This window comes from Betta splendens, chromosome 21, assembly GCF_900634795.4.
Source record: "Betta splendens chromosome 21, fBetSpl5.4, whole genome shotgun sequence".
NCBI classification, from domain to species: Eukaryota; Metazoa; Chordata; class Actinopteri; order Anabantiformes; family Osphronemidae; genus Betta; species Betta splendens.
The window spans coordinates 2,270,776-2,401,558 of NC_040899.1; the positions used below are offsets into that span (position 1 = coordinate 2,270,776).

At 47.2% G+C, this 130,783-nt stretch overlaps 27 protein-coding genes across 44 annotated transcripts in view; 11 read left to right on the top strand and 16 right to left on the bottom strand.

Annotated features, from left to right (window-relative positions):
• The first annotated feature begins 1,581 nt into the window (after positions 1–1,581).
• On the top strand, positions 1,582–3,257 carry LOC121201905 (trace amine-associated receptor 8a-like). Its single transcript, XM_041068837.1, has 2 exons — positions 1,582–1,601; positions 2,444–3,257. The coding sequence occupies exons 1-2, from the start codon at positions 1,582–1,584 to the stop codon at positions 3,255–3,257; spliced, it is 834 nt and encodes a 277-aa protein (XP_040924771.1).
• A 2,498-nt stretch (positions 3,258–5,755) lies between these two features.
• Positions 5,756–7,827, bottom strand: LOC121201906 (trace amine-associated receptor 13c-like). Its single transcript, XM_041068838.2, has 2 exons — positions 7,655–7,827; positions 5,756–7,539 (listed from the first exon to the last, which is right to left on the bottom strand). The coding sequence occupies exons 1-2, from the start codon at positions 7,825–7,827 to the stop codon at positions 6,720–6,722; spliced, it is 993 nt and encodes a 330-aa protein (XP_040924772.1). The 3' UTR covers positions 5,756–6,719.
• A 168-nt stretch (positions 7,828–7,995) lies between these two features.
• LOC121201910 (trace amine-associated receptor 13c-like) lies at positions 7,996–10,530 on the bottom strand. The gene has a single exon (XM_041068854.2). The coding sequence runs from the start codon at positions 9,640–9,642 to the stop codon at positions 8,791–8,793; it is 852 nt and encodes a 283-aa protein (XP_040924788.1). The 5' UTR covers positions 9,643–10,530; the 3' UTR covers positions 7,996–8,790.
• A 1,036-nt stretch (positions 10,531–11,566) lies between these two features.
• Positions 11,567–13,019, bottom strand: LOC114846967 (trace amine-associated receptor 13c-like). Its single transcript, XM_029136248.1, has 3 exons — positions 13,012–13,019; positions 12,674–12,784; positions 11,567–12,365 (listed from the first exon to the last, which is right to left on the bottom strand). The coding sequence occupies exons 1-3, from the start codon at positions 13,017–13,019 to the stop codon at positions 11,567–11,569; spliced, it is 918 nt and encodes a 305-aa protein (XP_028992081.1).
• A 622-nt stretch (positions 13,020–13,641) lies between these two features.
• On the bottom strand, positions 13,642–14,807 carry LOC114847716 (trace amine-associated receptor 13c-like). Its single transcript, XM_029137741.1, has 2 exons — positions 14,635–14,807; positions 13,642–14,449 (listed from the first exon to the last, which is right to left on the bottom strand). The coding sequence occupies exons 1-2, from the start codon at positions 14,805–14,807 to the stop codon at positions 13,642–13,644; spliced, it is 981 nt and encodes a 326-aa protein (XP_028993574.1).
• Positions 14,808–17,368: 2,561 nt separating this feature from the next.
• On the bottom strand, positions 17,369–18,446 carry LOC114847721 (trace amine-associated receptor 13c-like). The gene is made up of 2 exons (XM_029137748.1): positions 18,274–18,446; positions 17,369–18,185 (listed from the first exon to the last, which is right to left on the bottom strand). Exons 1-2 carry the CDS (start codon positions 18,444–18,446, stop codon positions 17,369–17,371), a joined length of 990 nt encoding a protein of 329 aa, XP_028993581.1.
• Positions 18,447–19,394: 948 nt separating this feature from the next.
• LOC114847726 (trace amine-associated receptor 13c-like) lies at positions 19,395–20,548 on the bottom strand. The gene is made up of 2 exons (XM_029137751.1): positions 20,376–20,548; positions 19,395–20,208 (listed from the first exon to the last, which is right to left on the bottom strand). Exons 1-2 carry the CDS (start codon positions 20,546–20,548, stop codon positions 19,395–19,397), a joined length of 987 nt encoding a protein of 328 aa, XP_028993584.1.
• A 761-nt stretch (positions 20,549–21,309) lies between these two features.
• LOC114846968 (trace amine-associated receptor 13c-like) lies at positions 21,310–22,393 on the bottom strand. Its single transcript, XM_029136249.2, has 2 exons — positions 22,221–22,393; positions 21,310–22,126 (listed from the first exon to the last, which is right to left on the bottom strand). Exons 1-2 carry the CDS (start codon positions 22,391–22,393, stop codon positions 21,310–21,312), a joined length of 990 nt encoding a protein of 329 aa, XP_028992082.2.
• A 2,102-nt stretch (positions 22,394–24,495) lies between these two features.
• LOC114846969 (trace amine-associated receptor 13c-like) lies at positions 24,496–25,658 on the bottom strand. The gene is made up of 2 exons (XM_029136250.1): positions 25,486–25,658; positions 24,496–25,342 (listed from the first exon to the last, which is right to left on the bottom strand). The coding sequence occupies exons 1-2, from the start codon at positions 25,656–25,658 to the stop codon at positions 24,496–24,498; spliced, it is 1,020 nt and encodes a 339-aa protein (XP_028992083.1).
• Positions 25,659–25,988: 330 nt separating this feature from the next.
• On the bottom strand, positions 25,989–27,092 carry LOC114847717 (trace amine-associated receptor 13c-like). Its single transcript, XM_029137744.1, has 2 exons — positions 26,920–27,092; positions 25,989–26,811 (listed from the first exon to the last, which is right to left on the bottom strand). Exons 1-2 carry the CDS (start codon positions 27,090–27,092, stop codon positions 25,989–25,991), a joined length of 996 nt encoding a protein of 331 aa, XP_028993577.1.
• A 1,260-nt stretch (positions 27,093–28,352) lies between these two features.
• Positions 28,353–29,499, bottom strand: LOC114847720 (trace amine-associated receptor 13c-like). The gene is made up of 2 exons (XM_029137747.1): positions 29,327–29,499; positions 28,353–29,172 (listed from the first exon to the last, which is right to left on the bottom strand). The coding sequence occupies exons 1-2, from the start codon at positions 29,497–29,499 to the stop codon at positions 28,353–28,355; spliced, it is 993 nt and encodes a 330-aa protein (XP_028993580.1).
• A 1,434-nt stretch (positions 29,500–30,933) lies between these two features.
• LOC114847719 (trace amine-associated receptor 13c-like) lies at positions 30,934–32,019 on the bottom strand. The gene is made up of 2 exons (XM_029137746.1): positions 31,847–32,019; positions 30,934–31,753 (listed from the first exon to the last, which is right to left on the bottom strand). The coding sequence occupies exons 1-2, from the start codon at positions 32,017–32,019 to the stop codon at positions 30,934–30,936; spliced, it is 993 nt and encodes a 330-aa protein (XP_028993579.1).
• Positions 32,020–42,543: 10,524 nt separating this feature from the next.
• hspe1 (heat shock 10 protein 1) lies at positions 42,544–44,896 on the bottom strand. The gene is made up of 4 exons (XM_029137778.3): positions 44,738–44,896; positions 43,017–43,172; positions 42,846–42,935; positions 42,544–42,762 (listed from the first exon to the last, which is right to left on the bottom strand). The coding sequence occupies exons 1-4, from the start codon at positions 44,738–44,740 to the stop codon at positions 42,712–42,714; spliced, it is 300 nt and encodes a 99-aa protein (XP_028993611.1). The 5' UTR covers positions 44,741–44,896; the 3' UTR covers positions 42,544–42,711.
• Positions 44,897–45,697: 801 nt separating this feature from the next.
• hspd1 (heat shock 60 protein 1) lies at positions 45,698–50,683 on the top strand. Its single transcript, XM_029137738.3, has 11 exons — positions 45,698–45,857; positions 47,274–47,449; positions 47,582–47,917; positions 48,070–48,165; positions 48,251–48,344; positions 48,455–48,623; positions 48,768–48,867; positions 48,955–49,200; positions 49,277–49,451; positions 49,567–49,745; positions 50,004–50,683. Exons 2-11 carry the CDS (start codon positions 47,276–47,278, stop codon positions 50,160–50,162), a joined length of 1,728 nt encoding a protein of 575 aa, XP_028993571.1. The 5' UTR covers positions 45,698–45,857; positions 47,274–47,275; the 3' UTR covers positions 50,163–50,683.
• Positions 50,684–51,132: 449 nt separating this feature from the next.
• On the bottom strand, positions 51,133–57,416 carry coq10b (coenzyme Q10B). Its single transcript, XM_029137754.3, has 5 exons — positions 57,226–57,416; positions 55,240–55,395; positions 54,262–54,454; positions 53,999–54,100; positions 51,133–53,735 (listed from the first exon to the last, which is right to left on the bottom strand). Exons 1-5 carry the CDS (start codon positions 57,387–57,389, stop codon positions 53,568–53,570), a joined length of 783 nt encoding a protein of 260 aa, XP_028993587.1. The 5' UTR covers positions 57,390–57,416; the 3' UTR covers positions 51,133–53,567.
• Positions 57,417–59,082: 1,666 nt separating this feature from the next.
• sf3b1 (splicing factor 3b, subunit 1) lies at positions 59,083–69,397 on the top strand. Of its 5 annotated transcripts, XM_029137719.3 has the most exons (24): positions 59,083–59,212; positions 60,053–60,225; positions 60,503–60,604; positions 60,716–60,830; positions 63,020–63,099; positions 63,226–63,405; positions 63,515–63,977; positions 64,086–64,207; positions 64,325–64,522; positions 64,617–64,718; positions 64,994–65,173; positions 65,247–65,333; positions 65,650–65,920; positions 66,048–66,193; positions 66,491–66,637; positions 66,771–66,896; positions 66,974–67,195; positions 67,301–67,483; positions 67,572–67,683; positions 67,776–67,896; positions 67,963–68,094; positions 68,181–68,453; positions 68,533–68,749; positions 68,829–69,397. In XM_029137719.3, exons 1-24 carry the CDS (start codon positions 59,137–59,139, stop codon positions 68,985–68,987), a joined length of 3,987 nt encoding a protein of 1,328 aa, XP_028993552.1. In that variant the 5' UTR covers positions 59,083–59,136; the 3' UTR covers positions 68,988–69,397. The 5 variants fall into 5 exon arrangements, with proteins under 5 accessions (XP_028993552.1, XP_055361272.1, XP_028993555.1 ...); XM_029137720.2 differs by lacking the exons at positions 59,083–59,212; positions 60,053–60,225; positions 60,503–60,604; positions 60,716–60,830 and adding an exon at positions 61,061–62,691; XM_055505297.1 differs by lacking the exons at positions 63,020–63,099; positions 63,226–63,405; positions 63,515–63,977; ... (15 more) ...; positions 68,533–68,749; positions 68,829–69,397 and adding exons at positions 61,956–62,014; positions 62,637–62,689 and having other exon boundaries at positions 59,100–59,212.
• Positions 69,398–79,234: 9,837 nt separating this feature from the next.
• Positions 79,235–94,061, top strand: ankrd44 (ankyrin repeat domain 44). Of its 3 annotated transcripts, none has more exons than XM_029137723.3 (28): positions 79,235–79,854; positions 83,393–83,476; positions 84,083–84,161; positions 84,246–84,316; positions 84,933–85,133; positions 85,487–85,574; positions 85,880–86,022; positions 86,152–86,364; positions 86,437–86,515; positions 86,581–86,695; positions 86,773–86,855; positions 87,516–87,624; positions 87,814–87,882; positions 87,965–88,105; positions 88,280–88,345; positions 88,429–88,540; positions 88,655–88,723; positions 88,785–88,986; positions 89,060–89,147; positions 89,215–89,332; positions 89,410–89,632; positions 89,702–89,789; positions 89,866–89,949; positions 90,035–90,180; positions 90,262–90,338; positions 90,759–90,841; positions 90,931–91,022; positions 91,535–94,061. In XM_029137723.3, the coding sequence occupies exons 1-28, from the start codon at positions 79,828–79,830 to the stop codon at positions 91,813–91,815; spliced, it is 3,231 nt and encodes a 1,076-aa protein (XP_028993556.1). In that variant the 5' UTR covers positions 79,235–79,827; the 3' UTR covers positions 91,816–94,061. The 3 variants fall into 3 exon arrangements, with proteins under 3 accessions (XP_028993556.1, XP_028993557.1, XP_028993558.1); XM_029137724.3 differs by having other exon boundaries at positions 79,238–79,854; positions 87,561–87,624; XM_029137725.3 differs by having other exon boundaries at positions 79,238–79,854; positions 91,632–91,806.
• A 157-nt stretch (positions 94,062–94,218) lies between these two features.
• On the bottom strand, positions 94,219–110,249 carry pikfyve (phosphoinositide kinase, FYVE finger containing). Of its 7 annotated transcripts, none has more exons than XM_055505292.1 (43): positions 110,125–110,249; positions 108,532–108,731; positions 107,287–107,454; positions 106,499–106,608; positions 106,124–106,295; positions 105,794–106,001; positions 104,906–104,932; positions 104,629–104,718; positions 104,400–104,556; positions 104,074–104,231; positions 103,797–103,908; positions 103,487–103,634; positions 103,113–103,277; positions 102,794–102,856; positions 102,578–102,707; positions 102,319–102,499; positions 102,168–102,242; positions 101,982–102,089; positions 101,770–101,910; positions 101,484–101,610; positions 100,560–101,407; positions 100,077–100,472; positions 99,777–99,877; positions 99,624–99,695; positions 99,239–99,410; positions 98,975–99,153; positions 98,402–98,515; positions 98,028–98,136; positions 97,795–97,949; positions 97,534–97,630; positions 97,358–97,415; positions 97,142–97,267; positions 96,871–96,991; positions 96,642–96,737; positions 96,470–96,550; positions 96,266–96,360; positions 96,138–96,197; positions 95,855–96,031; positions 95,581–95,684; positions 95,361–95,489; positions 95,002–95,263; positions 94,841–94,915; positions 94,219–94,689 (listed from the first exon to the last, which is right to left on the bottom strand). In XM_055505292.1, the coding sequence occupies exons 2-43, from the start codon at positions 108,713–108,715 to the stop codon at positions 94,574–94,576; spliced, it is 6,267 nt and encodes a 2,088-aa protein (XP_055361267.1). In that variant the 5' UTR covers positions 108,716–108,731; positions 110,125–110,249; the 3' UTR covers positions 94,219–94,573. The 7 variants fall into 7 exon arrangements, with proteins under 7 accessions (XP_055361267.1, XP_040924700.1, XP_055361268.1 ...); XM_041068766.2 differs by having other exon boundaries at positions 108,532–108,728; positions 110,125–110,246; XM_055505293.1 differs by lacking the exon at positions 110,125–110,249 and adding an exon at positions 109,296–109,432.
• On the top strand, positions 109,304–116,214 carry sgo2 (shugoshin 2). Of its 4 annotated transcripts, none has more exons than XM_041068769.2 (9): positions 109,304–109,435; positions 111,351–111,481; positions 111,610–111,785; positions 111,910–111,984; positions 112,821–112,894; positions 112,988–113,142; positions 113,255–115,210; positions 115,302–115,422; positions 115,708–116,214. In XM_041068769.2, exons 2-9 carry the CDS (start codon positions 111,418–111,420, stop codon positions 115,847–115,849), a joined length of 2,763 nt encoding a protein of 920 aa, XP_040924703.1. In that variant the 5' UTR covers positions 109,304–109,435; positions 111,351–111,417; the 3' UTR covers positions 115,850–116,214. The 4 variants fall into 4 exon arrangements, with proteins under 4 accessions (XP_040924703.1, XP_055361275.1, XP_028993559.1 ...); XM_055505300.1 differs by lacking the exon at positions 109,304–109,435 and adding an exon at positions 110,621–110,790 and having other exon boundaries at positions 115,311–115,422; XM_029137726.3 differs by lacking the exon at positions 109,304–109,435 and adding an exon at positions 110,629–110,790.
• Positions 116,215–116,333: 119 nt separating this feature from the next.
• LOC114847729 (uncharacterized protein C2orf80-like) lies at positions 116,334–118,080 on the top strand. The gene is made up of 8 exons (XM_029137757.3): positions 116,334–116,471; positions 116,570–116,651; positions 116,779–116,855; positions 117,073–117,163; positions 117,245–117,322; positions 117,403–117,490; positions 117,630–117,742; positions 117,907–118,080. The coding sequence occupies exons 1-8, from the start codon at positions 116,431–116,433 to the stop codon at positions 117,973–117,975; spliced, it is 639 nt and encodes a 212-aa protein (XP_028993590.1). The 5' UTR covers positions 116,334–116,430; the 3' UTR covers positions 117,976–118,080.
• A 299-nt stretch (positions 118,081–118,379) lies between these two features.
• On the top strand, positions 118,380–119,445 carry LOC114847736 (gamma-crystallin M2-like). Its single transcript, XM_029137765.3, has 3 exons — positions 118,380–118,537; positions 118,620–118,862; positions 118,993–119,445. The coding sequence occupies exons 1-3, from the start codon at positions 118,526–118,528 to the stop codon at positions 119,266–119,268; spliced, it is 531 nt and encodes a 176-aa protein (XP_028993598.1). The 5' UTR covers positions 118,380–118,525; the 3' UTR covers positions 119,269–119,445.
• Positions 119,446–120,982: 1,537 nt separating this feature from the next.
• LOC114847742 (gamma-crystallin B-like) lies at positions 120,983–122,471 on the top strand. Its single transcript, XM_029137773.3, has 3 exons — positions 120,983–121,027; positions 121,242–121,481; positions 122,005–122,471. The coding sequence occupies exons 1-3, from the start codon at positions 121,019–121,021 to the stop codon at positions 122,275–122,277; spliced, it is 522 nt and encodes a 173-aa protein (XP_028993606.1). The 5' UTR covers positions 120,983–121,018; the 3' UTR covers positions 122,278–122,471.
• Positions 122,472–122,711: 240 nt separating this feature from the next.
• On the top strand, positions 122,712–123,663 carry LOC114846970 (gamma-crystallin M2-like). Its single transcript, XM_029136252.3, has 3 exons — positions 122,712–122,860; positions 122,977–123,219; positions 123,321–123,663. The coding sequence occupies exons 1-3, from the start codon at positions 122,738–122,740 to the stop codon at positions 123,594–123,596; spliced, it is 642 nt and encodes a 213-aa protein (XP_028992085.3). The 5' UTR covers positions 122,712–122,737; the 3' UTR covers positions 123,597–123,663.
• A 1,184-nt stretch (positions 123,664–124,847) lies between these two features.
• Positions 124,848–125,637, top strand: LOC114847743 (gamma-crystallin M2). 2 transcript variants are annotated; one of them, XM_055505306.1, is made up of 3 exons: positions 124,851–124,896; positions 124,977–125,219; positions 125,302–125,637. In XM_055505306.1, the coding sequence occupies exons 1-3, from the start codon at positions 124,888–124,890 to the stop codon at positions 125,572–125,574; spliced, it is 525 nt and encodes a 174-aa protein (XP_055361281.1). In that variant the 5' UTR covers positions 124,851–124,887; the 3' UTR covers positions 125,575–125,637. The 2 variants fall into 2 exon arrangements, with proteins under 2 accessions (XP_040924774.1, XP_055361281.1); XM_041068840.2 differs by having other exon boundaries at positions 124,848–125,219.
• Positions 125,638–126,551: 914 nt separating this feature from the next.
• LOC114847732 (gamma-crystallin M1) lies at positions 126,552–127,426 on the top strand. 2 transcript variants are annotated; one of them, XM_029137761.2, is made up of 3 exons: positions 126,552–126,696; positions 126,775–127,026; positions 127,109–127,426. In XM_029137761.2, exons 1-3 carry the CDS (start codon positions 126,688–126,690, stop codon positions 127,382–127,384), a joined length of 537 nt encoding a protein of 178 aa, XP_028993594.1. In that variant the 5' UTR covers positions 126,552–126,687; the 3' UTR covers positions 127,385–127,426. The 2 variants fall into 2 exon arrangements, with proteins under 2 accessions (XP_028993594.1, XP_028993593.1); XM_029137760.2 differs by lacking the exon at positions 126,552–126,696 and having other exon boundaries at positions 126,754–127,026.
• Positions 127,427–128,333: 907 nt separating this feature from the next.
• Positions 128,334–129,182, bottom strand: LOC114847735 (gamma-crystallin M3-like). Its single transcript, XM_029137763.3, has 3 exons — positions 129,054–129,182; positions 128,736–128,975; positions 128,334–128,649 (listed from the first exon to the last, which is right to left on the bottom strand). Exons 1-3 carry the CDS (start codon positions 129,066–129,068, stop codon positions 128,371–128,373), a joined length of 534 nt encoding a protein of 177 aa, XP_028993596.1. The 5' UTR covers positions 129,069–129,182; the 3' UTR covers positions 128,334–128,370.
• A 1,308-nt stretch (positions 129,183–130,490) lies between these two features.
• LOC114847746 (beta-crystallin A4-like) overlaps positions 130,491–130,783 on the bottom strand; it is a 2,712-nt gene continuing 2,419 nt past the window's right edge. Inside the window, exon 6 of the mRNA XM_029137779.3 lies at positions 130,491–130,783. This exon is cut by the window's right edge and continues 38 nt beyond it. Within this exon, the coding sequence (XP_028993612.2) occupies positions 130,546–130,783 (238 nt within the window). The 3' untranslated portion in view covers positions 130,491–130,545.

Genomic DNA, 130,783 nt, shown 5'->3' on the forward strand with positions numbered 1-130,783 from the left:
AAACATACAGTTTACACGTGGAACTCACATTTCTCGGCCTTGACAAACAGCTGGTGCTCCAAAAGCACCTTCCGCACATGCATGTGATGCTTTTTTTCTGAAAATCAGAATGTCATCTAGGTAGACAAACACAAACTCGTTGACCCTGCTACCCAGTACCTCGTTCACCAGCCCCTGAAACACTGCCGGCGCATTGGTAAGGCCGAACAATTGGCCCCCGATTGTCGATGTAACCATTAGCCTCTGGCCTAATGGCGAGCCTGCCCTTTTAGCGGCCGTCCTGGCCCGAGCTCCGCCCGTCTCCGATCCCCGCGCCTCTGCACACTGCTCCAGCTCGCTGCTCAACAACCATCGGTCAATCCGGATAGCGAGTTTAATCAGCGCGTCCAGCTCTCTGGGTAGGTCTCATGCAGCCAAGCAGTCCTTTACGCGGCAAGGTAATTCCCGAATTAATACGTCTCCCAGCACGATGGCGCCACTCGGCTGTAGCCCATACCTCAGCGACTCCCGTGAGGTAGGAGAGCGCAAACGCTACCTTGGATTGTTCCGTTGGGAATTGTGGTGCGTGAAATTCATAATTAATTTCACAATGGGAGAAAGAGTTCTGCAGTCACCTGGTTCTCCGGAGAAGCAATGAGGTGCTCCCAGGCGGATGTCCGGTGCGGGCGGGTGGCTGCTCATGATTATGATGATGACGAAAGCGGGACCGAAACTCTGTGGCTGCGTGAGGTCCATGACGGCGTTTTCCTGTCGGGCAGCACAGCGACCCAGGTCCTGAAGCGTGGCGTCGGTTTGGCTTTCGAGGTCCTTGACACGTTGGTCCTGAGCCTGGAGGGCAGATTGCACAGACTTGATGCTGGCTGGATCCATTGTTCACCAGATTGTTCTGTCAGGGCTGGCAGGTGTCTTGACAAAGCAGACCCACATGCCTGGCGCCGGAGACCGGGAAGGAATATGTACACAGTCTTTAATGTTCACAGTGGTTCCAGGCACAAGTACAGTACAGGCACAGACACACGTAACGAGGTTCTGTTAAAGGAGCGGGTAAACAGCGATCGTCAGACAGGCAGTGTCGGCAACAGGATAGCTCGGCTAAGTTACTAATGGACTGGGCAAGATCAAGGTCGAGGTAGAGTTGGCAACAGGATAAGCTCGGCTAAGGTACAAGAGGCCTAGGCTACAAACAAGGTCAAGAACTGGCACGAATGGTAACTGAAACTACGGACGAAACAATGGTGGAAAGCGGAAGTAAATAAACGACAATCTGGCGGAGGTCTGGATGTTAAATACCCTGTCTTAATTAGAGATTACCAACAGCTGATGTATTTGTGACCGGAAGTAAGGCTTCCAGACAGAACCGGTAGTATTACAAAATAAAACAGGAATTGATAACAGTGGCTACGGCAACAGGTAAAAACATGACAATGAGTTGATTTTTTAGTGTTTGAATTTTAGGAGAAAGCTCACTTCTACCCAGCTTGAACATTACAGCAGCTGCTAAACCAAGTTAAAGGTGTTTATTAATGTATTTAGAGTAGTCCAGGTGGCCAGTCTAAAGATAGACAGATTGGCCCCACCAAGATGATTCCCAGTCTGGATAGGTTGAGCTTACATATATACATGCAGTTAAAATATTTTCAACTGCTAACAAAAGGTTCTATGAAGCAAAGACAAGACTTTCCTAGTTTCCTAGTTTCCAAGTTTTTCTGTAAGTGTTGACATCACTGATCTAAACGGCCTCCTCACTCGTGCGGTTTTACGCAGACACAGAGCAAATATGTACTGTAGGAATAAACATGTTGCTGCAATAATGAGTCGCTGTAGATCTGCTGAGTTCTGGCGTCCTGCATTGGAGGCTTTCAAACGACGTTGCGCCACCTGTTGCTTAAAACAAGACTAGCATCCTGATGTTTTTCCCACTGCAGGAGTAAAAGTCCTTAGTTGGCACCCATTGCGCCGTGGCAAAGCAACCGTACTACAGTGAACTTTGGTCACTTTGAACTGCTACAGCTGTACCAGTCACTCTGGCTAGAGGGAGCTGCTGACACTGCCTATTAACAAAATAAATAAGTCACTAGAAGAGAGAAATTTCATCCCTGCTACAGGGAGGAAGTTTCTGGCTGAGAGTAGGAGGGAGGTAGAGAATAAAAGAGTGGCACGCGAGAGTTTCTGGCAGAAGGCTACAGGGCTCATATGTCCTTATGATCATGGCTCTATAAGAGGAAATGCGTTCTCACTCTGCAACCCTGCTGACTTACACTCTGCTGTCGTTGATCTCCCTCGTCACACTTACCCTCAACCTACTGGTTATTATCTCCATCTCCTAATTCAAGTAAACATATGTCACCATTATATAACAATGGTCATGTTTTCAGCTGGTGTTGTTTGTTTTTCCTACCTTACAGTATAAATGATGACACTGTATATTTGTTGTATTCTCCAGGCAGCTCCACACTCCCACCAACCTCCTCCTTCTCTCTCTGGCTGTCTCAGATTTCTTTGTAGGCAAACTCATGCTGTTCCAAATGATGACAATAAGCGGCTGCTGGCTTCTGGGTGACCTCATGTGTTCCCTGTATTATGTTGTGGCCTGTATAATGACCTCCGTCTCCATAGGAAACATGGTTCTCATATCCATGGACCGCTATGTGGCTATATGCTACCCTCTGCATTATTCTAAAGTCACTGAGAAACGAGTCCAAGTGTGTATTTGTGTTTGTTGGACGTGCTCAGCTCTGAGTAACAGTTTTCTGCAGAAGGACAGTTTGGAGCGTCCAGGCAGGTATAACTCCTGTTATGGGATGTGTGTCCTTGTTGTTGATTACATTGGTGGACGTGTTGATCTGTTTTTGTCTTTCATCGGACCCATTACTGTGATCGTAGTTTTGTATATGAGAGTGTTCATAGAGGCTGTGTCTCAGGCTCGTGCTATGCGATCTAACACTAAGACTGTGTCCCTTCAGGGCTCCGAGACTGTAATGGCAAAGAAGTCTGAAATCAAAGCAGCCAGGACTCTGGGTGTTGTAATCCTCGGTTTTCTAATTTGCCTGTGCCCTTACTTTAGTGCCACACTTTCAGGCCAGGACACGCTGTTTAACACTTCACTGTCAGCCTTTGCAATATGTTTGTTCTCTTTTAACTCTTGTGTAAACCCTATAATCTATGCATTTTTTTACCCCTGGTTCAGAAAATCCATCAAAACAATTGTCACACTTGAGATATTGCAGACAGGCTCCTGTGAGGCCAACATAATATAAAGAGTCGCATAACATCTGAGGAGACATTTCATTCATTTAGGGAAATGCGGGAATCTTTACACAAATCAAAAAATTGTAGACACAGTGATATTTTTTCTGCAGAGTCACATACAGTATAACTTTATGTATAATGATATACTGTAAAGTATTGCCTGCAAAAAGTGTTTTGCTTTTTATACTGTATGAACGGGAGGAAGGGGAGGAAATTTGCATTCATACATAGTATATGGGAAGACTATTTGTATATAAAATAATTGTCACATTTAAGATATTACAGCCAGGCTCCTATGAGGCCAACATAATATAAAGAGTCACATAAAATGAAAGGAGACATTTCCTTAAGAAATGTAGGAATCCTAACACAGATACCAACAAAATGGAAAAAAAAAATCAGCTTTAATCGCCAAGTTTGCACAGGGCAAACATGGCGATTTGTACCCTATGGTGTTATGAAACATTAATTATCTACATATTTATGTACAGTTATTTACATAATATACAGCAAAATGTATGACATGGGGTTATTGCACTGACTCATGGTATTGTGACTGTAGAGTTCAGCTTAGTCACAGCCTGGGGAAAGAAGAAGCTGACTGTGTCTGGTGGGTCTGGTGGCCATAGCTTTGTGGCACCTGCCACAGTAGGAGCTTAAACTGTTTGTATGCGGGTGTGTGGGGTCAGCAGTGATGCCTGCTGGCCATTTTCAGTTATGTTTTCAGGTATGTGATATTTTCTCTGGAGAGTCACTTATAGTATACATATGTGTATAATGATATAAAGTATTGCCTCCACAACCAATGTATTTCTTTTTATACTGTATGTGCTGTACATTTTAGTACTACCATTGAACGCAATAGTTTAAGTTTGTATTAAAATTGCAATTAGACAAATGGCTGCATGGCTTCTACAGAGGAAAATAAAATCAACAATCACCTCAGATCTCCACCAGATTGTAGTGATGCATGTCCTCTTTCCAGCGATTCCCGTGTGTAGACCCTGTTGCCAGACCTTGCCTGTTTGTTGACCTTGTCTCAGCCTAGCCCTTTGGTACTGTCGCCGTAGCTATCCTGGTTCTGACCTTTTTTGTTTTGTGACCACTGATCCTGCCTGCTCCTGTTTGCCACTTTGCTTGTTTTCCGGTGTAAACTCGGTTTTCCTGGAAACCTGTAAGTCCATTAAAACGAGATCAAACCTATCTCTTGGTTTCCTGTGCCATGCACGTGGGTCCGATTCATCCACCCTCCTGACAGAACAATCTGGCCAGAGATGGACCCAGCCGGCACCGAGTCTGTGCACTCCGCTCTCCAGGCTCAGGAGCAACGTCTCACGGAGCTGGAGAGAAAGACTGACGCCGCTCTCCAGGACTTGACCCGCTGTGCTGCGTGGCAAGAGAGCTCCGTCACGGAGCCTGGCGAAGATCCACGCGACCTTGACTCCACCAGTAGCGGCACCGGAGCCGGTGGCACCAAGCCATCCCCCCGCGCCGGACGTCAGCTTGGGAGCACCACAACGCTTCTCCGAAGAATCAGGTGACTGCAGGACTATTCTCACTCAGTGTGAAATTCATTTTGAGCTGCACCACACAACACGGTTCCAGACGAAGCGGTCCAAGGTGGCGTACGCGGTTTCCCACCACTCAGGAGCTGCCGAGGTCTGGGCGGCAGCTGAGTGGCAGAACAAATCTGTGTGTTTGAATACGTTTGCCAGCTTCTCTACAGCGCTCCAGCAGATTTTCCTAGAAGTAACCCCCGGGCGAGACGCGGCTCAGAGACTGGTAAACATCCGGCGCACTTCCAAGTATGCCATCGAGTTCCGCACGTTAGCGGCGGAAGCAGGCTGGGACGCCACCGTGCTGGAGGTCTTCCCCGCCGTGTGAAGGACTGCTTAGTGGCAAGAGAGCTCCCGAGGGAGTTAGACGCGCTGATAGAGCTGGCCATCCACATCAACCGCCGACTGTGGAGCAGCGAACAGGAGCAGCTGGCAGAGTCGCGGAACTGGAAGGCGGAAGGAGCTCGATCGAGATGCGTGCCGCACGGGGGAGCGCAACGCACTGAGCCCCGCGGGCGGACGCCAGAGCCGCGCACCAAGATCGTTTCCACTTCCGGTCGCAGCTGTCAGCGGAGGAGCTGATGCAGCTGGGTCACGCCCAACTGCCTGGCGAAGAATAGAGAAGACGACGGAGCCTGGGATTGTGCTTGTACTGCGGCCAGCCCGGCCACTTCGCGGCAGGATGTCCGCTAAAAGGGCAGGTTCGGCATTAAGCCAGAGGCTAATGGTTCCACCAGGCTCATCCTGACCTTCCCGGTCTGTCTGGATGCTGATTTGGCGCTCTTAAATTCATCCGCCCTCCTGACATATTGTCACGGAACGGCAGATAAAGGACCCACATGCACAGCACCGAGGCAAGATGAATATTAAACGCAGGTTTATTTCTCAAGGCAAGGTCGGGCAGTCCAGGTCATACACGGAAGAGTTCAGTCAGCAGTAAACAAGGGAGCAGGCAATCTCTGATACAATGTCCAGGCAGGGTTCGGTACACAAGTAGGCTCAGCGAAAGTACAGGCAGGGATAAAGCAAAACTCACAGTCAGTAGTTAGTCCAGGGTCAGGCAGGATACACAAGGCAAAACCAGAACAAAACACGAGGAACAAGAAACACGAACGACGATCTGGCAGGGAACTAAGGACACAGGAGCTGACTAAATACACAGGTGAGTGATTAACTGATTACAGACAGGTGTGGGTAATGAGCTAGGGAGAACAGAACTGATAACAGGAAGTAAAGCAGGAACAGAAACAGAAACCGGGAGTGCTACCACAATAAAACCGGAAATGGAACCTGGAACCAAAATAAGACGAGGAAACAACAAGAAACAAAACCCAGATCGTGACACATATATATCTCCTACACACAACCTTGAGGTTTTTAAGCTTACTCCCCTTAACCCAACCTAGTTTGGAATGAATAAGGGTGAACTGTCCACCTCAACATTGGACCTACCAATGATTTTAGCGCTATAGCTGATCAGATGTGCTTAGCTTTAAGTTGGGTGCAGATTTACTGTAGTCACAGGACAATAGATCTTTGCAGGACTTACTCAACATCTTTTTACAGTAGGTGCATTGGGTATAAATATAGCTTATTAAAAGTTAACATTTGTTTAAACTTTTAGATAGAATACCTTTATTGTCCCACGATGGGGAAATTAACATTTATGCTAATAATATACTTTTACAAATCGACAATAATATGAATCAGTGGGTAAATAAGAATATCAATACACGGTCTACAAACAAAAATTTGATTTTCTTTTCTTGATTTTCTTTTCTTGATTTCTGGAATTCAAAATTCAAAATTCTCCATGTTGTAAGAATTAAAAGCTACAGTAAGTAAATGAAAGCGACAAGCAATAAAGCATCTGTTAAAATCTAGCAAGATAGGCTTTTACTTTCCTAGTGCCGTTTACTGCATGTTGACCTCACAGGAGTCAGGCTGCAGTATCTTCAGTGTAACAATGAGTTTGACTGATTTTCTAAACCAGGAGTAGAAAAACGCATAGATTGCAGGATTTATACAGGAGTTGAAGTAGTAAAAATAAATCACAACAGCAGCAGCTGGAGTTTCAAATATTTTGTCATTGCCTGAAAGACTGATGCAATAATACGGAAGTAGACACATTAGAAACACACCTATCAGAACCCCTAGAGTCCTGGCTGCTTTAAGTTCAGACCTTTTAGCTGTAACTTTCAGCGAACGTGGTGCAAGTGACACAACTGCAATATGAGACCTCACGGCATGAGCCTGAGACACAGCCACCACAAATACTCTCACATACAGGACCACAATGACTGTGATGGGAACAATAAAGGAAACAACAAGATCTGTTATTCTAGCAATGCAGTTAAAGGCAATAATACACTCCCCGAAGCAGGAGTTAAACCTGCCCGGTTGCTGCAGGTTATCCTTCACATTCATACCTTGGTACATTACAGAAAATAGCCAACACAGACTAATGAAGATCTTCACTTTTTGTTGTGTGACTTTGGTGGAATAATGCAAAGGATAACAAATAGCCACATAGCGATCGACCGATATCAGAACCATGGTTCCTAATGAGGCAGCAGTAATTATATACACTAGATACAGATACAGAGAACACATAATGTCGCCCAAGAGCCAGCAGCCATCTATAAGCTCAATTTGAAACAACATGAGAAGGCCGACGATGAAATCTGACACAGCCAGAGAAAGGAGGAGGAGGTTGGAGGGAGTGTGGAGCTGCCTGGAGAGGAAGATCAAGTTATTGCATGGATGCAGATCCATTATTTATGTATGCCCTTATTTATGTTATTAGTTATAGTTATTGTAGGTTAATAAATTCATAAACATGTAGCTACTTGAAGTGGGAGATGGAGATGATGACGAGGAGGTTGAGAGTCACAGTGAGCAGAGAAATAGAAAGCACCAGGATGTAAGTCAGCGTGGTCTCATATTGAGGACGCTTTGACTTCACACAGGAGGCGTTGAGAAGATGAGGAAAGCAGAATTCAGTGTCCTCCGACTTCTCCATCACCAGAGGGGAAGCTGCTGAGCTGCTGCAGCTCTTTGGTGCAAATGTTGCAAATGATTTATGTCTGTCCCCCCCACTGACCCCTCCTTCCTCCTCATCTCTCCACAGAGAGTTTTACTAATGTGGATTGTTTTCTAGTTCACACACACACACACACACACACACACACACACACACACACACACACACGCACAATAGTACAACTTGCTTAGGTAATTTTATCTGAACTGTTTAAAGCAAAGATACCAAGAAAATGCAACCAACCTTCAAAGGATAAAATGAAAGGCTCACAGGGTTTAGCTCGCAACAGCCTGTTCAACATTCCAACGTCTTCAGTTTATCTTTTCAGAAATACTATGTGGTATTTTTTGCTGTTGACTCGACTAGGAGATGATAACTAGCAGGTCAGACGCTGTCATGAGCAAGAACTTGAACTAGAGCATTCGGGTTAATTATTGGTAATTAAATGGATTAAATGGCATTCTGTTTTCTCTCGACCACATTAAAGCAGTGAATAAAGTATCAGAATCAGACTCTTGATTATAGTTCCTCCTTTACCTTTGCTTGGTTATGCAGAATTAAACTAATTCAATAAAAGGATTTGTTTAAACAGTATTTTCTTTTACTTTTTTACTGTAATAAACTATACCTTCCTAAATAATTGAGAGTAACAGTGACCGTGAAAGATACATTTTTAAAATGTTGTTTTTAAGCTATGATGGTTTTATGTGAAAAACCTATCAAGTGTAATAATATGTGACCAAATGTGACGGTAGAAATGCCTTGAAAAAGAATTTGTTCAAAGAATGAAAGATAGTTTTGAAAGGTATTTTTAAAAGTTTTAATTATTTGTTAATTTAAGGTTTTAATCAAAGTGAGATTGAATGACACAGATAAGTGTGAAGACTTTTATCATTGTCTCACAGTCACATTTAACTGTGTTATTGTAGAGCTCCACACTTTCTACAGTATGTCTGAATGCAGTATCTTCAGTGTAACAATGAGCTGAACCGATTTTCTAAACCAGGAGTAAAACAAAGCATAAATCACCGGATTAAGACAGGAATTGAAATAGTACAGATATATAACAAAGACAGCAGATGATGCACTGAGCAAAGTGTCAGGACTTGTTAGACTGACACAGTAATATGGACAGAGACATATTAGAAACACGACTATAACGACACCAAGAGTCCTGGCTGCCTTTAACTCTGATTTTTTAGCTGTCACCTTCGCTGAATGCTGCCGTGTGACAGCTACAACGTGAGCCCTCATGGCTTGAGCCTGACTCACAGCCACCACAAATACTCTCATATACAGAACTACAATAAGAATAATTGGAATAATGAAAAAAACAACAACATCAATAACTCCGGAAACGTGGTTGAAGGCAAATACGCACTCTCCCAGGCAAGAGTTATATCTCCCCGGCTGTTTGAGGCTATCCTGCAACATCAGGCCATAATAGATCACAGAACATTTCCAACTCAGGCAAACACACACCTTAACTCTAGTTTGGGTTATTTTGGTGGAGTAATATAACGGAGCACATATAGCCACATAGCGGTCGACAGATATGAGGACCATCGTTCCTACCGAGACAGAGGTAATAACTGCTGCTAGATACTGATACATGGTGCACATGAGGTCCCCCAGAAACCAGCAGCCCACTATAGGCACAATTTGAAAGAGCATGAGGAGGCCTACAAAGAAATCTGAGACAGCCAGAGAGAGGAGGAGGAGGTTGGTTGGAGTGTGGAGTTGCCTGCAGAGGAAGACCAACAAGAATTTTAAGCTATTGTCTAAAATGTTCATTTACACAACAGTAAACAATATTATGAACTACTAGAATATGTAATACTTGAAGTGGGAGATGGAGATGATGACCAGCAGATTGAGGAACAAAGTAAGGAGAGACACAGAAAACACCAGGATGTAAGTCAGCGTGGCCTCATAGTGAGGACGCTTCGTCTTCAAACAGGACGTGTTGAGCTGAGGGAAGCAGAGCTCAGTGCTCTCTGATGTCTCCATCACCAGAGGAGAAGATGCTCTGGCTGCTCTCTGTCTTATAGCTCCTCCTTCCATTCACAACTACTGATGTTATGTTCAGCGTCACACACACACACACACACACCTTCGTCACCCTTAACCAATAGGACACTATGAACATATGTCCAGATTATTATAGGACCCATCCAGTACTTCTCATCTTGAAAGAATAAGACAAGTCTAACTTTACCTGAAGTTGCTTTTAAAGACCTTCAATCCACCAACCAGATCGTATTCATGAATGTTTACCAGCATGGTGACACATCTCTCCATCAATAATCACATCTTAATCTTAGAACATCATATTATAACCTCATAACCAACTCCTCATGGAACTAGACCAGACGAGCAACGTACATTATAAATAAAATGTAATGTAACAGGTGATGTTGTATGACAGTACAAACAAAACGAACGGGAAACGAGGACAGATCGGGACCATCAGTAACCGCTGCGCTGCTCGGACGCTGCCGGTGAAACGAGCAGATTAAAGCATCAACACGCCTCACAAATAAAACGCAGCGGATCCGCGACTGGTGGAGTAAAATCACTGACTAAAGCGATCGGTTTCGGTGGAATTCCGGGCTTTGGAGCGTTGCTTAGTCTAGGGGAACATTGTAGAGTACTGAAGTGTGATAGTTACACGCAGCTCTGTCCGTGACTTTCCCGCTTTAGTGACGCACGGCTGTGTATTAAATGGGCGAATCTAATTGTCTTCTGTTGAACTTATTTTTCTCTGTGTCACTGTCATGGGGATATGGAGACGGTCTTTTACTGTAATGGATCAAATTAAAAGGCTGAGTACTTACACACCAGCAAGGTCAATGGCAGACTTCCAGACTCCCCTGGTGCAGCAGTCTATCGGCAGATCAGGTCCAGGTTGTTCCACCCAGCGAGGAGAAAAACGTCCGCCCTTGTATCCAGAGGAGTTGACAGGCTTCGTCCTGCTCACCTGAAGACTAGAGCTAGCTGGGAGGCTACTGTTCATGCTAGCTAGCTGGCCCGAGTTCGCCCAAACTGTGAAACAAAAGACGCTGGCTTATTTTTTGTGGTATTCAGCGTTAGGGTCCGTGAACACGTATCAACGTATTATACTATAGTTGGTACAACAACAAGAGCTACCAGCTATGGCTGCATTACTTCTCATTAATAGTCTTTATGTCTGCTAATTATCCTTTTCTTTTCCTTTTTTTCTTTTTCCCGCGCATTGTCACTCTCGAGCTGTCGCTCCCGCCTCACAGCCAATCACATCACAGAACCACCGACATGGCACGTCACTATTCAATCAAGGTTGACTACACAACAGAGTCACTGTGAACGCTGTAAATTTCAACCAACTACAGGATGTGTGTTATTCCCACAAAATGATCTGGTGACGAAAACACAATAAACAAAGTGAAATATTAAAATATTTAATATAACAAATAACCAGCTATCATTTTCTAAGTGCATCCATTAGTCAAAATTGATTAAGGTGTGTAACATTTGCCTGACAAATTACAACCCGCTACCTACCAGGTTTTTACTTGTGTGTGACATTGATTACAGGCGTGTAAAAGATAGAAGGTAGTTCTACAAAAAAAAACAGTAGTTTTGTGAATTGACATGTTTATATTCTTAAATAATAAACATTAACAGACATTTAATTTGTGTTAATTCTATTCATATTTTAAATGTCAAGCAGTGTTTTCTATAGCACGTTGGTCTGACTGGAGTCAGGCTGCAGGATCTTAAGTGTGATGATGAGTTTAACAGATTTTCTGAACCATGAGTAAAAAAAGGCATAGATAACAGGGTTTAAGCAGGAATTTAAATAGTACAAATAAATGGCAAAAGCAGAAAACAGTGTGTCTTGGTCTGTTAGACTGACACAGTAAAATGGGCAGAGACATGTCAGGAACACGGCGATGACAACCCCCAGATTCCTGGCTGCTTTCAGTTCAGATTTCTTAGCTGACACTTTCACTGATCGTTGTGTGAGTGAGACGGATGTGATGTGAGACCTCACAGCTCGAGCCTGGGACACAGCCACAACAAACACTCTGATGTACAGAGCTATGATGACAGTGATGGGAAGAATGAAAGATAGAACAACATCTACAAGTCCAGCAACATAGCTGATATAAAGGACACACTCTCCGAGGCAGGAGTTGAACCTTCCTGGTTTCTGCAGGTTGTCTTTCAGATACACACCCTGATAGAGAGCGGAACATGTCCAACACAGACACACACACATCTTCATTCTGTTTTCTGTAAGTTTGGTGGAGTAATGGAGCGGATAACAGACGGCCACATAGCGATCAACAGATATAAGCACCATGTTTCCTACACAAGCAGAGCTAATAATGTAAATTAGATACTGACACAGAGAACAAATGAGATTGCCAAAAAACCAGCAGCTGTCAATTTGAAAAGACATGAAGAGTCCCATGAAGAAGTCAGAGACAGCCAGAGAGAGGAGGAGGAGGTTGGTGGAGGTGTGGAGCTGCCTGGAGGAGAAGCAACACCAGCAATACCATTATTTATATTTCAATAATCATTCCTCAATAATCATTGGCAAACATAAGCAAAAACTGGACACAAAACATTTCAACGCAACACTGTATTTCCTAAATTTAGACACATAATATCTGAAAAATCTGACTGATTTGATGACCAGTCAACAATTATGACTAGCGCAGAGTCATCATTTAGACTAAAGCAGAGTAACTGCTAAAACACAAAAACATGCAATCATTGCCAAAACACTACAATAAACATTTTATGTTCTGTTAACATCAATGAATTATGAGATTACTTGAAGTGTGAGATGGAGACAATGACGAGCAGGTTGAGAGACGCAGTGAACAGAGACACAGAAATCACCACAATATTGGTCAGCAGGGTCTCGTAGTGAGGACGCTTGGTCCTGATGCAGGAGGCGTTGAGGAGCTGAGGGAAGCAGAGCTCAGAGTCCTCTGACGCCTCCATCACCACAGAAGCTGCTGAGCTCTGGCTGCTCTGACTTATTTCTCCTTCATCCTCCACCACTGCTTCTGTTCCCTCCACACAGACTGAGTGCCCCCCCTTGAGACTGGATAGTGCTGTGTACAAATTTGCATTTAAAATATGATTAAATCACCAGAAGCCTTTGACCCTGACATTTTTGCTTAAATTCACAATTCTGCTGAATCATGAATCATAAGAGAGACAGAAGGAGCACGTCATCAGACAAAGACAGTTCATCAAGACTTCAGTGACACTGACAGGGCAGATTCTGTTTCATGTTAATATAATTCAATACTATGTGAGCATGATATTGAACTAATAAAAGAACTTTTATTAGAAGTATCACTCATACACATATGTGACCTCAGTAACAAATCTGACAGCCTAAATTAAAATGACAACATTGTAAAAGTGGAATTAATTAGACAGTTGCTGTATGTATTGAATAGATTGGACGGGTGTACCTAATATAGTGACCACTCAGTGTCTTGTCTCAAAATAATATTGTAACGTACAACAATATTTAATGTTACAGCAGTAATACAAAACCCTGTGGCGTTAACACCTTAATTTAAACATGTACACTATGCTGTGATGTGTCAGCGCATCGCTGTGTCATCCAGTGAAGTAAGGTAATAAATCATGTAATTTTATGTTATTTACAGTAAATCTGGAATGGATGTAAAAGTTATGTTAAAATTTGAATCAAGCTGGGAGAAAACACATGGACTGTGTCTCCAGATGCGATATACAGATATACACTGGTTGCTCACACCATTAGATCATGTTGGCCTCACAGGAGTCAGGCTGCAGTATCTTTAGCGTAACAATGAGCTTAACAGATTTCTTAAACCAGGGGTAAAGAAAAGCGTAGATCAGCGGGTTCAGACAGGAGTTAAAATAATACAAATATATCACAAACGCAGCAGAGGAAGCGCTGAGCAGCGTGTCCTGACCGATGAGACTGACGCAGTAATAAGGACAGAGACACATCAGGAACACAGCTATGACCACACCCAGCGTCCTGGCTGCCTTCAGCTCAGACCTCAGAGCTGTGACTCTCACTGAATGCTGGACAGAAACAGCTGCCATGTGAGACCTCAGAGCTCGAGCCTGAGTCACAGCAACAACAAACACTCTGATGTACAGAACGATGATGACGGTGATGGGAGCGACGAAGGAAACAACCACATCCACAAGTCCAGCAACGTAGTTGACCAAGATGACACATTCACCAAAGCAGGAGTTGAACCTGCCTGGTTGATGCAGGTTGTCCTTCAGATACAGACCCGTGTAGATCACAGAACATGACCAACACAGACACACACACACCTTCACTCGTTTCTTTGTCAGTTTGGTGGAGTAATGGAACGGATAGCAAACAGCCACGTAGCGGTCGACAGAGATGAGAACCATGGTTCCCACGGAGACAGAGCCAATGATGAACGCTACGTACTGGTACAGGGAGCACATGAGGTTCCCGAGGAACCAGCAGCCGTCAAAGTGAAAGAACATGAGGACGCCCATGAAGAAGTCAGAGACGGCCAGAGAGAGGAGGAGGAGGTTGGTGGGAGTGTGGAGCTGCCTGGAGGAAGAGGAGCAGCAGACTTTACTTATTTACATTACTTTACATTATTATTATCACAGCAGAGAAAAGAAGCAAACATGACTGATGTGATCCTATTATTCACATTAAAGGAGAAAACAACTATACAACCAATGTTAGCAGTTTTTCCTATCACCAGCTCCATAAAGTGACTAAATGTTTACTTGAAGTGTGAGATGGCGATGATGACGAGCAGGTTGAGAGACGCAGTGAGCAGAGACACACAGGACAGCAGGATGTCGCTGAGCAGAGCCTCATAGTGGCGACGCTTCGGCCTCACGCAGGAGGCGTTGAGGAGCTGAGGGAAGCAGAGCTCAGAGTCCTCTGACGCCTCCATCACCACAGAAGCTGCTCAGCTCTGGCTGCTCTCTCTCACGCAGCTCCTTTATCGCAGTCCGTCCCACCAACCCCTCCTTCCACCTTCCCTCCGTTGCCGCTTCGCTCTCCGTGGAGATTCTAGTTGAATGCTCCGTGGGTTGACTTGGTCTCAGTCAGTCATGTGTCTGACATTTGATGCCTTTTCAGTCACCAGCAATAGTTCTGAGTTTTCAGTTTCTTTATGACAACTTTGTTACCCTTTTATAACAGATGCATAAGTTATGGCATCAGAGGTGCACACAGTCAGTGACTGATGAAATCCAGGTGTTTTATGGCTGCAACCATTAAGTGAACAAATGTTGAATAGTTCAATCACCACATTGAAGATCAGCTTTTTTTCCAGAGCAGAGAGCTGGACTAGTCTGTAGGTGAAAGCTCAACATACTGGACTGATCTAAGCCAAAACCACTCACACCTTCAAATCTGCCCATTTCTCCTACATCAAAAATAACTGAACACTTTAGTTGCACCAGAGCAAATTTTATTTGCAGCATCTTCAAGTTGATGTCAAGTTTCTGGTTGAAGTGCAGTAAAATAACTGTCATGAAGCAGCTACAGTACGTTGGCTGCAGAGGAGTCAGGCTGCAGGATCCTGCAGGTCACAATGAACTGAACCGATTTCTTAAACCACGGGTACAAAAAGGCATAAATCAAAGGGTTTAGACAGGAGTTCAAATAGTAGAGGCATATTACAAAAGCAGCTGTTGAGCCGTTCAGTAGCGCGTCTCCACCGCTCAGAGCCACACAGTAATACGGAGACAGGCACAATAGGAACACCACGATAACAACACCCAGAGTCCTGGTGGCTTTCAGTTCAGATGTTCTACTTACTTTCCCTGAACGCTGGAGAGAAACAGCTGCGATGTGAGACCGGATGGCCCGAGCCTGACCCACAGCCACAACAAACACCCTCACATACAGAACCATGATGACAGCGATGGGGACAATGAAGGTGAAGAGCAGATCAGCAAGTCCAGCCACGTAGTTAATGACAAAGGCACATTCTCCCACGCAGGAGTTGAACCTGCCCGGTTTCTGCAGGACGTCCTGGAGGTTTAAAGTCTGAAAGATGAGAGAACAGACCCAACACAGACAAACTGAGAGCTGAGCTCTCGTTTGTGTGACTTGTGTGGAGTAAAGCAGAGGATGACAAACAGCCAGGTAACGATCGATGGAGATGAGAACCATGGCTCCGGCCGAGGTCGAGGAGTTAATGAATGCTAAATACTGATACATGGAGCAAATGAAGTCCCCCAGGTACCAGCAACCATTAATGAACATGATTTGAAAGAACATGAGGACACCCATGAAGAGGTCAGAGACGGCCAGAGAGAGGAGGATGAAGTTGGTGGGAGTGTGGAGCTGCCTGGAGGAAGAGCAGCAACATGATGGAAACATCACACAAATGAACACAGACAAAGCAAAAGAAATCATTATGTCACCATAGGTTAACATTAGCAGATTATTAATTGTATTACATACTATAACATTTAATTAGCTACCAGTTTGATGAATCATGAAATATGAGAACAGCTGGTGAAGAAATACTTGAAGTGTGAGATGGAGATGATGACGAGCAGGTTGAGAAACACCGTGAGCAGCGAGACGGAGGCCACCGCGATGTTGGTCAGCAGGGTCTCGTAGTGAGGACGCTTGGTCCTGATGCAGGAGGCGTTGAGGAGCTGAGGGAAGCAGAGCTCAGAGTCCTCTGACGCCTCCATCACCACAGAAGCTGCTGAGCTCTAGCTGCTCTGGCTCTGATTTATCTCCAGCCTCCCTCCCTGCTCCTCCTCCCATCTGCTTCATCGCTTGTTTATTCGAACGTCTCTTTCTTTTCTCCTTCATCCACAACAGAAATAAGTGTTCCGGTTCTTTGTGTTTGATTATTTCTATTTGAAAACCTGACCACCAGTGATGGCGATCAGTGGATCTGTCCTGGTCCAGAAGGAGAGAAGCAGGCCTGAATGGCTCCACTGCCACCACCAGCTACACAGAAGCTCAGTGTGCTTTGATTCACAGTCAAACTTTCTAGAGCCGCCAGGACTGATGCAGGAAAGGGTGAGATGAACCAGGGTGGGTGGAAGGTGACTCCTCTGCCTGACCGGCTCCGCTCTGACTTACATCCGTGAAACATGGCCGCTTCAAATCCTGAGTATCATCTGTCTCTAATAACAACCTCCAGTGTGATGACGTCATCATCACTGCCTTCGTCTTGGCATTATAATAAATAAATCAATTTACCATTATAATAAATAAATCAATTTACCATGTTCAACCTATTCCTATAACACGTTCATCTTTAACCATCAGAGTTGGTAGAGTTAGAGTCAGAGTGAGGGGAGAGTTAGTTCACCAGTGATCGGATTACTTCAATAGGCTTTTTACCACTAGGCGATATAATAATAATAATAATCAGCAGCAGCCATGTGAGGAACTGAATCCTCCTTCTGGCTCTGGTTTGATATCTGCTGCCCTTCCAGCTGGTGGAGCTGTTCTGCAGCTCATCGCCACCAAATCTGCCTAGAGCGTGTTGACTTTACAGGAGTCAGGCTGCAGCACTTTAAGGGTAACAATGAGTTTAATGGACTTTCTGAACCAGGGGTAGAAGAGCGAGTAGATCACAGGGTTCAAACAGGCATTGAAGTAGTAGAGACATATCACAAAGGCAGCAGAGGAGGTGTTGATCAGGCTGTCTTGTCCCGTCAGAGCCACACAGTAATAAGGACAGAGACACATCAGGAACACAGCTATGACCACACCCAGCGTCCTGGCTGCCTTCAGCTCAGACCTCAGAGCTGTGACTCTCACTGAATGCTGGACAGAAACAGCTGCCATGTGAGACCTCAGAGCTCGAGCCTGAGTCACAGCGACAACAAACACTCTGATGTAGAGAACGATGATGACGGTGATGGGAGCGACGAAGGAAAAGATCACATCTGCAACTCCAGCAACGTAGTTAACGACGATGACGCACTCGCCGACGCAGGAGTTGAACCTGCCTGGTTGATGCAGGTTGTCCTTCAGAACCAGAGTCTGGAAGATCACAGAGCAGATCCAACACAGACACACACACACCTTCACTCTGTGTGGCGAGACTTTCATTGAGTAATGTAGAGGATGACACACAGCCAAGTAGCGATCGATGGAGATGAGAACCATGTTTCCCACTGAGGTGGAAGAAATAACGTAGTCCAGATACTGATACAGAGAACACATGAGGTCCCCCAGGAACCAGCATCCGTCTATCAGCACCATCTGAAACATGAAGAGGAGGCCGACGAAGAAGTCAGAGACGGCCAGAGAGAGGAGGAGGAGGTTGGTGGAGGTGTGGAGCTGCCTGGAGGAAGAGGACGAGCAGCAATAGAAATAAACTGAGCTACAAACGCAAATTTCACTTTTAAGATGACTACAAAATGTTTGAATACCTAAAGTGTGCGATGGAGACGATGATGAGCAGGTTTAGAAACGCTGTGAGCAGAGAGATGGAAAACAGCACAATATAAGTTATTAAAGTTTCGTAGTGACGACGCGTCGGCCTCACGCAGGAGGCGTTGAGGAGCTGAGGGAAGCAGAGCTCAGAGTCCTCTGACGCCTCCATCACCACAGAAGCTGAGCTCTGGCTGCTCTCAGGGCAAAGCTTCCTCAGACATCTCCTTTATCTTCATCGTCTTGACGCGGCCCTGTCCTCCTCCCCCCTGCTGTGCTTTAGCCTCTGTAGGGTTTAACCTACAGTGTGTCAACAGCTATGAGTGCATTCTGCTGTAAAACATGTCATCCACAGCAGGTGCTATTATTCTATTATTTAAATGTTAAATGTTTTACCTCCCTGCTTTCATCAGGCAGGACCTAAAGTTTGTGCTTTTGTTTATTTGGCCTCCTATACCTTCAGATTCAAAGATATGTTCAGTTTCAGAAAATCATATTTATCCCAGAGGGAAATTGCTTTGCCCATTCTTAATTGCTCTCACAGATAGAAATAAAAACTACAGGAAAGAACAACAGAATGATGACATCATACCAGTATATACAGAAGTATTGTCTAAACAGACCAGTTATGTGTGTATAACAATACGTGTTTAATACATACATATACATATACAGTATACACATATACCCACATATGAACATAAACACATAAACACATACACATATATTCACCCCAAAGCACTTAAATATACATTTACTATAGTGGGTCATCAGGTTGACCCTTACAGAGGAGGAGGAGTTGTACAGGCTGATGGCACCGGTAGTAAAGTTCTCCGGTAGCGTTCTGTGGAGAACCTGATACTGATCAGCTGTGGCTGAAGGTGCTCCTCTGTCCAGTCACACACTGTGTGGAGGTGTCGTCTATGGAGAGGAGTTGGACCAGCATCCTCCTCTCAGCTACAGCATGGAGGGGGTCCAGCTCCACCCCCAGAACAGAACCAGTCCTCCTAATCACTTTGTCCAGTCTGTTACTGTCTATCTGTCAAAATATTAAATGTTGGCAGGGAAGCGTAGAACCCAGGCACTGCATTCCTCAGCAGCTTGAAACAAAACTCAGCCCCTACAGTACGTTGGCTGCAGAGGAGTCAGGCTGCAGGATCCTGCAGGTCACAATGAACTGAACCGATTTCTTAAACCACGGGTACAAAAAGGCATAAATCAAAGGGTTTAGACAGGAGTTCCAATAGTAAAGACATAATACAAAAGCAGCTGTTGAGCCGTTCAGTAGCGTGTCTCCACCGCTCAGAGCCACACAGTAATACGGAGACAGGCACAATAGGAACACCACGATAACAACACCCAGAGTCCTGGTGGCTTTCAGTTCAGATGTTCTACTTACTTTCCCTGAACGCTGGAGAGAAACAGCTGCGATGTGAGACCGGATGGCCCGAGCCTGACCCACAGCCACAACAAACACCCTCACATACAGAACCATGATGACAGCGATGGGGACAATGAAGGTGAAGAGCAGATCAGCAAGTCCAGCCACGTAGTTAATGACAAAGGCACATTCTCCCACGCAGGAGTTGAACCTGCCCGGTTTCTGCAGGACGTCCTGGAGGTTTAAAGTCTGAAAGATGAGAGAACAGACCCAACACAGACAAACTGAGAGCTGAGCTCTCGTTTGTGTGACTTGTGTGGAGTAAAGCAGAGGATGACAAACAGCCAGGTAACGATCGATGGAGATGAGAACCATGGCTCCGGCCGAGGTCGAGGCGATAACATATGCTAGATACTGATAGACCGTACACATGAGGTCCCCCAGGAACCAGCAACCATCAATGAACATCATTTGAAAGAAGAAGAGGAGTCCAACCAAGAAGTCAGAGACGGCCAGAGAGAGGAGGAGGAGGTTGGTGGGAGTGTGGAGCTGCCTGGAGGAGGAAGCAATCAGCTGTCAGTCAACCAGAACGAACAATGACAGAAAAATTGGATTCAGGTGCTTTAAGTTATCTTGACAAAACACTGCCAACATGAAGCTGAAACGAGACTCATTATCTATCGATATAAATTACAAATTATATACAGTATTGATGGATACTTGAAGTGTGAGATGGAGATGATGACGAGCAGGTTGAGAAACACCGTGAGCAGCGAGACGGAGGCCACCGCAATGTTGGTCAGCAGGGTCTCGTAGTGAGGACGCTTGGTCCTGATGCAGGAGGCGTTGAGGAGCTGAGGGAAGCAGAGCTCAGAGTCCTCTGACGCCTCCATCACCACAGAAGCTGCTGAGCTCTGGCTGCTCTCAGGGCAAAGCTCCAGTCACACGCCTGATTTATTCTGTCATGGTGCCCAGCCCTCCTCCACCCCTCCCCTGTGCAACCGAGGCTCAATCACAACTCAATCACGTATGCACCTGAGTATCATTGCTCTAAATTCAAGCAATTAGAAAATGCTCAAAGCCAGTGTTTTGTCAAGTGCCTTTGGTGATCTGAAATCAAATTCAGTTATATTGTGCAGAGGAAAAAGTCCAGAACTACTTATGAGGGTCCAGAATCTGAACCAGGGATCCAGCCAGGTACCAACATCTCCTACGACATTTGACATCAGAGTTTGTCTCTTCTGCAAATCTGAAAGGCTTTAATGAAAAAGCTCAAGCAAATGGAAAAGAACAAGTGTTTTTAATCAATTCAGCTGTGATGTTACAGTCAGGAGGAAGAACCACTGTGATCGGAAGGAAACCTCACTAGTAAAGATAAGACTCAATGATCCTTGAAGTAAGAGTCAGAAACAAGTCACTTCAGTCCAGTGACAGTTAAAACATGCAGCTTTTACAAAATACTGGAAACGGCAACAAACAAACCCTGAACCCTGATAGAATCTTACAGGTACGCAGCAGAGAAGATGAGACGAGAGACTGTGAAGCAACAGGTCAGATTGGGTCCAGGTCACTCAGGTCCAAACAACAGTGAAAAGCCCCCGTATTAAACTACACCATTTAATCAGAGTCTCGTTTCAGCTCCGCGTTGTCGTCTCTACATCAGGTTGGTCTCACATGAGTCCTGCTGCAGCAGCCTCATGGTGAAAATGTGTCTGACGGACTTTCTGAACCAGGGGTAAAATAAAGCGTAGATCACAGGGTTGAGGCTAGAGTTGAAGTAGTACAAGCATATCACGAAGGCAGCGGAGGAGGCGTTCATGGAGTTGTCCTGGCTGCTCAGAGCCACACAGTAATAAGGACAGAGACACATCAGGAACACAGCTATGACCACACCCAGCGTCCTGGCTGCCTTCAGCTCAGACCTCAGAGCTGTGACTCTCACTGAATGCTGGACAGAAACAGCTGCCATGTGAGACCTCAGAGCTCGAGCCTGAGTCACAGCAACAACAAACACTCTGATGTAGAGAACGATGATGACGGTGATGGGAGCGACGAAGGAAAAGATCACATCTGCAACTCCGGCAATTACACTGATGACAAACACACACTCGCCGACGCAGGAGTTGAACCTGCCTGGCTGATGCAGGTTGTCCATCAGAACCAGAGTCTGGAAGATCACAGAGCAGATCCAACACAGACACACACACACGTGGACTCTGTGTGGTGTGACTTTGGTGGCGTAAAGCAGAGGATGACACACAGCCACGTAGCGATCGATGGAGATGAGAACCATGGTTCCTGCAGAGGCGGAGGAAGTAACGTAGTCCAGATACTGATACAGAGAACACATGAGGTCCCCCAGGAACCAGCATCCGTCTATCAGCACCATCTGAAACAAGAAGAGGAGGCCGACGAAGAAGTCAGAGACGGCCAGAGAGAGGAGGAGGAGGTTGGTGGAGGTGTGGAGCTGCCTGGAGGAAGAGCAGTGCATTCATTTGAATTGAACAATTATTCTTTAACACAATCTGTTACTATTTAACATTTTAATAACAATTCAAAATGTACTTGAAGTGTGAGATGGAGATGATGACCAGCAGATTGAGAGAGGAGGTCAGCAGAGACACGGAGAACAGCAGGACGTAGGTCAGCGTGGCCTCATAGTGACGACGCGTCGGCCTCACGCAGGAGGCGTTGAGGAGCTGAGGGAAGCAGAGCTCAGAGTCCTCTGACGCCTCCATCACCACAGAAGCTGCTGAGCTCTGGCTGCTCTCAGGGCAAAGCTTCCTGCTTTATGTCCATCCTCCCACCAGCGTCTACTGATCCCTCCCTCTGCTGCTGCTTTGACTCGTAGACACTGGAGACTGTGGTGTGTTGTGGTTTGGATCAACCCTCCGTTCACTACATTTCCATCTGATCCTGTAGCCGTTATCCAACCAGAGCAACCATCCACACATCCATGCAGCCATCGTACAGGCTTGGAGTCATGGTGACATGGTGAAAATGTGTTCAACTTAAAGGATGAAGCCACACAAAATCAGCTTTTTATCTTGGTAAGGTTTTAAAATCTTAAAGGACTTCACAGATTTTCAATGGGGGTTCACCAAAAACATGTAGAGTATTTAAGAATGAAGGGACACTCAGATTCTTTCATATTTTCTATGCAGTGAAATGAACATTTATTCTTCTGTATCAGTTCACCAGTGCAGCTAAAGATTATGTGAAACACATCATTCTCAACTGACCTGGCGGCTTTCTGTGGGATCACTGACTGCAGCTAGAGCTTCCTGGGTTTCTCTGTACCTGCCGCAGCAACTGTCCAACTGAGGGGGCGGGGCCAGATGAGAGGGGGTGGAGCCAGGCTGCAGGAGCTCAACTGGTGTCTTGCAATTCAATGGCCGGAGGTCCTGCTGTAGATTATGTGGAAAGGTGAGTTCAACAGTGTGTTGGTGCAACGGACTAAGAAGTTTTTTTGTAAATGGTTGTTTTTGTATGATCAGGGAGGGAGGCTGCAGAGGCTGCCCATTACTTTAGCACAGTCTGATATTTGTGGTTACTTATTTGAGTCAGAGATTAGCACAGTTGAGGACGAGGCTGTCGATTGCAAACCACAAATAAAAACAAGCGAGAAGAAGAAGGAGCTGCAGTGGGTAGTAGCGCTAGCTTACATGGCTAACGGGAATAGTTCTAGCTTATGTGGCTTTAGCGGTTGGCAGCAACTCTAAAACCGCAAATGTTGGACTATAGAGCGCATCTGAATTTAAGCTGCACCCATTAGATTTAGTTACTTTTTCATATATAGTCTGCACCCGTCTACAAGCAACAAGTCTGTTCACCCAACACAGTCAGCAAGTCAATCACACATGGGTGCTTCCTTAAAAAAAGAACCAGCTGTCCCATAACACCACAAGCAAGAGCACACTGAAGATTCTGAATTCTACCACATAACAAGAAGTAAGGATGCATACATCACACAAGTCTCTACAGCTGTGTAAAGTGGAAACAAGCAGTTTGATATGTTGAGGTCATGAAGCCATAAATTAAAAGCCATAAATTAATTGCATGGTTGTTCAATCCACAGGGTTCAAAGCTCGTGAAAAAAGTAAAGGCTTATAGTCCGTAAATTACTATAATTGAATAATACTACTTCATTTTGTGGATAATATCGGCGTATTGTCTCAGAGACTCTTGGAAGGAACAGCCGTCTTATTCTTATTATTCTTATTCTTAACAGCACATGAAGAAAAGAGGATTTGGCGAAAGGACAGGCCTGTTGCTTTCCAACAACTGTGTTACGATCCACCACACAAAAATGGCAGAAAGTCTCTGAGAGATTCAAAGTTGGAACTGTGGGACCCAAGTCAGAGCCTGACAGAGATGCTGGATAATATTTTAATATTTATTATTCAACACAAACCAAAATCTACAAAAACACTCTGAATGAATACTGGAACTAGTGTTAGCAAACTAACTGTCTGCTTTGCTCCAAAATAAAAGGCTGCTAAACTACTTAGACTCCATGTATTTATGAAAACAAACTGTTGAAATATAACCTTTTTTTAAACATCCGTGCTTCGCAATAAGTGGGTACAATCGCTGCAGCTCGGGAGATTCATCGGAGCGCAATGCATTCTGGGTGTTGTAGGATATGGCCATTTTCAGCCACAACACATAATACTGCCGTTTTTCCCAGTTTTCTCTGGACACAGACCATCAATAGTTAATGTTTTTTGCACATTTCAGCTAATTATAAATTAATAAATAAAGGTTTAGTCTGAGTTTATTATTTACCCAAGCACCAAATGTGAGTTTGTTCATACACTGAACAAAATGTCATTTCTTATCATTTCTTATCACCTGATTCATGTTTAGTGTTTTTCCATGACATGTTGCGCTCACAGGAGTTTGGCTGCAAAATCGTAAGAGTGAGAATGTCTTTGATAGATTTTCTAAACCAGGGGTAAAAAAAAGCATAAATCACTGGGTTGAGACAGGAGTTAAAGGAGTATAAACACAAAGCAGCAGAGGAGGTGTTGATCAGGTTGTCTTGTCCCGTCAGAGCCACACAGTAATAAGGACAGAGACACATCAGGAACACAGCTATGACCACACCCAGCGTCCTGGCTGCCTTCAGCTCAGACCTCAGAGCTGTGACTCTCACTGAATGCTGGACAGAAACAGCTGCCATGTGAGACCTCAGAGCTCGAGCCTGAGTCACAGCAACAACAAACACTTTGATGTAGAGAACGATGATGACGGTGATGGGAGCGACGAAGGAAAAGATCACATCTGCAACTCCAGCAATGTGGTTAATGACAAACACACACTCGCCAGCGCAGGAGTTGAACCTGCCTGGTTGACTCAGAACATCCATCAGAACCAGAGTCTGGAAGATCACAGAGCAGATCCAACACAGACACACACACATGTGGACTCTGTGTGGTGTGACTTTGGTGGCGTAAAGCAGAGGATGACACACAGCCAAGTAGCGATCGATGGAGATGAGAACCATGTTTCCAACTGAGACAGAGGAAATAACGTAGTCCAGATACTGATACAGAGAACACATGAGGTCCCCCAGGAACCAGCATCCGCCTATCAGTACAAGCTGAAAGGACAAGAGGAGGCCGACGAAGAAGTCAGAGACGGCCAGAGAGAGGAGGAGGAGGTTGGTGGAGGTGTGGAGCTGCCTGGAGGAAGAGCAGTGCATTTATAAACACAACAAAGCAAAGACCGAATTCATAAACCTTTGCTGTTTAGCTTTTTTCTACTGTCACTAAACAGTAAAGTCACAAATTTAAAAGATATATTTAACAACACATTTTAAATGTACTTGAAGTGTGAGATGGAGACGATGACCAGCAGGTTGAGAAACGTTGTAAGCAGAGAGATGGAGACCACCAGGACGTAGGTCAGCAGAGCTTCATGGTGAGGACGCTTGGTCCTGATGCAGGAGGCGTTGAGGAGCTGAGGGAAGCAGAGCTCAGAGTCCTTCAGCGTCTCCATCACCACAGAAGCTGCTCTCTCCTGAATCACATTTACTTTTAAGGAAAAGTTCCCGCCTGCTGGAGTTTTCATTTCATCCCAGCAGGGAGAAATCCCAACGGCAGCCTAGTGAGCTGACATCTACAGGTTTACCAAATGCCCAGTGACTGACTGGAAAGACTGGAGGACTGAGTCAGATGAAAACCCTGGTCTTTATTCAATCACAGGCTGAGGATGTGCTTCAAACCGGCATCCATAACATTTTATAAGGATATATGCAAACATTAATCCTCTACCTTTAAAGCAGAGGTCCCTCTTTTTGCTTTAACATGTGTGTCACATGTTTAACATTTACAGCACGTTGGCATCACCGGACTCAGGCTGCAGAACCTTCAGTGTGACAATGATATTTATTGATTTCCTGAACCAGGGGTAAAAGAAGGCGTATATCATGGGGTTTAGGCAGGAATGAAAAGAGTACAAGTTTGTTACAAAAGTATATAAAGCAGAGGAGGCGCTGATCAGGTTGTCTTGTCCCGTCAGAGCCACACAGTAATAAGGACAGAGACACATCAGGAACACAGCTATGACCACACCCAGCGTCCTGGCTGCCTTCAGCTCAGACCTCAGAGCTGTGACTCTCACTGAATGCTGGACAGAAACAGCTGCCATGTGAGACCTCAGAGCTCGAGCCTGAGTCACAGCAACAACAAACACTCTGATGTACAGAACGATGATGACGGTGATGGGAGCGACGAAGGAAAAGATCACATCTGCAACTCCAGCAACGTAGTTAACGACGATGACGCACTCGCCGACGCAGGAGTTGAACCTGCCTGGTTGATGCAGGTTGTCCATCAGAACCAGAGTCTGGAAGATCACAGAGCAGATCCAACTCAAACTAACACAAGCTTGAACTCGTGTTTGTGTGATCTCAGAGGAGTAATGCAGAGGACGACACACAGCCACGTAGCGGTCGATGGAGATGAGAACCATGGTTCCCACTGAGACAGAGGACAGGACGTAGGCTACGTACTGACACAGGGAGCACAGCAGGTCCCCGAGGAGCCAGCAGCCGTCCACGAACATAACCTGAAAGAGCAGGAGAGGCCCCACGAAGAAGTCAGAGACGGCCAGAGAGAGGAGGAGGAGGTTGGTGGAGGTGTGGAGCTGCCTGGAGGAGGAAGAGGAGCAGCAGTCTGAGAAGTAGCCAATACATTTCAGGGTAAAAAATACAGTTGTCCTAAATTGCTCGACCAGTTTCAGAGAAATATTGGCATACTTAAAGTGTGAGATGGAGACGATGACCAGCAGGTTGAGAATAGTTGTGAGCAGAGAGATGGAGACCACCAGGATGTAACTCAGCCCAGCCTCATAGTGGCGACGCGTCGGCCTCACGCAGGAGGCGTTGAGGAGCTGAGGGAAGCAGAGCTCAGAGTCCTCTGACGCCTCCATCACCACAGAAGCTGCTCAGCTCTGGCTGCTCTCAGGGCAAAGCTTGCTGCTTTATGTCTGCCGTCCTCCCTCCCTCCTCACATCTGCTGCAGCTGTGTCATGGCTGTACGGCAGAATGATTCCGCCCTCACACGTTTACCCAACGGGCTGATGTCCATCTGATGGTAGTAAACCAGGAGCTGTCCATGGTGCTTGTTGCCACAGACCCACAAACAGACCTTCACATTATAGATTTGCAATAATTACAGGATGCACCACAGATTTTAATCTAAGGTCCATCAAGACATGATCGTGGTGCATTTGAAGTGTTGCATGAGTTGTTTCCTGGGCCCACTGTTTGCAGACCCATTGAACAGTCATCACTTGTCTATTCCTTCCTGATTCTTTCAATGAAAACGTTTTCAGTGTGGTCTGTGTATATTATTAGCATTTTCTGTAGTGCTGATGAGTCTGGCTCAGATGTGAAATATGTTGTGTGTTTGTGGCTCAGTAGGTCACAGTGCTATGTTATGTAGCGATGTGGATTTTCAGAAACATAGCAAGATGTTTGGCAGCTGTTGTTTTCAGATTAAACATCTGGATCAACCTGTAAATTCCCGTCCAGCTGACTGATCAGAAGATGGCTCAGACTTGATGCAAACCTAAATGCACAGTGTATAAAAAAGGATTAAAACACAAGGCAGAAATAATTAAGGTGAGCTTCACATTTTAAGAATAAGCAGCAAAGAGGCTAAAACAACACAATGATGTCGCAGAGTAAAGGATTTCTCTGTGTCACACATTCAGTGAAGCATCAGCAGGGTTTCACAAGAATGTAAATGTTGCAGCAGTGTATTTGTTATAATCATTTTCAGCTCAGAGTCTTTCAGCGTCTCCATCACCACAGAAGCTGCTGAGCCCTGGCTGCGTCCTAGCCCCAACCCCCCTCCCTCCTCCACTCTGTGAGACTGGTTGTGTCATTCGGTCAACGTGACAATGAACAGTGGAGTGAGATTAATGCTTTGATTCAGTGTAACTGTAATTTTTCTGTGTAAAGCAAATCTTCAGGCTTTTTGAATTACATGAACAAACAATGATACTTTGACACAGTGTCTGCAGGACGTAATAAAGCCTATCATTTCAGTCAGACAGTGCACTTATTGAGAACATACACAAAGCACCAAAGCTTATTTGCACTGTGAACCTTCACAAACTGATAAAAATGCTCCTGGTCACATTTTGAAGGGTTATGGGTTTTACTCTCAGTTTAGCAGTGAGTCATTAGAGCACGTTGGTCTGACAGGAGTCAGGCTCCAGAATCTTCAAAGTGACGATGAGTTTGATAGATTTTCTGAACCAGGGGTAAAAAAAGGTGTAAATCATCGGGTTGAGACACGAGTTAAAACAAAACAAACACACCACGAAGTTATAAGCAGCGGAGGAGGCGTTCATGGAGTTGTCCTGGCTGCTCAGAGCCACACAGTAATAAGGACAGAGACACATCAGGAACACAGCTATGACCACACCCAGCGTCCTGGCTGCCTTCAGCTCAGACCTCAGAGCTGTGACTCTCACTGAATGCTGGACAGAAACAGCTGCCATGTGAGACCTCAGAGCTCGAGCCTGAGTCACAGCAACAACAAACACTCTGATGTAGAGAACGATGATGACGGTGATGGGAGCGACAAAGGAAAAGATCACATCTGCAACTCCAGCAACGTAGTTAACGACGATGACGCACTCGCCGACGCAGGAGTTGAACCTGCCTGGTTGATGCAGGTTGTCCATCAGAACCAGAGTCTGGAAGATCACAGAGCAGATCCAACACAGACAGTCACAGAGCTTCACCCTCCGCTGTGTGATCTCAGAGTAATGCAGAGGATGACACACAGCCACGTAGCGGTCGATGGAGATGAGAACCATGGTTCCTACTGAGGCAGAGGTAACAGTGGCGGCCAGATACTGATACAGAGAACACATGAGGTCCCCCAGGAACCAGCATCCGTCTATCAGCACCATCTGAAAGAGCAACATCAGGCCCTCGAAGAAGTCAGAGACGGCCAGAGAGAGGAGGAGGAGGTTGGTGGAGGTGTGGAGCTGCCTGGAGGAGGAAGAGGAGCAACATAGTTGATGTTATTTGATAATTTATTATTAAAAGAAGCAGAACAAACTGGAACATTAAACCAACCAGCCTCAGATATGATCACATTGTTGCTTTGCCAGTAAATATCTTCAAGCAATAATTATTTGTATACTTGAAGTGTGAGATGGAGACGATGACCAGCAGGTTGAGGAACGCCGTCAGCAGAGAGATGGAGACCACCAGGACGTAGGTCAGCAGAGCCTCATAGTGAGGACGCTTGGTCCTGATGCAGGAGGCGTTGAGGAGCTGAGGGAAGCAGAGCTCAGAGTCCTTCAGCGTCTCCATCACCACAGAAGCTGAGCTCTGGCTGCTCTCTGCCCTGAACGTACTGACACATGTAGTTTATCTGCATCCTCTCTCCTCAGCACCACTTCTCCTCCTGCTCGGGCTTTTATTGTTACCTGAGAGTAATGGAGCCGTTGTTGTTCTTCGTCTCTGGGTCTGAACCAGCGTCTGACTCCTGGTCCCTCGGGCCACAGCTAAAAAAGTGTTTTGCTTTATTCAGTTTTTATGTTTGACTATTTAAATATCTTGCAGGACGGTTTTAGTGCTGATGAAATTGATCTTCATGTCTGCGATGTTAGATCATTTTACTGTGGAACTTTATTATTTTAAATTATAACCTCATTCACCTTAACTCCACTCAGGTTGAGGACACACGTACACTCTGCGTCTGTAAGTCATGAGTTTTATTGAAAGGACTGAGAAACAGAAAACAGCTGATCTCCACATAGTTGGTGGCTCGTGTGAAATATATAAAAAAATATATAATAATTTGAATTGACAGATTGAGATGATTCAAGGTAACATTACAATGTTCTTAATAATTGCAGCAAATAAAACAATATAAATGACTGACATAACTTGAAATGAAAAAAATTAAATAAATAAAAAATAATTGGAAATAATACATTACAAAACAAAAAATTAGAGGGACAACTAGTAAACAATCCATTACAACGTGTGAGTGTGTTAATACTTTTTTTATTTGACAGCAGTCTTAAAGAAATAAGGTAAGAGTGTAACTCAACTGAAAACAATGATATATTTGTGATAAACTAAGAAATCCCAGCTTTATGAATGTGAAATTTGTCCCTCAAGAGAAAAAGGTTTACAATATGACATATTGTATGATTATTGATTTCAAATTTTGTGATAAAATCTTTAACAACAAACGTTATAGTGACCAGTTTCTTTTAAAATATACTTCTGTGTTTTTGCAAAAACCAGAGTATTGGACACTTACACAACAGATGTATGACAGACTCCGGCTTCGTGTGACAGAATGTACAGGTTGCATCTTACAGGTCTCATTTTACAAGTGTAAATATTGCGTAGGATTTTAAAATGCAGCTCTTTTATCTTATTTCAAACACAATATTGAAAGGGTGACAACCAACCTTTTCTCCAATTTGTTTTACTCTATTGAGAGCTTCAGCAGAATTTTCCTTTAGTTGTAAAATGATTATTATATGCTAAATGACATTTCATTGCTCATGTGATATTTACACAGCTGATAAAACAGTCGACTTGAGGCCACAGTGAGAGTAAACCTTTACTTTTTACCACCTCTACTGTGAAAGTGGCCAAAAGGTGTGTGTCTTCAGAGCACAATGGTCTGACAGGAGTCAGGCTCCAGTATCTTCACAAACTGATATAAATGCTCCTGGTCACATTTTGAAGGGTTATGGGTTTTACCCTCAGTTTAGCAGTGAGTCATTAGAGCACGTTGGTCTGACAGGAGTCAGGCTCCAGAATCTTCAAAGTGACGATGAGTTTGATAGATTTTCTGAACCAGGGGTAAAAAAAGGTGTAAATCATCGGGTTGAGACACGAGTTAAAACAAAACAAACACACCACAAAGTTATAAGCAGCGGAGGAGGCGTTCATGGAGTTGTCCTGGCTGCTCAGAGCCACACAGTAATAAGGACAGAGACACATCAGGAACACAGCTATGACCACACCCAGCGTCCTGGCTGCCTTCAGCTCAGACCTCAGAGCTGTGACTCTCACTGAATGCTGGACAGAAACAGCTGCCATGTGAGACCTCAGAGCTCGAGCCTGAGTCACAGCAACAACAAACACTCTGATGTAGAGAACGATGATGACGGTGATGGGAGCGACGAAGGAAAAGATCACATCTGCAACTCCAGCAACGTAGTTAACGACGATGACGCACTCGCCGACGCAGGAGTTGAACCTGCCTGGTTGATGCAGGTTGTCCATCAGAACCAGAGTCTGGAAGATCACAGAGCAGATCCAACACAGACACACACACACGTGGACTCTTTCTAATGTGATCTCAGAGTAATGCAGAGGATGACACACAGCCACGTAGCGGTCGATGGAGATGAGAACCATGGTTCCTACTGAGGCAGACGTAACAGTGGCGGCCAGATACTGATACAGAGAACACATGAGGTCCCCCAGGAACCAGCATCCGTCTATCAGCACCATCTGAAAGAACAGGAGAGGACCCACAAGGAAGTCAGAGACGGCCAGAGAGAGGAGGAGGAGGTTGGTGGAGGTGTGGAGCTGCCTGGAGGAAGAGGAGCAACATAGTTGATGTTAAAAGCTGATCATCATTTTCCTTACAGTCTCCTAGAATCTAGTTTAAAACCTATATGAATACTTGAGGTGTGAGATGGAGATGATGACCAGCAGGTTGAGGGATGAGGTGAGCAGAGAGATGGAGATCAGCATGGTGTAGGTCAACGTGGCCTCATAGTGAGGACGTGTCGGCTTCACACAGGAGGCGTTGAGGAGCTGAGGGAAGCAGAGCTCAGAGTCCTCTGACGCCTCCATCACCACAGAAGCTGCTGAGCTCTGGCGGCTCTGACACAGCTCTAATTTATCTTCAGCCTCCCTTCCTGTTCCTCCTCCCATTTGCCTCAGTGCTTGTCTATACAGGAATCCAACAAAAATAAGCTTTTTGTATTTGGGCTTTATTAATTCATATTTGAACCAAAAGCCTAAACTCCCGACAACCAGTGATGGCGATCTGTCCTGGTCCAGAAGGAGTGAAGCAGGCCTGAATGGCTCCACTGCCACCACCAGCTACACTGGAGCTCAGTGTGCTTTAGTTGTCCGGGACCGGGTCGTGGGAGTAGCAGTCTAAGCAGAGAGCTCCAGACTTCCCTCTCCCCGGACACTTCCTCCATGCGACCCCAACATGCCCAGAACATCACCCCAGGGAGGTGAAACGCTTGCCTGAGGCACCCAGGGTCTCCCATGACGAACAGGTCCAAGGGGACGGACCAGACAAGGAACGTTTGCAAAAGCCTTTGAGTAAATAATACCAAGGACCAAGACGTTACCAGTGTGGCGAAGGCAGGCCGGGTTAGGGCTCACATGCCCACAGGACCAAGCCAGGCATAGGGCAGAGGAGCCACATGGGACTGTCCTCATGTGGACCCTCCACCCGCAGGAGGCGCTGTAGGGGGCGGTGCTAACCAGCCCCCGCGACCCAATGTCTGGACAATAAATCTGGAGCCAGTTTTGTTAACATAGGATTTTAATTGTGAGAGGACCAAAATAACTAGACAGTAGACCGAACAGTTGAATGCTAGTTTATTGTTATCTGGAGTTGCGTAAAATAATGAGTAAACATTCAAATCCTTTTACCATCATAAGTGACACTGTTACAATGAGTGGGCTCTTACAGAGGACCAGGGAGCTACCCAGGTTCTTCTTACTCAAGAACACACCTGGTCTCAGAAGTGGGGTTTGAACCGAAGACCTTCTGCTTCCCAAGATGTGCTCTACTAACTGAGCTACTGCCCACTTATTCATTTTTATTATGTATTTTATTGTACACATACAATATAAAAAATTAAATGAGGCGCGCAAGAAGACAGGATAAATCACAAAAGTAATGTGTGTCTAACTTAGTGAAGGGACACGTGTGGTCTTATGAGTAATTAAGCTAACACGTTTTCCTATAAAATTGAGATACTGTATATTAGATGGTCAATGACAAATACACAGAACTCCATTCAGTGTGTCATTGCCTTCAAAAATGTACTGAGGCACTAGCAGCTAGAACGAGCAGGCCCTTCATGCACTCGGTGCTCAGACAGGTGTGGTCCATTGGGCCCCTCCCCTCATTTACAGAAACGGAACATACTACATATTACACATGCAATATGGACTAAACCATGTGGATTACAGCTTACTGCTCTGTTTCAGTAATCATAATGTCATGTTTCACGCCATCTGTCACATCCTGTTTTATTTTGTTAACTTCCTGTTTACCCAGTCGTCACTCTCCGGTTCCCAGTATCCACACCTGTTACCAATCAGTAATCAGTACCAGTATATAGTCTCACCACTCACAGACCCCAGTTGCCAGATTGTTAGTTTCCGTACTCTTTCCAGCATCTCATGTTTAGCTACTCGTGTTTTGACCCTGATCGCCTTGACCATTGCTTCTGCCTGAACCTCGTGTATCCCGCTGCCCGTGAGAGAACCGTGCCTAATAATCTGACCGTGAGTTTTTCTTATCCCTGCCTGTACTTTTGCCGAGCCTGCTTGTGTAACGAACCCTGCCTGGACATTGGATTAGAGATTGCCTGCTCCCTTGTGTACTGCTTCATTGAACGCTTTTGTGCATGACCTGGACCGCCTGAGCCCTGCCTTATCTAATAAACCTGTGTTAAACCATCATCGTGCTTCTGTACCGTGCATGTGGGTCCGACACCTGCCCAAGTCTGACAGAACAATCTGGCCAGAAATGGACTCCGCCGGTGCAGAGAGCTTCCGAGCACAGCTCATGGCTCAGGAGCAACGAGCAGCAGAACAGGAGGAGAAAACCAACGCCGCTCTCCAGAGATTGGCCGAGTGTGTCCTTCGACAGGAGACGGCGATGGCAGGATTGACTGAGGCGATGAATCGCCTGACTCAGAGCTCGACGGGAGAGACGAGGCTGACTCCGAGCGCCGCTGCCGCGACCGCACCCTTGGCCGCAGCGGTTCCCTTGGCCGTCGCTCCGGACGCCAGGCTGGGCGCCCCGATACGGTTCTCGGGTGAGTCAGGAGACTGTCGAGCATTTCTCACGCAGTGTGAGATTCATTTTGAGTTACATTCACCCGCGTTCCCATCGGAACGAGCTCGAGTGGCATACGCTATTTCACATCTGACGGGGGACGCAGAAGCATGGGCGACAGCGGAGTGGCAAAACGGCTCCCCCTGCGTGTGCACATTCGCTGCTTTCGCTACAGCGCTGAAACAGATCTTCCAGGAAGTCACTCCGGGGCGCGAGGCGGCTCAGCGGCTGGTGAACATCCGTCAGGGCGGGAGACCGACGGCGAAATACGCGATCGAGTTCCGTACGCTAGCGGCGGAGGCCGGCTGGGACGCCACCGCATTGGGTGACGTATTCATCCGCGGACTCTCTCGTCGGGTCAAGGACTGTTTAGCGGCGAGGGATCTGCCCAGCGATTTGGACGCCCTGATCGCTCTGGCGATCCAAATTGACCGCAGGCTGGGGAGCACCGAACGGGAGCACCAACGAGAGGAGAGGCTGCGGGAGGACCGTCGACACCGCACTACGAGCCCCAGGAGGGGGTATCGTGAGCCCGGCGGCCAGACCGTTCCCCGGAACCCGGAAGTTGGACCGACGCCAGAGGAGCCAATGCAGATCGGACGCGCACGGCTTACGGAGGAAGAGAAGCGGCGTCGACGCTCCCAGAAACTGCATGTATTGCGGCCAGGCCGGGCATTTCGCCTTGCACTGCCCGCTAAAAGACATGGCTCAGCGCTAGCGCGGAGGGTAGCGGTGAGCCGAACGGTTTTAGGTAGCGCCTCCGCTCGCTCACTACCAACAGTGACCTTAGTTTCCAGTACCCGGTCCGTCCAGCAGGCGGTTCTCATTGATTCTGGAGCCGATGCCAGTCTTATGGACACGGGACTCGCGGAACGACTGGGCATCGCTCCCCTTGGCTTCCCCCGTGGAGACGGCAGCGCTGGATGGACGTCGGCTCTGGAGAGTCACCCACCGCACAGAGCCGGTAATAATGACCTTTGCTGACACTCACACCGAGAGAATCACATTTTCGGTTGTGGAGTCGTGCTACCACCCGGTGGTACTGGGCCACACCTGGTTAAGGCTGCACAATCCAACGCTTGATTGGCGCAGGGGGGAGGTGAGCCGATGGGACCCAGATTGTCTGAACACGTGCTTTCAGGCCTCAGTTTCCCAACAGGCACCTGTGGAAGCAGCGGCGACAGCCAGTGAGGGGATCGAGCAGGCCGATCTAACTGGAGTCCCCGAATGTTACCATGACCTTCGCACGGTGTTCAGCAAGGCTCGAGCGACCTCTCTACCCCCCCATCGGAAACACGACTGTGCGATCAACCTGCGCCCAGGGACCACACCACCCAAGGGGAGATTGTATCAGCTCTCTCCCAAGGAGAATCGAGCCATGAGGGAGTATCTGGACTCTGCGTTGGCCTCAGGTATTATTCGCCCTTCATCCTCTCCTGCGGGCGCAGGGTTCTTCTTTGTAGGGAAGAAGGACGGCTCTCTGCGGCCCTGCATTGACTACCGGGGCCTCAATGACATTACCGTTAGAGATTCCTACCCTCTTCCATTACTTTCCTCCGCCTTTGAGTTGCTAGCAGGGGCCACTCACTTCACAAAACTGGATCTCCGTAACGCGTACCATCTGGTACGGATCCGAGAGGGGGACGAATGGAAGACGGCCTTCAATACCCCGAATGGACACTACGAGTACCTCGTCATGCCCTTCGGCCTTACCAACGCGCCAGCCGTTTTCCAGGCCTTCGTGAACGAGGTACTAGGCCCCATGATTAACGACTTTGTTTTCGTGTACCTTGATGACATCCTGGTCTTTTCTCGCTCCGAGGAGGAGCACATAGCACATGTCCGCCTGGTCCTCAAAAAGCTTCTAGAACACCGGTTATACGTAAAGGCGGAGAAATGTGAATTTCATGCGGACCAGGTCTCCTTTTTAGGGTTCATTGTCAGCAGGGACAAGATCGAGATGGATCCGGCCAAGACCCAGGCAGTCCAGGAGTGGCCGGTTCCACAGAGCCGCAGGGAGGTGCAGCGTTTTTTGGGATTCGCCAACTTTTATCGAAAATTCATTAGGAGGTTCAGCAGTATTGCCGCCCCACTGCACGCACTAACCTCGTGTAAGACTGCTTTTCAGTGGACGGACGAAGCAGAGGAGGCGTTTCAGCGTCTGAAACGCAGCTTCACCACAGCACCCGTGTTACGGATGCCCGACCCACAGCGGCAGTTCGTGGTGGAGGTCGACGCGTCCAACTCAGGAGTAGGGGCAGTGCTATCCCAGAGGGATCCCACAGACGGTAGGATCCACCCCTGCGCATTCATGTCCCGCAAGCTATCCCCGGCCGAACGTAACTACGACATCGGGGACCGAGAACTGCTCGCGGTGAAAGTGGCCCTAGAGGAATGGAGACACTGGCTGGAGGGGGCAGACCAGCCCTTCCTAGTGTACACGGACCATAAAAACCTCGAGTACCTCAGAACGGCAAAGAGGCTGAATTCACGCCAGGCCCGATGGGCACTGTTCTTCAGTCGTTTTAATTTTCATTTGTCATATCGCCCTGGGTCAAAAAATGTGAAACCTGACGTTCTGTCTCGCCTGCATGACGCGCAGCAGGATCCAGCGGAACCAGAGCCCATCCTACCACCCGGATGCCTGGTGGGGGCAGTCGCATGGTCTGTGGAGCGTCGAGTACGGGAGGCCACCCGTGACCGTCCAGCTCCACGTGGCGTCCCGCCCAACCGGCTGTTCGTGCCACCCGACCTCAGGGGGGAGGTGATCCAGTGGGCTCACGCCTCACTGGTAAGTGGGCATCCAGGGGTATCTGGCACCCTGTTTAGACTGGGAGAACGGTTCTGGTGGCCGACTGTGAAGAAGGACGTCCAGGAGTACGTCGCGGCCTGTCCCACATGCGCCATGGGCAAGGCTTCGCACCAGCGACCGGCCGGCCTGCTGCATCCCCTGCCGGTACCCCACCGCCCATGGTCGCACATAGCCCTAGACTTCGTCACCGGTCTACCACCCTCCCAAGGAAAGACAGTCGTCATGACGGTGGTAGATCGCTTCTCCAGGTTAGCTCATTTTATCTCGTTACCCAAGTTGCCGTCAGCCAAGGCTACGGCCCAAGCCATGCTCGAACATGTGTTTAGGCTCCATGGCTTTCCTACTGACATTGTATCAGACCGAGGGCCCCAATTCGTTTCGCGATTTTGGCGGGAGTTCTGTACTCTCCTAGGGGCAGAGGTCAGTTTATCGTCGGGGTACCACCCCGAGTCCAATGGACAGGCCGAACGGGCCAATCAGCAGCTGGAGGTGGGACTGCGGCTCCTCGCCTCCAGAAACCCGGGGTCATGGGCCAGCAAACTAGTATGGGTAGAGTTTGCCCATAACACATTGCCCTGCGCCTCCACCGGACTAACCCCGTTTCAGTGCGCCTATGGGTTCCAGCCACCGTTGTTTCCGGCCTTGGAGGAGGAGGTCCACGTCCCGTCGGCACACGCTCTGGTTCGGCGCTGCCGCCTTACGTGGTTGCAGGCACGGCGCACCATGCTGCAGGCACGGGACCGATACAAGCGGGCGGCCGACCGTAAGCGGACACCGGGCCCGGAGTACAAGGTGGGCGACCAGGTCTGGTTATCCACCAGGGACCTCAGGTTACAGGCCCAGACCCGTAAGTTAACTCCTAAATTCATTGATCCATACACAATCTCACGCATCATTAACCCTGTTTCTGTGAGGCTCTCATTGCCCAGGACGATGAGGATACACTCCACCTTCCACATCAGCCGTCTTAAGCCCTATCGATCATGTCCCATGATCCCTCCTCAGCAACCGCCTCCCCCTCCTCGGATCGTGGACGGAGGTCCTGCCTACACGGTCCGGGAGCTCCGCGACTGCAGACGCCGGGGTCGGGGCTTCCAGTACCTGGTTGACTGGGAGGGCTACGGGCCGGATGATTGCTCTTGGGTACCGGCCCGGGACATATTGGACAAAGCCCTCATCAGAGACTTCCATGCAGCGCATCCTGAGGCCCCGTCCCCGGACGGGATGGGGCAACGCGACCGAGGTTCAGCAGACGAGGAGGACCCCGGCGCTGGGCCCTCCTCCTGATGTCCTCCCTCCGCCCACCCTGCTTCGAGATCCGGCCGTAGGGGGGGATTCGGGCCCTCCTCCTACGACCTCCCTCCACCCGCCCTGGGCGGAGGGGGGAGGGGCTCGTTGGCGCCGTGGAAGACGCCATAGGGGGGGGGTACTGTCATGTTTCACGCCATCTGTCACATCCTGTTTTATTTTGTTAACTTCCTGTTTACCCAGTTGTTACTCTCCGGTTCCCAGTATCCACACCTGTTACCAATCAGTAATCAGTACCAGTATATAGTCTCACCACTCACAGACCCCAGTTGCCAGATTGTTAGTTTCCGTACTCTTTCCAGCATCTCATGTTTAGCTACTCGTGTTTTGACCCTGATCGCCTTGACCATTGCTTCTGCCTGAACCTCGTGTATCCCGCTGCCCGTGAGAGAACCGTGCCTAATAATCTGACCGTGAGTTTGTCTTATCCTTGCCTGTACTTTTGCCGAGCCTGCTTGTGTAACGAACCCTGCCTGGACATTGGATTAGAGATTGCCTGCTCCCTTGTGTACTGCTTCATTGAACGCTTTTGTGCATGACCTGGACCGCCTGACCCTGCCTTATCTAATAAACCTGTGTTAAACCATCATCGTGCTTCTGTACCGTGCATGTGGGTCCGACACCTGCCCAAGTCTGACACATAACTTTTTTTTTACAAAACAGCAAAGAATCATTATTTATTACTGAAACATGGAATGTAAAACTACATTCTTAAAGGAAAACCTTTTCCGATTTTCAATGTAGGGCTGATCAAAACGACCTTGGGTAGTATGTAAGAATGAAGAGACACACAAATTCCTCCATATTATCTATGCAGAGAAATTAACAATGGTTCCTCTGCAAAAGTCTGACACATCTCAGAAGACTTTCTGCCTCGGGCTCACAAACTACCACTCGTGCTTCCTGGTTTCCTCAGTACCTGCACCAGCAACAGTCGGGCTGTGAGGGGGCGGGGCCAGGTTATGAGGAGGCGGGGCCATGCTGTGAGGGGGCGTGTCCAGTTGTGAGGAGGCGGGGCCAGCCTCCTGGAGTGCAAGTGCTCCATCCGCCATTGTTTACAGAACTAACGACCTGTTATGCTGTGTTATGCTGCCCTGCAACAGAAAGCAGAGAGCCAGATGCATCATGTCTCTGTCCTGAAAGAAGCACAACTGAATCTAACAAACAAACGTTCAGACATTGCTTTACATTTTAACAAAAGGATATATTTGAGTGTGTATTTGAATCAAGACCTCGTTTGTAAGTTGTTAATCAGCTTTTTATTTTGAATCAAAGGAGACAGTTGTTAGAAAGCCACAGATTCTTCATCTGCTGTTAGTAGCTGGTCAACCACCATTCAAAATCTGTGAAGTTTTCCTTTAAGTGCTTGCTTTGAACAAAATGGCAATTAAAGACAAGGATTTACCCTTTAAATATCTTTAAATCTCCCATGACTATAAAAACTGTTTCAAAGTAGCATAGTGTGTTTATGGTGTCATGGTTTTGCACAAATGTAAGTGGGTGGAAACCTTAGTCAATGTGGTAACACTTATTTCACACTGTACAGTAGTTTTTATGTGTCAAATCTACATGTTCCAAACAAACTGATACATCTAATTATTATCACAGGGCAGGAAGAGCTGCTGTAACGGACATCTGCTTGGCTATAATGTGCACGGCACCACCCCCCCCCCGGAGTCCCGCAGGGCGGCGGTCGGGCTGTGGTTGTCAGGCTGTGGCTGCAGGTACACAATGCTGGGTAGCAGCTGGGTCACACCACTGAGGAAGCAGCTAGTGAGCTGTACACTGTACGAGCTCTTTGATCATTGCAGCCCATCAGTCGTCTCTCATGTTGATGATGCTTTCATAGTTAATTCCTGCTCCCACAGTGTTGTAACTGCACAGGCGGCTCTGCTCTGACTTATGTCCGTGCTGATGTATCACATGTCAGAGCTGTGACCCACTAGTTTGACCTGAAGCTTGCAGCACATGGCTTGAAACATGGCCGCTTCAAATCATCTATCATCTGAGTATCATCTGTCTCTAATAACAACCTCCTGTATGATGACGTCATCATCACTGCCTTCGTCTTGGCATTATAATAAATAAATCAATTTACCATTATAATAAATAAATCATTTTACCATGTTCAACCTATTCCTATAACACATTCATCTTTAACCATCAGAGTTGGTAGAGTTAGAGTCAGAGTGAGGGGAGAGTTAGTTCACCAGTGATCGGATTACTTCAATAGGCTTTTTACCACTAGGCGATATAATAATAATAATAATCAGCAGCAGCCATGTGAGGAACTGAATCCTCCTTCTGGCTCTGGTTTGATATCTGCTGCCCTTCCAGCTGGTGGAGCTGTTGTGCAGCTCATCGCCACCAAATCTGCCCAGAGCCGGGCTCCACCTGGTCCTCCAGAGCCCCAGTCCTGCTGGTTCTCCAACTCTCCCTGCTGATCAGCTGTGTCAGTCAGCTGCTGATTGACTGAACACACCTGGTGGAGGTGATCAGTATGAGCTGGGACAGGGAGAGTTGGAAAACCAGCAGGACTGTGGCTCTGGAGGACCAGGTGGAGCCCCCCTGGTGTGGAGCATGTTGACTTCACAGGAGTCACCACTTTAACAGTAAGAGTGAGTTGAATGAGTCCTGGTCAGTGGTCTCGTCTGATGACCTGTTTATACGACTTTAAGTTAACTCTTCTGCCTTTAGAACAGTGTTTACCGTGACTGACACGGTTCCCATGTGACTCCATTTGTACCAATACTTCACATAACAAACATCTAGCAGCAGCTAATGACTCTCCTGTGACTCGCTCTCCCGCTTCGAGGTCAAGCTGTGATCCCACAGGACCGGCTCCAATCAGAGGTGTTAGAAAACATCCATGATGTCAAATCCACATGATGCGATGAAGTGTGTGGAGACTAAACAAGCTCAACAGGAGCAACAGATAAACTCTGCCCTGTTTTATAAGGTGAACAGTTATTCGATGATAAATAAATGTTGTCACACTGTTAAATTATAAGGTTTCTATCTTATTGTAATATTTTAAAACACACGCTCTAATTGAAGCTAATGAAACTCATACAGTCAAACCGCAGAATTAGCCCACGTGCTTCTTGACGGGTCGCGTGCATTAAATGGCATTCAGTCCACTTTGAGGTCACATCTGTTGGAACATCACAGTCACACCACAACTGGACCTGACGACATGTGACCTTCGCTTTGCATTCGAGCCCCTTCAGAAACACATTCAATCTGGGATTTGGTTGTTGGCCACACTTACTTCTAAAATCTAAGGCACAAAGTCATGTTTGTCAATTTAACTCACGTGTGAAACATTAACATATTATTAATCAAACAAGGCTTGTTTTTTTCTTAATTCCTATTGAATAATGTCGATAAGTCTGTCTTAATAGACCTTCCTTGAGACTAAAGCAGCTCATTAGAGGCTAGACCTCCTCTACCAAAACCTCCTATTGAACAATTGTTTGATTCTTTAATACTTTTGTCCTTCCTGTCACTCCTCAGCTAATCTGCTTTGAAATGAAGCAGAGCAGTCATTTACTTCCCACATCGCTGCCTTCATGTCAGCATTCTCTCTCTTGTTGGGATGGTCAATCATTTTATTTTAGGAGAGAACCATTCGTGGACATAAATGTGGTTAAAACCCACAACACGTTCAAGTCAAAGTCCCGCATTTAATACAAATCCAGCTGGGAGGCAGACGCGCTGGACAGACGCGAAGGAAAGCATCGTGTGGTCTTTGTCTCCCCCTGCTGCTAAGCATCAGTACTGCAACGCAACAACAACGCATCAACCGCAAGTCTGCGAGAGAATTAATCAGAATCATTTTTATTCGCCAGGTTTGCACAAGACAAACAAGAAATTGCATCCGGTTCATAAACAACTAAAGATTAATGAATTTTTACTTAAGCCCTAAACGTCACATTCACGCTTAACCTTCTCTTTCATTATAAACTGGGAAGCCAGAAACATCTGTGGCCTTTCTACAGCATTCACATAACTTTATTCAATCTACTTGTTTGTGTTAAGGATCCTTGTCAGAAACAAAGTAAGAAAGTACATTCTATTAATTTTCAAAATACTGGATTCGAGTTTGAGTTTGTTATCGTTACCCACCGCTGAGTAAGCTCATGACACAAGGCAGAGAAACAACTAGAAATTGGAATTTTTAATCATCCGCAAATGAAACAAGTCAGACGACAGTTCACCTTTATTACTGTAACAAAAATGTGATTAGAATTATTTACAATTGAAAAAAACATAGAAAATGAAAGTAGACGTGATGTGACATTTTAATTTCTTCTAGAAACACAATGAAGACTCATTCAGTGTATTTGCCAAGAATGTCTCCATCCCGGAACAAGAAGTAATCCTGAAGGAGAGGAAAGAAGAATTAGAGCAACAGCAGCACAAAAACAATTGATTGATTGGTTTAAAGTTAGAAGAAAATCAAACCTTGTCATCCAGGACGACTTTAGTTCCACCGTACTCCGGTAGAAGTACCTTCTCTCCAACCTTTACACTCATCGGCTGCAGGTTTCCTTTCTAGAGAAAGAAAGGAAAAAAAGTGAGGCTGAGGCTTATCGTTGGTCAGTAAAGCTGCAGTAACAGCAGGAGGAAAGTTACCTGGTTGAGGGAGCCGGGTCCCACCGCCACCACCGTGGCCTGCAGCACCTTGCCTTGGGACTTCTCCGGCAGCATGATGCCGCCCTTCGTTACAGTCTCGGCTGTGAAGCGCTCGACCAGCACCCGGTCAAACAGGGGGAGGAATTTTCTGAAGGCCTACAGAAAGACAGGAAATGAGCCAACAATGTTAAAACTTAAACAACTTATGATAAAACACAGCTGGATTACACTTGAAGACCTGCTGTAAACGTGTCAGAACCACTGGAGGGAGTATTGAGTTGGACAAACCAGACACTTTGGGTTTTGCAACCCTTTTAATCCACTGTTTAAACGCTTTAGAATTTATTTAAATAAACTTCGAGTACCAGAGTACCAAAAAGATTATTGGTACTTTTATAGAATTTTAATGAATGAAATACCTCTGAAAAACTATACTATAACTAAACTATGCCAGGAGATTTATTCACTGTGGTTGAGTCTTCTGTAAGCAGAAAGGAGGTCTGTCCAGAGGAGATTAAGGAATCAAACCAGGTCCACATTCCCTGAGCTGAGGACACTCAATTGAGCATATTAACAAAAACTGAAAGAAAAAAAATCGTACTTTGGTTAAATAGTGCTTAAATACATCAACAGAAATAAATCAGAAACTGTGAATGTCAACTTTTGCTCATTGTGTGTAACGTTTGAGCGAGGGAGGACGAGGGGGTTTACAGGGGTTAGAAAAGCAGATGGAGCCATGACCTTGGCTGAAGGTTGTCTGGGGGAGAGGTGGTGGGAGGTGGAGGAGGGTGGACAGAATCCCAGTTAACTGGCCAGAGGAGGTGGAGTTACTACAACCCTGAAGGACGAGGCCGCTTTGCCGATAACATCAAGGGATCTTGGGATTTTTAGGGAATCAATCTCTCACACGCGCGCACAGCCTTGACTGGTGATGAAACAACCTACAGGCTCCTACTACCACACGATAAGGCCCGAGGCCGCCTGGTGCAGGTTTCCAGAAGCTGCTTCAGTCACATTTTGCTTTGTGTGTTAAAACAGGAGAATACGTCACACTCAAAATACAAATTGTTTGCAACAACCTACAACTTAAATTCACACAATGACTCAACACATTAAAACTTAAAACATACATTTAAACTGAATGCTCCAATACATTTATTTAATATTTATTTATTCTGTTATAAAGCCCTTTGCAATGACGAGGTAAATACTCAAACAAGCAAAGGTACTACATCCAAAGGTTTAACTGTGTGAAACAAAGAAGCTTAACTTCAAAACACACTGCTCATGGGTTTGTTCCTAACGTTGTGATTTTAATAAGCTCATTGGTGAATGTGACCGTACATTTGCTCAAATGGAAGTTTGAGAACTACTAAGCTCAATAAAGGCACGGAACATTAAAGCATGTGTTAAATAACGAACACATTGGTTGATGCATATGTGCGCTTTGCATGAGTAAAAGCTCATCCGTTTGCTCCCGCAGCAGCTTGAGTCAATGATTAGTACAAAATTATATGTTGGCCACTAACGGAGTTTTCCCCTTTTTAGCTGCTTGACCTTGTCGTTGGCTATTAACCATAGCTAACTCCACTTTAGCTAGCTGCTAACGATAACTCAGCCTCATAAGCACGTAGTGACATGGAGAATAGCGTTAACGTTGAGTCTTTAAACCTGGTGGTTCTCATTTTAAAAACAGTGAGTCTCCGGACAACGTTTCTTACCATTTGTGTTTGTCTGAGAGTCGGCGTGGAGCTGCAGCCGGTTTGTCCGTTCGCGTGGATGAAGTACACTGACAGTGAATCTCTCCACGTGAGGAAATCTCCAGAACGTGCATGCGCAGTGCTTACCGATAACTTTATTTAAACAAACTTTATTAGCAAACCGCTGAATAATTTGCATCAGAACTGCTCAACCCATTACGACTTTTCATTGGAGACATTAATACCTTTCTGCGTTTACATTTGTTAGGACTGTTGTAATACGTGTTTTTAAGTTTGCAGGTTCAATAAAAAACCAGCTCGATTTTAATACAGAAAACTGTACTTAACAATCATCACCAAGAGACAATATAACAGAATTGAAATTTCAACAGAATGACTATTGCAACTAACCCTAGAAATCAGACATTTAAAAAATACCTGTCTTACAAACCGTACAAATAAAAGTACAAATCAAGTACTTTATTGGTTAAAGAAATATAACAATTTGCAGAGCTCAATGAAGTTGTACGGTGTTAATAAAGTTCGAGTGAAAAAAAGTTTGTCCCGCATTTATCCCGAGAGAAAATTCTAGCACATCTATCATAGTACTATGTAGCGCTACGCATAATTGTATACATGCACCAATTATCCCACCAGTTACATCTTAAATGTGTAGAAAATTGTAAACACTTAAAATTGACAGATTTGTCATTCATATAGTTTTAAGTTGAGGCAATGTTGCACAATGTCAACTTTGACCTTTATTTTTTTCCTCCAATGGCACACGAGAAATTTCTGGAACCATCCGCCCGGGAACGAGCGTTGATAACTATGCTGGGACAAACAGACTCAAACCATTAGGTCTACGTGCATTATACTGAATGTGTTGAAGTAAAGTAAAGGTTAATGTTATCCTGTATTATCCCTGTAAACTATGAGTTAGATTCTCTAATGCGAATAAATGATCCATTTTCTGTTTTAGCTGGGTATGTATTATCCAGATTACGGGGCGGGCCGGTAAATTACCCGGATGTGAAAAACCACGTGCAGTCTTCCTCGGTTCGCCACACGATTCTGCTCTCCAGCAGTCGTAGCATTTCGTCTTGCAGACCTTACAGCACCTACAATCCTTTAAACTCAAGTAAGTACTGACACGTTATAAACTATTTTTCACGTGTAGCTACCATGAGCCACTTAGCAGTTTGGACAAATGCCAGAATTGTTTCTCTCAGCGAGGAAGATACTTTGAATTGGTAGAGGTATTTTCCAGCTTTAATTTCAGAAAGCTAACAGATTCATCTGAATAACCGTAAAACGGTACTAGCTGATATGTGTGTTTGTACGAGCGGTTTAACCGTTTCTTTTGCTTCCTTAGTTATTCGTTTTATCCGACAACATACAATTTAACCTGGAGTGTGCTTCGTCTGCTCAAACCTGTTTCCTTCTATATCAGTGATGTGAAGCTAGAGTTATTGTAGCTAAGTCTAATTATTACTAACCTTTGGCCCTGTGTCATTGTTGCTGTGAATAATCCTTAAGTAAATAGCACCAAACAGTGTGTTAGTCTCTCCTTGTCCTGATCTGATCAGGGATGGAGGCAGTTCCGCACACGCTTTTCCAATGTGACCTTGTGACGAGCACACGTGGGTTTACGAGGAACTGCATTTGAGATCAGCTTGTCCTTCTGCTCCTAAATTTGAATGAATTCATAGTAAATCACGATTTTAACAAAGCGGCGGGTCGAAATCACAATAATATAAATGTCAAAGGTGGAAAAATCATGCTTTAATTTTGTTTTCAAAGAGACTGTAAATAGAACATACTGAAATCCACACACGCTCAGATTTACAAGAAACGTCCTTGCACAAAAACAGCAAATTCAGTGTCAGTTTGTACATCAAAGATAAGTAGACCAAAGAGTACATGACTCTAATTCTCCTCTGGTTAATCAAAGAACAGTTTAATTTTATCTGTGCTGCAGAAGTGTTCAGGCCAGAGAACAGCTTTTCCTCAGCTTCTACTCTGGTTGTCTTCTTTGCATTGATTAAATTATTCTTCCACAAAAAAATCTCTTAATAAATAAGAGTCAGCTCCTAAGAGTTTTGAAAGTATTGATTTGTAGCCTTAACGCCTATTTATCTTCTATCCTATGTCTCTAAATTGTCCTTTATAATGGGGGGTTATACTGTGTTACATTTTCCTACCTTACCACTGCTTTATACTTTCATGTTAATTTACTGGTCAGATTTTGGGTTTTACATATATCTGTAAAGTTTGATTTATATTTGTAGTAGTTGGATCAAAGAAATTTCAGAAGATTGGTGTGTTATCTCATTTTAAAACCCACTACGTTCTGATCACTAGAGGCGCAGTTTAGCCTTGTAACATATAATCTGTCCTCCACTGTGGGGGATGGACGGATTTGGAGAATAATTATTCAAGTGTACTTTGAGCTCACTGTGAGCCTTCTAGATCAGCTGCAGGTTTTAGTTCAGACAGCAAATGAACAGACATGAAGAATTAATGAAATCTTCCTATGCGTCTTTTACTCCCACAGAGATGTTTCGCTTGCCAACAGTCATGAAGCAGGTGAGGCCCGTGTGCCGGGCACTAGCCCCTCACCTGACACGAGCCTACGCCAAAGATGTGAAGTTTGGAGCTGACGCCCGTGCCCTCATGCTGCAGGGAGTGGACCTGTTGGCCGATACTGTGGCTGTCACCATGGGCCCAAAGGTAATGTGAGGGCTTGGTATGTGTCTATGGGTAGATGGCTTCATGGAGAAATTCTGAAACCGTGTCTGTTTAATCGGGTTGAGTGCAGAAGAAGTGGAGCTCCATTTTCATTTGACTTTGTCTCCATTCCAGGGTCGCACCGTCATCATTGAGCAGAGCTGGGGCAGCCCTAAGGTCACAAAGGATGGTGTGACGGTGGCCAAGAGCATCGACCTGAAGGACAAGTACAAGAACATTGGCGCCAAGCTGGTCCAGGACGTGGCCAACAACACTAACGAGGAAGCTGGCGACGGCACCACCACAGCCACAGTGCTGGCCCGTGCCATTGCCAAAGAGGGTTTCGACAACATCAGCAAAGGCGCCAACCCTGTGGAGATTCGCCGCGGAGTCATGATGGCTGTAGACACCATCATTAATGAACTGAAAAAGCTCTCCAAGCCAGTCACCACTCCTGAGGAGATCGCACAGGTAAAACTGTCACTTTAGAGCATCTTAAATGGGCCTGTAGAGAATAATCAGCAATATGAAAGAGTTACATTTTAATTGTTTCATTAACCAGTCTTCTGTTTAAACGGTACTTGACTCTTGTCGAAGCTTTAATCACATCTTCCGTCCTCCAGGTTGCTACGATCTCAGCCAATGGAGACGTGGAGATAGGTAACGTGATCTCCAACGCCATGAAGAAAGTCGGCCGCAAGGGAGTTATCACAGTCAAGGTTAGATTTGTTAGCCTCAGTTATTATATGGAAAATAATAGTGGATCAGGTAATTGACGTAGTGTTTCCTTGCTTTACGTGTCAGGATGGGAAGACGCTGCATGATGAACTGGAGATCATCGAGGGAATGAAGTTTGACCGTGGTTACATCTCCCCGTACTTCATCAACACTGCCAAGGGTAAGAACGCTGCCTGGCTCCTAAAGCATCTCCTGTCCTGATGAACTCTGGCACCTCGTGCTATATTCGTACGAGCCATTAAAGACAACTTTAATGTTTTGTGTTTTCAGGTCAGAAATGTGAGTTCCAGGACGCCTACCTGCTGCTGAGTGAGAAGAAGATCTCCAGCGTCCAGAGCATCGTGCCGGCCCTGGAGATCGCCAACCAGCACCGCAAACCGCTGGTTATCATTGCTGAAGATGTGGATGGGGAGGCTCTGAGCACCCTGGTTCTCAACAGGTACACTTTGGCCTCATAACTAGATGCAGAGATGAGGCAGATTAGATTATTTTGCAGTGAACAAAAATGTGCAACCCGGCCCCGAATAAGCGGATGAAAATGGATGGATGGATGAACAAAAATGTATATACCTTAATTTTGCAGACTCAAAGTTGGACTTCAGGTGGTGGCTGTTAAAGCTCCAGGCTTTGGAGACAATAGGAAAAACCAGCTGAAGGATATGGCCATTGCCACTGGGGGCACTGTAAGTCCACATGTCAATCATCTGAGTATCTGCAGGCTTAATTCACTTCCTCTGTAAAAAGCCTCAGCACAAACATTTCTTCTCTAGGTGTTTGGGGACGAATCTTTGGGTCTGGCTCTTGAAGACATACAGGCTCATGACTTTGGCAAAGTGGGCGAGGTGCAGATCACCAAAGACGACACCCTGCTGCTGAAGGGAGGAGGCAAACCAGCTGATGTAGAGAGACGGGCAGCGGAGATCGCAGAGCAGCTGGAGAGCACCACCAGCGACTACGAGAGGGAGAAGCTTAATGAGAGGCTGGCCAAGCTGTCAGACGGCGTGGCCGTGCTCAAGGTTTGTCTCAAACTGAAGTGCAGGCTGATCAGCCAAGTGTAGCTTTGGGAATTAATGCGTCTGTGCTCGGCTCCAGATCGGAGGAACGAGTGACGTGGAGGTGAATGAGAAGAAAGATCGTGTGACCGATGCTCTGAACGCCACCAGGGCAGCTGTGGAGGAGGGCATCGTTCCAGGAGGAGGCTGCGCTCTGCTGCGCTGCATCCCTGCTCTGGAGGGCCTGAAGCTTGCCAACGCCGACCAGAAGATCGGTCAGTGAGGGTTCCTAATCAATGCATCAATTCTTTCAAACTGGAAAAAGTGAGAAGAATTAAATTTGACTTCAGCACAGATCAAACCAAACTCGGCCCTTCTCTCTACAAACAGGTGTGGACATCATCAAGCGGGCGCTTCGTATCCCAGCCATGACCATCGCTAAGAACGCGGGTGTAGAGGGCTCCCTAGTAGTGGAGAAGATCCTGCAGGGACCAGCTGAGATCGGCTACGACGCCATGCTGGGAGAGTTTGTTAACATGGTGGAGAAGGGCATCATCGACCCCACGAAGGTACCGTTCAGCGGAGTCTTTTTTCATGTAAATTGTCACCGATGATTAAGATCAACAAATGAACAACATTTAAGACTAATGCTGATGATTACAGCCACAGCTTTATCAGCCTTTAAACAACCAGCTGAGTTAAGTGGCAAGATGGTTCTTTTTTTTGTTTTTTTTTTTTAGGCTGAAATATTGAAGTCTATAAATGGGACATGTTAATCTGGTGCATCAGATGTGAAAAGGTTGTAAATAATCTGTCGTCTCCTACAGGTGGTGAGGACGGCGCTGTTGGACGCTGCAGGCGTAGCTTCTCTTCTCTCCACCGCTGAGGCTGTAGTGACAGAAATTCCCAAGGAGGAGAAGGAGATGCCAGCGGGCATGGGAGGCATGGGGGGAATGGGCGGCATGGGAGGTGGCATGGGTTTCTAAGCCAGTCCTCCTGACTGTGGCTGTACAGACTACTAGGATGGGTGGCTGAGGTGCAGGAAACGCTACAAGAACCTGCAACCACCTCCAACGAACTCTGCCACAATGACTGACGCAAGCGCTGCCCCCACTTTTACATTCTGCCCTCTGCCTCTACATCTGGGTTTCTGGAGGAACCAGCCGCGTGAATCTGCTGCTCTGTCCAGTTTACCCAGTGTGGAGGTGGAGACCCCATCAAGCCCACTTACTACGCCGACGTCTCTTCATGGCTCTGCACAGTGAACCATCGCGTCATCTTTAAAAATACTCATATGGTGTTTAAACTGTGGAGAAAGTAGTAAAGTGATGATCAGTGGCTGTAGACTTCACAGAAACTAACACTGATGTGAGTTATTGGAGGGCCTGTGCAACAAGCCTAGAAAGGAATGTTTGTCTTTTTGTCTTTAGTATTTTGTTAATTCTTTTGTTCTATACATGTCATTAAAAAAATGTAATTTGATTTAATTAAACCAGTTTTGTTACCATGTTGAAGTTGTGTGTCTTTGAGGTAAAGCCTGTCAGATGGAGATAAGACCTGTTATTGACAACTGAGATGGGCTTTAGTTTTTGCTGTTATTTCAAGGCTGATTCTATGTAAGTGAGCTTTAGGGTTGTTCAGGTCTGGGCTGTGAAGTGTAAATATGTTGTATCAGCTGAAGGTCAACATTTAACACTTCCTCCTGCTAGAAAACTACACAAGTACGTTTCCCATATAAACAGTAGATGAATAGCTGATCATTAGGCTTCTGGTAAAATATTGTTTATTGGCTGGTAATTTTTTTAGATAAATGTTTTCAAATTTGCTACTTATTAATCAAATGAAAACTGAAACTAAGTCCTGGTCTTTGCCATCAGTGGCATTTGCAAACCTTATGACGGAGCTATTCTTACTCCAGCTCACATGACTCTGTCTGCAGGAGAACAGCTCAAAACAAACACATCAGCCATTTTAATAGAAAAAGACATACTTTATACAACATGCAATCAGTACATTCTGTCATCTGACATCCTTGACCACAACCTCATTTACACAAAGTCCTTTCTCCATCAAAGCGCACACAAAAACATTCTGGGTAAAAGCTGTGTGTATATGTCTTAAAGTCATCTTTAAACCAATATTTACACTTAACTACAAAATAAATATGAGTAGACTGTTAACAGATAAATATATTGCCAGGAGGCACTGTGAGCGGTTTGGTTTGGACTGGTTTAATCCATGGGCCCGTTTTTATCAAACCATTGAAGGTAAAGAATAACTAACCCTAATTAAAGTGACTTCCCTGTGTAGTACAACTACTACTACACAGCTACATTAGGAGTTAGAACATTTATCCAAGGTCGTCTTGTCATTTGCCTGTGGTCAGTTTCTTTGAAACCACATTCATGTGGGACTAAATTGTTACTGTATTGTTGCTTATTATTGCTTTTTCATTTGCAAAGGCATCTTTTCATTTAACTTTACATTTGATAAATGTGTCTCTGGCTCCGCGGACGGTGCAGGTTTGATAAATACGGGTCCTTCCATCTAGAGACTTTACGATCATGCGTAGCTGCATTTTTAAAACAATCTTTACTAATATTGCACACAAAACAATGCTGTAACTTCCATGTCCAGCGCTGCTCTCTAAATACTGATGAGAGCCAAGTGTACACAAGGAAAATAAGGAAAACCGACACCATCACCTAGTTAGTAAGTAAAAAGCTGAGCACCCTCTGAAAGGTGTGTTCCTGATAGTTTACAGTACATCAGTACATCCCTCTGCAGTCATTCTGCACATCCTCCACAGTGTCTAAACTGCCTCTGCCGTTAGTCTCTGTATATACTGTATATTCTGATAATGTGGTAGAATGAGGCCACATCACTTCTTATTAGCCAATGGTCTTTTCTGCTTTGAGTCCAAAAGTGTGTGTAAATAAACAGGCTAGTCAAGCTTGTTTTTTTTCCCTTAGCGGTTTTTCATTAATGAACTCAAGTGGCATCTAAATATATAAAGGAATTCAGTCTCTTGTGCATTACTATGTGATGCTCTCCTCTTTTGTGCCAGAATCAGCCTCCAGGCTTGAAAAGTACCTGGACTCATTGAGTGATTGCTAATACTTTCTCATCATCTTCCCTCACTCTCTCTTCTCACCTTCCTGTGTGAAGAGCAGTCGTAGTAACATGGTTCAAGACCCATCTCAGCTGTGATTTCTAACCTTACACAGGACTGGAGTTGGTACAGACCCATACTCAACAGCTCTCCCCATTAGTGTGCTCCACTGCTGTAACCACAGAATGACCCAACAGGGTTTACGGTTAAGGTGTGTTAACCTATAAATGTCTGTGTTTTGCTCATTTAAATTATCCAAATGTGTCACATATGGAACTAGAAATATTCTAGCTTCGTCGTCTGATGTCTTTGTGTTTTTGTAAACCCTGGTTTTGGAGCAAAACAAGCAAATGAAATACCACCATGTCGTATTTTGCAACTTTAATCCGTAACAGGAGTAATTTTTTGCTGCAGCCCAGCTTCTCAGACTTTCTGACCTTTCTAATTTGTCACATGCGAGTCAAACTCTCATTAAGCCACGTATAATCCTTTGCCACTGAAACCTTGACCCAACATGATGAGGGTCAGGGGAAGAGAGATTGTAGATGGACCTGAACATGTGACAAGGTTAACCAGGGATGAGCAGTTGACTCAGACTAAAGATCAAAGCTGGGCACAGCTCACTGTCCCCACTGACTGATTCATTCAGTGTTTTTATTACTTCAGATTATTGCACATCACCCAGACTTTATATTACGTAGCCTTCAACTCTTTGAAGAGCACCACCAGGTGTCTGCAGTGAAGACAACATGGTCCCATCCCTCCTAATGGCTTCAAATACTCTAAAAATACCAAATGTGCTTTTTCCTGAGAAGACATGCATCATGAGAGCAGAACAGTGTCTACACACTGATGATAGTCTGTCTGATCCCTGTAGCTGCATTTTAAGCTAACATGTGATGCAGTGTTACTGGTAGAATGGTGGTTAGAGCATCGAAGTTCGCTAACGGCACGTGTTTACAGGTCACACTAAACACAGCTGGACCATTATTTTACCTGGAACCTCTGACTTGTTGGCACTTACTGACTTCTGATAAACAAAATGACATGGAAATAAATCTGCATGAGATTAGCACCAAGAAAAGTTAGGTGATGTATCTGAATTAATTATTACAAATGACAATGAAAACTGCTGGGAATCAACTTGGTCGTTGCTGTGAGCAAGGCACTGTGGCTTTCAGTTAGAACACAAGGAGTCGCGCCGCTGTCTCTACCTCCCTTCTCACATATCGCTCTAAAGTTGGCATCAGGTGTGTCTGTTGGTGCAGCAGGGGAGACGCTATGTGTGGTGAACCTCGTGGAACATCAGCTCACGAGGGATCGGTGTCTCAGCGCCGTAAACGTTGGAGGCGCGACGCTCGAATGCCGAAACCATCTGCTTCACCACCTCATCAAAGAAGACGTGAGCCAGCTGGGAGTGAAGGAGGGAACGGAACTCAAAGGAGATCTGAAAGGGGAGGGAAGGAATGGAGAGGATCAAATTAGCAGCTGGGTTTAATACGTCACGGGGGTGTGTGTGTGTGTGTGTGTCTCAAGTTAAAAACCATCCAATAAGAAATAGTCTTACAACTACTCATATGCCAACGCACGCACGCACAAACAAAAGGTTAAACCGCTGTCTCCTGCTCATACACAGTCTGCCACCTATGGCCCGTTCCCAGAATGCTCTGAAACCATCCTCACTGTACTTTCATTATGCTTACAACTTACAGCAAAATCTACAGTGCAGGTCCGAGGGTAACCTGGGAGGCCCGGACTGAAACGCCAAACTGTCTCCAAGTGGTTAAACAGTTTCCCATCTGAACAGGACGCCTGAAAGACAACAAGCACACATTAAGTAACTAGTTTGGTGGGAAGGACAAGCAAATGGGAGAAAAGAAACACAGTAGTCCAAGAACTAATTAACAAGACAATCAGCGAGAGGAAGCCAGCTGCAACCAGGCTGTAAGCACAGTGGGAGGTTGTTAGCCTACCTTTACCAGGTGGGGTCGCACAGTGGTGACAAGCGAGGTGTAGTTCTCCATGACGGGAGGAAAGCCCACGGCTAATTTGGCCTTGCAGAAACCAGATCGCTGGAACACCACATCAGACTTTTTACACCAGGGAACAAAGAGGCGATAGTTTTCTACCCCAGCCACCACATCGTATATCTCCTGCATGGAATATCTGAGGAGTCAGAGGAGAAAGACATTAGGTTCCCATGGAATTGAGTGACTAATCAAGACCGGCGCAGTACAAGACATAACTCAGTCAAGTGTAAACTGGGTCACTGAAGAACAGAGACACAGAAAAAGACAAGATAGAAAAAAGTTAAAATAAAAAGCTGGGCAGGGCTGTAAATGAGTGAATGGACCTCTCCACTACTGTTACGTAAGAGTGTCACTCCAACTATAGCTGTTGCAGCGTGCATCTATTTATACAAGCAGATTTAGTGCCTGTGACCTCTGCAGGGAACACAGGAGGACATTTAGTGCGTCATACACAGACACATACGTAGAAGCTCAGATAAAGGCACCACCTACGATCTGTGAAGGCTAGCGAAACTTCTAGGAATCTGAAGTCTGTATTATTTTACTCTAATATATTTCAGTCTGTTTGCTGCAAAGACCACTGAGAGACAGACGTGTGGTCTAGAAAGCTCAGTTATATAATTAGGTGTTTAACCTTCCCTATTTTTTTACATATAGTTTCCTTATAATTGTTTTATAAATAAAGCCTACAATCCATAGTTCACGCTTTAGTAGAGATTTCACATTGTGTAAAAGAATTATCTTTTTGTTTGTTTCTATGAGGGGGAGGAGTCTACCACAGTGTGCTCCGTTTAAGGATCCAATAAACACAGTTCCCAGAATACCACTGGTTTCCACTTACAATTGTGTTATGCAAGTAAATTAGCACAGAAATTGTTGGACATAAAAAGTAATTGTTTTCCATTCACATAATGGTCTCACCCAATAATGCGTCTCTCGGAATACTCCTTCCTCTTGGACAAGGAATCAGTGAGGTTGAAGAAGCTACGGGCAGGCAATGCGACACAACGCCCGGGCATGGCAGCGCCGAGCAGGGGAGGCACTCGCGTCATCAGGATCCCACATGACGACAGGTATCTGATCACAAAAGCAAACAGAGGTGACACCGACAGGGTTCAAAAACCAAGGTGACATTGTTCAGCAGTGATTTCCGTTTTAACCAACTGGATGCAGTTTAGATTTCCCTGAGCCAGGACAAATTTAAACAGACGGATGCAGGAGTGAAATTCACTTTGCCTGCTGTTTGCAGAGTTTCAGTCCAGAGAAAGGAGAAGGACAATAGCAAATTTCTCTACACATCATCTACACAAAATCCAACACACAATAATACCTGCACAAAGAACAAAGTCACAAGCTGCAACATAAAACCTTTCTTCCTGGGAAACAGCAGACGTGACTTGTAACAACACCCGCCAGGCATTTGTCATTCAAATAAAACCGTTCACATGCCAGGAAATCAGAAAGGAACAAGGTCAAGGACACCAACCTCAGTCCTGTCAGGAAAAGCTGTGCAGGCTAACGCCTTCCTGTCTGCTCACGTTTCTCTACCTGTACTTTGTCTTTAGCCTGAGGCAGCACGAATTTGCAGAATCATGGTGATAAGACTTAAGCTGCCTAACAACAACAACAACATCATTACACCTCAATCCATAAATGTCCTAGCAGAGGTAATAATCCAGTTCTTAACAATTGTCAAACCGTAATTTCTCACATTTATTGGATTCAAGAACAGAAAGACAGAAATATTACATTCTCACGAGCAAGCTGACTAAAGTTTCAAAATCTAGATGTTCCTGTTGACCAGTCACTAATTTGTTTCACATTTATTCTTTTTCCCCCATTACTGATTAGAGGAGCCTGATCCGGGCAGGCCAGAGTCCCAGTACCCAACTGATTTGTCCATAATTCTCGGCTTTCACCTACTGCAGCTGTGGTGACCTGTCCCACAATGCCATCAACATGTATATTTAGGTAACTAGCCATTACATCACTGCACAATGTGACACGAGAAGATGTCAATGTCATCCTCCACTTAAACCCACAACACCCATTCTGTGACTGTCCTGACACGCTGCTTTGAATTCCTCATCTATTACAGGTCACTTCAAAGAGTCCAGTCGCTACTACATGGAAACGTGATACAGGTGACGTACAGCACTGACCTTAAACATGCAGGTGTGTGGGTGCACATATGGAAAGTCATGGTTGGGGAGATTGAACTACTAAACCATAAGAGGGGCTAATGTGCACAAAACCAGGACATGATGCAAGTGAACACTGCAATGTCTTACACAAGCACTTTCATTTATCAAGTTAAAATGCTCAAACTACCTCAATTTATCCTGGATGGCGACTGTTCAATGCCCAAGAATTTTAAGTTTATTAGTAAAATCCTCAATCTGTTGCATGCCACAAAGTAGTTGTATTAACACATGCATCTCACAGCTGCAGGTATTTAATTAGAAATAATTAGCTCCAGCACCTGAAGCAGAGGCTCAATCGATCACAGTCATGGTATCTGTTCAGCTGTAGAACAGTAAACGTCATGTCGTGACTACTCTATCACGTTCACTAAAACCTGCGACTCCTTCATTCTGACTCTTCACAGCCCGGGGGCTACGGCGATTATCACTAAGGTCACTAATTACGCGGACCGTAAAGCGTTACCATGGTAACGCAGTTCACTTTAAAGGGTCCTTCGGGTGGAGGTTAACCCACTTCTTAAAAACGGGTTTCGTAGAAAAAACCCTTTTGCTTAAAGCTCCCAAACGTAACGTTTGTGGCGTTAGCACAGATACAACTTACGTCGAGCTAACGTTAACTACACGCCACGGTTCCTACGGCTGCCGGAGCGGCTTCTCATGGTTTCCTCGGTTGAGTCGAGAGTAAAAACATAAAATACTTTACCTTACGCTGCTTCGACTCTGTATGTCCCGACTGGCTGTAGACGGTAGCTGTTTTAAGCATGCAGTTACTTTTCTCAGGCTGCGGCAACCTCTGGCCATCTTCTTTTCTTTTAGGAATTTCTTTTCTAACTTCTCGGTTGACAAGCGAGCCTCACTGCCCACCATTCGCCCCGCCCATTTACGTCACACGCTCTCTGAATGTCGATTACTATTGGACTATCCGTACCCGCTAGAAGCATCCTACTGGCCAGGATTGCTGCTCGTCACAAAAAGCTGCTGGCCTAGGCTTTTTGCGCGTGCATGTGCGCGTTCACTTGGAAAAGTCACGAGACGTTGGCTCGGGTTACACTGTCGCCGTGTGTATTGGTGTTGTCTAGTTATTGTGTAGCAAACCGTTTTCCTGCATAGTTCTACCCGTGTTTTAGCTTAAACGCGCTCTCTAACCGCATCAGCCACTGACTCCAGCTAAAGCTATCAAATACTTTGCAATATAAATATTTCGATATTTTTCTGCACGAACTCAAAGGGATGTGGATTCAAATAGGGTGGAGTTTTAGTTCAGGACAGTGGTACTAGACTGTGAACTGCACCTAATCTGACGCCTGAGTATCCGGCTGATGTGCAGAAACCATTTTGTTTATTTAGCAGGGAGAAAATGCGTGAATTCATTTTTAACGTTTCTGTAATTAATTTTATTACACGTACTAATACTCAAAAACTGAAAAACAATAGTTACACAAAATGGAGTTGGGTAAAATTAGGATATTTAAAATTGAAATGACAAATGAAAAATAAAAACAGATCAAATAAGTAACAAAGGAAATTTTTGAGGAGAAAAATGAAATGCTTGTTGTTGAAAAAACAGCACTGTGCCGTGCGGCTAAACACAGTAGTGAATATTTTATTCTGTAACCCTGAGTTGTGTTGTAACGGGGGCACAGGAAACACTGCAGACAATGCACTACCTTTGAGCAAACTGTGAAAACAAACATCAAATAGTCAGTAAAGAAAGTGAAACTGAAATGAGTTTGTTTTTATTTAATTCAGAAACTATCCAAAATTCACTATGACCCACATTTAAAAAGAAAATCTCTCTTTATTTTTGAACTTATTTTTAAAATGACCCCATCTTATATTATCTCCAGTGGCTGTAGAGGTGTTAAACATACTATGTGCTCAAGACAGACTAAAAATATTCCAGAACCTTACGTGACAGTGAAAGTAAATCAAGATTAGAAACACTGGTGACAAAAAATGTTTTTTCTAAATAATTAAATCATTAAACGGTTGCCAAGAAAAACTAAACTCTGTTTCAGTTGGTCAGTGTTGAGGTGTGAGAATCTCCATCTGTCCTGAAGTTTTGCAATGTTGAATTGTTGATTGATTGTGTCTATAGCAGGATTGCAGATTTTAATCACACATATACTCATTATCAGTCTGCTGAGAGACAGATAAAGCAGTGCATTCCATGCTTTTCCTCCTTTGTTCAGATGCTGTTTATCTTATTGTCTTTAGGGATGAGGGGGATGGGAAGAGATTTACAAGTTACCAAGCACTAGCCAGTAAGGAATAATTCAATTTAGTCCAAGAATGGGTGAGTAAGAGACACATTGTGTGGTGACTAATAAGATTTTAAGTTAAACATTGTAAGAGACGCATAAAGGCCATCAAGACCTAAAGCAAAAATTTAAAAAATCCAGAGACACCTGTTTTGTGACATTTGTTTTTATCTGACGGTCCCCAGGGGTCGTTTTTTCTAACATTAATTTTCACTGTGCCAGTATCTTGAGATTTTATTACAGTTGTTTGAAGCATTACTTTTAATGCAGGTGTCGCAGCTGCGGATGTGAACTATTTTGGTGCTTTTATCCCTAGCACAAACTGTTCTGAGACCAGTTCCAAGAAGACGGAAATGAGCGTTACGCACATCCAGTTTCAGACTCGAGCATCCACCACCAAAATGGCGAAGATCGCCACAACGCACGAAGGTAAGACTTTTGTACAAACTAATGAAAATCGTCCGCTTCACGACACATTTTTGCAGTGTTTTGTATTATGAAGCCATTTGGACAAACATGCTATGTTTGTGGCACAGACGAATGTATGAATGTGTTGTTTTTTGGCGTGATGAGCTGCAGGCCATGGTACGACACAAGGCGGACAGATAATGGCGCTGGGGCCTGCTAGCTGGTTAGCATTAGCTCCGTAGCCTATGCTAGCGGGTTTCTGTAACGTATTGTAAATATATGTATGTATAATTTTACCAGTTGCGTCAACGATAGACTCATAGTAGTTTTCAGATACAGGGCTTTGGAGGTGTAACGCCAACTAGCTATAGTTTAGCACTGTTAGTTGTCTAAAAGCTTCATTGTGCTTAGTCTGCGCGGTTATCGGATCACAAACCTCTTTTAACACCGTACACGTTATATGCACGTACTTACGATCGTGTTTCGCCAGATAATCATGACAGTCCCCGCTGGTTTTAACTCCATAGCATCCTGCTTTTGTAAATAGTTACGAGCGCAAATTATAATTTTATATTTAAGATTTAGCACAAAACGGAGCGAACATGAAATATCGGAAGCACATTGTTGGCTTGGTTCAATTGACGTCAACACCACGGCAACCATTGTTCTACAGATAAATACAGGCAAGATTTGAGCTCTATAAATAAACATTAAATAATTTATGCTGTAAACTTGTACCGTCAAACAATTTAGGGTAGAAAATGAAGACTTAATAAACATTGCTTATTTTCCAGTCTGTGGAATGTAATGCTCCAGTATTCATGTTTTTTTTTTTTTGCCTGCTTTTCCATGTTGCCGTAGATATCGAGGCCCAGATCCTGGAGATCCAGGGGATGAAGGCTTCCCTGCTGGAGAAAGGAGAGCAGGGAGTGGGCCTTGACTCCACTGGGTTTTATGATCAGGAAATCTACGGAGGCAGTGACAGCCGCTTTGCTGGATACGTCACTTCGATTGCTGCCAATGAACAGGAGGATGTAAGTATTATCTGACTCCTACAGCCAAAGTTATGGAGAGTTATTAGTTTTGAGGTGTATTACTGTTAATCTTTGCTTGCGTATTTTAGTTTAAGTCAAGTTGTCGTTCTTTCACAAATAGTGTGATGATACAGTTTGTAAATTTCTTTTGTATTTGTGTGATCTACAGTTTGTTTTGGAGCTTGACTGCTCCTCCTTGTTTGTTGTAGTTGAGCTAGGAGAATCTTGCCTAATTGGTAAGATTTGACTAGACTCCCTTTTCTTTCTCTTCCTTCAGGATGATGAAGATGACACGTCAACAAGCTTGTTGGCACCAAAAAAGCCGGGCTACCATGCACCAGTGGCAATACTCAATGCCATTCCTCAATCAGATGAGCAGGTATGTCTCAGAAACTTTCAGTTTATTAAAAATATTGTGATGTCGGAGCTGAATACTAAATAGGGCAGCTTCAAATACACTTATGGTCCGTTCCCTGTGTTTGTTTTGCAGTATGACCCGTTTGCAGAGCATCGCCCACAGAAGATTGCAGATCGTGAAGATGAATACAAAGCCCGGCGCAGACAGTTGATCATCTCTCCTGAGCGTCTTGACCCTTTTGCAGATGGTAAACTTAGCTCTTTTTTGTCTTCATTACATCTTCCTCATATTCTCCCCTGCTCATGGCCCCATGACTACCTATGGCTTCACATCTATAGCTTTACTGTTCAACCCTTCGACCACAATGCAATAGCTTGCTTCCCAGACTTGATGCCTTCCCTGTGGTCAATCCTCTGTGGTCTAGGAGCATTTTGTGCCAATATGTGTGTCTTCCTAATGGTTTACATTTGAATCATCTTCCAAACTTTGCTACAGTTATCTGTGTGGGCTAAGTGTGGTGTTTTGTTTTTTTTGCATTTTAGCTTGGAGAATATTGCTGTCTTGATGTCAGCAATAAAAATGAACCCCTTTGTGTGCACCGTCAAAGTTGATCCATTGTAGGGTTACCCTGATTTTGAGTGGGAGAGGTGGTTAGGTAAATTGTTGCAGTTCACCTAACAAACATGGGTTGCAGATGGCTTGTGTGTGAGTCGAAGGGTTAACAATCCCACGTGAGCATCAGGCTGAATTGTGATGAGAAAGTGTATTCATCTAATAACCTGAGGATGAAAATGGAAGTGTGAGGGTTAGCTAAGTTGTAATTCACCGGCTAAAGCGATTTACTATGCCACGCTAATTCTAACCTGTTCCCTCGTAGAACTTTGGAGATCTCGACGCATCAGATGAGCTAAATAGACTAGGTCACTTAGAATAGTCAACCCAGAGCCATTATTTAAGGCCTGTAATATAAGCTTTCTACTCCACAGTCCTTGTCGTCATATGGTACTGCATGACGAGTAGGTCTGGCCAACTTTTCTTGCAGATCTAATTATTAAATATAATTATTTCTAGGGTTTGAGGTTAGAGGTTATACTGTTGCCCTGAAATCCTTTTTTTGTGTAGTGCTACAAATCTCAACATAAGCTAATTTATCTTGAGTCATCGTTCCCACCAACAACAGAATAGGCGCAGGTTTGGTGTCAGTAGGACTTACATAAAGCGTGCATGTAGAGAGAGCTTTTTGTACAAAGTTGTTGTGTAAATATATTTTTATTTTACAGCTCTCTCTGTAAAATAGAAATATGTTATCAAGAAAAATGTGTACCACAATACCACGGGCCCATACTAACTGTCCTTAATTTCTCTCCTACAGCAGTACTGCTTTGCCAGTCCTGTACTGCACTCTGTTAAGGGTGCAGCAACTCATCCTGTGTAGGTTATGGGGAACACAGAAAACTGTGCACTTGTCAGTTTGATCAGGGTCCACTGGCTTATTTTGGGGCCTGTGAGCGATCAGATGCAGCTCAGCTACAACAAATGTCTGCTTCTAAAAGCCCATTTAAAAGTCTATTGCCTAGACATTTGACAGTATATAGATATTGCCTGCCTTCTGTCAATAGTTAGCTCTGTTCTGAAAAGGAAGTCAAGGTCTTAATGATGCTTCAGCAACAGCCACTGCTGTGATGAGTCAGTCTCTCTGGCATTTCGTTTCTCCAAATTCACATGGGCTCAATTTTATATTTTGCCTTTTTAATATAATATTTAAAGGTAAAAGTAACTGTACTGTGGTAATGTCATTCTTTTACATAACTTCAAAATCTTGACTTCATTTTTATCTGCTAGTGAAAGTATTTGGGGATCTGGACCACAGGGTCGTACATGTTTCCTGTTTTAATTTCTAGTTTTGTGGTTATGGCCAAAGAAGATACTGTTGTCTTTTTTTTATTTCATTTTTTTGAGTGCCGTTAATTAGTGCAACACAGGTGGTATGCTGTTGTGTGTGAGTTCAAACCCTTTTCCAAAGTGTTACTAATGGTAAAGAGAAATTTTCTAGGCTTCTTATCTGCCGGTTGAAGTCTGACTGCAGAAGGACCCTTGGCACTGAAAGTGTACGTATTCTGAAGAGCACAGCCCAGGACCACTGCATCAGTGAACTTCTTAATCCACTTTAAGAAAACACCACAACCTCAGCTCTTCTCTCTATGTATCTGCTTGTTTTTCAGTAGAATGCTATGACTGTATGTAAGAAAGTCAAATGTACATCTTTGTTATTCAGTTTTGTGAGTGACCTGTTTTAAAGAGGAAAAACCCATAAGTTAATGTGTTGGTAAAAGAGTCAGGGCTAGCTGGCTGTGTTTGCTATGTCTGTAATAATTCAGGTCCCCAGAGTGAGTTCTCATGACTGTCCTTTGTTCTTGTTCGTGCTCTTTCGCGCAGGGGGCAAAACACCGGATCCCAAGCTGCAGGTCAGGTCGTATGTGGACGTCATGTTGGAGCAGAATCTGTCTAAAGAAGAGGTAGGTGTCTCCCCACTTTCACTGTTTGCCATGATGGGCTACCATGTAATTTAAATATAAGTAGTCAGTTATTCATCCTTCGGAAAAGGGAATTGTCTTGACGTTTGTGCATGTTCCTGTATGCAGAGAGAGATTCGTCAGCAGCTGGCAGAGAAGGCTAAGTCAGGGGACCTGAAAGCTGTCAACGGGTCTGCTGCCAGCCAACCAAAGCGCAAGCGTCGCTGGGACCAGACAGCTGACCAAACCCCCTCCAATGCTACACCAAAAAAGATGTCCAGCTGGGACCAGGCAGATTCTAGTGCTGAGGTAAGGTCACTTGAGTGAAACATTATAGCAAACATTAGGTTTAAATTGTTAATATCAGCAGCAGATTTGTCATTTGTTTTATAATATGATTATCTTTGGTTCCTTGAAGACTCCAGGGCACACACCTGCACACACACCCTCCAACAGCCGATGGGACGAAACCCCTGGTCGCCCTAAAGGCAGTGAGACCCCAGGAGCCACTCCCAGCACCCGCATGTGGGACCCCACTCCTAGCCACACACCAGCTGGAGCTGCCACACCAGGAAGAGACACACCTGGACATGCCACACCTGGCCATGGTGGCGCCACAGGCAGTGTGCGCAAGAACCGCTGGGACGAAACCCCAAAGACAGAGAGAGAGACGCCAGGACATGGGAGTGGCTGGGCTGAGACGCCACGCACAGACAGAGGAGATGAATCAGTGGGTGAGACTCCAACCCCAGGAGCCAGCAAGAGGAAGTCTCGGTGGGATGAAACGCCTGCCAGTCAAATGGGAAACTCTACACCACTACTTACCCCTGGAAAAACTCCGATTGGAACTCCAGCAATGAACATGGCGACTCCAACTCCAGGTAAACTCAATTGTTGTGTCACTATGTTAATTTTGGGTTACACGTCTTCCTGTCTATGTAACTGCTTTAATTTACTGAAGACATTTTAACTTCATAATCTTTTGTCAGGTCACCTGATGAGCATGACTCCAGAGCAACTGCAGGCGTGGCGATGGGAGAGAGAAATCGATGAGCGAAACCGGCCTCTCACAGACGAGGAGCTTGATGCCATGTTTCCAGAAGGATACAAGGTTGGTGCCTTTGTCCTTTAACTTTATCATGTGGTTAGATTTAGGAGGGAAATCATCTCTGCTTTGTTTTTCACCTGTCTCAACTTTCTGATCATGACTAAATATTGTTCTCCACAGGTGTTGCCTCCACCAGCAGGCTACGTGCCCATCCGTACTCCAGCTCGTAAGCTGTCGGCGACGCCCACTCCTATTGGAGGCATGACAGGCTTCCACATGCAGGCAGAGGACCGCACCACCAAGCAGATGAATGACCAGCCCTCTGGAAACCTCCCCTTCCTCAAACCTGATGACATCCAGTATTTTGACAAATTACTGGTGAGTACAACACACACAAACAGTTATAAAATAATCAGCTTTGTTTGAACCTTTGAGTTAAATGTGTGTGGATTTAATTTTGTGTCTCCAATAGGTGGAGGTGGACGAGTCCACCCTGAGCCCTGAGGAGCAAAAGGAGAGGAAAATCATGAAGCTGCTCCTGAAGATTAAAAATGGAACCCCACCTATGCGGAAGGTTTGTAGCTCTCATTTAAAGTATCTCCTCTCTTTTTTTCATACCAGGGTTCATATGCAATGCAACACCCAGCACTACGCCTGTTTGTGGCTGCAGTGTAAATATTTGCTTGCTATAGAATCTCCTATGAGGACCTGCTGTTTTCAGCGGACGTCTGAGTTTAGACGCTGATGCTCTGCTGGAAGCAGCTGACAGATCATTATCAGACTGAACAAAAGACTGAGTTCAAGTAATTGCAATGCTTGTCTGACCAATGCTGCTCCTCGCTATTGTAGGCTGCGCTGCGTCAGATCACGGACAAGGCTCGTGAATTCGGAGCAGGTCCTCTGTTCAACCAGATCTTGCCACTGCTTATGTCTCCCACTCTGGAGGACCAGGAGCGTCACCTTCTGGTTAAAGTCATTGACCGCATTCTCTACAAACTTGATGACTTGGTCCGACCATATGTCCACAAGGTAGGTTGACCGAGAAAGATGGTCGTTTGTGTGTGTAGTTTAATAAAGAACTAACTTTTGTTCTTGTTTGCAGATCCTGGTGGTTATCGAGCCCCTTCTGATTGATGAGGACTATTATGCCAGAGTAGAGGGAAGAGAGATCATCTCTAACCTGGCAAAGGTACCTTCTATCCTATTGCAGTGTTATTCACACCTGTTTGGCTGTTCTGTGGTCCGATCGTGTTAGTTAATCGCTATAGTAATTACCAAAATGGGAGCGAACAAGACGGTTATACCATATTTTTTGAGTTCAAGCTTTTGTTACACCTTGTTAATAAAATTGATTTGATTTAATCTGCCTAACAGCCTTATGCATTAATGTTTTGTACCACAAGACAAAGAATGACTATCAACAATTCCGTGCACACCTTTGGCCATTGCATACAGATGTACTGTTACTGCACACATCTGAGCTTCCTGCCTTTTCTATGTCACAGGCTGCTGGTTTGGCTACAATGATTTCCACAATGCGACCTGATATTGACAACATGGACGAGTATGTCAGAAACACCACAGCTCGAGCTTTTGCTGTGGTGGCCTCTGCCCTTGGTATCCCCTCTCTCCTGCCCTTCCTCAAAGCTGTGTGTAAGAGCAAGAAGTCCTGGCAGGCCCGACACACAGGCATCAAGATTGTACAGCAGATTGCTATCCTTATGGGCTGTGCCATTCTGCCCCACCTCCGCAGCTTGGTGGAGATCATCGAACATGGTCAGTTGGGACCTTGCTTCCTCTCACTGCTTGAGTCTGTACATTTGGATGTTTAAGACGGACTGTAGCATTGAGATACATCTAACAGCTGTGTGCTAAATGTCTTCCTTTGACTGTGATACCACAGGTCTGGTAGATGAGCAGCAGAAGGTTAGGACCATCAGTGCCCTGGCTATAGCTGCTCTTGCTGAAGCTGCTACTCCCTATGGTATTGAGTCTTTCGATTCAGTCCTTAAGCCACTGTGGAAGGGTATTCGACAGCACAGAGGAAAGGTAAGATGTCAGTTTTTTGATGTCACTGCTTAAAGTGAAAATGTGTGACAAAGCAGGTCAGTCTGCATTCAGTGCAAGATCAACACCCAGCACTAAGCCTACACGTGGCTGTTGTGTGAATCTTTGCTTGCTAGAGTCTCTCCTTAGAGGAGCTGCTGTCTCCAGTAGAGGTCACACATTAGACCATTAATTATCTGCTAGGAGCAGCAGACAAGTCCTTCTTATTACTCATGTCAGCAGACAGGAATTGGTGAGTGCACTTTAAATGATGTTATTCTCCTCTGTCTATGTTATCAGGGTCTGGCTGCTTTCCTCAAAGCTATTGGTTACCTAATCCCACTGATGGATGCTGAGTATGCAAACTACTACACCAGGGAGGTGATGCTGATCCTCATCAGAGAGTTCCAGTCCCCTGATGAAGAGATGAAAAAGATTGTACTCAAGGTAAGGCATTGGGAAACCCTGTGTTTATATATAAGACGCAGCGGATGCTGTTTACACCAAGAAATGCTTTCGACCAGCAGAGACCCTTAACTCCTTTTGTTGTTTCTAACCTTAGCCTATGTTTGTCTTGCAGGTGGTGAAGCAGTGTTGTGGCACTGATGGTGTAGAAGCCAACTACATCAAGACTGAGATCCTGCCCCCCTTTTTCAAACACTTTTGGCAGCATAGGATGGCTCTGGACAGACGTAACTACAGACAGGTCTGCATAGCAATATATCACACACAATCTTAAAGGTTAAAGCTGTTGCACATGTTCTAAACACTTTTTTCCTTCAGTTGGTGGACACCACAGTGGAGTTGGCCAACAAGGTGGGAGCAGCAGAGATCATTTCCCGTATTGTAGATGACCTGAAAGACGAGGCCGAGCAGTACAGAAAGATGGTGATGGAAACGATTGAGAAGATCATGGGAAATCTGGGTGCAGCTGACATCGACCACAAGCTGGAGGAGCAGTTGATCGACGGTATCCTGTACGCCTTCCAGGAGCAGACCACAGAGGTCAGAAAGAAGACCTTTAACAGCTATTTACTTTCTGTAGCGTAGAAACAGCCTCCTCTTCCCAAAATCTTTCTCCTAATGGGTCTCTTGTCTCTCTTTTTCCAGGACTCTGTGATGCTGAACGGCTTTGGCACAGTGGTCAATGCCCTCGGGAAGCGTGTGAAACCCTACCTGCCTCAGATCTGTGGTACGGTGCTGTGGCGTCTGAACAACAAGTCGGCCAAAGTCCGCCAGCAGGCAGCGGATCTGATTTCCCGAACGGCTGTGGTCATGAAGACCTGTCAGGAGGTACGCTGGGAAGACCTGTGCTTACAAACGTCACAAGGCTGGAGTTGACCTAGGAACTAAATCATCTTTTTCTGTCTGTCCCTTTTAGGAGAAGCTGATGGGTCACTTGGGCGTGGTGCTGTACGAGTACCTGGGGGAGGAGTACCCCGAAGTGCTGGGGAGCATCCTAGGAGCACTGAAGGCCATTGTTAATGTCATCGGTGTGTTCCTCGCTCTATATATCAATTATAAGCCTTTATTAACCCTTAACAGTATCCGTAAAGTAACAAACAAACTAACTGTGTCACTGCAGGTATGCACAAGATGACGCCACCAATCAAAGACCTGCTTCCTCGTTTAACTCCCATCCTGAAGAACAGGCACGAGAAAGTGCAGGAGAACTGCATCGATCTGGTGGGAAGGATCGCTGACAGGTCAGTGGCATGAAGCCTGGCGCCGTCGCTCATGCGACTTGTTCTAACTGCTTGTGTGTGTTTTAGGGGAGCTGAATATGTGTCAGCAAGAGAGTGGATGAGGATTTGTTTTGAACTGCTGGAGCTGTTAAAGGCTCACAAAAAGGCGATTCGCAGAGCCACCGTCAACACCTTTGGTTATATCGCCAAAGCCATCGGGTAAGAACGCCCCTTCTTTAAAAACTGTAACTTGGGAAACTTTTCAGCCTGTTCGTCTGTTCTGACCAATGTTTTGCCTCCTCTAGTCCCCATGACGTCTTGGCCACGCTGCTCAATAATCTGAAGGTCCAGGAGCGTCAGAACCGAGTCTGCACAACTGTGGCCATCGCCATTGTCGCAGAGACCTGTTCTCCGTTCACAGTGCTGCCGGCGCTCATGAACGAGTACCGCGTGCCAGAGCTCAACGTGCAGAACGGCGTGCTCAAGTCCCTGTCCTTCCTGTTTGAGTACATCGGCGAGATGGGCAAAGATTACATCTACGCTGTGACTCCGCTGCTGGAGGATGCGCTCATGGACAGGTGACCCACCAGTTTCTGTACGCCTACATTCAAATGAATCTTTCTGGTAACTAACTGTGGAGCGGTGTCCCCCCTGCAGAGACCTGGTCCACAGGCAGACGGCCAGTGCAGTGGTTCAGCACATGTCTCTGGGCGTCTACGGGTTCGGCTGCGAAGACTCGCTGAACCATCTACTTAACTACGTGTGGCCCAACGTGTTCGAAACATCGCCCCATGTCATTCAGGCGGTGATGGGGGCTCTGGAGGGGCTGAGGGTGGCCATCGGGCCGTGCCGCATGCTGCAGTACTGCTTACAGGTAAGACCAGCCTTCATTAAAGAAAACACAGCTCAACTGTGAGCTCACTGTGTATTAAGTGTGTTGCTTCTGTCTGCAGGGTTTGTTCCATCCTGCCAGGAAGGTGAGAGACGTCTACTGGAAGATTTACAACTCCATCTACATCGGCTCACAGGACGCCCTCATCGCCCACTACCCACAGGTCTACAACGACGAGAAGAACATGTACGTCCGCTACGAGCTGGACTACGTCTTGTAAATAAAATCTTCGTGCCCCTTTTCCCCCTCTATCGATCTCTCCGTCTCCATGTGTCTCGGCGTAGGACCGAGTTGGTTTTTATTTAGCAACTGTATGTTGATCTTTGTAAACCGTCAAATGACTCTGAATTAAAATTGAGCTGATTAGGAAAATGGAAGAAGAATTGTGTAAAGTCTGTATTTTCTTATTTCTCCATTTTTTTTTTTTTTTTTTTTTGTGTTCCCTGGAATGAATGGTCGAGGTCGGACGAGCCTTTAATTGAAGAATGCAGCGCAGTCGTCAATATTTTAAACATTCAGCTCTGTGTTGACGGGCCTCTGTAGCAGCTGTACTCACCCTCCATGTTTCACACCACCTCCGTTCTTAGCTGGTTGCTTTATTTAACCAAATAAAATGTTTGTGTATAAAAATGTTTGTGTAGCTGTGGTTTTATTTTCCCTACTGAAGCAGTGAGTTTAGACTCACAGTTTGAGGCTCAGCTCATCCGGATGCTTCTATTACTGCTCCACATCAGTTGATTCAAGGCTGGAGGTCATTATTCCTTTTTGCTGTGTGCACGAGCAGTTTGATAGAAGTCAGGAGAAGCTGAGTGATGATGGGACCTTAGTGTTTAGTAGTCTGACAGCTCAGAAAACCTTGTGGCTTCATGAGATCAGGCCCAGTTGTAGATGCTCAGGTATGATGTCAACACTGGTTGTTGCTGAGTAACATTTTATTGGTTGTGTTAAGGAGGATTAGTGGGTTTCCTGTTACTGGGTGATGTTTAGGAGCAGCCCGCGCCTCATGTCATATGGGTAAACTAGCTTTGACATAATGGAGTCAGTGGTACTGGAACTGCGTCTGGTTCTCGCCTGGTCTCGTTTACAAATTCATGACCTTGCAACCATTTTCTAAACTCACCAACTTCTGCCCTGCCTCTTTCTTCGCTATCAGATGAGCACGTTCACCGAGCAGCCAGCCACAAACTGGGAATTCACTGACACTAAAAATAAAAGCCTAGAGACCAAAACTTGACCCTTGTCCTCACACACACACACACACACACACACACACACACACACAAGTAGTTAATGCTCAGTGGAAAATCCTCCCCCTCCTCCCCCTCCTCCTCCTCCTCTGTTCAGCCAGGCTCGTGTGCTTTGACCCAGATTCCACCACTAGACGCCATCAGGGTCTGATAATCTGAGGAGGAAGTAGGCCTTCAGCAGTAGTTTATGAGCTTGGATCTACTTTTTACTAAAATAACTGTTTTGACAATTATGTGAAAATCTGTAGTAACTCCCAGAAATAATCAGGTTTCTTTTTTAAAAAATCTTAAATATAAAGCCCATCTTCAAACTGATCTTGAAAGTTGTCTTAATAATTGTTCTGTTAAATTTGCAGATAAGACCAAACCACAGAGAGGAGCAGCATCAAGGCACATAGCATTGATCTGAATAAAGGTAACTGAATATATCTGTGTAGGCCCAGTCCGGCTCAGAACAACCAGCATCCTCACTGTCCCTCCCTCACAGCGTAGAGAACGTGTCTCCATGAACACAGACAGCCATGAAAAATGCATCACATGCGATAATGCAGCGTCTGTGTGTGCGCGTTGAGGCTGTGTGTGCGTGTTGAGTCTGTGTGTGCGTGTTGAGGCTGTGTTGAGTCTGTGTGTGCGTGTTGAGTCTGTGTGTGCGTGTTGAGGCTGTGTGTGCGTGTTGAGTCTGTGTGTGCGCGTTGAGGCTGTGTGTGCGCGTTGAGTCTGTGTGTGCGTGTTGAGTCTGTGTGTGCGTGTTGAGGCTGTGTGTGTGTGTTGAGGCTGTGTGTGCGTGTTGAGGCTGTGTGTGCGTGTTGAGTCTGTGTGTGCGTGTTGAGTCTGTGTGTGCGTGTTGAGTCTGTGTGTGCGTGTTGAGGCTGTGTGTGCGTGTTGAGGCTGTGTGTGCGTGTTGAGTCAGCTCTGGGAGGTGGGTCTCCTGATTCCTGACCCGCCCCAGGGAGATGTCTGTGATCAGGAATGTTTCCACAAGAAGTGACACGACGAGATGAGGTGAGGCTATCGCTCAGGGTCGTGAGGAATAATCTGACTGCATGTGTTTGACTGTGGGAGGAACCAGGGCCACACGGACCCGGGGATCTGTCAACCTTTACACCAACACATCACCCACTCAACTCAATGTTTATTAGTGAGTTTAAAAACAGACAAATCACAAGTTTGTTAAACTTGAGTTAATGTCAGAGCTGCAGCATTGGGTCGTACAAGTGTCCCTAATAAAGTGGCCACTGGGTTTATTATGATATGTATTTAGTAGTTTTTACTTCATGTCATGAGCCTCGTTTGTAACATAATCAACCCTGTGCATTCTGAGTAGAGTAGATATTCTTTTTTATTCTATTCTATCCTCCTTTCCTTTCCTTTCCTTTCCTTTCCTTTCCTTTCCTCTCTTCTCCTTTCCTCCTCTCCCATCCTCTCCTCCTTTCCTCCCTTCCTCCCCTCGCCTCTACTCTCTTTTCTTTTCCTCCTCTCCCCTTCCTCTCCCCTCTCCTCTCCCATCCTCTCCTCCTTTCCTTTCCTCCCCTCTCTTCTCCTTTCCTCCTCTCCCATCCTCTCCTCTTTCCCTTTCCTCCCTTCCTCCCCTCGCCTCTACTCTCTTTCTTTTTCCTCCTCTCACCCCTTCCTCCCCCTCACCTCCCCCCTCCTCCTCTCCCATCCTCCTCTCCATCCTTCTCCTCCTTCCCTCTCTTCTCTTGCTCTTCCTTTTCTGCCTCTCCGCACCTCTCCTCCTTTCCTTCCCATTCCCCTCGCTCTATCTCTTTCTTTCTCCTCATTCCTCCCTTCCTCCCTCTCCTCTTCCCCTCTCTCCCGATCCTTCCAGCTTCCTCCCTCCCTTCCTTTCCTCCTCTCACTCCTCTACTCTCTTCTTCCTCCCTCGCTCTCCTCTCTTCCCTCCCTCCCATCCCTCTCTCCCCCTCCTCTCCCTCCTCTCCTCCTTTCCTTCCTCCCCTCTCTTCTCCTTTCCTCCTCTCCCATCCTCTCCTCCTTTCCTCCCTTCCTCCCTCCTCGGGCCTTCCTCTCTCTTTCTTTGTCCTCTCTCCCCTTCCTCCCTCCCTCCCTTCCTCCCCTCGTCGCCTCCTCCATCTTCCTTCTTCCACTCCTCCTTATCCACCCCTCTCCCATCTCCGCTTACTCTCCTTTCAGTCACTCCCCTCTTCTTCCCCTCTCCTCGCCTCCCTCCTATCCTTCCTCTTCTCTCCCTCTCCTCCGTCTCCCTCCTCGTTTCCTTTCCTCTCTTCATTCCTTGCCTCCTCTTCCTCCTTATCTCGCTCCTCTATCCCCTCCTCTCCTCGTTTTCCTCTCCCCTCTCTTCTGCTCACTTTCTTTCCCCTCTCTTCTCCTATCCTCTCCATCCTTCTCCTTCCTCTCCTTCCTCCCGCTCGTCTCTCTACTCTCTTCTTATCCTCCTCTTCCCTCCTCCCTGTCTCCCTCCTATCCGGTCCCTCCCTCCTTTCCTTCGCTCCCTCTCTTGTGCTCACTCCTACCTCTCTCCATTTCTCCCTCGTTCTTCCCTGCCTACTTTCCTTTTTCGTCCTTCCTCTCCTCCTCCCTCCATCCTGTCCTCCCATCCTTGTCCTCCTTCCTCCCCTCTCTCCTTTTGCCTCCTCTCCTATCCTTTCCTCTCTGCCCTTCCTCATCGTTTCTCTTTCCTGCTCGCCTCTACTTTGTTCTTTCCTCCTGCCCTCTCCCTCCCTCACCTCCTCCGCTCTCTCTCCTCTTGCCTCCCTTCGCTTCCCTCCCTCTCTCTTCTCTTTTCTTTGTCTCTCATCTTCCCTCCTTTCTGTTCCCACTTCTTCCTCTCCTTCCCCTCCCGCCTTATCTCTCTTCTTCTCTCCTCCCCTGTCTCTCCCTCCCTTCCTCCTCTCTCCCCATCTCCTCTTTTTCCTTCCTCCCCTCTCTTCTCCTTCTCAACCAAGGACCTCTCCATCCTCTCCATCCTTCACCTCCCTTTTCCTCCCCTTTCTGCCTTCTACTCTCTTTTCTTTTCCTCCTCCTCCTCTGCTCCTCCCCTCCTCTCCGCTTCACGCTCGTCTCTCCATCTCTCCTCCTTTCCTCCCCTCGTTCTTCTCTTTTCCCTTCCTCCCATCCTCGTCCCCTGTCTCCCTACCTCTTCCTCCTTCCTTCCCCTCTGCCTCTCCTCTCTTTGTCTTTTCTCCTCCTGCTCCCCCTCCCTTCCCGCCTTCCTCCCCTCGTCGTACTCCTCGTCGTCCTCCTCCGTCCCTCTCTTTCCTTTCTCCTGTGTCGCTTTGGCCAGGTCCCTTCTGCCTCCTCCCCTCTCTTCTTCTCCATTTCCATTCCTCTGCTCCCATCCTCTCGCTCCTTGTGCCTCCCCTCTCTTGGCTCTTTTCCTCCTCTCACCATCCTCGCAATTCCTCCTTTTCTCCCCTTCGGTGTCATTCGCGGTCGTCATGGTTTGTTCCGCCTGTTCCTCACTGCGGTCAGTCCTATTCCGTACCGGTTCGCATATTGTACCTCGAAGATGCCCTAGGTCGTCCCGTCGCTTTCGCGGGTCCGTTATCCTCCCCCTCCGGTGCTTCCTTTATGATTTCCCCTGTCCTCTCCCCTCCTCCGGATCGCTCGCATTTCCTCCTTATGCCCCTTCCGTCCCCTCTCCTCTTCGTCTGCTTTTTTCGTTTGTCCCTCCTCTCACCCAGTCGCGGCCTTTCGCTCCCCTCCTCCTCTCGCCTCTTTCTCCCATCCGCTTTCTTTCACTTCCTCTCCTCTAATCTTCTACGCTTGTTCTCCTCGTCCACAATCCGTCTGCCTCCTTTCCTCCTGTCTTCTCCTCCTCCTCTCTCTTTTCTTTCGTGGTGTTGGGGTCCTCCTCCTCCTGGGATAGCCACCTTCCTTTTCCTACTGACCCTTCCCATCCCTATCCTACCCCCTTCGCTTTCTCTCTTCCCATCCTCCTTTCCTTTTTCCGTTTCCTCCCCTCTTCTTCTCCTTTCTCCTCTCCCCGCCTCGTTCCTCCTTTCCTCCCCTCGTTCTTCTTACTTTTCCTCCGTAGGCATCTCCCTCCGTCTCCTCCTTTCGCCTGTCCTCTTCGCTTCTTCCCCTTGACCCCCTCTCCTCTCCATACTGCGGTTTCATTTTCCATCTCCTCCTCTCTGCCGCTTCCTCCCTTCCTCCCCTCTGAATTCCTTCGGTGGCCCTCTCGTGCTTCGATCCATCTCCTCTTTCCTTTCCTTCCTCCGCCCATCGCTTCTCACTCTTCACCTCCGTCTCCCTGGTCCCCTCCATCCAGTCCTCTTTCCTCGCCTTGCCTCCAACCTCGTCCTCTACTCTCTTTTCTTTATGGCCTCCTACTCAACTCTCGCGTACCCGCTTTCCTCGCCTCCCGTCCTCCCTTCCTCCCCTCACCTCCTCGTCCCTCCTAAAGTCCTCCTGTTCGTCGTCCCCTCTCTTCGTCGTTTTCCCTCCTCTTCCCGCCATGCCTCGGTCCGATGGATCAACTCGCTTTCCTCCCCTTACACCTCCCCTCTTTGCCTCTTCCTCGCTGTTTCTCTTTCCTCCTCAATCTACCCTCCTCCCTCACACCTCGCGCGTTCCCTCCCGGCTCTCCTAGTCCCATCCTCTACAGCGTGCGGTTCCGTTTCCTGTTGTCGTTTCCACTTTCCTCCCCTCGGCGTCTTTCTGCTCTTTCCTCCTCTCCCCCGTCCTCCTGGCCGTCCGATTTTCCGTCCGCCTCGGCCTTCGCTCCCCTTCGTCCATACATACTAGAACTCTCTTTCTTTTCCTCCTCTCCTCGCCCCGAGAGATCCCTCCCTGGGCCCTTTCCTTCCCGATCGCTGGTTCTCGGGTCCGTTTGTTGCCCAGTACCCTCCCGTCTTAGGTCCGGTTCTCCTTTCCCTCCGTGTTCTCCCTTCTCTATATATGGTGTACGGGCGTTAGTAGAATATGGTTGCCTTGAGTTTGCCCGTTTTCCAAATCGATACTTATTCCAGAGGGTTCTTCCGCTTCCCTCTCGCCGTGTTTTAGGGTCCATTGTTTTCCCTTGCGCGTTCGCCTTTAGAGTGCCCTAGGGGGTTCGGTCCAAGGGAACACCAGTGCCGTCCTCTGTCCCTGCATTTCCCCCGGTATGACAGGTCGACGTTCCCATTCCGAAAGATCCTTGCCAGGTTCTTTGTCCGCGCCTTTCAGCCCTCCGCGTTTCTACCCTCCTTGCTCCGGCCCCTGATGCTCTGGTGCCTTCCGTTCAGGGCTCCGAGGTGCCGTTCCCTATTCCCGTCCTGAATCCGCTCCATCCGTTCTGAGTTTGTCCACTGCCTCCCTGGTCCATTGTAGATTTGCATACGTTATGGGCCACTGCACCTTCCACTTACCTATCTTCCCCTTTAGTTCCAATTCGGCGGGGTTCTTCGAGTTGGACATTCCCTAACTTTCCTATCCACATGAGTTGCGTGTCCGTGATCACATTCAGCGTTTAATCACATTTTTCCACGCGGTGATACTTCTGCCCCTGTCCCCTCCCGTCCCTTCAATGGTTCCGTCCGGGTGTGTTGTGCGCGTCCGCTGCCCTCCCTACGCCTATCAGTCACGGATTAGCCCGGTCCCTCCCTATTGGTTTTCCTTACATACCCCTCTCCTCCTGTCCCGGATATCCCTGTCCGAATCGGTCCTTTCCGCGCGAGGGGTCCGGGGTGGCTGGCGTGTCCATCCCTCCCTGTACTCGTTTGGTAGATTAAATAAGGATAGGATTCCGTCGCAATTTTTCCATCCTCCTCTACTTATGTCCTCACCCTCCTCCCCAGGTCCCTTTTCACTGGTATGTGCGCACCACCCCGCCGTGATTCTGTCCTGACAGGCCCTAGGTCTTTTTCCATACCATGCCTTCCTGTCCTGATTATTGTCTCAACCGGTGATTCCACGCGGCCGCGTATCCGTCCCTTGGGGGGACATCATTTTCCGGTTCGCTCGATTACCATGTATTGCGCTTGACCGGTCCATTTGTGTGATCATCCCCTTTTCCATTTGCGCGGGGTGGTTTAGGTATCCTTTGCCTGTGGTTCTCGCGACCCGGAGGTCCCTTATGTGTTTCCCGTTCCTTTTTCCTTCTAATGATTCTCCTTCCTTCCATGTCCCCGTCGTCCTCCCTCCCTTCCAGATCGCTGGAGTCCTTGTCACTTCCGTGAATGGGTTCCTCAGTGAGGATAGCCCTCCCATCATCCTCACCTTCCCTCCGGGCCCTGCCCTTGAGTCTTTGGGTGGGTAGTCTCAGAATCGCGCCTTGGTCCATTTCTGCGCGCCCATCTAAATCAGGGGCCCGTCCACATCTCCGATTGCACCTTTCCGTGTATCCAGAGCGCTCTGTGCCTTCCTATTCGGTCAATGGGGGCCCTTCCCATAGCCTTGTTGTCCGGCCTTCCCGGTCCGTTCCATCATCACGCGATCTTCCGTATTGCTCGCAGTAGTGTCACGTGAGTAGGGAGGTTCGGGTATGGATGTTCCTTCTGTTCTCGGTTGTGAGGCGTGCCCTTCATCGCCCCAACATCTGCGAGTATTTTGTTTCACAGGTCGCACGGTCCCTGGAGGGTCCCTCGCGCTTTGGATTGTGGACGGTGGTTCGCGATCCATTCCACTCCTTATTCCGTGGCCAATCCGAGTTTGCCTTGGTCCTTTCCGGTTCTCCTCCGACCTGGTGTCCGCAAGTAATCGTAGTAACCGGTGGTCACTCCCCTCACTCTTCTCGTATTATTTCTCGTGATATTCCTTTCACTAATCCTGCCTCCCGTTTCCACTGAGTTTGGTCGCCCCATACCCTCGTTCCTCTCCTCCCTCCTCTTGGCTCCTCCTTTCCTGAGAGGCTTGGGAGGGTCCTTCTCCTACCTTTACCTCCTCCCTGCATCTTCTCTGTGTTGTATCCGCTCGCTCCTCCCTGCCCTTCCTCTATCCTTCTCCCTAGTTCCTACACTATCCTCTCCGGGTCGAATGCCTCTCGCTTACTCCTCTCTTTCTGAGGTCTTTGTCTTGTCTCGTCCACTGCCTCAATTCACTCCGCGTCAAGGTGAGATCAGTCCATTCCCTCCTCCCGTCACCTAACGCCCGTTTTCCATTCCGCCTCTGGTTGGCTTGTGACCCTTCGGTCCCGGCCAAATCCGGTCGAGGTAGTACTTCCTTTCCTTTCACTCACGTTCCTCTCCCCTCTCTTCTCCTGTTCGCTCCCTAACTGGATAGCTACCGAGCCCATCAGGGAGGTCCTCGCTGTTCCATTTCCTGCTCGCTTCCTCCACCTGTCGTGTCCCTCTCCTGCTGCTATGGCTTGTGTCTTTTGTGCCTTCCCTTTTCCTCCTACAGGAGGGTCCCTTCCTTTGCCCTCCGCATACGACCTGTCACTACGCCCCTCGTCCTCGTCCTCCTCCTCTATTCCTCCTTTTTTCTTTCCTTTCCTCTCACCCTTCGTCTTCTCCATTTTCCCCTTCTTCTGTCCCCTCCTGACGGTCGTTCCTACTCCTCCTTTCGCATCCTTTCCAGGTTTCACTGGCGCCCTCAGAAGCGGTGTCGTGTTCTGCTTATGTCCTAGCTCTACGCCCTTCGTCGCTCCGGGGTCCTTCCTCCCGTCTGTTTACCTCCCTCGTCCCATCTCCTGCTCTTGTTCGGATTTTTCTCTCTCTCAGAAATCGCTGCCTTCCCATGCCCTTCCTCCCCGCCCTTCACGCGTCCTTCTGGCGCCTCCTCACTCCTCCTTTTCTTGTTCCGTCTCCGCCCTCTATTTGCTTCTCTTTGTGCCCTCCTATCCTGCCTCTCAACCTCGGTAGTCCGCTCCCTCGTCCTCCATTCCATCCGCTTCCTCCCCATCTTCCTTACATACTTTCCTTTTTCCTTTCCTCCTCATCCCCGCCTCCTCTTCCCGGATCACATCGGAGTCCTCCCTCTCGTCCTCATCTGGCCTCTCCTCGTCCATACCTTGTGTGGGTGCCTATTCCTCCCCTCTCTAAGTCATTTCTCTTCTTTTCTTTGATCGTCCACATCTCCACGCTCCTCTAGTCGACTGCCTCTTCCTCCCTAGGTCCTTCCCGCGTCTCACGGCGTGTCGTCTTTTCTTTTCTGTTCCTCCTCACGTCCCCCTTCGCTCCCATTCCCCTAGTGTAAGGCCCGATCCCTTTACCCGTGCCTGCCGTCTCCTCTGGCCCCTCCTAACTCCTGCCTTTCTCTTGCGCGATTCGGCCTCTGCGCTACTTCTCATTTTTTTCCTCCCCTCTCCCATCCTCGCTGTCCGGTCCTTTCCCGCTTCCTCCCTTCCCTCCCCGCTCTCCTTTCCTAGTCTCTTGTTGTCTTTCCTGGCCGGTCATTTCCCCTTCCTCCCTCCTCTCACCAGTATCCTCGGTAATCACTTATCCCTCGTCGCCTCGATCCCCTACCTCTGGAATCCGGTCTTTTCCTTTCGTCCCCTCGGTCTCTTTCTCCTTTTCCGCTTACGATCCGCTCCTCTGCCCCATCCTGCTACCTCCGTATATTTCTCTATCCTGCCCTCTGTGTCGCGCTCTCCTTCTCTTTTTCTGTTCCTCCTCGTCCGCCTTCCTCCGCTCCCGTCCCTTCCTCCCCTCGTTACCTGCCTCCCCTTTGCCTGCGCCTCCTTGTTTATGTGATTTGCTGCGTCGCTCCCCCTCTTCTCTCTTATTACCCTTCCTCTCCGCTGTCTCCCATCCTCAAGGATCCTACGCTTTCCTCCGCTTTGAACCACTCCCACAATCGTTCCTCGTACCTCGGCTTTTCTTTTCCTTCTCCCGAATGTACCTCTCCGCAACTTGCCCTCCCGTCCTCCCTTCCTGAAGTCCTTCCTCCTCGTCCGTCTCCCCTCCCTCTCTGCTGATCCTTCCTTTCCATCCCGCTCGTACTTCTCTTTTCCTCCTCTCCACCTTGCCTCTACCTTGGCTCCTTCCTGTCCCCTCGCTCCTCCCTTCTTCCTCTAGCTCTCTTTTTTCTTTTTCCGTCCGTCGTCCTCCCCTTCCTTGGTCCTCGGCGCTCTCCTTCCTGTCGCCCCGGTCGTCCTCTCCCTCGCGTCTCCTCCTTTCCTCCCCTCTCTTCTCTTTTCCTCCTCTCCCATCCTCTCCTCCTTTCCTCCCTTCCTCCCCTCGCCTCTACTCTCTTTTCTTTTCCTCCTCTCCCCTCCCTTCCTCCCCTCTCCTCTCCCATCCTCTCCTCCTCTCCCACGGGTCCAGCGTCTCGGGGCGCAGTGATGCTCTCCCCTCCCCGCCTTTGGCCGACGTTCCGTCGGCCTCCAGGTGGGGGCGGTAGCGAGGGCGCTGCTGTTGGTTGTTGATGCTGAGGAAGCGTCTCCTTCACTTCTGCATCTGAGAGGAGGAGAGACAGGCACCGACTTCCTGTCAGCGCTGCGCTCGGCTGCCTGGCTGCCTCTCCGGGAGGCTTGTGGTTCTGCAGAGCGGCGGGAGGGACGCTTCTGTCGGCGGCGTATGGGCCAGAGAGCGACGCCCGGGACCTCGGCGCGATAAGGAACCGGCGCAGCGGGACGCGGAGCGCGCGCAGCCGTAGATGCGGATTGTTTACGCCGGTGGGCTCGGCTCCTCGTCCCGCGTCCCCGCCTCCCCGCGCCTCCGAGCGGCCGCCTCGGCTCAGCGGCGCCGCCGCAGATAGCGCCCGTGGAGCGGGCTGATGCCGGCCCTGGTGCTCGGCCCGGCCTTCATCACCGCCTCCACCATCATCACCCTCCGCGCGTGCGTCCGCTAGAGAGCTACGAGGCGCCGCGCACGCTAGCGGAGACAGCAAGAGGAGGAGCCGGGTTCGGGTTCGGGCGCAGCGGCGCGCGGTGTCGGACGGAGTGGATGAGCGGCGGGAGCGAACCCAGAGATGGCTGTCCTCAAACTGGCCGAGCAGGTAGAGCCGCTAGCTGCCGTTAGCTTAGCCCCTCGTTCTGTCTGTGCCGCTCTTCTCTTTGTGTTTCCACTCCCGAACGCGCCAGGCGCACCGCACGTCTGCGTTTCCGTCCCGTACACTGCGCGCGTGCAGCGCCCAGAGACACCGGACCCCCCGTCCCCAAAAGCCCGTTCTGTTAGAATATGCTCCGTTAGAGGCGGACAGCCCACTTCTCACACACTTCCTGTCTCTGCTGCGAGCATCACCGGAGCCGCAGCGGAGCTGGAGCCGCTGCGGGGGTGAAGTGATGCCGCAGTTCACAAAGGCTGCGACTCGCACCGAGCGCTTTACTTAGAATAAAATCTGTCCACGGCTGTAGTGGCTGCAGTGGAGCCAGTGTTACAAAGGAGGCGTTCAGGTCCGACTACAGGCTCTGTTTTCATATCACATGTTGCTTCCCAGCAGACTTTACAAAGCCACATTTACAAATCATTATGTTAATATGGGCCAGATGAGACTCGATGCAAACGTGCTGCAGCCACTGCGTTTTTCTCTCTGTCGTTCACTGTCAAAAAGCAAAAAGTTAAAAAACTGTCTCAATTGGGAAGAAGCTTCATCTGGACACAAATCTGCAGCCTTCAGCAGATTTCCAGTTTCGTCCTGCGATGCAGTAAATATTTGTGATGTAGTTGGACCCAGTTGGACCGTTTTGAAAGGGGCCGCGTTCAGCGCTGGGTGAGGTGCTGTCGGGCCCGTGGTGTCAGATCCAGAACGGGCAGAGCTGCTCCTTTATGCAACGCACTGCAGGACTTCCTGTTGTTTGCAGACAACATGCCGATGAGCTGCGATAAGTGGATCCCAGAGCGGAGGCGCTGTGCTCTCTGTTCATCGTGAGCTGGAGTTCATTTCTGGTTCTGAGACGTTTGCGTCTGTGGGCAGTGATTCAAACGTCATTTTGCTTTCCCTAAGGTTTGGTCCTAGTTTTGTCAGTTTGTGGTGGTTCTGAGCCTCCTCGTGTCTGGAGCTATGGTGGGTTTGGCCCTTTCTCGTGTATCTGCATCTCTAGTCACCGAACACAGGCAGTTTCCACCTCTTCGCTATTGTTTTGATGCATTTCCTCATAGTGGTGCTTGTTTTTTCTCCGCCAGTCAAACATGTACTTCTGTTCTGTGCTTTAAACGGATGCTGTGTCAGAATAGAAGCAAAACATTATGAGCTGATACAGGGTGTAAGGGAGGTTTGTGGCTCATATCTTATCAGCCTTGTTCAGTTTCCTGTATCTGCTTCACCTGCGTGAAACCCTCAGAAGCCTCCGTTTGTTGAAGGAAGCTAATGGGACAGCGGCTTGTGATGTGGGACGAGCAGGAGGAGAGCGGGTCCGGCTGGAGGCCTGTCTCCTCAGACTCTGAGTGGAGCGGAGGCGGACGGCAGCTGAGCCCTGCAGGTGTGGAATGCAAACAGAGATCAGCTGATGGGAGCTCTGTGCAGCAGACGCAGGCAGGGCGTGTTGCTCCAGGTCCTGGACTGTTTACTACAGCCTGGTTCTGGCCCGTTTAGGGAGATCCCGTGCGGTGCTGGTGGAGCCTGAGCGATGTATCAGTGACAGCCAAATTTAGAAGTGAAGTGACGTCAGCTCCGGCACCTTCTGTTCCACTGGTCTCACTCTCTGCTCTGGAAACATCCAGACCGATTTCTGTCCTTTTAGTCGCTTGTCTTCACTTCACGGTGAAGTCTGTTTTACTAACCAGCGGATTAACCGCCGCATCCGGTCTGTGTGAGCCCAGCATGCGGTTTCATTCATGCTCTGGTGCAGTCTCTGGTTCCTCCCTGAGCCAGCGTCGGCCGCACCCACCCCACCCGAGTCTGTTAGCGCAGACTGCTGGACGCAGACGCTGCTCCACGCGGAGACTGCTGTGCAGCCTGCGCACGCAGACGCTGCTTGCCTGAGTGCCCACGGCGCTGCAGACGCAGACGCTGCTTGCCGAGCAGCCAGACCGTGCTTGCTGACGCAGCGGCGCTGCTTGCCTGACGCAGACGCTGCTTGCCTGACGCAGACGCTGCTCCGACGCAGCGCAGACGCAGACGCTGCTTGCCTGACGCAGACGCTGCTTGCCTGACGCAGGCGCAGGCGCAGACGCTGCTTGCCTGACGCAGACGCAGGCGCTGCTTGCCTGACGCAGACGCAGACGCTGCTTGCCTGACGCAGACGCAGACGCTGCTTGCCTGACGCAGACGCTGCTTGCCTGATGCAGGCGCAGACGCAGACGCTGCTTGCCTGATGCAGGCGCAGACGCAGGCGCTGCTTGCCTGATGCAGGCGCAGACGCAGGCGCTGCTTGCCTGACGCAGACGCAGGCGCTGCTTGCCTGACGCAGACGCAGGCGCTGCTTGCCTGATGCAGACGCTGCTTGCCTGACGCAGGCGCAGGCGCAGACGCTGCTTGCCTGACGCCAGCTGAGTGTGTTTGCTGTGCACGCGGCCTCTGCGTGTGGAAGCTGAAGAGGCCGCGTGCTGCGGCGCCTGCTGCTTCATTGCTCTGCTGGTTCCTCCTAAAGCCCAGCCGCTGCTGCAGTTATTGGTGGGGTGTGAACCAGCGCCTCCATTCAGACGCGTTCAGAGTAGTGGGGTGGAAATGTTCATGTGACTCTGTCGCCTTCTCCCTCCAGTTCTTGACTTGGCTTCTTGTTTTTGATTGTTGCATAATCCTCACTATTGCTTTTGATGCTTTCCCTGCAGAAATGTCCCCTGAACTCATATTAAGACACTGAACCAGTGTAGGGCATTAAATGTAGTGAGAAGCTCTCTGTGCTGACTCTGTGGACCTGACACTGATATTAGGTTCTAAGAAGTGAGATAATGTGGCGTTAGACCAGAATCGAAACGGGGGGAATAACGTCAGATGAGGAAGTGGTTTTGTTTCACGCTCCGTTTTTAAAGCAGAAGTGAAACGCTGCTCTGTGGTTCCTCTCTGAGAAGGAGGGACTGTGCAACAGGAAGTCAAGTGCAGAAGCACACAGGAAGCGCTGCCCGTCTCTGCTCGGTCCCATTCATCACCTCCGTGTCGCAGATTGGACCGAGGCCTCCACATTCACATTCACCATAAACGTTTGGAAATCAAATCATTAAGTGTGTGTGAACTAGTGCACATCAAGAGTATCTCACTAATGCCAGGAGGAAGTGGTTCGTCACAGCTGCTGCTGTTCAAAGGGACAGAACCGCAAAGACGGCAGAATTAAAGCTGCAGCTTCAGCTGTTGTTGGAAACACGTTCGGGCCGTTAAAGCCCAGATGTGTCCTGTTGAATGTGGAAACATGACGAACCTGCATTTGCTCCTTATCTGGATCTGTGAGCGTAAATAAGGGCTGAGCTCCACTGTGTCCACGAACAAGCAACAGCTGTGAAGTTTATGGATCACAGGATGTGTTTTAGAACCTCTGTTGGTTCAACCGATGAATAGTGTGGTAGCAGCAGGTTCTGGCTCTGGTCCTGGTCCTGTCTGGACTCTGGACTCACGTCCTGCTCCGGTCTGGTGTTAATTTCTGTCCTCGTCTCCTCTTCAGCCTCCTCTCATCCAGGCGATCTTCAGTGGAGACCCTGAGGAGATCCGCATGCTCATATACAAGTCTGAAGACATCAATGCTTTGGTGAGAACACCACACAAGCACTCATCTATCAATCCATGACACTCCTCCACAGCTCAGCTCCCACTCAGGCTTCATCAGCCTCAACCCCACAGGTGAAACTTCATAATGTTAATGTTGTGAGGCCCAAATCTGAGCCGCTCACTCAGCTTCTAGCTTCTCGCCGGCCACATTCTTCTCCTCCACCCTCCACTTCCTGTGGGAGCCAGCTCCTATGGCGAGGGCAGGAGGTTCTGTCCCTTAGCTCTCAGACCGTAACAGGTCCAGGCTGGGACCGGTTCTGCCCGGTTCTCTTATGCTGGTCTAACAGGTCGGCCTGCTCTGATCTCAGCTCGCTCAGCTTTTCATGAGAGCTGTGAGCGTGGTTCTCCAGCCCGCTGGTTCTGTAGCCCGCTGGTTCTGTAGCCCGCTGGTTCTGTAGCCCGCTGGTTCTCCAGCCCGCTGGTTCTGTAGCCCGCTGGTTCTGTAGCCCGCTGGTTCTGTAGCCCGCTGGTTCTGTAGCCCGTTTGTTCTCCAGCCCGCTGGTTCTGTAGCCCGTTTGTTCTCCAGCCCGCTGGTTCTGTAGCCCGCTGGTTCTGTAGTAAACTCACTGAGCACCTTCTCCCTCAGGATGCAGAGAAGCGAACCCCGCTGCATGCAGCAGCCTTCCTGGGCGATGCCGAGATCACGGAGCTCCTCATCCTGTCTGGTAAATGTTGTACCTTTACGTTTGTGTCCTCTTCTACTGTGGCTGATATTAAACTGTACGATTCTTGGCTTCATTCGTCTCTAGGGGCCCGGGTCAACGCCAAAGACAACATGTGGCTCACGCCTCTTCATCGCGCCGTGGCATCTCGGAGCGAGGTGAGCACACACACGCGCGCACACACACGCGCACACACACACACACACACACACACACACACACACACACACACACACACACACACACACACACACACACACACAGGCCATAACTTTCTCCTTCGTGGAACGGAAACGGACCTGGAAGAACCCAATGAGACTTGTTGCTCCGTGCAGAACAGGCTCAAACAGGTGATTCAACATAGCTGGAATAACTGGAGGAGTCACGTTGGTGACGTGGTGCAGGTTCCTATAAAAGCAGACTGTTGACAGTGTGGGAGTGTGTGAAGCGTGTGGTTGTGAACTCCTTTGTGTAAACAAATGATGTAAGTGTTCAAAGCTCCATCTTCATGGTCAACACAATCATCTGCAGCGGACGATGAATGAACCTGATCAGAATGTTTCACATTTCTGACACTAGAAGTTAATGGTTTTATTATTATTGTTTACCGAGTTTGTTTGGATTATAAATTAAACCTCTGACAAAATGAAAATGGATCTTTTTACCTTTTCCACCAGTTTTACCAACATGGCTTTGATGGATTCAATAAAGATGAACTGGGTGTGAACAAAGACTTGAACAAAGAGTGAGTTCCTGTGTTTCTTTGCTCCTCAGGAGGCCGTGAGAGTTCTGATCCGTCACTCGGCCGACGTGAACGCTCGGGACAAGAACTGGCAGACGCCGCTGCACGTGGCCGCGGCCAACAACTCCCTGCGATGCGCCGAGGTCGTCATCCCACTGCTGAGCAGCGTCAACGTGTCGGACCGCGGCGGGCGCACGGCGCTGCACCACGCCGCCCTCAACGGCCACGCCGAGGTGACGCAACCGGCTATTTGTGTTAGAGGAAACCGGTGGGCGAGCGATGGGTCTAAAAGTAGGAGCGAGAGGAGGCAGGAACGTGGAGCCGAGCTGAATGGAGCCGTCTGTTTCTGTGATGAGACAGAGCTGTTATGTAAAGAGCATCTCCCACACTCACTGCTCCTGGAGCCTCTTGTTTTAAGTTCGGCTGCTGCTCTCAGGCCTCAGTGGGTCGTGATGGGCTGAAGAACCAGGGCCCGTTCACATTCATTCATTCATTCATTAGCAGCAGCCTTATTAACTGAGGTGTGATCTGAACCACAGCTTTGGTGTAAATAAATGAGCGGCGCCCGGTTCTCTCCTGTCTCCAGATGGTGAACCTGCTTCTGGCTAAAGGAGCCAACATCAACGCCTTCGATAAGAAGGACGGCCGCGCGCTGCACTGGGCAGCTTTCATGGGTGAGACACAGACGCCAGCATTTAGCAGAAAATATGACTGGAATTCACAGGTTTGTCGACTTTGACTTTGGAAAATGAAACCACTAGAAATAAGAGCGTCGGCCGGTGGCTCAACAGAGCGTCGGTCTGGGAAGCGGAAAGTTTAAAAAGGACGTCTTATCTTATTAGATGAATAGGAAAGGAAACTTCAAGTGACAAACAGACAAAATGAATATAAACATGTACTAAAACCTAAACCCAGCTCCTCAAACACACACTTCCTGTGTGTGTTTACACAGCCCTGTGCTCTGCTGCGCCCTCTGCAGGTCATCTGGAGGTGGTGCGTCTGCTGGTGAGTCAGGGAGCAGAGATCAGCTGTAAGGACAAACGCGGCTACACCCCCCTCCATGCCGCAGCCTCCAGCGGGCAGATCGCTGTGGTGAAGCACCTGATCAACCTGTCTGTGGAGGTGAGGCGGCTCGGCCCGGTCCCCCTCTGCCCAACGCAGACACGCCCTGTGGATCGGACACAATAGGACTCATTCACAGGCTCGTCCCTCCTCGTCTGTAACAACACGTCCCGTTTTCTCTGACAACAGATCGACGAGTCCAACGCGTTCGGGAACACGGCGCTGCACCTGGCCTGCTTCAACGGCCAGGACGCCGTCGCCAACGAGCTCATCGACTACGGCGCCAACGTCAGCCAGCCCAACAACAAGGGCTTCACCCCGCTGCACTTCGCCGCCGCCTCCACGCACGGAGCGCTGTGCCTGGAGCTGCTGGTCAACAACGGCGCCGACGTCAACGTGCAGGTGGGTGTGACGTCATCAGGGACAGGAAACATCCGGCCGGCGCCTCTACAACGTCCGCACGTTTGCTTTCAGAGTCGGGACGGGAAGAGTCCTCTTCACATGACGGCGGTCCACGGTCGCTTCACCCGCTCCCAGACGCTCATCCAGAACGGTGAGCCCCCCCCTCCACCCCCGCGACCTCTGCTCGACCCCCTGCTTAACGCCGCTCTGTTTCAGGAGGGGAGATCGACAGCGTGGACAAGGACGGCAACACGCCGCTGCACATCGCCGCCCGCTACGGCCACGAGCTGCTCATCAACACGCTCATCACCAGCGGCGCCGACTCCACCAGGTTGGTTGACGGACCCGCGGGGGGCGTTGCCATAGTAACGTGTGTGCGTGACGGTGGTCTCTGCCCTGTCTCTGCAGGCGAGGGGTCCACGGCATGTTCCCTCTGCACCTGGCGGCCCTGAACGCTCACGCCGACTGCTGCAGGAAGCTGCTGTCCTCAGGTACGAGCACACGAGCAGCCGGCGACGTCATGCGCCCACGAGTGCTGGTTCAGCGTCTGCTCGTCCCTGGGACGGTCCTCAGGCGTGTTTGTGGTGGAATCCTGCACAGACACTCACATTCAGCTCCGGCCAAATTCAAGTCACAATGCTCGAGAGCAGACAAGGCCTGGCTCAGTGTCGTCCCTCACTGATGGGACAGGACGCGTACATTGCTACATGCAGAGCTGGAGTTGGAGTTAACTGGTCTGTCAAACACATGCGAAGCAGGGAACAGGTCCCGGTTCTGTGTGCGTCCGGTGGGATGGACCTGGCTCCTCGTGTGTCTCTGCTGAGACACTGGCGTGAAAACAAAGAAGCGATTGAGCTGCGTTTATATGAGTTGGTTGTTGTGTAAAAGAACACAAACCACGAATGTCGAGCGACCGTGACCAGTCCTCAGCCTCTCTGATTGTTTCCACTGTTTCTGCTTTCATCCTGTACAGCAAAGCACTAATCTCTGGACGTGTCACACTCTCTACATGTTGACTGTTAGTGCAGCTTTGAGTCGCTCCTGTGATTCGCTGAGCTCTGTCTTTGGCTGCTCTCCATCTCAGCTGCCTGTCGCACTAACCTGTGTCTCTGTCTCTCTGCCTGTGCTGTCTCCCTGCGCTGCCTCATCAGGTCGGAGGTTTAGCATAATGTGTAACGACTCGGTCCTGTCCGCAGGCTTCCAGATCGACACCCCCGACAGCCTGGGGAGGACCTGCCTGCACGCGGCTGCAGCCGGAGGGTGAGCTGCTGCACGGAGGCCACGACCTCCTGTCGCTTTAGCATGAAACCGGGTGGTGGATATTTAGACACTGATCGTTACACACAACAATGATCATATAAACAGTCAATGAGTACATTAGACACAAAAATCAAGCTTCATTTGCAGATCTAAGCTCGTGCTGGTCTAATGTTTTCACTCTGTCGGCAGCAACGTGGAGTGTGTGAAGCTGCTCCTGAGCAGCGGTGGAGACCACAACAGGAGGGACAACTGTGGCAGGTGACGCCAGCGGCTCCTTCCTTAAATAACAGGGTGTTAAATGTGCTTCATGGTCCTGAACGCGCCTCGTGTTACCACTCAGGACCCCGCTGCACTACGCGGCCGCCAGCCGTCACTACCAGTGTCTGGAGACTCTGGGGACCTGCGGCACTGCCATGAACGCCACCGACCAGTGGGGGCGCTCTGCTCTGCACTACGCCGCCGCCTCGGACCTGGACCGGAGGTGAGACCTTCAGTGTGCTGACAAGTGACACAGAAACTTCCACAGCTCACGGTTTCCATGGTAATTGGAGGTGATGCTGAGGCACCTGCGGGGTCACAAGTCAAGTAGCTGGTCGTTCTACTTGTTGGTATGAGGCTAATGCTAATATGGCACTCCTTTGCTGTCATTCTTCAGGCGCCGTGTTGCCTTGGAGCCTGAGAGTGAAGGCGTCCAGGCAGAGAGAGAGAAGGAGGCGGCGCTGTGAGTCCACTGACAGACACCGCTGAGCCGTCCGTGCTTCATTCTTTTGGTGCTGTCGTAACCAGCGCTTCTTACCTTTGCAGATGTTTAGAGTTTCTGCTGCAGAGCGGAGCGACGGCTTCTCTGAAGGACAAACAGGGCTACAGCCCGGTCCACTACGCTGCAGCCTACGGACACAGACACTGTCTGGAGCTGGTTGGTTGCTTTGTGTTTTTGTTACCGCTGTGAAGTTTTAACACGGACTTCACACTGTTTGGATCGTCAACTGGCTGCACATTCAGGCTCTCATGCTTCTGATGTGACCTGCAGCTGCTGGACCAGGACGACGGCCTCCAGGACCCTGAGTCTGCCAGCACCAGGAGCCCGCTGCACCTCGCTGTGAGTCCGAGCAGCCGTCCCGCTGCGTGTCCTACATGTGTCTGAACGTGTCCCTCTGCAGGCGTACCACGGCCACGCGCAGGCTCTGGAGGTGCTGCTGCATGGGGAGAGGGAGGTGGACCAGCGGGACGAGGCGGGGAGGACCCCGCTGGCCCTGGCCGCCCTGCGTGGCCACTCAGACTGCGTCCACACGCTCCTCAGCCAGGGGGCGGCGCCGCGCACGGCCGACGCCCAGCTCGGACGCTCGCCGGTGCACCTGGCAGGTCGTTTCACTTCCTGTGTTGCTGTGGTGACGGGCGACTGACACTAAAACAGAAGCTCTGTGTCTCCTCTCAGTGATGAACGGTCACACGACGTGCGTGCGCCTCCTGCTGGACGAGCCGGACAGCGCCGACCTGGTGGACGCCGCGGACTCTCAGGGACAGTGAGTAGCGTCCTCTCTGCTGCCTCTCCGTGTTTCCTGCCTCTCACGCGCGCGTCCTCGTCCTCAGGACTCCTCTGATGCTGGCGGTGGCGGGAGGCCACGTCGACGCCGTGTCCCTGCTGCTAGAGAGAGAAGCCGACGTCAATGCGGCCGACAACCGCGGACTGACTGCCCTGCACCTCGGGGTGGGTGCTGCACCGTGTGCTCCCTCTGCTAAATGAAGCCCTGGTGTGAGTTGACCTTGAGTCCGTCTGCTCCCCAGCTGCTGTGTGGGCAGGAGGAGTGCATCCAGTGTCTCCTGGAGCAGGAGGCCTCGGTTTTGATCGGTGACTCTCAGGGTCGTACCCCCATCCACCTGGCGGCGGCCCGAGGCCACGCCTCCTGGCTCAGCGAGCTGCTGAGCATCGCCTGCTCTGAGCCGCCGTCGCTGCCGCCGCTGAGGGACCGCGCCGGCTACACGCCGCTGCACTGGGCCTGCTACTACGGTGGGTGGCGCCGCTGCTCCACAGCTAGCGCCTCCAGCCACATATTAAAGGCGTGCTTCATGCCTGCAGGTCAGGACGGCTGTGTGGAGGTTCTGCTGGAACAGAAGGGCTGTCGGCACATTGATGGGAACCCCTTCACTCCTCTGCACTGCGCTGTGTAAGGCTTTGATATTTAGAGCGGCAGAACAATCGCCTTAAAATTCCTTCAACTCTGTTTGTGCTTCACGCGTCAGGATCAATGATCACGAGGCCTGTGCTTCTCTGCTGCTGGAGGCGATGGGCTCAGACATCGCTGGCTGCAAAGACTCCAAGGGCAGGTGAGAGACGTGTGCGTGCGTGTACGTGTACATGCATGGAGCTCCAACGCTCGGCTCATCCTCTGCTTTGGTTCCTGTCTCGCAGGACTCCGCTTCACGCTGCCGCGTTTGCCGGACACGTCGACTGTCTCCAGCTGCTGCTTTCCCATGATGCATCTGTCAACGCTGTGGACCAGTCGGGTCGCACTGCCCTGATGATGGCAGCGGGGAAGGGCAGGCTCGGGGCTCTGGGTAAACCGTGCAACGGCTTCACAGCTGGTGGCGTCAGACCTGCAGCATGTTGACCTCTCTGTTTCCTGTCCCGCGTTGCAGAGGTGCTGTTGACCAGCGCCGCCCACAGTCTGACGGACAAAGACGGCAACACTGCCCTGCACCTCGCCTGCAGCAATGTAAGTTCCACACACAAACATGGGTTGAGGCAGCTATGACGTGCTATAACCTGTTGCGACTCGTTGTGACCCGTTGTGACTTGCTGTGACCTGTTGTGACTCGTTGTGACCCGTTCTGACTTGCTGTGACTCGCTGTGACCCGTTCTGACTTGCTGTGACTTGCTGTGACTCGCTGTGACCCGTTCTGACTTGCTGTGACTCGCTGTGACTCGCTGTGACCCGCTATAACCCGTTGCGACTCGTCGTGACTTGCTGTGACCCGTTGTGACCATTCTGACTTGCTGTGATTCGCTGTGACCTGTTGTGACCCGTTGTGACTCGCTGTGATCCTTTGTGATTTGCTGTGACCCGTTGTGACTCGCTGTGACCCGTTGTGACCATTCTGACTTGCTGTGACCCTCTGTGTCCTGGTTTCACAGGGAAAGGAAGACTGTGTGTTGCTGATCCTGGAGAAGCTGTCTGACACTGCACTCATAAACGCCACCAACGCAGCTCTGCAGACGTGAGTCCGGTCGGACCCTCCATGTCCTCCTGCCTGGGTCAGCCCGGTTCCGTTCACAGCGCCCTTTCCCTCTCTTGTTTGTTCCTCAGTCCTCTCCACCTGGCGGCTCGTAGCGGACTGAAGGAAGCGGTCCAGGAGCTGCTGTCCCGCGGAGCCAACGTCCAGACAGTGGATGAGAACGGTAGGAGGACGGTCCTGGTTCTGTCCAGGCTCCAGCTGCTGCCTGCCGCTGTCGTTGCTCTGCATGACTGTTCTCTGTCCTCCAGGCGTTGTTTGTTTCCCACTGGGCGATGAGATGAAGGCTCTTACAGATCCAAGGTTTTATTCAGATTGTTCTTTTTGGTCACGGCTTCCTGAAATCAGCAGTGACAGGACCGTTCCTCTCACATGAAGTGTTGCCTTTGTCCTCAGGCCGTCAGTGGGATCCAAGCTGCGTGTTTGTCTTTTCAAAGTCCAGCTGAAATAAAAGCCACACGTCTTATGTTCCACTCACCAGCGCTGATCAGTCTGTTAGATGTCCCCTCTTGTCTGTCACTTGAATGCAGCATCCACGACTCAGCTGGACTTTGTTGTCTCCGTCCCCCCCGTCAGCTGGCTGGACACTAATGGAATGCTGCTCCGTCCCTTCTTTTGTCTCCCGCTTTGCCTCCCCCGCTTCCCCCACGTCCACGTCTCTCTGTCTCTCTCCCTCAGGTCTGACGCCTGCTCTGGCTTGTGCTCCTAGCAGAGAGGTGGCTGACTGTCTGGCTCTCATTCTGGCTACCATGATGCCTTTCTGCTCCCCTTGCAGCTCCGGGGCTCCCTCCCCAGGCTCCCTCCTGAGGCAGCTGCCCCACCAGGGCGGCGCTAAAGGCTCTGGACTCGGGCCTGGACCTTGCCCCGGACCACGGGGCCCTCGCAGCCCCAGGAACCCCTCCGGACCCTCCAGCGAGGGGACCACAGAGAACGACTCGGAGGACTCGGAGACCTTCTGACCCCTCCGAGCCAACTCTCTACCCTCCTACCTCCAAGTGTGCGCCCGAACATTTTCCTGCCCCCCTCAAGGAACGACGACACATTTCCGTGGAAATGTGCACTTTTTAGGCAGAAGGGCAGAGATTGGTTTGTGACCAGAGCAAAGTGTTCAAAGTTAAATTAATCAAACATTAATCACAAATCAAAACTCACAAATTGAAACATTCAATAATTTCATCAACTTCATAGAACTAAGTGAAATAAACATATTATTCAACTAAATTAACTTATTGGTTTGTAAAAAGAATTCAAAGTCAGACCTTTGGTTTGATTTAAGGAGCTAAAATTTATTTAATGTATTAACTGATTTATTTTGCAGCAGGTTAAAAACTGGAGTAAACCTTAGATTCCACTTTGCTAATTTACCGTTGAACACTGGCTCCTCGTCACTCCCTCCGTCCACCAGGCTGCAGGCCCAAACAAATAAGAAGAAGCTGCGCTGGATCCGAGGATGCGGCTGAACAGTAGTTTGTTCTGGACCCGCTGGGGTTCAGGCGTTTGCATGTTTGTGTAAACTCACAATTCATTCTTTTTACTCACGGGTGCTTCGATCCAAACCGACCTCGGTATTTAAGTCTCAGAAGGACTCAGCAACTCGCCTCTCGAGACTCTTACAGAAAAAAGCCATTTTAACTGTTTGTACAAAACGATGTAGACCAAGACAGAGTGTGATTTTAACATTTGTATCATTTATGGCTTGTTGTCATACCAAATATTTGACTGTCACGTTCCTGTGTATCAAATGGCACAGAGCTTGTTTTTATCTGTTGACAACTGAAGCACAAATTAGGAAATTGCCGTCGCCTGCGGCTTGAATGTGAATCACGCAGCCTGTAGAGCATCGAGGACTAAGACGGGTCCCCGGTACGTCTGCAGACTTCGGCTGAAGACGCTGAAGTAAGCGCTTCACGCCTACAGTACACGACAGGTTTGTTCTGACTGACCTGGCTCAGCCACACGTGAGGATCACACCACGTGCAGTAGCCGCTGATGCAGCTGGATGTTGTCCCGCGGCCCTGAAGGCCTCCCTGCACTGTCCTGACTCCCTACAGAGGAGCGGCCCTAAAGGTTTACTCACAAGCTCAAATTCTAGTGATGAAAAACTTGTTACTCGCTATTTATGATCCATTACATGATGGTACAGAAACAACCAGCACTTGACCACTTCCTCCTCGTCCTCCGTGTTCCTACCACGATGTGTGCCATTGTCTGAAACGCGTCCAGTGCCTTGATGTCGAACTTTTTTCACATAGTGTTTCTAGATTCTAATGTCCTTGAGAGTTTGAAGGATCCGTTCACCTAAAAGCACAGTAGCTACAGTGAGTGAGTCTAAAACCTAGAGCTACGACATTCACCCGTTTCATCAGGGAATGAAAGCAACAGAAGGAATCTGCTGAATCTGTAGACTCTGAGCTCTTGGAACGTTTCAGCATTTGTGTAGGTTTTGTGCCTTGGGTGAACAGATTCTTTATTATGCTGAGCATAGTTTTGGCGATTATGTAACATTGGATAAAACGTTTGAGAGAATCTGCATGAATGTTCTGCAGAGGTTTTTGTGTGAACTGTTTGTCGCTCCACTGGTGATATGCAAGAAAAGGAGGTGAAGACCAGAAGCATGTGTGCGTCTGTCTGGAGACTCCGGCTTCCAGCCTCCAGCCTCATTCAGCCTGAATAAATACAACAGAGCCGCTTTAGTGTGGTTCAGGGCTCCGTGGCTTTTAGCCTACATTATTCCAATTAGAGCTCATGGTGTTTGCTGGAGACTGAGCTGAGGAGCAGGTTTACAGACCTCAGATTGCTGGTTTTGGTCTTTACAGAGAAAAACAATATTACCAGTGCTGTCTTTAATTTGGTTGAGTGCGTCAGCATAGGTACTGATATGAAACTAAACTGCTTTTGTACATATTAACCTAAAAAAAGAACAACTCATCAGAGGTTTAAACAAATAAAAAAATGTTTTTTTATTCAATCTCCTACAATGGTTTGAAAGTGTGTATATTAACGGTTTTATCTTCCAATGAAGCCTGATAAGCACACGTTGCCAGTCTGCCAGTATTATCGCTCAGTCCTGACAATCGCGGCCGTCATGCGTCTGATGATTTTCATAGCAGTTCCTGATGCAGTACGACTTGCTGAGGGCTTTCTGTCAGCTACCTGTTTGTTTTATATGAATCATGCTACTATAAAAAGAAATCTGTTAAGTTCCTGCGGTGTTGTGGTATTCTCTCATTCTCTTTGTGTAAGTGCATTTAAAAAAATTGAGTAGTGTTAAACTATGAGTCCTGTTAAATGTGTTTCATCACATTTTGACAGCAGCCTTCCTGCTCTTTAACACCAGACAGATGCTAGTTTTAATACATTTGTGTTAATCTTTTAATAACATGATCTCTGTACATTTACAAACTTTAAATTACATGAATTAGATTTACCAAACTAGAACCACATTATTAAAGGTTTTCAGCAGCTCCTTCATGGCACTAATAAAATAAAACCCTCTGCAAATGTGCTGCAGAACGACAAATTATAATTCTCATACTACATACAGTACAGTACAGCATCCATCACTATACCTGTGATAACAACGGCTCTCGTTGTCTTAATGCCTCAGTTGCAGAGCACTCCTGCTCCTGTGGAATGATACTGTGCTGTTCACTAATGACGCTCCAGGTAACAGATTTAGTGCATAGAGTCTGAGGGAGCTCCTTCAAGTCTCAAAACTCAGCAGTTGATCCCTAGGCCGGTCCAGTGGTCGGGTACCATCAGGAAGTACTTGTCCATGGCCTCGCTGAAGCGAGCTCTGTACAACTCTGGAGAAACCACAGTGGGCATCTTCCCTGGAAACAGGAGAGACAACAACATTTGCAGCCTGCAGAGCGTTGAGCAGACGCACAGACTTGCACACGGTCAACAAGCGTAACTCAAATCGCCTAACAAACGTATGACTTTAAAATGAGTTAATTATTTAGTCATCATTCTATAATGTACCTTGACCTCCCAGGATTCCAGTGGATTTCACAACCATTTCCAGCTTTTTGTCCCAAGTGAAGGTTCTGATATAATCTGCAGAAAACATGACACGCAGCATGATGTCATTGACACCAGGGCAAAAAAGACCCAAATCAAAAGGTGCTGGGTTCTGCTCTTACCTATGATGCCGACCACCAGCTGATTGGTCGCGTCGTCTCGTCCCACCAGCAGTGAATAGTCGATGATGAGGTGGCTGGAGAGGAAGTAGGCGTCGCTGTGAATGGCAGCTCGCAGGATGGCTTTGCAGTGGGAGCGGATGTAGAGCGGGTTGTCGTTGATCAGCTTCAGGAGGTTCTCGTCCAGCAGAACCACCTCGCAGCTTTCCTTCCCAGAGTCCGTCTTCACGTTTCGGTTCCGCAGAGATCCTTTCAGGTCAAACACCTACAGATGTGAACGTAGCAGAGTGTGCTGATTCTGCAGCAGTATTTCGAACACTTGGATAGTGATGGCGAGTTCGGTGTGTTGTACCAGGTCTCACCTGAGCCATCTTTCGTCCGTAGAAGAGATTCTCCATCACCAGCAGGTCCAGTTTCTTCTCTGTGTTGTTCTGAGAGTTCTTATAACCGATCCGGTAAACGCCCAGGATCTTTGCCAGAGCAGTGGGCCTCTGTGGTACAAACACGCTCATTGTTTCTCTCTACTATTTAAAAAAGACAGCAGAAGCAGACTGACAGAGTCTCTTCAAGGTATGTACGTACTTTCTGCTGCACAGCTCCAGTGATGTAGGTGAAGTAGTGAGGAGCAAAGTCCAGAAAAGACTGAACCTCCAGCCTCGGCATCTGCTTCAGGATGAACCGGTCGTCTGGGGACAGGAAGCACAGAACACTAGCATCATATTGTGCTTTATGTTTGTCTGCTTTTACTTTTAACTCTTTGAATACATTTAGTGATGATAAACATTTTTCACACCAGACTTATGAATTTCAGAGCACATGTAAATAATTGGACATGAAAAAAAGAGGTAAATACAACCTTCTGTGGCGTAGAACACGGCTCCAGACTTCCCGCCACGAGCCTGCCAGTTTACGCAGTGGGACAGCGAGCGGATAAAATCCTCCTCTGCGCTCTCCATGATGATCTCACGCATCTTGTGAAATTCCTCGGCGTAGTAGATCCGACAGTAAAACTTGGCATTGGCATCAGAGAACTCTACAAATTCAAAATATGGGAAAACAATTCAGCAACAATGGAACCGATTTAATTCTGAGAAAGTGCTGCACAGACTTCAGCAGTAAACAAAGTTGGAGACACTCACGTAGCTCAATGTGTGGATTCAGAACCTGCTTCTTCTGTTTCTCGGCCAAGTCTGCGTCCTCTGCACAAATCAAAGTGACTTAGAGTATCAGATCTGTAAATAAGTAGTTGTGGGACCTGATGACTTACTGAGGGGATCGGCTTCTGTGCTGCTGCGGCTCTGCTGGGACGAGGCCGACTCGCTCGGCCTGGCAGGGCTGCTCTTAGCCCGACCCTCCCCACCACTAAGAAAACAGGAAAACACTTTACATAGATACAAATAATGTCACTTTTAAAAGTCTATATCTTCTTAACAGGGACCCTCTGGTTTCAACACGTTTAACAGCCCATTACCTCATTACCAGAGGATTCTCCTCTCCTCCTCCATTTGACGCCTTCGACAGATCATCCAGCGCTGTCTTATACTCCTTGCAGCTGCAACACAAAATGAGTCATGCAAATGTAAAAAAGACATTCATAAAGTCTAGCTTTGGATCAGAGACAAGTGAAGGACGCAGGCTGTCACCTGAGAGCAAAGGCTATGATGGAGCTTGGCTCCTTCTCACACACGGCGATGGGAACACGCTCGTGCTCGTACATCAGGTAGTGCTTGTCTGGGTCACTGTGGACACAGATAAACATGATGAAAAAGTCTAGATGGGCATGAGACAAAGCATGAATGAAAACTAATTAAAGACATGGGTACCAAGTGAAGTTAAATATAGGTGAAGAGGTTAACCAGAATTATTACTTACAAAGGGAAGGGGATAGGGTTGTAGTTGTTGCCAGGGAGAAAGTTGGCAAGGATTGCTTTCATGGTGGATTTCTCCTTCACCTGGTTGTCAGTGGAGCCCAGCAAGTGTCCGTCAAACACATCTGGGGAAAAAAAGAGGAGGCAAATGCAGAATTCATGAAGCAGACTCGGTATTAAAATAGAGACTTCATGCCCTCACGTAGTCGTGTACAGTTGTGCGGTGTCACTGAGTTTGTTCACAGCTACAGAGGAAGCGCTGTACTAGCTCGTACCCTCTGGGATGCTCACAGAATCCTGCTCTGTGAATGAGGGAACGGGTGTGACTGGTTCAGCCCCGGGATCTCCTGGTGAAGGCAGCAGGGAGGAGGAGGAGGGCATGGTGCTGAGGAGTCGGTCCTCTGCCAGAGAAAACACATTAGTCACGATCTAACTGTTGAATTGACCGTTGAGTCACAATAAACAAGGGCGACTTTTAGTTCTGCTTTCACCTTTCTCTCCATTCTGCACCACAGGAGAAGGGTTACGTGGAGAGGACTCCAAGGTGCCCTAAAAGAAAAAGGAATGGATAATCCTATAATACTCAAAGACTGAAAGAATGCATTAACTGAACCTGCTGAATTTGAGATTAGATCTGCACAAGTGAGATTCACTTATTGTTACCAACCTTGTTTTCCTCATTGACGGTCTGTCGGTGTCGTCCTGGACTCGGAGGAACAGACAAACGCTTCCTTCCTTTCTCTTGCTGAAACAAGTCCTGAAGTCTGTGGGGGACAAAAATCAACTGAGTGACCCAACATGTATATCATACGTCATTAGTAGTAGTAACTTTATCAGGCTACTTTACTTTGGAAGGACCGAATGAAATAAGACCATAATGAATCTTTGACTTTAGTTTAATACCAGGTCAGTCGGCCGTGACTCTGACCTGCTGTTCCACGACTGCAGCGTCTCACACAGACTCTGTTTCTTTATCACCAGGGACTCCAGCACAGCCTGCAGCTGTTGAGGAGAGTCCACCCCGCAGGCCTGCAGTCGCGCCTGAAGCTTTTCAATCCAGCTCCGTAGCTCTGCCTCTTCCATCTAGACACAAAAAGAGCAGTGAGACTAAAGCTACCAACGTAACCACAGACACAGACAGGATCAGGGTCAAGAGCCTACGTCTTTCTGGGCAAAGAGGTCCTCCATCTTTTCCTCTCTACTCTTACTGAAGGTGTCGGTCTTAAGAGAGGTGAGGCGGTCGTCTATAGCTGAGTAGACCTGAGCCACTCTGAGCAGAAACAGGGCAGAGAACTATTATTTACAGTATCAAATTGAAAGACATTCAATTTCTATTTTGTTGAAACTCCTTATTGACCATAAGGTTCTTTAATTTATTGTCATGTTTATTACTTCATGGAGTTTTCGCACATCTTTTGGCCAAAAGGGCTAAAATCTCTTGATGAGTTTATCTTTAAGATCATTATATTCACACTGAAATCACCAATAAGTGACGTATGAATGAGTCTGAAGAGCTGTCAAAACGATTCACTTACTTTTGAGAGAAGTCCTTTAGGTCCTGCTGCAGGTTGGTTTTGGACGGACCCAGGTTTCTGATCAGGATCTTGGGCCGAGGAAGACAAATCTCCAGCAGCCTGACTGAAGTGTAGCTGAACAGGAGAGGAAGAGGTCTTTTATTTTGTTTACTATTGTTGACTTTTTTTAAATATCCTACCTGCTTCTGGCTTGGTTGGGCAATAAGTAACTTACCTCATGTTTCCTGTTCAGTGTGTTCAGGCTAAAAGAGTCCCCCCACAACTGAGCATCAATTAAAGGTTCCAGCATTAACCAACTGCTCATTAGTGTGGGGGAGTTGTGTTTTATCCTGTTGTAGTTATATTAAGTTGAGTCTAACCAGTAAATAGCCGTATGAGAGAGTTTTGAGTTTTGTGCGATTGAATCGTTAAACTACATTTGTGGAATCTGTGCCGTTTGTTTGCGCTTGTGTTCATTTTTGTTTAAATGTAGATCTCCCTGATGAGTGGTGGTGATGCTCATCTCTGCCTCAACCCTTCTGTCTCATCCCAACACGGCCAAACCTCTTTGGTTGGACCTGAGAGTTGACCAACCTGAAGGACGCCACCATCTGGTTGTATGAGAAGTACTGGTGGTAGTCTTTGTGAATGGAGTGTCCGCAGGGCTCTGCATTGGCCCGTCTCGTGTACTGGTGGCCGTAGAAGCGGAGCTCCAGATATTTGGCAAACGACATCGACCATGAATCGCTGGAGAGAGGCACCACCGGTGTCACCTGAAACCAACATAATCCGATTCTCAGCAGAATAATTTTTAACCTGCAAAAATCACAAAATGTCTTGGCTGATCATTCTACTGACTTGTTTGCAGATGCGACACCAGGAATAGTTGAGAATTGTGTGTTGATATCCAGGCACAGGGGAGTCCAGCTCCTTTAAGACAATCTGCACGCAACCACTGCCGTGCACGAACCGACGGATGTGATGAACCATAGGAGTCTCACAGAACATGCTGGGGCATTGGTAGGATGGCCTGGAGGAAAACATAAAGCCGACTGATACCATGGACAACCTTCTCTTTTTCAAGCTAGTGAAGCAACATATTTACGTAGTGTGTCATTTTATTTTGTCCTTTGTACAGAAGGACTAGAATTCCTGTAACCAGCTTATTTAGTTGCATAAAAACTTATCAATCCTTAAAAGTCATGAAACACATAATCAAACCAACTGAAACCTACAGTCTCACCTGAAACAGTATCTCTCCAAAAACACACCAAGTGAGAGATCATTCTTGCCATAAAACTCCATTGTGACAATCCTATAAAGAGTAAAGTGAATGACTATAAAGGAATATAAAGACAGACAGGTTTAACATGAATGAGTCCAGTAACCCGTCTACCATGGGCTGACGCAGGGGTTGGGTGCATTGTTGGACTGAGCTGATGAACTGCTGAAAAGCACACACAGTCTCTGATGGTTGACAGGGTTCAGACAGTCCATCTGGAGACAAGAGCAAACAGTTCAAAGCTAAATAAGATGAGGTCATTCACTCTGTAAATTAATGTCATCCTGACGGTGTTGCTCGATGGCAGTGCAATGTAAACAGGTCCATCTGCCACTGAACAGCACCTCTGGAAAAACACGACCTGCATAACGGAGAACCTGCACATTCACTACTTCTGAGTGTTTCGCTGCTCACTTTAGGGGACCAGTTCAAGTCGTTCTGTTTGCTGGGCTTCTCCACTTCACTGTCACTCCTCATTGCTGGTTTAACTGGTGCCTCCCCCACCCTGCTCTGGCCACACACAGCATTAGCAGTACTGAAGGGGTCGCTGGCTTCCCTCTGCTGAATGCGGCCTCCCTTCGCTCTGTAATCTGCAAGCATCTTGGCCAAGTCCTGGCTGCTGTTCAGTTGATCGACGATGCGGGTGCTAGTCAGACTATGGCATGGCAGGAAGCTGATGGGCCTCTGGGGTGCACAACCGTTGGTCTGACCTCCCACCAGGGACGAAGGAGCCAAGTCTTTCAGGAGCTGTCGCTTTCTGCGGCTGTCCAGTTCCTTCAAGTCCTTGTTTAGGAGAAGAGATAGAAAAACCTGTGGGACAGAAAAACACAGCAAGAACCACATTATAAAAGATGAAACGCAGCCTGTGCAACATGGTGCAGAGATGCAAAACTCTACCTGTTCAGGGAAGTAATCCCTGCTGGGACAGTGCATGCCAGCCAGTGTGAGAAGGAATGGTTCTTTAAATGTGATGAAGGGAGAGATGCACAGAATGATGTCTTTCAGCTCCTGCTTAAAGAGAGCTGAGATGGTCTTTAGACGGTCATCAGATGAAGCCACTTGCTCAGTCACGAACAACCCTGTGTCATCCTGCAGAGGATCTCGAAACAGCCTGGAAGTGTCTGAACCTTCCCCATCTCTGGTACTTAATGACTCGTCCCCATTCACTGCATCTCTATCTTCTCCTGTTCCAAACTCAGACACGTTGATCATAGGGTCTGAGTGTGTCATCTCCTCCTTCTCCTCCATGAGGAATGGAGGAGAAACAGATATATGCGGTGCAGGTGGAGTGGAAAATGGGGTTGAGGTTACTGTCTCTGTGTCTCCGACGTCCTCTTGGACAGAGGACATTAATTTTGCGTTTCCTTTGTCTTGGAGGCTGTCTGTCTCTGAGGAAAGCTGGGTTCCCTCAGGATGTCCTCCTGGGGCAGAGTCTTCAATGCCTGTGATTGTCTCCTGGCTGTCTTCATTTGTTTCCATCCTTCCCTCATCTCCATCTGCCTCCTCCAACGTGGAGGTGCCTTCCAGCAGGCAGGGGAACGAGGCGCTCTGGGCAAGACTGGGCGGCATGGCAAACTCATCCATGAGGAACGAGATCTCCAGTTGGGAGTGGTAGGCCACGCACATCATCAGCATAATGATCTCCTTTACCCGAGCCAGCTCGTACGATGAGGCACCACGCAGCTTGATGGAGCATCCTAGGTGAGGTGGACAGCCTTCAAAGAACATCAGAGTCTTCACTTCATCTGAAAGAACAAGGCAGAAAAAAAGAGGTCAGTAACTTCAAGTCTCCCGGCAGTAGCAGCGAAGGGACAGTCCCACCGTTGGCCAGGGTGAAGGGCTGCAGGTAGAACTTGTGGCAGGTCCCAAGACGAGGTTTGGTGAGCAGCTGATCCATGGACATTACCAGATCCCCCTGGGTCATACGACTAACCCGGTCTAAGACTTGCTGTAAAAAAAAAAAAATAAGACACGATGATGATGATGAACACACCAGAACAGACAATGCTGCAGAAGACAAACGATGGAGCTCAGAGAAAATACAGGCTGAGTTGTAGACAGAAAAAGACTCCTGGGCATCAAACACAAATGGAGTAAGAGTACTGACCGGTTTGACGTTGATGACCAGGGTGATGCCGTTGTCTAACAGCATGTCCTGAGCAATACGCGACACCGTCTTCTCCACCAACACCAGCGTTGGACGGACGTCCACTATTCGCTGCACATAGTTTTTCAAAAACTCTCGTTCCTGAGAGAGAAACAGAGAAGTTTCAGGACCAAAAGGTTGTTTGTTTTAATATTTGTTGGCAACTTACTGACCTGAAGCACGATGGGATCAATGCAGGTGAACTTAGTTTCCTCCCTGTACAGGTACTCTATGGAGCATTTCAGCAGCAGAATCTTCGGATTCTTGATGTAGGCGTTCATCTGATTAAAAGTCAGACCATTAACATGTTTACATTCACACAAATATCGGATTTTAGACACAGAAAAACGAGACCTTACTTTCTTGTGGGCAATGTTCTTAGTGCAAATGAAGCCGTTCACCACTGTAGAGTCAAACTTCCTACCTCCAGGAATCTAAATCACAAACAACATAGGAAAGCTTAAACTTCTAAAGAGCGACCAGAATGGACTGGTATGATGAAGGTCTCACCTTCTTGATGTGGACATGCTGGCGGATGTCCATGTCATCATCACAGTTGCGAACATCGGGTCTCACTGTCTGGACGACCTGCTGGACCACAGGGACGATGATATCCCTCCAGGACAGAGACAGAGACTCGCTGTAGAGCAGCTGCTGCAGCAACGCCATCATGTGGCTGTGGTTGGCTGAACTAAACGGAGGCAGAAAGACGACAGTGTCTTCAGATAAAGCTCCTGATTTTCTACTTTCACCAATCATCCCCACTCACAGCAGTCTCTCCATGGCTGCCTTCTCCCCGTTCTCCTCGCGGAGCTGGTCCAGAGAGCTGTGGTGCCAACCCAGCGGGGTAAACATCATCTCCTTGGCTTTCTCCTCTACTCGACGGTTGAACAGAGACTCTGTGGCAACATTGTCCCCAGTATGATTAAACAATTGTTGCTCTGACTGTATCTAATGAAATCAAAAAGGGAAATGCATGTCGTACCCTTGAGGAAGGCATCACTTATGACAATGTTCTGACCACCATCCTCAGAAACCAGAAATTCAGCTGGAAGAGGAGAGAACTTGTTAGACATGCTGCTCAATAAACCTACTTTATGACCTACACAGTTCTACTATCCCAGTCGAAATGTTATATTACAACAGACTATCTATTTACGTCTAGTTGATTCAATGTTTCCTCACTAAAGTGGCATCATCTGCAGAGTGTAGTGATATCAATCACTTGATCACTGAAACTGAGGTCACTCCCTCTGTCCCACACAGTCTCTTGTCTACTGGTAGGTTAAACATGCAGTGTTTACCTTTCGGTTCAGCAGCAGGAGGCACGTGGGGGTACTTGGACTGTTTTTTAATGTGGAAGTTCACATTGTTTTGCTCCATGTTGAGGTTGATGGACGATGCTGAATCGCTGTCGATTACGGACTGGATGCTGCTGACAGACGTCCTCTTGCTGGGGCTGGCTGAGTCTGGACAGAGAGCGCTTAGTGAGCTGCAGACACCGTTTCATTAGCAGAAATCCAAATAACCAAAGCTGCCAGTAGGCAATCGGTTTAATAAGCCTAGTTGCTTATTAAACCGATGAGAGAGACAAATGAGGTTTAATGACGGTGCTGTGTTAATAAACCAAAGCACTGGGAGATTACTGGGAACGTAGTGTAAGGCATGATGTACATACTGGGCAGGGTGTACTCATTCTCATCTGCGGGCTGCTCTGTGTCGCTGTCATCATACTTGATGTCTTTAAACCAAGACGGCTCTGAATGTCCCTCCAGGGAGTTGACACTATCACTGTCTGGAGATGGCGTTTCTGAGAACTCTGTACTCTAGAGATCAAAACAGAGACATGACAATCAGCACATTTTACCAGAGATAATCAGGCACTGTTGTTACAAGAATTCCTTTTCAAAGATCAGAAGGACCCTGATGAATGAATCAATGTCAAAGCATGAAGTACATATCCGATCTGATTAGGTCTTCATCCTCACCTGGAGAGGGCGGTAGAGAGCGTACTCATCTCTGAACAGCTGGTCGTGGTGAGTGACGCAGTCCAGCCACCGACCATCTACTAATGCCTGGCCTATAGCAATAGCTTGAGCCCTGCAACACCAAGTCAAGCAGTTATTCATCAGTTGCTTTGTTGGAAAAGACCAATTAAACAGACAGTTTCATCCAGTATAGACTGTATCACAGTACCACCCAGACGAGCAGTTTTCTAAAATGTCAAATTTGTCTTTGCAGATCAAAGGTCAAAGGACATGACACCTGGTGGAGATGGTGCCGTTGGTCAGCAGCCAGTTGACAAGCTCCTTTCCCACAATGCAGTTTGGGTAAGTCCTCAGCCAGTACCGGTGGTCCTGGAACTCCATCCCGGTGCTGTTATGGCAGATTTTCTTCCACAAGTCCTTTAGCTGGGAGGAGTCCTGCCAGAAATAAAAGAGCATATGGTTTCTGACACATCTTACTTACTTCTCTGATCTCAGCAGTACAGAGGCAGAAGAGGAAACATTACAGAATTAGTATCTGTAAAACAATGAAAATTTATCTAAAGGGAGTTAAATAAGGGGCAATCGGTGAAATGGACTGATTACCAGTAGGATTTTCCTCTCCTCCTCACTGTGGTCCAACTTGGAGCCACTCTTGGTGCCTGACATGGCCCGGCTGGTCGGTGGGCTGACCGAGTTGTCATAGGAAGGCACCATGGAGGATACAGAGCGGTCCAGGGACATGTTGGTCACACTGGCAGACCTGAAACAGGGACAATGTTCTAACTGCAGGAGCAGACCGCGGACTAGAGGCAAAGTCAGAGCAGTCACTAACCTCTTCCTGGCCGGTGATTTGCCCACATCTTCTGGTAGAGCTGTCAGTCTGGAAGCCAGGCCGCTGTTCTGAGGCTCCTGGTGAATCATACTGGTAAACACACAAACAATCACTGATGCAACACTTTCAGTGGCAAACTTTACTTCCTCTACACTAAATTTACAATCAAAGAATTGTGCCCACAAAAGTATTATTAAGGCCAGAGAGGATTAGCCTCTACTACACAGATAAAAGCACAGAAAGAAGGAAACTTGAAAGTACAAACAACAAGACTCACGTCTTTCTCATCCCAATGGGAGTTTTTCTATGACAGGAGGGAGACAGGAAACAGATTTTCTTTGAGGTTGGTTGTTAGAGAATAAAAGCAGGAAGCACAGAGATTTGTTGGAAAAGGCTTGATGATTATCTGTGTTAATATTAAAAATGTGGCTGTTCTGTGCAGCTTAGATTTATTTAATTTAATTTAATCTATTTCTAGTAAGACAGTCTGTTAACAATGGCTGTGGCTGTATCTACATATTCTTCATTAAACAGATGCTACTGTCAGATCGAAGGCTGACCCCACGAGTCTTAAGCTTTCTGCCCATTAATGTGAAAGACAAAGGCTGCTCTAAAGTTGCAAGTTCTCATTAGTCAGGCTGATACTCATGCTAGGACCACACTCCACACAAAGCATGCACACAAGTCTTTAAGTGATGGGCAGTCAAGTAAAAAGCAAAGCACAGATGGAGAAAGGCAGTAAAAACAGGTCAGAGTGAATAGTTATAATGACAAACAAGGATCATATGACAAAACCACTGCAAAAAAGAAGAAACTGGCCAACAGGAAAAGACATTTAGACCTTGGTTCGTAAGTATTGAGTAAAGTGCCTTTAAATTAAAGAAAGGATCATTAGTCCTTTATGATCCCATAGCACTCTGATCTCGAACACCTGGAGTGCATCTCTATCTCTATCTCTATCTCTGCATCTCTATGATGAGAACAGGGATGAGAGACGCTGAGTAATTCCCCACTGTGGTGAGCTCTCCAAGATGTTTGGAATAATCTACCAACAACATGCCTTTACCACATGGGTGAGACTACACAGAGCAAAGCAGCCATCACTGTTTATATGACCTGATTTGATGTAAAGCACTTGTTTGACTCTGTCACTGTGTGTCTTCACCTCTGCCAGGTGAGATCTTCTTCGAGGAAGATGTTCCTGCTGGCCTTACGCCCCCCCACTGGTGTCCGAGGCTCGCTGGGCTCCAACACACACACTGAGCAGGGAGAGTCAGACAAGACACTCAGGTCCTCACTGATGGACCCCGAGTCAGCTGAGTGAGCGTAGCTCAGGGCTAGTTTACGGCAGTACGTGCAGGCCCGTAGGTCTCCTAGAGGAGAAGGGAGGAGGTTAAAAGACGAATAAAACACAGGAATTGATGGAATAGAAAACAAAAAATAAAATCTTATTGTGATGCATTCACAACTACGTCATCTGAACTGTGTCATGTACCTGTGTAGCCCATGAACTTTCCAGGGATCTCCTGGTTGCAACAGCGGCTGCAGAAGATCTGGCCACACAGTCGGCAGTGGTGGCGGCGACGGAAGGTGGTGAACTTCTCGTTACAGTCGTAACACTCTTTACACTGACTGTCGGGCATCCAATACTGCTTTAGATCACTGTTCTGGAGAGGGACAACGGCAGCACATGGCTTTAACCCATAAAGACTTAGTACACGTGCCCTGCTCCAGTATATACGTTATCAAACAGGCAGTAATAAAACCAAACCAACCAAAATAAGAGCTAAAGTCAAGTCTGTGGTTTGATCTACTGATCTACTGATATGATTTACGCCTAAATCTTTTGTGTAAAACAAAAGGTGAATACCTGACTCTTTCCTTCCATGATTTCCTTCAGCCTCTTCAGTGCAGTGCGAAATTGCACTGCTGTGCGAGGGTCATGATTGCTAAGAGGAGTGTCAGATTTTCTGCTCCCATCTGAACTTACACACGGACACACAAACACGGACACAAATCAGCTCAACGGCTCGTTCAAATGCACCCAGCTCAGGTTTGATCTTTCCGTAGATATAATCTAAGCTAATGAATGACTTCCTCAGATGTAGCCTTCATTACAATGCATCTACACGTGATAGCCAAAATCTGACAATGTGCAAGTGAACACCTTCCCTAAAAGTAGTAGAATGAAAAATCAAAGAAGGTGATTAATGTTTTAAAAAAATAGCCATGAAAAAAAGATCATGTTGAGAAGAGGTAGTTAGATTTAAACTTATTAACAACAAACGCCATTCCAGTCATTAGTACCAGAGTGGAAAACATTAGAGCAAACCAAAAACTAATAGGAAGCTCTTTATTAAAAAAAAAATCAAACACAATCATGCACTCAGACAAAACACTTTGCACAAGTCCATTCCGTCAGGCCCAGTAGATACAGTCAAGCTAAAAAGCATCTTTATTTAAACCACACAGTGCAGAAAACCCCTCACCTGGCCAATCCACTGAAATCAGAAGAGATATGAGAGCCAGCGTTACATGTTTTAAAAACCAAACTAAATAAGGATACTCAGAATATCTGACCCCAAGGGCTAAAATGTTGTTAAAAGCAGTGAACCAACATCAGACGATGACACCCATCAGTGCTGTGTGTGCTTTTACCCGAGGCAGTGGAGGTCCGTCGAAGGGGTTCAGGATGCTGTTTACGGTGCGTTCTTGGCCCGGAGATGGAGTGAGTAGGGCTGGAAGACCAACTGCTCCTCGATGACTGAGGAGACGACGATGGCGCATCGGACTTCTCTGAAACAGTTGAAGGAGGCCGTCCCTCCTCTAAACAACAATAATCACAAACAGAAATATTTCATTTGTCACGATAACAAATATTCTGCTGATGTGAGGACTGTATTTTACTGGCTGGACCTTGTACCTTAACGTTACTGTAACAGTCCTCTGGCTGTCATTAATTACAGTGAAGAGATTCTATGTTAAATCCTCTGAACGGGATTCTGGTAAGTGCTGGTGCTAATGCTGACTGCTGTTAACCACAGTTTGAAGCTTTCTAAATTGTGAATTGATCAGACAGACAGAAGCAAGAATGTTAATTACTACGTTACTATGTGAATTATTTAATTTTGAGAAATCTTTGGACTTCTTTCTTCATACAGTCTGCCCTGCCCATCTGGTACATATGCTGTGATGTGGATGAAGCTCATGATCTTATGTCTTCTGAGAACTGTTCAAAGTATTTCATTTGTACAAAATCAGTGTAATGTTGACAACACATGGCCTGATGTTGCAATGTGTGAGTGACTTCAGAGCAGAATGGAAAACATGTGAGCGGTGTGGCTCATGTGGATTACAAGAATTTCAATCACATGACTTTGCAAGATCACAGCTAATGCCTTGATTTACTGCAGCATAATGCAGCATAATGGTCTTGTTGATTTAGAGTGAGGTCTGAATAGAATTTGTGACAACATTTAAAAAAAATGACTTTGTACATACACAAACAATTTAAATGAAAACAATCAAGGTATTCTTTAAAGCCAGCAATTCTAATACTGCATGAACATTTTTAGTCACAGACCCCCAGAGGCACAACAATATTTGAACAGTAGGCTTCTTAGCTCTTACAGGCAAAACTGTGAGTCGTTACCTCTATAGTTACTTTACAGTAGAGTATGAAAGGCTTGGCAAACTAACTCTGCTACCATTAATTATTAATATGTGCAGTCAGTGAGGTAAACTCTCATTTGTCTGTAAAACTCGAAAAGCTAATAACAAGACCATGTATGGCAAAATGAACTAAATACAAAGACCATACAGTTTCTGATCTATTGTTTTATAAAACACAAACTTAACCTTCTGGGGCTACAGACATGGCGTCTCCGTGTTGGTGTCTCTGACCTTTGATGTTGAAACGGAACAGGTTCACAAATGAGCTGTATGCGGAGCGGAGTGGGGGCTCATCCTGCTCTGGAGACAGGGGTTTGAAGTGAGTCAGGTGGGAGGGGCTGGTGGGCGAGATGAGCGGCGGCTCGGTGCTCCAGTCTGTTGAGGAGGAGGAGGAGGACTTGTCATCAGCAGCCATGTCGCTGCTACTCCTGCTAGAAAGACAAACACATGACCCGAGCATGAAAGAGCCATAACCAGTTAGTGATGGAGCCACTCAGGGTCTCAGTGCTCAGCTGCTGGTATTATAGGTGCATTAGTTCAGCTTTGTTGTTACTAACTTTGATATTAGCAGAGTGGCTTAACAACGACAAAACAATAAAAAACAATAATAAAAACGCAACTAACATCAGTGGAACTATTGCTTACTCAGCAGTAATGTTAGCAAAAACGCACTACTAAAGAAAGCGACCGTTACAGAGCTATTGCAAATTAATCAGTGTCATAACAAAATACGCAACATTTTCGTTTCCGTTTTCCCTTTAAGCTCGAAAGTTTATATGAAAGGTCAAAGTTTTAGAATATTCTCACACCATAGATACAAGCTCAAGCTACGTATGAAATATTTGAGGTTTCATCACCTTTATCTGAAGAGGAATTAATGACAGGTCAAGAGATGACAGCTCGTCGAGAGCCGCGGCTTCACGCGCGCACACTTGTTGTAAATGTACTAACTTGACTACGGGTAAAACGAGAGAATTCACGCTACACAGACTCACCCCAGGATACAAGCTACAGATTCTGAGCGGACAGTACATGCCGTTTTAGATCACGTCCGGATAAGAAAAAGCAGAAGCGGCAGAATGTCTCCGACTCTCCACCTTGTCATGTGACCACAACAGGCCGTAACGTGATCGCTGTGAGTTGAGCATTGACAGCTAAGGACCGCGGCTCAACGCATGGCTAAAATAATCGGGATGATATTTGCAATCACTTAGAAGCGTTGATATTCTGCGGATACAATGTGATCCCCCATAGTTTTACCTGTCGACCTAATTGACGCTAGCTAAGCTAGGCATGAACGATACTGAAGTTAGCTTCCGATTTGTCATTAACGGGAAAGTTAACAAAGCCTAGGTTGCGGAAACCTTTCCTTATCCATTAGTGTAAGAAATGTTGGACATCACATCTAAAGCCATGATGCTGCTAAACATCCCTTTATTATTTTCATAAAATTAAATATATGTATTTATATTCGCCATTTTCATTCATTTATGATTATCAATAGCTGCATGTCATAAACTCACTTCGGGTTCTTGGCCGTTTAACCAATTAAATTTATTTTAGGGTAATCGTGTGTTTAAAATCTTATGTCACCACATTTATTGCAGGGTGCTATCTGTAGTAACTACTTGAGACACAAAACTGGCTTTGTCAACGTTAGACAACTTAATTTAGCTATAAGACAAATAGTTACAGCTGTATCTGTATCTGAGCAAGCTAGCTAATGTTAGCTTATCCACCGGCCATCAGCGACAGCCTTTTTTTTAAACAGCAGACCCTCAAAATACAACCTAATTCTTGTCACAGCAAATAAACAAGATTTACCCGTTTGGTTTAGGAATTCGACATCACAGTGTAAAGCTCTGCGACGCAGTAAACATCTGTAAAGCGCTTGAAAGCAGCCGACTCCCGTGAACATGCAGCCCTGGCTAATCGAAGCCTGATTGAATCATGTAGTAGGCATCGACAGAAAAGCAACGGAAACCAGAAACATCAATCAAGCCGCTAATATTATGATTCCTTTTAATCATAGTTAGCATGTCTTTAATATTTTACTGTATGTGCAAAATGTATTTCTCCTTTTTTAATAAACAGTACTGCTGAATGTTCCTCATACCTCAGACCACAAACCTAATAAAACAGCACTTTTAATAATTTAAAAACTTGGCCTTTGCTTAGGATACCACCAACCTTAAAACATACAGCAACATGTGAAACTGAGCAAAAAACGGCTTCATAAAGCAGTCTGTTTGAAGATGAACAACTTAAAGGGTAGTTGCCTGAGCAGACAAACTCGGGGAAACTGTTAAAATATAGCCGTTTCCCATTGGCCTTTCTTTTTACCACGTGTTTAGTGCGTTTGCGCAGAAGCAAGGCGGGGTTTTTGTCTTTTTGTTTATATTTCAAATGTGCGCAATGTTCAGAAGGTTGATTATAATCTGATTAGTTCGCGGTTGCCATTTAGAAGAGTTTACATGAAGCTAAATACTGGTGAGTATTGTCCAGAGATCAAGCGTAATGTGCAGTTAAATCGCTAACGTTGCTTTTACACTACTTAGCCGTTAACTAGCTAACTGCCATTCAACTAGCTAGTGTAGCTAGCGAAGCTTATGCTTCATCCGAATTAATTGTTAAAGACTTTTTTTCTAGGCAGAGGATGTTATGATTTATGTCCACATTTAGTAGTATGACTGTTACGACTCTGTCGATGTCGTCAGGTATTTTGCACGAACTCGTGACCAGCATGTGATAATTACATTTTTGTTTTAGTCCTATCGATTGTAAAATGTTATAATTGTCACATGAATACGTACTAAATTTAAACAAACTCTGACTTGAATGATTGCTCAAATGTCATGGAAAATTTTTATTTGTTTTATAATTGTAGCTCAAATTAACGTTAATACGATACAGGACTTTATTCAACGCTACTTAGTAAGATTCTTTAAGATTATTTGTCTACACGCCTTTGTTTACACATTTTCAGCCAGTATTTGCCAGCTTTGTGACATTCTTCCCTTTTGTTCTGAACCTTTGCTTGAACTCTACAGGTTATTGATTTCTTCTTCCACCTGTTTCCTGATTTTCATCTTGCCTGCCAGGCTCCCTGTGGAAACAATGAAAAGCTTAAAAGCTTCCATGCAGACTTCAGCTGCATCAAAGATCAAAAATAAGATTCTCAGTGAGTTTCATTCCTCTGCTCTCTAAACTAACATTTTATTTTTGTTGCAAGTTTTAAGTGCATCAGACAATTACTAAAAAGGGTAAAGTTGTTCTAACAAGGTTTTCTTTTCGTGTCTTTATGATCAGACACCTCCTCCTTCTTTAAAGTATCTTTGAAGACAAATAACAAGGCGTTAGCTCTCGCTTTGGCGGCGCAGAAGCAGAGAAGCACGGAGCTAGAGAAAGAGATTGTGTATCTGCAGAAGCAAGTGGAGGCTCTGTGCTTTGAGCTGGCAACCAGAAAATACAAAGACAGGAAACTGGTGAGATTGTTGTTGTGTTAGGCAGAGGACAATAATTTGTAGTCTTACACATATTCACTCTAGCGCTCAGACTTACAAACCCAGATCTGTTTGGCTTGGTAATTGTTTTTTTTTTCTCTGACAGCTTCTCATCCTGAAAAGTTTGTATGGCAACACTCTGCAGCATTTTGACATGGTGGCTGAACTATTCCCAGACAGCGTAAGAATAAGAACGCCTTTATTATTCTCACAGCGGGGAAATAGCACCTCACAACAGCAACAGGACAGTTTAACAGAGAGAAACCATGCAAACACACAGCCATAAACAAAGCTCACATTTATGACCAGAACAAATGCAGTTAAAAGTTATGATTGCAGAGTGTGATACAGCAGGTAGGAAAGATATGCGATATCGCTCCTTTACACAGCGAGGGTGGATCAGTCTGTTACTGAAGCTGCTCTCCAGAGCAGACAATGAGTCCTCCAGTGGGTGAGAGTCCTGGTCTATGATGGATGTCAGTTTAGCCAGGACACATCTTGACCCACCTCCTGCACCGTGTCAGAGTCTGCACCGTGTCTGACCTGACAGAGCTCTTAGGTCCAGTCCCTTCCAGTCCCTTCCTGTCCCTCACTGTGATGCTGCTGCTCCAGCAGACCACAACACTCAGGATGGCTGATGCCACCACAGAGTCATAGAAGGTTTTCAGTAGTGGCCCCCTCCCTCCAAAAGACTCAGTCTCCTCAGCAGGTGTCTGCTCTGACCCTTCCTGTACAGTGCATCTGTGTTATGAGTCCAGTCCAGTTTATTGTTCAGATGCACACCCAGAAGTCCACTCTCTCAATGTAAGACACACAGTCCCTGGCTCTCACAAACTGAGGCCTGTTTGTGAGGTAGTCCATAATCCACTCCGTTAGATGGAGGTCCACACTAGCCTCCTCCAGTTTGTGTTTAAGAAGCACTGGCTGGATGGTGTTTAAAAATGCTGTTTTCTAAAAAAGGTGAAATCAAAAAATATGCCAGACAAAAATTATTCTCGGTTTATCCATTTTGTACAGGATCTTTGTAAGCCATCTAAGAATAACAGGAGCTTCTTTGGAGGAGGGAATGAGGAAAATCCTGTGCAGACAAGGTGAACTTTATATTTTTATTCATATGAGATGAACTAAGAACATTTCCTGGTTTATGCTACTGTGAATGTGATCAAATTTCTCTCTCTTTTTAGACTTACAGAACTGTTGCCTCCTGAGCCAGAAATGTCAGCAAATTTGCTGTGTGCTAGTAGAACTATACCAGCATACGACATTTCCTTAAAAAGACTTGATGAGAAAGCCTTCTCTATCCAGAGTAGGTGCTTAAAGAGTTCATATGTTAGCAAAGGTAGGGGTAAGGGTGTTAATAACTAATAAAATCACATTAAGCTTTTTACCTAGAGATATCGATGCAGTGTTAACAAGTAATTTGTATGTTTTCTATAACTGCTTTTTCACAGATGATGCAGAGGCTGAAAATGTATGTTCAGGTCAGCCTATACAAGCTCCTCTGGCAGTAACATCCCGCCCATCCAGCAGTCTGAGGGATGAAGTTGACAGGCTTTCAATGATACTCTCCCTACCGGAGGTTGTTAGGAAACCAGTTCCTCACAACACCCAGACCCCCACTGTTGGCAGGACATGTGAAGAACCCACTACTTGTGGCTTAGTTGCGAGAACTGAGCCACAACATGGGCAGAAGCAAGAGAACACTGATCTTGTGAACACAACAATGGAGATGACGCTGACCTGCCCAACTGAAATTGTCACTGTGGAGACCAAGGCCAAAAAAAAAGGCAGCTCCTGTAAGTTGAAAAACACGGAAAATGAGGAAAAAACCTCTTTGTCAACAGTGAAGACTTTCACAGAATCTAGAACAAAGGAGGTTACACCTTATTCCATTGAAACAGTATTACAAACAGATGGCAATTTAGTGGAGGATAATGCAGGAAGAGAAGTTATAAAGCCTCAGTCATCAAAAATACCGTCCAAGATTGTCAATAAATCGCGCATTGCCAAACTTAGTAAATCTAAAACTGGCACCAATCAGAATAAATTCAAGTCAAATCAAATCCCGTCCAAGTCTAAGACAGAGTCACCTGACACTGTCTTACCAGACCTGGATGATTATTTCAGTGATGTTGAATTGTCAACAGAGAAAGACAATGAAAAACAAGCAGTGTTCAAAGTCACATCTAGGAGGTCCAAGACTAAAGGCAGGCGGATGTCATCAGTCACCAGGAGGACATTTATCAGTTTGCCACCTCACGAAAGTGAGAGCTATCAGTCCAAGCAGGAATTGCCACAATATGACCAGGGAGAGTGCCAGGGTCAACTGTTGGAAGATTTCTTGTGTGGTACGGATGAAATCTCACATCCAAAGCCAGAACATGTGGAGCATGCTTCTCGCAGCTTGGCAAAACCTCAGGGAAGAATCAATTCAAGAAGCACCTTTGTTATCTCAGTGGGCACAGATGACGGCTCAGCAATCTGTGTGTCACCAGAAACCAGTTTCACAGTGCAGGACTTTATTCCTGGTTCAGGGTTTAACTGTGAAGGAGAAGACCTATCAACAGCTAATGATGTGAGTGTTGTACAGCACCGCTCAGAATCAAATCCACAAAGGCACAGTGAGAAAGCTTCTGTTGAGGACGCTCTGAGGTCCTGTAAGCGACCCTGGGTGGCCACACAGGATTCAGGAGCCTCTCTAGAAGACCTATGCAGCTATGCAAGTCGTGGCGATCTGCTGCTGGAGCCAGACTGCCTCTCAGACACAGAGTTTCAGAAAATGAAAAAAGCCAAAAGAGACAAATCAAATCACAGGACAAAGGCTGCACACATGGAAGAGGAGGAGTGTGGTGATTGTTTAGATAAGAAGAAAAAGAAGAAGAAAAAAACCAAAAGCTACAGATCAAGGGGTGAATCACATTCTGTTCAGGGCCCTGGTGATGTCCTCCCTCTCTGTGACATTGGTCCTGAAAGAAGCATGGAATCTTCAGAAGATTTGCGAATGGTTGATTCACCCCCTGACATCTTTAAAGATTTGTTTGATTCTAAAACCACCAAATCAAAGTCCAGGGTGGATTCTACTTCAAAGCCTAGGAAGAACTCCAAACCACACATACCCTCAGAAACTAAGAATCTTAGAGCGACGTTTGTTGTCTGCAGGCGAACAACTCAAGACAGTGTTTCGCTAAACAGTGCGAGGACTTCCAATGTGTCCGACGGCCCCAGTGACGAGGCAGCTCATCAGAACCTGGGCAACAGGTTAATGGATGAGAAGCCGCCGTGGTTGGCCATGGATTTTAGCATGACTGACACTGAGGGGGGCTCCTTACCTACTAGTCCGACAAGAGAGTCCCTGGGCACACAGACGATGGAAGAGGAGGCTGCAGCTCTACCAACGACCTCTCCAGGTGTGGAAGTCATTCAGTAATGATTAAATTAAAGTTAAAATTCCGTAAGCTGTCCAGTTTGTCACTGAGGAGGGTTCTGATTTGCTGTTAGTTGTTACAGGAAGAGTCTTAACATCGCTGACCAACACTATTGCAACGTCGGACAGTGAAAACGGAGCGAGAACAAGGAGAAGGAACTGTGTTGTCAGTTATAAGGAGCCGCCCCTCAACAGGTGAGTCTGGGGCCATAACAGCTTTGATCAGGGATGCCCGTTCCTGGTCCTCTAGATCTACTGACCCGCTGATTTTCCCACTCTCCCTGCCCCAGCTAATACTGATCACCTTGACCAGGAGTGTTCAGTCAATCAGCTGCTAACTGACACACCTGATCAAGTTAATCAGCAGGGAGAGTTAGAAAACCAGTAGGACAGTAGTCCAGGACCAGGGTTGGGCACCCCTGGCTTAGATCCTACCAGACGACATAGGGAGTCATTAATTCTGTTTCTGTTTTTAAACAGCAAAATCCGGCGTGGGGATAAATTCACCGACAGCATGTTCCTAAGCTCCCCAGTGTTTAAGGATAATAAAAAGAAGAAGAAGAGGAGGCAGAAGATGTCTGAGAAGGAGCTGGGCCTCAACACATCCATCTCAATGGACTGATGACTTTCTGCTTTTATGTTAGGGTTTATATGATGTTTAATTTTAACCTGTTGGACTTTAGAAGTTTTTACTTGGATGCAGCTTCACATGACGAAGCTGTAACTGATCGCCCCGATGAGCCCTGTTCCACATGTGATATGTGCTTGGTAATGTTCAGAGAGATTGACGGGGGGTTGTTCATAAATAATTGAGTTCAGACTGATCACCTGAGACGCGTGCGGCACATAAAGGACAGCCAGCTGCTGTATGGCTTGTTTAGTGTCAGCGCATGAACTGAAGGTCTGTAAGCTTGTGTTTTTGTGCGGTGAGTACAGATGTTTTTTATGGTGTTTGTTTTTTTCATTAAATGTGTGGCTTCACGTGCATCGCCTCGTGGATCTCTTGCTCTCAGTCAATGTGTTTTTCGGTAAAGTCCTCTCTTGCTTTGCTTTGTTGGGAGATCCTGGTGCAGGTGTCGAGTTCCTGTGTTTTACCAGTGTTACGCCTCGTTGCCTTGCTCACTAACCAGGTTACGAGGAAGCTGTGCACAAAGCGTGTCCCTGTTGTTGCAGGAGGCTACTGTAAAAACCTTTATGTAGAAAATGGAGACGAGGCTCCTCAAACGAGATGTTGAAGCGCTCATGTGAGTGGACATTAAAACTCCAGAGACCTCCATTTCAAAAGCAGTGTGTGAAGCTTTTATTTAATGGAAACACATTCTTGGTATTTATTATTCAACAGTGATGACTACATTGGGCAGAAGCTCAGAGAGAAGTCCTTTGATCCAAAGGGGAAGGCGACGTCCACGGTGCTGGATGACCTGGTAAACAGCGTTGCATGCTCTGACTGGTTCTGGTTCTGGTTTCCCACAGCAGCTACAGTGTCATCAATGCTTCATGGAAATGTGTGTTCACATGCTGCACCTCTGTGCTCTGTTGTGCGTGTGACAGGCTCACTATGATCTTGCCATCAGTGTTGCCCTTTGGTGGCTGGATGAGGACGATGGAACAGAAGTGCCTGATGATGTGTGAGCTGCCTCATACTGCTTAGAATCATCTGTCTGAATGTGTAGCTCAGACCCACAGGACCATTTAAAGATTTTACTTAAACATTCCCAGACGTCTGTGATCACTGGCTTAATAATGTCCATGTAGAGGTTGTATACCGCAGCCTACAGCCACATTGGCCATGTGTAAAACGTAATAACTAAAAGTGCCCTGAAGCCTCTCGCTCTTGTGTCCCAGCGGAGCAGCACACAGCGTGGGATCCTCCCAGTATCCTGATCGCTCAGAACGCGAGGCAATGATCCTGTCGTCGTTTGCTGGGATGATTATGGTGAACGCTGGTCACAGTGTTTTAATGGCTGTGAGGATGTTAATGCTGTGGTTTAACTTAAACCTTTACATCCTGCTTCAGAACAGTTTGCCAGTGAAGGAAATCTTGTCTGTGTACAGACATAAACCAGCTGCTTCATACACTGATCATCAGTCCAAGGTAGCTCAGTCAGCGCTTCAGTCTTTGGTCTCGTTTCAGTTAAACTATGTTGATGCTGTGCTTTGTATTTTTAACCACAGGGTGTAATCGTCTGCCCCTTCACTCTGTCCTACCACCCGTATGCCATGCTCGCCTCATACAAGGCTGTGCATCACTCCAAGAAGCACAGTGAGTTTCCCCTGCGTCCACTCATCACTCCTTTTTCTGATATGTTTGTTCTCAGTTCTGTGATAGTTCCATTTATTTTTTTTAGAATCCCCAAAAGATCAAACTTAACCAGGAGAAACTTGTCTTCAAACTCTCCTAGATCTGAAGTTGAAGAGATGGAAATCTGAGCAGGAAAAGACGAGCGCTCCACCAGTCCCGTCCTCTGTGCAGTCTTCATCGCCTTCGTCCTCCTCGTCCCACTCCTTCCTCAACGTGAGTGTCCTCTGCGTGCAGGTCCCTGCAGGTGTTGTGGTTTCAGTCTGTAAACTGTGACAGAGGCAGTTGGAGCTGCGCTGTGACGGAACCTCTGCTGCCCCCGCGTGGCTCTGCACAGCCATGATTCTCACAGGCCGCTCTGATCTCCGCTCCTCCTGTAGGACAGCAGCGATGGTCCTGAGGAGGCGGCCGAGCACTACGAGGGCTCACAGGAGACTCTGCAGGACTGAAGTCGGCCTCCTGCGCTTTGTGTCATAATGTTTGTTTTGAAAATGAGCTTTTCAGTTTTCTGTAAATGTTACCAAGCGAGATTAAAAATTAAATATTAGCTTCAAGGCCTCTGAGTTGACTGACTTGGATTTTGCTGTGATAATGACTGAAAACCGATGTCAGCTGTGGCTGGAAACTTGTACAGACCATAAATCCATTATGTTTTATAGGAACCCTGTGAAAAAAGTTGCTTTGTGATGATTCTGCATGGAAACCTTGATGCTGTAGATGACGGATTAGTGGATAACGATGTCCATATCAATAAAGAGGGCACGGTGGCTCAGAAATTTGCCTGCTGGGCCTTTTGCACTGATGATTCAGGGATTTCTGCTCTGTGCCCAGGATCAGGACTTTTGGCAGCGATGCCAGCATGTTAAATCCCCACTCTTTGAAAAAACAGCTAAAGTGGGATCTGCTAACCCTTTGATTGAGGTTTATATAGCAGGGCTCTCGCCTGCTTTGTGTGACCATCGTTTTCTGTAGGTGACTGGCTCCAGCTCTCTTTGCAGGATGAGTAGTAAGGTAAGAAATGTGTTTTCCATTACCCTTATAAAATGTGGCTGAAAAGTTGAACTTCACTATCAAACTACTCTCCTGGGTCCAGATCATCTTCTACGAGGACAGGAACTTCCAGGGCCGCTCCTATGAGTGCGACACCGACTGTCCGGACATGCACCCCCACTTCATCCGCTGCAACTCCATCAAGGTGGAGAGCGGCTGCTGGGTGCTGTACGAGAAGCCCAACTACACCGGCTACCAGTACGTCCTGACCCGAGGCGAGTACCCCGACTACCAGCGCTGGATGGGCTACAACGACTCCATCCGCTCCTGCCGCACATTCTCTTATGTGAGTCACGGCTGCGTTTCCCCTTTGGCTTGTGTGAATTACTTCATTAAATAGATTCAACTGATTAACACCTTCAGGAGACGTAGTGAGCGATGAGTCCTCTTGTATTCACCTTCACTGTTGTCTCCAGACCAGCGAGGGGCCCTACCGCATACGCATCTACGAGCGGCCCAACTTCCAGGGCCAGATGATGGAGTTCAGCGAGGACTGTGAGTCGGTGCAGGACCATTTCCGCAGTCGCGACATCTACTCCTGCAACGTCATGGACGGCTACTGGACCCTGTACGAGCACCCCAACTACCACGGGCGGCAGTACTTCATGAGGCCCGGGGAGTACCGCAAGTTCAGTGACTGGGGGGCCACCTGCGCCACCACCGGGTCCTTCCGCAGAATCACAGAGTTTTAATCTGGACCCACTTGGTTTTGTTTTGAATCTATTTACACGACTCCCTTTTCCTAATCTATTTGTGTCAATAAAATTATGTGGAGTGGGACGTTCTATTCGACTTCTCTAAATATCGACCCGGATTATCAACATGCTCCTGTTTTAAATAACTGAATAAAGAGACCTTCTGTCACCTGCTTTGGTTTCCTAAGTTCTAGAATTGATTTATCAGTTTAAAGAGATACTTTAGAAGCTTGCTTTATGTTGTGACATGAGCATAAAGAGGCTCTACGGTTATTCATTTATCTGCCTGTTGATGTTTACACTACATTGCTTCCTAAATACTGTTTAAACACAATGAGAGATATCATAATAGGGACAAATATCACCTGAGTGAACAGAACCTATATCTGTATGGCACCAGTGGTTCTCAAATCCAGTCCTCAAGGACCGTGGCCCTGCTTGTTTTTCATGCAGGGTACGTTACATTACTGTGCATTACTCACATTGTAGGGAGAATAAGAGGAAATGTGTAAAGCTCCCAGAACCACACTCTGGTGTAGTTATAGCCCCGCTGAAGTGTCATGGTTTACTTTGGTTTAAATAATGTTATTTTAAAAGGAAAATACTGCATGTAATAAGTGATGCATCTTTTGAACTTTGAAGTGTTTTGGTTCCATTGAGGTCATCAAATGTTGACTAATAAGACATAGTTGAGGTAACACTTTAATATTATGTCTCTAGCTTAAATAAGATCATTAGAGGTTTAACTTTGCTCTGCATGAACCTCAGCCCATTTACAAACCCAGAGTGTGGTGCTGGGCTACTTCAAGATGATGAGCAAAACTGTGACCTTTGACCCCTCTGGTGCCCTCAGCACAGCGGTAGCTTCAGAATGAGCCTGGACGAACCACTGCGTGTGGGTGGTGAGATGGACCCAAAAGCAAGAATAATCAGGACAGATGTCAAGTACTCAAGAATTGAATAAGTACTGAACTAAAAATTACAGCAAGGCTGGAAATACACAATTTTAAATTTAGGTAAACAAGTTTAGAGAAGAGGAGCAAACAGGTAAAGCTTGAGGACCAGGGATGACAAACTAGCAGCAAGAACCACAACTAGGGTGAGAATCAGTACAGACACATCACACCTGAACAGAACCAACTGAACATAAACACCAATAAACCCACAGCGCCGCCAATGGGGCGGAGGGGGAAGTGTAGCAGAGCTAATGGGGGGCGGCTCCAGGGTCAGACACTGAAGACGGATCTGTGCTGTTGCTTTTTCTCAGCAGGACGTTAAGGGTCGAGGCCCCACATCCTGCTGCTCAGCAGAGGACGGAATAAAAGCACTCACACGAACCACATCGAGGTCCAAGTGTGTGTGCTTGAAACAGGCCAAACACTTTAGCTTCAGAATTAATGCTTAACTTCAGAAACTGAAGACGACCATTTAACAATAAACTGACTTTTACATGAATGTTTAGATATTTCAGGTTGTAAATACTGAATTTGAGCTCCTCCACTAGAGGTCAGAGGTTAAATATTCATTACATGTTCTGATAAGCACAAAGTGTTTGATGTCACATCTTTAACTCTCACCTGCAGAAAACTCAACCCTCGACATCACCTCATGACAACACTGTGGTACAAACACCAAATATTCCTGCCTATTACAATATGAATGACACATGCAGAGTCTGCATTTCACATTCACTATATATGTGGCAGGTGGGAGTCTTCAAAGAGCTGCATGGACAACACAGGCCGATATGGGGAAGGTAAACATCACTGCTCCCAGCACGCACACACTCCAGAGCTCAAACTCTTTAGCTCAGACTGAAGTAAACAAAGTGCAGACAGCCTCCAGGCTTTTACCTTAAGGTAAATGAGCCTGCTCTGTTGCTCTTTAATGCAGGAATCTGTGTTGCATAAAATCAAGTTCAAGAAGAATTGTCCACTTCTCAACTCAAAGGTTATGATTTCTACATCCAGATCATCTTCTACGAGGAAAAGAACTTCTCTGGGCGCCGGGCCGAGTGCGGCAGCGACTGTCCGGACCTGACCTGCCTCCTCAGCCGCTGCAGCTCCATCCGAGTGGAGAGCGGCTGCTTCATGGTTTACGAAGAGCCGCATTACAACGGGAGCCAGTTCTACCTGAGGAGAGGGGACTATCCTGACCTCCATCACTGGACGGGGGTCAACGACCTCAGCTCCTGCCGCCTCATCCCCACGGTGAGTTAGGGGTAAATACAAAGGACTAGTCCCTACTACAGGTGCACTGACGAACACGAGGGATCTCTGCAGGGAACCTGCGCTGGTCTTTACAGTGTTTTGAACAATGAAGTATAGAAAAAACTTCACCATCAGTTCATCTGTCAGATAGGACGTAAAGAAGAAGTCATGAAAACAGTGAATGTGAAACTCTGGAAGGTTGTTAATTCTAACATTTCTATCATTCATCATTACTATGAGATTTGTCTGCAGCCACATGGTGTTGTTGGTGCAACAACCTGAGATTCATCCACCTGAGGTCGATCCCCAGCATTAATGTAGCAAATGTTGTGCAAACTGTCCTGTAATTGTTTCTCATGAGTTTAAGTTGTGTGTGAGTTACTAAAGTACTTCACTTTAGAATTAGCAGTGTCATTATAACAGCTATTAGGTTATAAGGTTTTGAGCATCTTTTTCTTCTACATTGCGTTCATGGTTGTAGTTTTACTGTAGTTTGTTTAACTGCCTCTCGTCCAACAACCAGGAGCCCGGCTCGTTCAACGTGCGCCTCTACGAGCGGATTGAATTTGGAGGCCAGATGATGGACCTGGGGGACGACTGCCCAAGCGTCATGGACCGCTTCCACGTGCAGGACATCTTCTCCTGTAACGTAACCAACGGCAACTGGCTCTTCTACGAGCAGCCCGGCTACCGGGGGAGGATGTACCTGATCAGGCCTGGGGAGTACAAGCGCTTCAGCGAGTGGGGGGGCAGGAGCGCCAGGGTGGGCTCCATCCGCCGCATCATGGACTACTGACCCGCTTATCTGCAGGTTGTGGAAAAGCTACACGCTCAGATCAGGGTCTGAAGACTGTTTTGGACAGATCTCTTAGAATTCAGTGAAAATGTTTTTGAATGTAAGTGGATTGAGATCAGGCTGGACTCAAAGAATCAAACACTTATCTTTCAAATAAAGCTGTTGCAGCCTGGCATCTTGTTTACGCTGTGAGTCCACAATTAACAGTCAACATATGGTCATAAACATCTCCTCAGCTGATGGATGGTGCAGGTTGTCACGTGCTGGCTTTGTTAAATATCACTTTAATCCTGCTGATGCGGTGTAGTTCACCTCTATCAGTCTATTGTGCTCCGGCTTTTTCACCAGGAAATTGTGATGAACATGGAGGAAAGAACAATAACTCATTGCGCAGCAGGAGTCATCTATACGGGACCAGGTCCCCCCCCCCCGATCCATCATCACTGAGGGATGTATTTGAATGACAATGCTTCTTGCTGTGCAATCACACAGCTGCCCTTTCTGTCTTTTTTTTATAAAGCTCAGTGGCTTGGCTCAGGGACAGCATAGAGCAGTAAAACAGTCTGATGCCAACATGGGGAAGGTAAAGAAACTCAAATGTTACCGAGCGAATCCTTCCTTTTTAGCACTTTTTGTTTTGCCGCTCAACTGGACACTCGCAAATGACCCTTGTATCTCGTGCAATGATTTCTTTCCCAGATCATTTTCTACGAGGACAGGAACTTCCAGGGCCGCTCTCACGAGTGCAGCAGCGACTGTGCCGACCTTCACTCCTATTTCAACAGATGCAACTCCATCAGGGTGGAGAGCGGCTGCTTCATGATCTACGAGAGGCCCAACTACATGGGGAACCAGTACTACCTGAGGAGAGGGGAGTACTCCGACAACCAGCGCATGATTGGCATCAATGATTGTGTGCGGTCCTGTCGCATGATCCCCCAGGTACAGTAGGCTGTGAATGCCTCTGTGGATGTTGGCCGGTGTGTGTGTGTGTGTGTGTGTGTGGGTCTGACCCGGCTAACGGAGCGTCCGTCCTGTGCCAGCACCGAGGCTCCTACAGGGTGAGGCTCTACGAGCGCTCCGACATGTCCGGGCAGATGCACGAGCTGGTGGACGACTGTCCAAACCTGCAGGACCGCCTCAGCATGTCCGACTTCAACTCCTGCAATGTGATGGACGGCCACTGGCTGCTGTACGAGCAGCCAAACTACAAGGGCCGGGTCTACTACCTGAGGCCCGGCGAGTACCGGCGGTTCAGCGACTGGGGCGGCGTCAGCCCAAGAATCGGCTCCATCAGAAGAATCACAGACTTCAACTAAAGTCCTACTGCTTCTAAATGAGTTCAACTGATCTGTTGCTGCAATAAAACTCAAATCAATCATGAAACGTTGGTATTTTGCTCTGTTTATGTGAATGCCCCACATCCAGGTCCTATCTCATTAGAGCAGATAAATAACGCACTGTTGTCGGACGCATAAAACTTGTGTCTGCAGCTTTTGGAGACAAACACCAGTGTGACAGTGGGTTGAACAACAGGGAGCCCCCTCGTCCCCGCTGGGGCCCCACTGGGATTAGCCTGTGCCTGTGGCTGCTTTGACTGCAGCCACAGTTCAGATAAAGGTGGAAACACGGTTTACAGTAAAGTGTCCACGGCCCAAAACATTCAGAAAAAAGAACAGTACAAAGTACATGAGTGGAATAGAGCGGATGCAGTAGTGGAGTTTACACAGTTTAAATGATTAGACATGAAGCGACACCATTTCAACAGTTTACTCAATACTTTACATAAAACATGTTAAATGTCAAAAACAGGCACACGTCATCAAATAGTTTCCTCCAAACTGGAGAATGACATTTTTAGCTTGTCCGTCCATCAAAACATCATGAAGCTCATGTAGCTTCATAACATTAACCTAAGACATATACACTGGCAGCACGTTAATAATAATGACTATTCATGTCAGTTTACCATTTACTGACAATGCATTCAACATTTTTTCAGGTAGAAGCATATGAATAATCATTATCAGATGATATGAACAGCCTGTGGACAGCAGTCATACAATAAGAGATTCACATTATTTAATCATCTGTGGTTTCCACACGAGACACGCTTTTTGTTCAGTGTGTTTTTAATGGAGTCAGTGACAAAACTGAGTTATGACATTGTGATGATCAGAGGAATAAAAAGCTGCATCGGCCCTGAAGTATTAATAAACGTCCCCGTCGCTGCCTCGAGGACTAATAACCGCTTGTCGGACCGGGCCAGAGCCGCCGGCTCCAACGGCTTCCTGCTCCGTTACATAACATGTTTAATGTCAACGGTTTGTTCCATGTTGTTCTGCTCCATTGTGCGCTGGATGTGTGGACACCGTACTAGTCCTTTCCTTTGTCTGCGCCTGTCAAAACACCAGACCACTTAATTATTTATTCTTGTTTTTTCAAATACAAATCCATATTTCTGACCCAATATTGTGCTCCAACAAAAAGGTAAACATGTGCCAGTAGCCTTCAGTTATAACTACCACAGGATTTGAATAACAATACTTTGTTTGTCGGAAGGTGGTATAAAAAGCCCTGAAAACATGGGGAATCTCTCCAACGGAGACCATGGGCAAGGTAAGTGCTGTGTTCCTCTCTGCTGGCCTTGTGTGCGGGCACCTCACCTGCAGCTCACACCCTGCGGATGTTTCTGCCAGATTATCTTTTACGAGGACAAGAACTTCCAGGGTCGGAGCTATGAGTGCAGCAACGACTGCACGGACCTTCACTCGTACTTCAGCCGCTGCAACTCCATCCGGGTGGAGAGCGGCTGCTTCATGATCTACGAGCGGCCCAACTTCATGGGCCACCAGTACTTCATGAGGAGGGGCGAGTACCCGGACTACCAGAGGTGGATGGGCTTCAGCAGCTGCATCCGCTCCTGCCGGATGATTCCACAGGTAGGTGGAGAACATGTGGGGCTCTTGCCTCTTGGGTTGCGCTGACTCCTGGTCTGACCGGCGCCGTGTCCTGGGCCCACAGTACCGAGGCTCCTATAGATTGCGCATCTACGAGAAGCCTGACTTCAGCGGTCACATGATGGAGTTCATGGATGACTGTCCCTGTGTGTCCGACCGTTTCCACCACCGCCACGTCTACTCCTCCAACGTCATGAACGGCTTCTGGATCTTCTACGAGTACCCCAACTACAGAGGCAGGCAGTACTTCCTGAGGCCCGGGGAGTACCGGAGGTACCGCGACTGGTGCGCCACCTGTGCCATCGTCGGCTCCTTCAGGAGGGTCACCGACTTTTAGCCATCACTACAAACCTTGCTGTAAATATCAAACACTTTGTTTATTAAACTGTTGAATTTTTAACCTCTTGGTGAACGAGTCTTTACTGGAGTCGGAGCAGAGGCCTGAACGTCTGTGATGATGGTCATGGATCCTCACACTAGTGCACATTTTTCCTGAAATATACAGTATATATACACATTTTATACTCACATATCACCACAGTCAGACCGGCCCTCTTAACAAATGTCTTCAGTTTCATCTCCAACCACACCAGTCCCGTAACTCCTGACTGTCAGGAGGTGACCACTAATCCACCAATGCAAACAACACATGAATTGTGCTGCTCCAAACAAATCTACGTTATAAAGGTTTAAAATGGACGGTTCGCTATTTTGCTTTGTTGGGTCCAGTCCAGCTTCAGACTGACTGAACACACCTGATCCAGGTTGAGGTGGAGCAGGAATGACTGGGACAGGACCAGGCCTGGGCCCGGCTGCTTCAGGCGCCTGTGGTCACGTGTGTCCCGTGATCCCAGCTCAACTTGACTTGAACTTGAAATGATGGCAATAAAACGTTTGGAGGGACCAAAAGTCTGCTTTGTCTTTATTTGACATTATTTCTGTACAGCGACTGACTTAGATGTTCACCCTAAGCACAGCTGAGTGGAAGGACGGAACTGTGAAAAATAATCAATTTCGGCATTTATTACTGCTTGTGGTATAAAACGTACAAATCCACAGGCGTTGCTCCAGCAGGACTGAGCAAACTCCAAATGCTTCACTGTTTCTTTCCACTAACTGAATATTTGTGCAGGTTCTGGGTCTCTCAGGTCCATCCATTGGTGATGATCAGACCATATGTACAGAAGCTTCTGACTGAGAATGAAACAGGCACAAAGCTTATGCTTATAACAGACAATGCAGATGTCTGCTGCCAGAAATATATGGACCAAGAACCATTGTTAAACATTTATAGGCCCCGTTCAGCAAAAGTCATCCTGCTAATTCATCAGCTTTGTGCATTTGAATAACAACACCTCATGGCCCCTGGGTTACTGTATAAAAAGCCCTGAAGTCATGGAGTTGGCAGAGCAAGTTGAACCATCCACTGGAAACAACCTACACCACCATCATGGGCAAGGTAGAGTCCACCACTCACCATTTTACACCTTATTTACTTTTATTTAGTACCAGATGAATGTTGCTGTTGCCCTTTCAGATCGTCTTCTACGAGGAGAGGAACTTCCAGGGCCGCTCCTATGAGTGCATGAGCGACTGCTCCGACATGTCCTCCTACCTGAGCAGGTGTCAGTCCTGCAGGGTGGAGAGCGGCTGCTTCATGGTCTACGAGCGGCCCAACTACATGGGTCAGCAGTTCTTCCTGAGGAGGGGCGAGTACAACGACATGCAGCGCATGATGAGCATGGGCATGATGTTCGACTCCATCCGATCCTGCAGAATGATTCCCTTCGTAAGACACCGGCAGTTTAACTGTAGACCTGCTCCTTGTGTTGGATGGTTTTTAAATATGTTGAACTCTTCCTGTTTCACAGCACCGGGGTCAGTTCAGGATGAAGATCTACGAGAGGGAGAACTTCGGAGGTCAGATGAACGAGCTGATGGACGACTGCGACAACATCATGGACCGCTACCGCATGTCCGACTGCATGTCCTGCCACGTGATGGACGGACACTGGCTGATGTACGAGCAGCCCCACTACAGAGGCAGGATGATGTACGTCAGGCCCGGGGAGTACAGGAGCTTCAGGGAGATGGGCATGAGCGGCATGAGGTTCATGAGCATGAGGCGCATCACTGACATGTGTTAAACTTGTGTATTTGACTAAAATAAAAAGCTGCTTTATTCATAACGCTGGTTGTCAAGCACTCATTTCCTTAGTCTGATGTAACGCCCTGAACCAGGAAACATCCTGACACTGTTCCCAGTCTGTTCTGGTCAGACTGGGAAGCTGCAGACTGTGCTTATGTTCCTAGTTATTTGGCTCCACCTTTGGTTTGAGCTCCAGCCCCCTTCAAGGACGTCCTCTGGGCATCGATGGACCATGAGGACTCACAGGAAACTACTCTTCTTCAGCCGCAACCTGAACTCGAAGCTATTGTTTAGAAACAGTGGTTTTAATGTTGTTGTGTATATTGACAGCTGAGAGCATTTTGCTTTGCCTGTCTCTCTTTTGGAAAATGTAACTATAAAATGAATCCAATTACAACAAACCCTAGTGGAGCAAACCTTTATTCAAAAGTCAATAAACAGTTTTATTTTTATTAAAAACACTGAGTCTTTTTAAGTGGTGGACGTTTCTTTGGTCAGTGTTCTGCTGCCTATTATTAGAGTCAGACCGACTTTAAACCTGTCTTTGCGTCATCAGTCATGTGTGAAGGTTAAAGCTTCACAAAATGACGCTGGTCTACTGTTTATTTTACAGCTTGACACGAGAATAAAATGATCTTAATTGTTTGGGACAGACTTTTGTATATAACGACGTGGAGGTGAAAGCAGCTCTGACTTCATCTCAGTAATTCCTGTCTGTGATCAGAGGAATAAAAAATGCTTCAGTGGCGTCAGTGGCGTCTCAGGAGCCTGTTATTGTAGGAGACAGACAAAATGATGAATGTGTGAGGGAATGTGAGGGAAGGATGATGTGAGTATGAGTAATAATGATGCTGCAGCCTGATGGTGTGACCCTATAAACTCATGGATGATTTAGGTTGTAATTAGCTTGTTGGGCTTTCATCTCACTCATCAACGAGGAACTGATGTAAAGGAGAATCATGGATTTTATTTATTCTTATTTTTCTAATAGCAGGAGTCCATGATGCGCCTCATGCTCATGAACCTCATGCCGCTCATGCCCATCTCCCTGAAGCTCCTGTACTCCCCGGGCCTCAGGTACATCATCCTGCCTCTGTAGTGGGGCTGCTCGTACATCAGCCAGTGTCCGTCCATCACGTGGCAGGACATGCAGTCGGACATGCGGTAGCGGTCCATGATGTTGTCGCAGTCGTCCATCAGCTCGTACATCTGACCTCCGAAGTTCTCCCTCTCGTAGATCCTCATCCTGAACTGACCCCGGTGCTGTGAAGTGAAACACGTTGCTGTGAAATCCTTCTCCTGCTCTCACATTTCACATTGATCAAACCACAGCTGACAGGGATCAGTACCATGGGGATCGTCCTGCAGGACCTGATGCAGTCGCTCATGCCCATGCGCTGGTAGTCGGCGTACTCGCCCCTCCTGACAAAGTACTGGTTGCCCATGAAGTTGGGCCGGTCGTAGACCATGAAGCAGCCGCTCTCCACCCTGCAGGAGTGACACCTGCTCAGGTAGGAGGACATGTCGGAGCAGTCGCTGCTGGTCTCATAGGAGCGGCCCTGGAAGTTCCTGTCCTCGTAGAAGATGATCTGGAAACAGACACAGAGAGCGTCACAGAGCAGACAGCATCATGGATGGAGACCTGTTGGCGCTGAAGCCGCTCCCACCTTGCCCATGGTCATGGCTGCAGTTACAGTTGTTTTGGCTCAAATTGACTGCACACTTTTCTCCATGGCTCCCTGTGGCTTTTATACCTGACCTCGCAGCTAAAGGATGCGTGACCCCATTGTTCAAACTCCTGACAGAGCAACATGGAGCAGAGGCCCCAGTGCAGCTCAGTTCAAAGGGACCTTCAACAGATCGTGATGTGCGGTGGTTGCATTTGTGGAGGAGGCCCCGCTGGGCATTGTCTTTGCTGCTGAATAGAAGGGAGCGTGTTTTCCGCCAACACGCCGCTCATTAGTGCACCTCATGTTAACGGCTAAAATATGAAACCAAGCAAACCAAGCAAACCTGCTGCTGCGTCTGAGTCTGAAATCTGTGAATCGCAGTAAATCTTTGCAGGTTCTTGCACTGGATTCTATGATACTTTAATTGACCTGTAAGATGTAACGATTGTTGCGGCTGGAATTTATGTCCAAAGCTAAAACGGACCTGCAGCATCAGGTTGTTGTGCAGCTTCCTGCTCTCGTCTGAAAGAGCTGGACAGTAACACACATTCATGCAGCCATAGGCCTCATCCTGTCATCGGTCTGCTACTTCCCAGCAGGCTGCGTCCTAAAGGTGAGGCTGAGCAACCTGCTTCTGCCCTCTGGTGTCAGTGTTACTGCACCTACTGGCTCGTCACATGGTTACGACAGCCCTGCATTCGCTGGAATCACAGCTTCTGACATAGAAGAAAGCCTGAAAGCTGCAAGAGGTGATCAGAGCAGGGCCTGGTTGAAAGCTGGGTAAAGGGAGCAGCCATGTTTTGGATGAAGGGTTGAGAGTCTGAGCTGCTCTGCTTCTTCACAGATCTACCAGGTGATTCTGACTATTCACACTTTGCTTCGGTCCATTTTGATTGGGTTTATGAACTTCCTGTATTTCACATCAATGCTGGTCAAACCAGCAGAAGAGATCAATATGAGGTCACACACGCCCTTCATGCAGCGTCACACGTCGCTCTGCTCCGTCCACCTGCAGCCATGACGTGCTGGACCTGTGTCATGTGTGAATGTTAGCATTTCTTCCTTTTCAGAGCTGCTGATGCTGCAACCAGTCCAGCATCGTTCATTCATTGCATTGATACTGGCTTTTAACCTGAAGACACTACGTGTCGCTTAGTCTGCAGCAGAGTTATGGATGTAATTAATGTAATCATTTGATTAAAAAGAATCATATGTAATACTTTTATTTTTTAATCTAAAAGAGAAACAAACCACCACTGTTATGGTTGCTGCAGCTTTTTAGGGGCAACAATACAGTATTTTATAGAATTCTTAAAATTGTACTTTGTGTAATTCTGCTAAGCAGCTGATGTAACAACCAGTGTTTGCCGTTATCCAATACACAAGCCCCGTTCGAACTAAACACTAGTTAACAACATTAAAAATGAGCCATGCTACGTTGAATATGAGGTTTTATTTCTGATATGTTTAAGAACAGATGCTTGTGAAGTTAACAGGAGTCTGTGATGCGTCGGATGGAGCTGAAGGTGGTTCCATCGTATCCCATCTCCCTGAAGCTCCTGTACTCCCCGGGCCTCAGGTACATCATCCTGCCTCTGTAGTGGGGCTGCTCGTACATCAGCCAGTGTCCGTCCATCACGTGGCAGGACATGCAGTCAGACATGCGGTAGCGGTCCATGATGTTGTCGCAGTCGTCCATCAGCTCGTTCATCTGACCTCCGTAGTTC

Coding starts and splice junctions, on each gene's coding strand:
- LOC121201905 (XM_041068837.1), top strand. CDS start 1,582: ATGATTCCCAGTCTGGATAG. Junction 1,602..2,443: donor ATGATTCCCAGTCTGGATAG/GTTGAGCTTACA, acceptor TGTATTCTCCAG/GCAGCTCCACACTCCCACCA.
- LOC121201906 (XM_041068838.2), bottom strand. CDS start 7,827: ATGGAGAAGTCGGAGGACACTGAATTCTGCTTTCCTCATCTTCTCAAC. Junction 7,540..7,654: donor ATCTCCATCTCCCACTTCAA/GTAGCTACATGT, acceptor CTTCCTCTCCAG/GCAGCTCCACACTCCCTCCA.
- LOC121201910 (XM_041068854.2), bottom strand. CDS start 9,642: ATGAACATTTTAGACAATAGCTTAAAATTCTTGTTGGTCTTCCTCTGC.
- LOC114846967 (XM_029136248.1), bottom strand. Junction 12,366..12,673: donor GTCTCCATCTCACACTTCAA/GTAATCTCATAA, acceptor CTTCTCCTCCAG/GCAGCTCCACACCTCCACCA.
- LOC114847716 (XM_029137741.1), bottom strand. CDS start 14,807: ATGGAGGCGTCAGAGGACTCTGAGCTCTGCTTCCCTCAGCTCCTCAAC. Junction 14,450..14,634: donor ATCGCCATCTCACACTTCAA/GTAAACATTTAG, acceptor CTCTTCCTCCAG/GCAGCTCCACACTCCCACCA.
- LOC114847721 (XM_029137748.1), bottom strand. CDS start 18,446: ATGGAGGCGTCAGAGGACTCTGAGCTCTGCTTCCCTCAGCTCCTCAAC. Junction 18,186..18,273: donor GTCTCCATCGCACACTTTAG/GTATTCAAACAT, acceptor CTCTTCCTCCAG/GCAGCTCCACACCTCCACCA.
- LOC114847726 (XM_029137751.1), bottom strand. CDS start 20,548: ATGGAGGCGTCAGAGGACTCTGAGCTCTGCTTCCCTCAGCTCCTCAAC. Junction 20,209..20,375: donor ATCTCCATCTCACACTTCAA/GTATCCATCAAT, acceptor TTCCTCCTCCAG/GCAGCTCCACACTCCCACCA.
- LOC114846968 (XM_029136249.2), bottom strand. CDS start 22,393: ATGGAGGCGTCAGAGGACTCTGAGCTCTGCTTCCCTCAGCTCCTCAAC. Junction 22,127..22,220: donor ATCTCCATCTCACACTTCAA/GTACATTTTGAA, acceptor CTCTTCCTCCAG/GCAGCTCCACACCTCCACCA.
- LOC114846969 (XM_029136250.1), bottom strand. CDS start 25,658: ATGGAGACGCTGAAGGACTCTGAGCTCTGCTTCCCTCAGCTCCTCAAC. Junction 25,343..25,485: donor GTCTCCATCTCACACTTCAA/GTACATTTAAAA, acceptor CTCTTCCTCCAG/GCAGCTCCACACCTCCACCA.
- LOC114847717 (XM_029137744.1), bottom strand. CDS start 27,092: ATGGAGGCGTCAGAGGACTCTGAGCTCTGCTTCCCTCAGCTCCTCAAC. Junction 26,812..26,919: donor GTCTCCATCTCACACTTTAA/GTATGCCAATAT, acceptor TTCCTCCTCCAG/GCAGCTCCACACCTCCACCA.
- LOC114847720 (XM_029137747.1), bottom strand. CDS start 29,499: ATGGAGACGCTGAAGGACTCTGAGCTCTGCTTCCCTCAGCTCCTCAAC. Junction 29,173..29,326: donor GTCTCCATCTCACACTTCAA/GTATACAAATAA, acceptor TTCCTCCTCCAG/GCAGCTCCACACCTCCACCA.
- LOC114847719 (XM_029137746.1), bottom strand. CDS start 32,019: ATGGAGGCGTCAGAGGACTCTGAGCTCTGCTTCCCTCAGCTCCTCAAC. Junction 31,754..31,846: donor ATCTCCATCTCACACCTCAA/GTATTCATATAG, acceptor CTCTTCCTCCAG/GCAGCTCCACACCTCCACCA.
- hspe1 (XM_029137778.3), bottom strand. Junction 42,936..43,016: donor GACCCGGCTCCCTCAACCAG/GTAACTTTCCTC, acceptor TTCTTTCTCTAG/AAAGGAAACCTGCAGCCGAT. Junction 42,763..42,845: donor AAGTCGTCCTGGATGACAAG/GTTTGATTTTCT, acceptor CCTCTCCTTCAG/GATTACTTCTTGTTCCGGGA.
- hspd1 (XM_029137738.3), top strand. CDS start 47,276: ATGTTTCGCTTGCCAACAGTCATGAAGCAGGTGAGGCCCGTGTGCCGG. Junction 47,450..47,581: donor CTGTCACCATGGGCCCAAAG/GTAATGTGAGGG, acceptor TCTCCATTCCAG/GGTCGCACCGTCATCATTGA. Junction 48,345..48,454: donor CTTCATCAACACTGCCAAGG/GTAAGAACGCTG, acceptor TTGTGTTTTCAG/GTCAGAAATGTGAGTTCCAG.
- coq10b (XM_029137754.3), bottom strand. CDS start 57,389: ATGGTGGGCAGTGAGGCTCGCTTGTCAACCGAGAAGTTAGAAAAGAAA. Junction 55,396..57,225: donor CAGAGTCGAAGCAGCGTAAG/GTAAAGTATTTT, acceptor TTTTGTGATCAG/ATACCTGTCGTCATGTGGGA. Junction 54,455..55,239: donor TCCGAGAGACGCATTATTGG/GTGAGACCATTA, acceptor CTGACTCCTCAG/ATATTCCATGCAGGAGATAT.
- sf3b1 (XM_029137719.3), top strand. CDS start 59,137: ATGAGCGTTACGCACATCCAGTTTCAGACTCGAGCATCCACCACCAAA. Junction 66,194..66,490: donor TTCGACAGCACAGAGGAAAG/GTAAGATGTCAG, acceptor CTATGTTATCAG/GGTCTGGCTGCTTTCCTCAA. Junction 67,897..67,962: donor GTGGGAAGGATCGCTGACAG/GTCAGTGGCATG, acceptor TGTGTGTTTTAG/GGGAGCTGAATATGTGTCAG.
- ankrd44 (XM_029137723.3), top strand. CDS start 79,828: ATGGCTGTCCTCAAACTGGCCGAGCAG. Junction 85,575..85,879: donor GCACTGGGCAGCTTTCATGG/GTGAGACACAGA, acceptor CGCCCTCTGCAG/GTCATCTGGAGGTGGTGCGT. Junction 89,950..90,034: donor TGCAAAGACTCCAAGGGCAG/GTGAGAGACGTG, acceptor CCTGTCTCGCAG/GACTCCGCTTCACGCTGCCG.
- pikfyve (XM_055505292.1), bottom strand. CDS start 108,715: ATGGCTGCTGATGACAAGTCCTCCTCCTCCTCCTCAACAGACTGGAGC. Junction 107,455..108,531: donor GTTCCGTTTCAACATCAAAG/GTCAGAGACACC, acceptor ATTGTTGTTTAG/AGGAGGGACGGCCTCCTTCA. Junction 96,738..96,870: donor AACCCTATCCCCTTCCCTTT/GTAAGTAATAAT, acceptor CTGTGTCCACAG/TGACCCAGACAAGCACTACC.
- sgo2 (XM_041068769.2), top strand. CDS start 111,418: ATGAAAAGCTTAAAAGCTTCCATGCAGACTTCAGCTGCATCAAAGATC. Junction 111,482..111,609: donor GATCAAAAATAAGATTCTCA/GTGAGTTTCATT, acceptor CTTTATGATCAG/ACACCTCCTCCTTCTTTAAA. Junction 111,786..111,909: donor AATACAAAGACAGGAAACTG/GTGAGATTGTTG, acceptor TTTCTCTGACAG/CTTCTCATCCTGAAAAGTTT.
- LOC114847729 (XM_029137757.3), top strand. CDS start 116,431: ATGGAGACGAGGCTCCTCAAACGAGATGTTGAAGCGCTCAT. Junction 116,652..116,778: donor CCACGGTGCTGGATGACCTG/GTAAACAGCGTT, acceptor TGCGTGTGACAG/GCTCACTATGATCTTGCCAT. Junction 117,164..117,244: donor CGTTTGCTGGGATGATTATG/GTGAACGCTGGT, acceptor ATCCTGCTTCAG/AACAGTTTGCCAGTGAAGGA.
- LOC114847736 (XM_029137765.3), top strand. Junction 118,863..118,992: donor CCTGCCGCACATTCTCTTAT/GTGAGTCACGGC, acceptor TGTTGTCTCCAG/ACCAGCGAGGGGCCCTACCG.
- LOC114847742 (XM_029137773.3), top strand. Junction 121,482..122,004: donor CCTGCCGCCTCATCCCCACG/GTGAGTTAGGGG, acceptor TCCAACAACCAG/GAGCCCGGCTCGTTCAACGT.
- LOC114846970 (XM_029136252.3), top strand. CDS start 122,738: ATGACAATGCTTCTTGCTGTGCAATCACACAGCTGCCCTTTCTGTCTT. Junction 122,861..122,976: donor CTGATGCCAACATGGGGAAG/GTAAAGAAACTC, acceptor TTTCTTTCCCAG/ATCATTTTCTACGAGGACAG. Junction 123,220..123,320: donor CCTGTCGCATGATCCCCCAG/GTACAGTAGGCT, acceptor GTCCTGTGCCAG/CACCGAGGCTCCTACAGGGT.
- LOC114847743 (XM_041068840.2), top strand. CDS start 124,863: ATGGGGAATCTCTCCAACGGAGACCATGGGCAAGGTAAGTGCTGTGTT. Junction 125,220..125,301: donor CCTGCCGGATGATTCCACAG/GTAGGTGGAGAA, acceptor CTGGGCCCACAG/TACCGAGGCTCCTATAGATT.
- LOC114847732 (XM_029137760.2), top strand. CDS start 126,754: ATGTTGCTGTTGCCCTTTCAGATCGTCTTCTACGAGGAGAGGAACTTC. Junction 127,027..127,108: donor CCTGCAGAATGATTCCCTTC/GTAAGACACCGG, acceptor CCTGTTTCACAG/CACCGGGGTCAGTTCAGGAT.
- LOC114847735 (XM_029137763.3), bottom strand. Junction 128,650..128,735: donor CCTGCAGGACGATCCCCATG/GTACTGATCCCT, acceptor TTCACTTCACAG/CACCGGGGTCAGTTCAGGAT.